Genomic DNA, 109,304 nt, shown 5'->3' on the forward strand with positions numbered 1-109,304 from the left:
CACACACAGAGAGACTCCTGTCAAAGGTAAGTGCTTTTGTCCTCCTCGCATTCCTGTGTTTGATGTTTGGAAAAACACAAATAACAACATATATATATATATATATATATATATATATATATATATATATATATATATATATATATATATATATATATATATATATATATTTAGAATAAAGAAGAAGATAATTATTCATCACATTGATCATTAATGCAATTTTTCCCATGCAAGTTCAGTTTGTTTGAAATAATGCCATTGTTGCATTGTATTTGTTTTAGATCAGGGGTGTCTGTGTGAAAATGGCAAACTTTCAGCTTTCTGTGCTGTTTGCTTTAGGTAAGAGGAGCTGTTTTTTACTGATCTTATGCGAGAAATTATTATTTTTTTAAATATATCTTTAAAGAGACATGTTCATGAGTCACACTTTCTCTTTTGTAGGATTCGTCACACTGATAAACGGACAGGTATTTAGCACTTTCTCCACAACATTATTTTGTGGATGCTGCTTGTTAAATGTTAGAATCAATTTAAAAAAATGTATCCTTGGTAAATATTTATTCAATCATTTTCCAAGTTTTGCTTGATTGAAATTATAAATGAGTGTTCTTGCACGCTAACTTTGATAGAAAGAAACCTAGCTTGATTGTGGTGATGATGAATCATTTACCATTAACAATGAACGGTTTTATGGATTTTTTTTTTCTGTTTCTTCAGTGTGTGGTGGACTTTCAAAATGGTGCGTTTTGAATCATTTTTGCCACAAAACTGAATATTCCAGCCAACTCTTTTTTCATTGTTTTTATTTTTTTTATATTATTATTATTTTTATTTTTTTTACAGGCACAGTTTCTAATAACGGTTCAGCATGCTCTCCAGTGAGTTTTTAATCTTTTGATGCAATATAATGTGTGGGCGATATTAGGTTTCCATTTTATGTGAATCATTCCTCACTTGTTTCCCCATTCCTCTTTCAGCTCTCAGATTCAACGCTCAACAACATCCTCACCTGTTCAGGGATACAACTTTCAGGCGTATCGCAGGAGAATCTCACTAATCTCAAAGCATTTACTGACTCAGCCTTTGATTTGTACACATTGCTGGTATAGTAAATCTGAATATCAACCTATTTCAAACATACTAAAACTGCTTGTTAAAATGAAGTCACCTATTCAGTGCATTTTTAATCATCCAAACAGAAATCTAGACTTAACGCTAGTCTTGTGGCGAGCTCCATCAATAACACCAGGTTCAGTGGGCAAACAGTGGGAACACTGAGTGATGCGAGTTTTGCAAGGCTCTGGTTCCAAGTGAAGCTCAGTCCACACCTGTCATCTCTGTCCGGAGAGACTCTCTCCTGCCTGAGTCAAAGCAGCAGCCTCACCTGCCAGAGCTTCCAAGCACTGTTTGTATATCCCTAGGCTACATAAATCATGCTATTATTCTCAGATATTTTAGCTATTTGTTGACGAAGAAAATCAACTTAATTTACATTTTACAGGGTACAGGATCTAAGCTCTCACATCGGCCCTGAAAGACAAAAGATGGTGTATCAGAACTTCATAAAACCTTTTCTGGCAAGAAATACATCTGACGGTAGGCCTGCTGTATTTTGTGCAATAATATTGTTTGTTAGATGTCAGCTAGGCTACAGTTAAAAGACGAGGTTCTGGCTATGAGTTTGCTGACTTTGATTTTTTTTTTCTAAAGCTGGCTGTGCGAAAAGTCCAAACACCACCAGGGAATGGTTGATACAGAACTTCCAATCATTCTCTACTATCGCAAGTCTGGGAGATTTCACAGCTCTGAAAAAGGACTTTAATGGGGTAAGTAGATCAAACCGAGCAGTTGAATCATAGCATTAAAGCATGTTCACTCCAAGAACGATAATTGTAACGGTAAAGATAGGGCCCTTTTTTAACGCATCTAAGCGCATAAAGCGCAGGACGCAAATTCACTTAGTGCGTGTCCGAATCCGCTAGTTTAACGATCGGAAGTATGGTCGGCGCATCAGGCACATGGTCTAAAAGGGTTTAGACCCTGTCCCTATTCTCTTAATGAGTAATTGGTGTGTTTTGGGATTTACGTGCGTTAAACCAATAAGAGTCTTATCTCCCATTCCCTTTAAATGCCAGTTGCGCTCGCGCCATGGCAGATTCGCTATTTAGCCTACATGACGGAATTTGATAGAGGATAGACTGAACGCGTCTCCAGAGTGCAAACGGAACTGCTCGTGCGCAAGGTAAAAGTGCGCAAGCAGATCATCTATGGGACAAGCCGGATTCCACCATATCTCACAATAATAATCTTTTACATGGTAATCCTTTTATTTTAAATATTTGGCATGTTTGTGTGCTGCTGTGCGTCCTTGTGTGTTAAATAAGCAGAGTGTACGCGCGTTGTGGACGAGCCTAGGCGCACATACTAAAGCCTCTTTAAAGGTGCATTAAAAACTTTTCATGTTAAAAATACCCGTTTTTCTAACCCATACATGCTTAAACAATTGCCTGATGGGCTGAATGAGCCCTTCTATGATATCTGCGATTGCCTCTATAATCCTGTACAGTATGCTAAAATAAATAAGAGGGATTCGGGACGGAATCGACTGGGCGTGACGTCATGCGCGTTCACGCTCACCTGGCTATGTCTGGCAGGTTTGTGTATTCGCCGCCATTATCCGCATCAGCGAAGACAACTCAAGCGACTTTGGCAAAAGTAGAAGATGGATTCAAAGAGACCGGCTTCTAGTTCATCCCAAACCCCAACGCAAACTCAGCAATGGTGTTGACTTATGAATTTGAACATGGTTTCTTAAAGTATATTAAAACATCACATAGACATATGAACAACATTAAAAACTTGATTTTTGCCACAGGGGATTTTTAAGACATTTAGACGTTTAGAATAAACTGAATGTTATCATCCTTTGGTGTGGAAGCTAATATAGTCGTCATTATAGTTATTGTTCTCGGTGTGAACGGGCCTTTACTGTTGAGGTCATTCATTTGAATCTTTGTGTTTCTTTGCAGCTGGATGTCCTAGAGAGACTCAGTCCAGAGCAGAAAGCTGAGCTCATCTTTCAGTTGAATAAAACTAATAGTCTAAATGGTGATTCCATCAATAAGACCTTCCAGAGTTTCCTGCCGCCGCTCACAAACACAACTTTTAACATTACCATTGTAAGAGTTTTGTATATGATGATGATGAAGTCCAGTGATGAAACATGAATGAAGAAGATGATGCTAATTCTTGTCATTTCTGTGTGCAGAAACTCTCAGAAATCCAGGTATATTTGAGACAACTGGGAAGATTCATCACATCTTGTGTGACCATTGCTCAGACAGTAAGTTTGTGTGTGTGTGTGTGTGTGTGTGTGTGTGTGTGTGTGTGTGTGTGTGTGTGTGTGTGTGTGTGTGTCTGTGTGAGTGTGTGTGAAATGAAATAGTATAATAGGCCTATTTAGGCCGGGATGTCAGTCCTTACATTTTTGAACATATGAATAGTTTGAAATGCCAAATGATGAATCAAATTATCTGTATTTATAAAGGTTTGCTATTAAATAATCCCAAATGAATAATTCAAAGACATTACATTATTGTGGCAGATGAAAACAAGGAATAGACGTTAAAAAGGTGGCTTTAGATTCAATATAATACATATACATAGCCTAATCCTATTAATTGCCTCTCTTTTCTTGTGCCAGGAGCATCACATTTTTAAAATGCCTTTAACTTAATTGCCTTAATACGCATAAGCCTGTTTAACAGATGTTCTGTCTTTGTTCTCTTTCAGACAGATATAAGCAGTATCAAAAACCCTACGGAAACGCTTCTGACTAACTGGACCAATTTCTATGGCACCCACCAACCCTCAATAAATACATTTAACATCACCAACACCACTGAATGGTTCCAGAATGTGGTTATTCCTGTGGTGAAGAATAATCTGCAAACTAACCTGACTTCATCTGATGTCCAACAAATATCCACATTTGTTTTGTGAGTAGCACTGCATTATAAAATTAGAGCTCTCAGAAGAAACAGGAGGTAAAAATTATAAATGATTACAGAAAATTGTTGAAAGCGCAAAAACTTTTGAATCCTTATTTTTGTCTTGTTTTCCATTAAAACAAAAAGAAAATCTTATTAAAACATGATAAATTAATTTCACAAGGAAAATTGTTCAAGATGCTAAGAGAACTGTTTTCAGAGAACCAGGAATTAAAGCTAACTTTTGCCCCTCAGCTGAATAAAACTGCATTTAATAAATATATTCTCTGATAACAAGTTTGACTATTTTTCCCCATATCTCTAAGGATTATTTCATATTTGGAAAACAAGACAAACATTTACTGGAAAACAAAACTAAATGACTAATTAAGAAAAGGATTGCAGTGTATATGATTGCCACTAGTACATATGTACTACAATTAAAAACATATGTTCCTCACAGCATGTCTGATTTGTTTTAACTAATGCTGTGCTCTTTATACATTTTTCAGTACTTCAGAACCTCAAACTGCAGATCCTGTCAACATTTGTAAAGTCACCAGCAATAATAATTCCTGTCTTGTAAGTCTTTCATAAACCACAATTTTTAATTCTTATGCATAGTTAACCACACCCTGATCAGGTCCAACAACTGTCACACATCTAAAGAATGTGAAAGATAAAACCACGGCACAATGTTGTTTTGTTCGCATGTAGAAAAACTGGAACACCTAGTACAAGATGCAAATATCTCAAACAGATTTACAGCCCAGATATCAGCTGACTGCAGTTTTGGTATAAAGCTACTTTCTGGTCATTTGCAGATATCGCACACTGGAGAGAGTCTGGCGAAAGCGATTAATTGTGTTGCTAAATCAAATCTGAGCTTCACTGAGGAAAACCTGCGACTTCTGATCACTAATCTCACCACACCACTGCAGACACAGATGGAGCAATCCGTAAGGATACAAATAAAAATGAGGGGGGGGAAAATTGAGCATGTAATATTGAACTGTCTTTTTTGACAAGAAGTTTATTTTTGATTCAGGCAACAAGCTCATCTCAGAGCAACCTCACAGCCTTGTTTGCAGAACTTCCTGCTGAAAGCTTCACACCTGGAAATCTTGCTGATGTGGAGTTCATGAGATTCTGGTTCCAGATCAAGATGAAGCCTCTGCTGCCCAAAATTTCAAGAGAATTCCTGACTTGCCTCGCCACCCGTAACTTCAGCTGTCCGGCCTACAACGCCCTGTATGTTCCTCACATTCCGTTCAGCTGATATCTGAAAACTGATCATTATCTAATCACAAACCAATTTGCAGACTCACCCTGCTTGAGATTGAATTCACTTTCTGGTTGTATGCGGATCTAGAAACACTATGGAAACCTGTTTCCGCCATAGTTGAGTAAAAAATATAATTCTGTAAGACATAATAATGAGAAACGTTCTCATAATTATGACTTAGTATCTCATTATATTGAGAAAGTTTCTCGTAATAATGAGAAACTTTCTCGTAATTAAAACTTAACATCTAGTAATAATGAGAAACTTTCTCATAATAATGACTTAACATCTCATAATTATGAGAAACTTTCTCGCAATAATGACTTATTTTCTCGCACTTCTACGCATGCGCAAAGCAGTGGAGCAGAAGGGAGTGCCACGCTAGCGACATCCGCTGGTCAAAGCCTGTAAATGCATCACAGCAAACATTGCACGCTCTGCAGTGAATAACATTAATGATAAATTATCAGTATATGAGACCGGCTTCCATACTAGATAGTATTTTATTCATTTGTAATATTAATTTGTATTTTTGTGTATGAACAAGCAGCCACACAGAAGGGTGATCCATGGATTTCAAATAGATGGAGTGCACTTATGTGTAAATGTCCCCAAAGTCATAAACATCTTAAAGGTGATTTCTGTATTGATATCTTCCAGATGAACCTGCACATCTAATATCCTAGACGCATCCGCAAAATGCGTTATATTAACACATATAGGCCTACCCATATATTTTATGAAGATGTTACACTTAAACTTAACGAACAAATGTAATACAGGGTTCGTACGTTTTGAAAAAACCTGGAAAAGTTATGGAATTTGAAAAATGCAAATTCCAGGCCTGGAAAGGTTTTGAAAAAATAGAAATACCCAGAAAGTTTTGGAAAAGTCATGGAATTTTTTTTTTTAACATAGCATAATATGTGATTAATAATAACTGTTTTAAAAAAAAAAAAATTCCGCGTTGTCTTAACGTCCTTATATTCGGGTGGCATAACGTTCAGTTCACGTCCGAATCACTCACTTGTTGCGATGTTGCCTGAGGCGAGGTCGGTTCTGACAGAAATTTAATTGAAATGCCAGGAAAGTGGCACGAGCATGCTAAAGCTTTGCAAGCACTGGTGGGTCGAGAATGTAGCGGAAATGAGGATTGCAGCTCTGGCCGCATGTGAAACGATACGCAGTCTCCTGCACGCGAGAGGAGAGAAGAAAACAAGTAAATGCCAGTTCAATTGTAAGTTCATTCTTTATCTGCTTAGGAGTGTGCGATATTGTCTATGAACTATGATGATATTGTAATCATTGTTTAACTACATGTACGTCCGAGCCGAGGCACTGCGAGTGCGAGCTGACATCGCGTTTGTCTCTCATGCTTGCTTTCACACTGCGTGATGTGTCAGTGCAGTTATAGATGTCCCCAACTGAGTTTTTATCATATTATGTTGTCATATTAGAATATCACATGAGCAAGAGTGCCGTTTTCCTGTGCAAAGGTGCTATTTATTTTATACAAAAGTTAAATTAACAATAAAGTTGACATTGTGAGTTACTTTTTGGACACAATATTGTCAATTTTCACTTTATATCGCCGACGAGAATTTCATAATGAAGCCGTGGTCCAACAGACATGATGATTTATTTATTTATTTAATGAAATCCGCGTTTTGAACGAATCATTTTAACGATTCAGTGAACATTCACTTGTTTTTTTAATGAATCAGCCGTTTGAACGAATCGGTTGAAATTACTCCAACAACTCGCTTATTAAGACAGTGACTTGCCGCCACCTACGGGTGGTTTTAGTTTCATATTTAAAGTATCTTTTTTTAATTAAAATGTTAAAATTATAAATCATTTCATTTAAATATTGAATATCTTTATTTATGCAATTGTAAATGAAGTGTAAATATAGTAGGCTAATGCCAGTTTTGATGCCGCTTCTGTGTCAGCTCTAATGTCGACTGACATTTTCAGGAATACATAGTCATGGAAATGTGCCGAAAAGTCATGGAAAAGTCATGGAATAGTCATGGAAAAGTATTGGTTAAAATGTGTATGAACCCTGGTAATATTCCAACTTTAATCTGATAGTTGTGTAAATTCATGTAACACAATTTACATCGGTTTGCACAATCAGGCGTACTTCGTTACCATGGTAACCATCCTGCTTCTGCATTCCACTTTCACACCTTTTCGTGCGCATGGAAAAATATGGAAGATATACTGATGATTTTTAATTGATGTTATTTAATGATACTACAGCTTGCACTTCGTAGATCACATTGACTTTAATGAAAACAACTGTTTTGCAGAGCGTGCCATGTTTTCTGTGATGCATTTACACGGCTTTGAACAGCGGATGTCGCTAGCGTGGCACTCCCTTCTGCTCCACTGCTATGCGCATGCGTAGAAGTGCGACGAAATAAGTCCTTAGAGAAAGTTTCTCATTATCATGAGACGTTTAAGTCATTATTACGAAAAAGTTTCTCATTATTATGAGATACTAAGTCATTATTATGAGAAACTTTCTCAATATAATGATACTAAGTTATAATTATGAGAAAGTTATTTATCTTTCTATATAAGTTATTATATAAGTTAAGTCTCATTATTAGGACTTTTTTTCTTCTTCTTTTTTACTCAACCGTGGTGGAAACGGGCTTCCATAATATACAAAAATTCAAAATAATTAATAATAAATAAAAAAACTAACTAAAATAAAAAAAGATAGCAATAGTGACAATAGAAATTATTATTAAATTAACCTATTACAAACAATGTATTGTTTGTTTTCTGCCTTCAAAATATCTTGTTACTATTTCGGTGTGACTAAAATTGATTCAGTTTGTGAGTGAACTGTCTGAGTGAATCAAATTGAATCACGATTTCATTAATTTGCAAATCTGGCAACCATAATACTCATTATAAACAGCTGATGGAAAACACACATGACATAATTGTATCAATGAAAATTATTCTCAAGTCTGTGAACGGTAATGTCCATTGACATAATATTTTACTGTGGCACGTGCAGTATTTCACCGGGACTTGTAAAAAGGATCTAGTGACACCCCTGAGAAATGTGCTTGTCAAGAATACTTTTGTAATCGCTATCCTCTTACATCTCTGTTTTATTTCTGCAGTTTTGTGGGGCTAAATAATAGTTTAGGACTGATGAACAATACAACACAGAGATGGATCCTCAACGACTTCATTGTTCCGTTCCTGTCACAGCATCAAAACACAAGTAGGCTAAGTTATTTATCATTCAATTTAACAGACACATTAAGAGTATTGTTAGACTCCTCATAATTTAATTTGACACATAATACTTTACAGGACTCCATATAAATGACCAGTAATGAACTCAGTTTTTCATGTTGTTGTTTCAGGTGTCGATTGCACGTTGCCATTTTACAACAGTACGGACTTCATCCTGCAAAACTTTGGCGGATTCTTTAAGTTTGCACAGCTTCAAAATATTTCAAAATTTAGCCGCAATTTTTCCGCTGTAAGTCAAACGTTTTTGCTGTTAGTGATGATTCGAGTAAAGACTGACTGAACTCATATATAAAGGCTTTGTAAATGTGTGCCAGTGAAGCTTGTGTCTCATGTCGTCTGCAGGCGGACGCGCTTCAATTACTCACACCTTTGCAACTGAATGAACTGGTGTTCAGTCTTCCCGCTTCACCAGAAGAGCGAACGAACATCCTCACAAAAGTCTTTGACTTCCTTCTTCAAGCCCCTATCGGAGACAAACTAAACAACTTCCTCCCCTCTCTTCAGGCTCAGGCCAGAAAGGTGCATAATGCCACGATTTAGATGTAACCTGTGTAGAAATACTTCATTTAATAATAATGATATTAATTATTATCATGTATTACTTTTGAAAAAATATTTAAAACAAAATTATTGTTACTATTAGTGATGTTGTTGTTTGTTTATGTATCAACTTTATTATCCATTTTGTTCCTGTCCAACCATGTAATGTTTTCTCTTTTGTCTCTTTTGCAGGCAAACTTCAGTTGTGAAAACTACAAAATCTTGTAAGTTGTTTTTAAAAATCAAAACAAATAGCGATCTGGATGTATCAGTATTGATTAAGATCACGATTGTTTTGTCTTTTCTCTGTGAATCAGCTTTAACAAGATGGATCAGACATTATTATCAGTCCCTTCTAACCAGTCTGAAGCCCTGCTGACGATCAGAGACTCCGTGATGATGATTCCTCCCGATGGTGAGGCAGAATCGACAATAACACTTGCTCATAAACACGTTGATCACATCAGAATAACTGAATGCAAAATTCTGCCTGAATTAAAGTGTGAATTGTGTTTTATTTCCCTCCAGAGTGCATTGAGAGAGCGAGTCAAGTAAGTAATGATGAACAAAAAGATACATTTCATGTTCAGTAGATTGTGTCTGTTTTTATGTTTCAATAAAAAAAAAACAGTTGTAATGCAACATTTGTTCTCACTCTTGCAGTGCACAGCAACTCCTGTAAATGGTAAGCGACTGATTATATCCTACTTGATTTGAGATGTCAGTGATGTTTCTAAAACTTAAAGTCTTTGTTGTCTTGTCCTTTTCCAGAGACTTCCCTCTGTGCAAGTGTCGACAGGTGAGCTTTTCTGTCTGCACTCAAAAGAGTTAAAGCACTGAGGACACAATGGTCTGTAATACATGTTGCATGCTCTTCTGGTTTGCAGCTCTGCTTTGGATCAGTTCTTGAACACGACGGCTCAGAATGCAACAGGCCCACAGAATCTTTGCAACTACACTGTGTTGCAGTTTGCCTGTCTATCAAAGGTATTATTACACAAGAGAAAAACACTTCGCTTTTTTAGTCATTGATTTAGTTTTAATTAAAGCTCATTTGTGTCATCAGTTGTCACAGTTAAACTCTCAACAAGTGGCCGTCGTGTTGGCTTGCAAACAGCCCAGCAATGTGGGAAAAGAGACCTGGAAGCTTTTCTTCACCAAAACCAGCGCAAACCTTGATGATGCACTGCTCAAATTTTCCAACATGGTAAGAAACCTGTTTTTTAATATCACACTACTGGACAAATTCTTGGGGCTAGGAAGATTGTATAATGTTTTGGAAAGAAGTCTCTTATGCTCACCATTATACTTATCATTATTACTCGTCTTCAGTGTCACATGATCCTTCAGAAATCATACTGATTTGATGCTTAAGAATTTTTTATCATTATTAATGTTGAAAACAGATGTGCTGCTTAATATTTTTGTGGAAACTGTGATTAATTAGCATTCGTTTGACATATAAATATTATGTAACATTATAAATGTATTTACTGTCACTTTTGCTCAATTTAATGTGTCCTTGTTGAATAAAAGTAAATAAAGAAAGAAACTCTGACTTACCCCAGACTTTTGAAATGCAGTATATATATATATAAAATATTAAAAGAAAGTTACCAAAAAAACAACAAATAAAAGTCTGAATTAATTTTAAAATAAATAAAAAACACTTACCAATCTCATATTACATTATGTTATATTATGTTATATCATATTTAATGTGATATCTAAAATGTGTTTATTTTCCAGACTCCGAGTCCCAGCAATGTGTCTTGGTCTGATGTTCTGGATGTGCTTGTTGACGTCCGGGTCGATCGCTTTAGTCCTCAGAGACTGAGAGATCCTGTCTTCATTCGCTCATGGTTTCAGGGGCGACTAAAGCCCTTCTTACCATCAGTATCTCAAAGAGTCCTGTCCTGTCTCAGCAGCAAAAACCTCACCTGTGAAAGTTACCGCACAGTGTAAGTTGGTCTTAGTTATATTGTACGAAGTGACCATGTAATTTTCAGACACTAAGATAAAAAATGAAATATGGTGTTTGTTATCTTTCAGCACTGAGGCTTTTGTGAATGCTCCTCTACGAGATGGACAAGACGTTTGCAATCCACTGCAACCTAATGCCACTCAAAGACAGGATCTGGTCTACAAAGAGTTCATGAAAGCTTTCCTCTCTCGCAATGACACTGATGGTTGGTTTGGAATATTTTAACCCTCTTTGAATTCAACACAAAAGAATGCAAATGTTCACAATATGAAATCATTTGCACAAATATTGTGTCATGCCCCGTTTAAAAGATCAAGTGCCAATGCCAAATATCACTCACTCTGTGAGCGAGACAACTTACACATTTTGGGTTCACATTAAACTAACATGATGAATCACAATGAAAATGTTCTTGTGGCTCTTTCAGACCCCAGGTGCCTTACAAATTCAACCAACAGTACGCAGTGGATCAACAGAAACTTTGGGCCGTTCGTTCAGTCAGCTCCCCTAACGGACCTTGCGGAACTGAACAGAAACTTCACAGCGGTGAGTGTTAAATGTTGCAATTCATGCAAAATACCTTTGAAAAATACCAAAAAACAGCAACCATTGTGACAGTCAGTTTGTTTGTCAATTTAGGTGGATGTTCTACCTCTTTTGGGTCTAAAACAACTAGCTGAGTTTTCAGTCACTCCTGGTGCGCTTAAGGATCCTCCAAGTGTCACCAATGTCACGCAGCTTGTTAAGGATTGCCAGCTCTCCGCTTTCTTTGACCTCCTTTCCGGGAAAGTGAAGGTGTGAAAACGATGTTCATACTAATAAAACCTTTTTAAAAAGTACTAAAAAAACTTTTTAAAGAGTAACTATGCTAATGGTGCAATGATATTATTGTCTCCTGTCCAGGACGCCCGACTCACACCAGATGTAAATGCAGCACTGATAAAACAGATATTTGACAGAGCCAACCTGTCTAATATAAATGTCACCAATCAGGAAGTTGTAGACTGGTTCCAGAAAAGACTACAACCTCTGTTAGCCAACCTTTCAGAAAGCGTTGTGTCTCCGTTTTTTACCATCCTCAGCACAAGGGACTGCAATATCACTCAATCCGCGTAAGAACAAAATATCTGTACATTGCATTTACGTGAGTATATACATTGGAACAGGTTGAAAGAAAACATTATACACTGTTTATTTTCAATTTACAGACTGAGGCTGTTAAACAATGAATCTTCAATACCGGCAAATACCAAAAATGCGATCTACAACAGCATTCTTCAGTCCTTCAGAGGTATTTCTTCATTAAACATCACATAAAAGTCATTGAGTGATGATACAACTCAAAAAATAAACCAAAAAAATAATAAACTTAGTAATTTTATAAATATAAAAACAGTACATTTTATTCTTATAAAATGTAATAAATAATATTTAGAAAATATTTTATTTTATCAGTATCTTGTTTTATTCACTTAACATCGGATAAGATACAACATTTTATGTTTTTTTTCTCGCAGGGCCACAGCCTCTGAGGTGCTACAGAAACAACAGCTTTATCACGTTCCTAAACGAAAGCCTGTTCGGCTTTGGGCCGCTTCCAAACCTGACCACCTTCCTCTCGCTGATACCACAGCCTCGGATATCTGAGGTACGCTCCATATCAACTCTACAGTTCAGATGCTCAGTGTAGATGATGTAACTGTAACTTGTGTTTAATTCATGTATTTCAGCTCGTAAACTCTGCATCTCTTTCTGAGCTGGGAACCTACCTCAGACATCTGGACGTGGCGAAAAATGATTCACAAATCTGTGTCATCTTTAACAACTTTGTCAGAACCCCTGAGTTCTTGGAGACTGTGAGTTTTGCTTTATTTGCACATAATACAATGTTCAAAACACATTTATGTAGGGACACTTACAGCTAATAATATTACAGTTCAACGTTTTAATCATCGTGCTTTCTTGTTTTTGTTTTTTTTTGCAGGAAGATGTTCCAGATAATCTTAAAAGCGCCATCCTTCCCTGTGTCTGGCCTCTGGCACTGAAAAGTGACAATCAGACAGAAATTAATTTGTGGTTTGACCGTAGATTGAGGCCCTACTTGAAGTTCCTGAACAACAATACACTACAGTCAAAAGACACACTGAATGCATCTTGCCTGTCATACAGGAAAATGTCAGTGCAAATGGCTACAGTCAAATTTGTTTGCTTGGAAGTTTAAATGCAAAGTCTTTTGTAACTTTTAAAGTGCTTTCTCTGTTCTTCTAGGGTCAATGTTTTAGGCAACAATTTCACCTCTAATGGTTCTCAGATTTCCCGTGCAGATGTGTACACCATCATTAAGACCTATCTGAAAGCAGGTGAATTAGTCTTTTTTCTCTTCAAAAATGTACATATAATATATATATATATATATATATATATATATATATATATATATATATATATATATATATATATATATATATTAAAGAAATTAATACTTTTATTCACCGAAGATCAAAAGTGACAACAAAGACATTTATAATATTACAAAAGATATTTATTTCAAACAAATGAATAACTTTATTCATTAAAAAATCTTGAGCAAATATATGATGGTTTCCACAAAATATATTAAACAGCACAACAGTTTTTAACATTGATAATATAAAATGTTTCTTGAGCAGCAAATCATTAGACTGATTTCTGAAGGATCATGTGACACTGAAGATGAGTAATGATGCTGAAAATAAATGCTGCTGGGAAAAAATCCTTTTAATTTTTTTTTTTTTAAATAGTAAACTGCTATTCAGTTGTAATAATATTTAACAATATAACTGAATATATACTGAAATATATGTATATAATAAAATATAATAAAATGTTAATTTTCTTACATTTATTACATTTCAGACACTGCTCCAAAATGCTACAACCAATCTGACGCAACACTTAACTCAACTGCGTGGTTTGTAAACTACATTGGTACATTTATAACTTTTCTGAGTCTGGACGATCTCTACTCTTTCGGTTCTGAGAACACGGTATGAACTATATCCACTTGTTCACATAGATAAACCATCAATACTTGATTTATCATCAGACCATGTTTTGTGTGACATTATACTGGTGAAAGCGAATTAACACACATTGTTTATTCCTGTCCCATTTTGTTGTTTGCAGATAAAAATCTTCACAGTGAATCCTGAAAACTTAAAACTATTCGATCAAAAGACACTTCCAAAGAATGTGCTCAGCCGCTACACTGAACTCCTCTTTCGGCAAAACTCCAGCTTTAGTTTGTTTGAGTAAGTTTGAACTGAGACCAGATCAAAATCTCAGAGCGTTCTCCGAGTTCAGTTGTTGTCAAAGCATTAACTTTGTTCTCTGTGCTCTAGCTTGCCTTTGGTTTTGCAGTGCGATGCCCCAGTATCAACCTTTACAGCACTAAACGAGAATCAAACTATTGCTATTCTTGCAAACTTTAAGTCATCTTGCTCCAATGTGGATCCTGCAGTAAGTATTCCATTAAAACCCAAAGTCAAGTCATTTCTTCATGTAACTGTGTTGTAACTGGCTGATCTTCCTTATACACGTCTTCAGATATCTGCAGCCCTTGCGGGAAACATCAAAACCATAGATGCTAATGCTATTAGCAACTTGGGAAATGAAGTCGTTGGCTTAACAACTGCACAATTAAACTCTGCACCTGCATCGGCTCTTATCAGTGGGCTCTCAACACTGAGCAATGTGTCTGGATGGAGCTTTGGACAAGCCCAAGCAATCGTAAAAGTGCTTCTCAGTGGATCATTTCAGGTATTATTTAAGAATCCAATGGAAGAAACTTCCCTTCAAAGTTGTTGAAATGACCTCTTCATCAGAACCTCAACTTTTTTGTACTTTCTGCAGATCAACAATTCCAGCAGCTTGGTAAATATTGGATCCCTGATTGGAGGGATCCCTTCAACAATACTGACATCAATTTTGCCGGCACAAATTCTCGAAACATCTAAAAACAAACAATTTGTAATAAACATACTGAGTGCCCCAGATATTGTTCAGAAGACCTTTGTGACCCAGGTATGCGAACAATATTCATGCGTATTAAGAGACATTTCGAGTGCAAACCATATAAAGTTGGGTCTTAAACGTCTTTTCTATCTCTAGATAATCAAATTGAGTTCGACACCATCTGACCTAGTGGCAAACATTCCTGATGATATGGCTGTTCAGATTCCAAGAACCTTTGTGAATATTCCCTCCGATTTAAATGTAGCAGTCGTGAGACAGTTTAACAATAAAAAATGGAAACCTGAACAGGTACTATAACTTACAAAAATAAAACTGATTATATATTTTTTACATGTAGATTATTTTTCTGCTAATGGCATGTTTTTATTTACAGGCCGTTCTGTTCTTCGATACTGTCGCGAATGCTTTTAATGAAACTGATGAGTAAGGATATTTTTTTAACTGGTTTATGCAAAAATACATTATTGAAAGTAACAATGGTAAATGCATGACTTTTTTCTACAGCCTGTCAGTGGACGTTTTGCAAGGATTTACATGCTCCCGTGTACAGACATTTACCTCAATTAAAGCCAGAGACCTGATCAGATCCTGCCGACGGAGAGCAAACAGACCTAAGGTGGTACTGAGCGAGACTCAGGTGAGAGCTGACAAAAACTGGTATTCAAAAATGTGTTCAGTTGAGCTTAAAGTCAAACCGTGAACAAATTAACATGATTTGTTGCTAATTGTTTTCCTAGCTGACTTGCATGTACAACATTATTAGAAAGGACTCAGTTGTGGATTTTACCAACTATCCTCCTGATATGTTGCTGTACTACAAGTAAGCTCTATCTGTAATTTTATTAATGTTCAGAAATTTTTCAATGAACTATTCTGTTAAATTTGTCTGTTGTCCTCCTCAGTTATGACACAATCAACAAAACCCTCTGCAAGGCATATTTTGCTGAGGTCGGAGCAGCAGATCTCTCAATCTTTTCAAGCACACTGAGTGGAAGAAGGGACATCTTGTGGAGAAATGCTATAAATTGCTTTGTAAGTGTCGTCCAATGATTTTGATTATTTAAGGCCCAGACACACCAAACTGACATCAGAGAACTAGCAATTGCGGTGTCGCCTGCGTCTAGGCCAAAATGTTGTGCTTGAACACACTGCAAACTAGCATGTCGAGAGGAAATAACTCTCCATACCAGCAGATGGCAGTAGTCATTCCAAAAAGCCAAACCGTCAGTTTTGTTTTTCTTTTTTTGTGCACTGGTTCACTAAGCTAAACAGCCAATCAGAGCGATTTCTCCCACCAAAGGGCTCAGCCGCAGATTTAACATGCTCAATCAGCCGAAAAGCCACCAACACTGTTGTGTAATTGTCCAAATTGTGTGTAAAATGCACCACAAAAATCAGCTCAACGACGGCCCGACGATGCCAGATTGTCGGCTTGGTGTGTCACGGCCTGAAGATATTATGATTTAATATTTTAATTAAAAGTGTATATATTGTAAATTCAGGGCATTAGTGGAACAAGCATCCAGAAACAGGATTTAGCAGTGCTGGGCAACTTGGTATGTGCTGCGAACAGTGACTTCATTAAAAACTCAGACCCAGAAATCATTGAGTACTTGAAGAACTGCAATGATCTCTCAGCTGAGCAAATATCAGCCATGGAAGCTGTTCTTCTGAAGGGAACTTCAAAATATGGGCAAGTTATCTTTATATTAAAGGATTTGGAGTCAACTTATCATTATGCATAGAATCTTTTTTTCAGTCCTGATTCTGTTGATTAGTAAAAAAAAAAAAAAAAAAAAAAAAGTGCACTGGTAATGACTGTCTGGTAATGAAAGATTATGATTGTATTATTTAGACCATCAGGAAGCTGGAATCAGAAAACGATTAGTGATCTGGGAATTCTTCCCTTGTTCCTCTCACAAGCGTTTTGGAGATCATTCACACAGGTACATTCCATATGAAAATCATACACAGTTGAGCTTCACTGTAAACTACATTTGTTAAGTAAAACTTGGATTGCGTTTTACAAGAAAATACAGTTTTAGCCAAAATTGTACATTTAATTCTGTCATTTCTTTGTAATTATTGGTGAATTTTACTAGCAATTTCTGAGTAAACCTACACCAGATTTCAGTAAACACTGATTAAACCTGTAATATTTAAATATCTCTCTTGTTTTAAACAGAATGATTTGAGCATATCCCTCAAAAATTTCTTAAAATTTGTGCGTGGACGAAACACACCAAAACCACTACTGAAAAATCTGTTTAGAGCAATCATTGTAACCGGAAGAGCCAGAAGAGCTGCAGGTATGCCATATTTATCTCAGATATTAATATATATATATAGTCTCATATTTTTACAATTAAACAATGTTGTCCTGAGTGTGCAAGTGTGATCCACATCCACTGAGTTTTTCAATGTGAAAGTAATCTCTTTCCTGTAAATTTGCAAGGTTTCAGATTTATTATCTGCCATATGTAAATAACTAGAAGAATAACAACGTGCAGTAAACAGTAAAACTATTTACCATTGGTTACGTGATTTGTGATTGAAACCAGTTTATGATTTCAATAATAAGTTAAAATAAAAAACACCAGTTTGCATTATCATGACGGAGTGTTTTTGATCGGATTCAAGTTCAAGTTGCAAATGGCGCCCGCTCTTATGTTAAAAATAAAGTGGATAGAGTAGGGAAGCTTGTTTCCCCCACGGAAAAAAAATAAAAGTTAATTATCTCACAATTATGACTTTGTTTCTTGTAATTGCAAGTTTATATCTCACAATTCTGATTCTATAAACTCGCAATCGCAGAGAAAAGTCAAAATATTGTGAGATAAAATGTCACAATTACCTTTTTTTTTTTTTTTCGTGGTGGAAACGAGCTTCCATAATAGAGTAACATTTAACCACAAAATTTCCTAAATCATTTGTTCACTTGTTTTGATTTGTTTGTTTCAAGACTGTACCAAGGGCTTCATCACTAGTACTATCATCAGCGATGATGCCTTCCCCTTTGGATTTGATGACGCGCAGTTCAGCAGCTGTCTGAATGCTACTGTAGTGAGGGACAACCTCGCTAGCCTGTGTGAAAAGATTGTGGATAGCAACTTCCAGAGAACCATTCTGGACAAACTCAGTGAGGTAATATGTCATATATTAAGATCTGATCAAATCATCCAGGACATCCAGGACAGTTGTAATGTATATGCATTGCTCTTGTCCATCAGACATCACCAAATGGCCTTTCAGAGGATCAGGTCCTGGTGTTGAGGTCAGTGTCCAGGAGCGCAACAGCAAATGAAATAAGCAAGTGGAACATCACTAAAATCGACACACTGGCTGCGCTGATGAATTCCAATGATGGCGAATGGACCCCTGAACTGGTGCAGATTTTGACATTACTTTTCTGATAAATCTTACTTCTTTTACAGATGCCAACTATTTGGTTTTGTGTTAAAATATTCATTTATCTTTCAGAGTAAACAAATCATTACCAAATACCTAAGCGCTAACAATAGTCTGACTGCCAATGAGCTGAATGTAGTAAAAGGACCAAATCTCTGCTCTCTGACTGTCAACACATTGTCAACAATATCGCCAGACAGCATAAGGTAAAGACTTAAGCCAGATATAGTACTCTGAAATGTTTATTATTGGTTGGTGTATATAATATATATATATATATATATATATATATATATATATATATATATATGTATATATATGTATATATATAATATGCACACACACACATGCTATTTTTCAAAAGTTTGGGGTCTGTAAGATTTTTTCATGTTTTTGAAAGAAGTCTCTTATGGTCACCTGAGCAGCAATTATTTGATCAAAATATAGCAATATAACAGCAATATTTTGAAATATTAAATACAATTCAAAATACATTTGATTGAATTTTAAAAAGTAATGTATTCCTGAATTTTCTGCATGATTCCTCCCATCTTCAGTGTCACATGATCCATCAGAAATCATTCTAATATCCAGAAAACATTTCTTATTATTATCAATGTTGAAAACTGTTAACTACAGCTGATTCATTTTAATAAATTTTTGTGGAAACCATGTTGCATTTTTTCAGGATTGTTTGGTGAATAAAATTCCGCAAAGATTTCTTCAAAATAGAAATTTATTTTAACATTAAAAATGCCTGTACTGTCACATTTGATGAATTTAATGCATCCTTGCTGAACCCCACATTTTTTTAATGGTATTGTGTGTGTGTGTGTGTGTGTGTGTGTGTGTGTATATATTTTTCCTGACAATACATAGTTATATATTTGTATTGCATTTAATGCTTAATCACAAGATTTCTCTGTATTATCCTCAATAACAGCCAGAGCGATGCTTTGAATGTGTCTCAATGTTCATCTGACAACAAGAAGGCCCTCTTCACCATTGCTAAAATAGCATTTCCCATAAATGTAACCCGTGCATCGAGTTCAATTCTGTCCACTTTCCAGTTAATGGAACCCTTTCTTGGTAAGTGAGCACTTTAATTGTCAATTCAAGCCCACCGAATGCACATGCACCTTGACAAATCGTCATGCCACTTTTAAAATACCAGCTCAGGTGTACACACAGATTGACAAACAACGCTTTTCTTGTTTTCTTGTAGGTGGTGCAGATCTAGCTTACATTAGGAATCTGAAAATATATAATGTCAGCATGAGCTTGTCCACTTTCAGAAGTCTGGACACAAGCGTGATCTCGGTGAGCAAAGAAAATCATTTTATATTTGACATTTCTTCCTCTATGTTTTCATCATGTGAACACATCACAACGTCCACTTGTTTTATGTTACAGAACCTCAGTGTGTCAGACGTCGTGGGTCTTCTTGGTAACAATTTGCAGGATCTGAAAACATTTGAAAATGACACGGTCGTACGGACCTGGATCTCACTGCAGTCCCAGTCGGAGCTGGAAAAACTGGGTATCAATCTGAGTGGAGGAAAAGCAGACCTAACAACTGCTGTCACGACTGTCGCACCTACCACTGCTACCACTGCTAAGATTTCTTCAGGCGCTCCAGGTGAGGTGTCAAAAAATAGCCTTAAATCTTAAGATATTTTGAATGAAATCTGAAAGATTTCTGTCCCTCCAGACGGAAATGTTTATAATACGTGAACAAAAGCCTAAATTAAATCTGTTAATCATCAGATAAAGTGACCATGTCTCTTATAAACCGCTCCATTCGTATGGATTCGTTTTAAGATGAACGTTTTGAAGCGTCAGAGTTTAGGGTGAATAGACTTTCAGTGGAGGGACAGAAATCTCTCAGATTTCTTTAAAAGATGAACATAAGTCTTATTGTTTTGGAATCACATGAGACTGAGTAATTAATGACTGAACTAACCCGACAAGTTTTAAAATGCTGAAGCCTATTAGAAATCATAACTTTATGTTGTTGTTTTTCAAGGAATTGGATGCAGTGGATGGTCAGTTTCTCTCAGCATACTTGTACTCATTTTTACCATCATCAAAGTGGAGATTATATACTGACCCCAAATCAGCCACACAGTAATTTTACCAAATAATGCAACTATGAGACTCTCCAGTGGACTAAATATATAAATACATAGAATTATTACTATCTAGTCAACTTAATCTGTTTAAAATCACACATTTTTTTGGCTTGTCATTTGTCTTATTCTATAATTCATCCTATTCATAATTGTCCTATATATATATATATTGTAATTGACATATATGGAAAGAGGAATGTTTTACTACTAGTCCAAGGATGTATAACCTTTTGATTGAAATATGTATACAACTGTCTTACACAATAAAGCTTCTATATTTAAGTGCTTCGAATATTTAGAATCGTTATATGAATGCCTTTACTTTAGCATCACAAAAAATTTAAATGTTCTATGACTGGTGCCTAATTATTTATGATTTATGTCAAATGTAATCATACTGAAATGAATAAATGGTACTCTATGATGAACAAAATTACAGCTATTCGGTTTTATTCTTTCTTAGTAATTTTTTTTTTTTTTTACAGAAGATTGTAAAGAACCAAAATCAGAATGTATAGGTTGCTGTACGTATCTTTATTCCTAACTTTAAAATCAAGATGACCTTATATATATATATATATATATATATAGATAGATAGATAGATAGATAGATAGATAGATAGATAGATAGATAGATAGATAGATTTTGAAGTTAGGAATAAAGATACTTACACACGTATGATTACACACACATTGCTGGCTGAGTATTAACTGTTTACATGAAGGTTCCAAAAATTAAGTGAAGTAAATTAGATTATATAAAAAAACTAATTTAGTACATTTTTCATAATTTACTGTCGTAACATTCATATAAAGCTTACTGCTTATATATGTTCAGAAGGTTTTCCAGGTTTGTGGAATCGCACACACAAGTCATGTGCTGATCAATGAAAACTTGAGATCCACACAGTATGTGATCACTGGAACACATTAATTCTTATATGAATTATCACTTATTACTGTCTTTGAAAGGCTATTGTCTTTAAAACGCATTCAAATGCACAAATTCACGCCATTTCATATGTACATGCAATGCAGGGATACCTCAACTTGTTTTGTCATCTGAACCTCTTTGACCTAATATTTGTTCTTGAAGTACCCCCTGAGATTTTAAGGTAAAAGGTTAGATCAATAATAATAAATAAGTAAATAATAAATAATAATACAATTAACTTCACAGTTCTCTGATGTCAGATAATGGTCATATGACATGCAAGTAAACATAAATAATTTCAAATGATTTATTTTTTATACATTTTTAATTAATAGCTTTAATTAAACACTGCACGAACCCCCTGCAGTTCCATAAAATTGTATGCGCTTCATGTTGTTGATAATGGAGTGTATTGAAGGGGGCGGATTGGAATCCACTTCTGCTTCAATGTATATGTAATGAGTGATTATAATCAAGATATTAATCAATATTTTTCCTTCTAAATATCAAATGAGTTAAATGACTTCTCTGGAGATTTTACTTTGTTATAGAAGTTACCAGAGTCATTACTGAAATGTTCTTTTAATGTACTCTTTAATGTCAGTATTTGATATCTGAATGCAGCTTGCTCATTGAGCCCGGCTTCCAGAAATGAAATAGGGACATGTTTTGTATTTGAGAAAGGTCTTAAACGTGTTAAAACATATAGGGGTCATTGAAGTCTATAGTTTAAGGGACCATTTCTCAGTTAAAGACTGTATTTCCTAGACTAAAGTGTCCTATCCTGAAAGAACGAACTTGTTATCTTGATGTTTTGAGAGAACTCTCCTGTTTATAGTTAGATTCTGGCCAAATCCAACCTTGAGAAAGATGTGTGTGTGTGTGTGTGTGTGTGTGTGTGTGTGTGTGTGTGTGTGTGTGTGTGTGTGTGTGTGTGTGTGTGTGTGTTAGTCTTCTTGCTTAGAGGTTAAGGAACCACTGGCTTTGTTGGAGATTGACTGAGTTGTTGTTCGGGACATGCTGGCACCCAGCAACCCAAATCTGCGACCTGGAAGGTCATGACGTGCCTGACTTCAGGGTCCGAGTGTCAGCGGCATAATCTATGGAGATATGCTTCTGTCTATCTGTATGTGTGGAAAATTACTAGGTTTATGAATTTCTTAGCCAATCAGAATCATTTAGCCTGTAAGCAAGGACGTAGCTTAGACCTTGGAAATGGTATAACTGCTGTGATCTGTGTAACTGTAAGCGGGGCAGCCTACGAACTCCTGTGTGAGTCTTGAAGCTGACTTCTGCTGATGAAACTGCAAACTATCTTCAGTAAAAAAAAAATCTTCAATTTTTTTTATAATTCTGACTCCGGGTCTTCTTTCAAACATCTGGTCCTTGGGTCCTAAACTGTTAACCTCTAACAGTATTTTATTCTCTTTGAATATTTATATAAATATGGTACAAGATTATCCAATTCAAAACAATTTGCTAAACGAGGTCAACATAATCAAACAGTATTCTGATTATATTACTTTAAAGTCTGGTTTCACAGACAGGTCTTAGATTAAACCAGGATTAGGCCGTAGTTCAATTAGGATGTTTAAGTAGCTTTTAAACGCGTGCCTTAAAACACACTGCTGTGTGCATCTTGAGACAAAACAATGGCACTGACATATTTTAAGATATGTCAGTCAGTGCAAGTTACTTTCAGTTAAAACAACTCAAACATGCGAGTTGTCTGGGACTAGTCCCAGGCCTTGTCTGTGAATCCGGGGGTAAAATGTAATGTAATGGACTAAGTTACTTACTCAAATAATTGTAATGTAATCTGGAATCCGTAATCCACCCAGCAATATAATCCATCAATGTTACTGTACATACATAGTAGTAACAACAACAATACATGAAGAGTTCAGATGCAAAAACCTCTAAACGGGGGCGCCGCCATCAATTTTGGGCCCTATGAAAGAATATGGAGAATATACCGCACCCATTCCGTTAATAAAATCGATCTCTGGGGCCCCCAAAAGTGCCTGGGCCCTTAGAATCGTCCTAACTTTTACCCCCTTAGCGGCACCCCTGCCTCTAAGTGCCATCTGAAATTTTCTTCTAGAATGATCATTTTTATCAAGCTTGTATATTTAAGTTCAGTAATTTCACTTAAATGCCAATGAAAATGACCATTTAAGTGAAATTACTGAACTTAAATATACGAGCTTGATAAAAATGATCATTCTAGAAGAAAATTTCTAATGGCACTTAGAGGCTTTTGCATCTGAACTCTTCACATAGTTATATCAATGTTTTTGATATATTTTTGTTACACTTGTTCTACTGAATACTCTGAGCCTTTATTTTGAAATAAAGTCGTCACGTCCGGTTCATTTAAAATGAAAATAGCGCGCTTTTCACCACCAGCGGCAGACTGAGACTGCAGTAAGGATAAAAGATGATGGGAGCAAGCGTTCTCTGTGCAGAAAAAACTCGAAGTCCTCCAGTGAAAGTGTTATCCAGCCAGCTGCGTGAAGGGAAAGAGTGCCAGACATCCAGCGGGAGGTCGGAGTATGTTATTCGACGACTGGGAGCGGGTGAGCGGAGCTCGTCGTTACAGGTGTCAATGGTCTGGATGCAGGGGACAGTGCTGGAGGTGCAGCCCGATCACAACAAGGTGCTCATTCTGGACGAGACAGGAAACTTCCTCGTCGGCGGCATCAACAGCGTGCCGAAAGGAAAACCCTGCCTGAGTCCTGGTCAGTCGCTTTTCAAATGTTTTTAAGACCACCGTTAGAATATTGTCTTTGAACTTCCGTTTTTTTGCGGTCGCTCTGTGTATTTCTATGGCATTGCTGTCCAGGAGTGGATTTACTTAATGTAAAGTTAACGAAAGTTATCATGAGGATTGCAACGTTTAAAGCAGATGACTTAACAAATGTCAGTAGACCGGGAAGATTTTAAAACGAGCCGTGCATTCATAAATACGCGAGATCGCTGTGAAAAATACAGACCGGAAGTCAAAAGACAACGAGCGCAGCGCTGAAGGGAGCGGGGCTTCATAACATAGACATAATAAATACATAGACGCCCTATTGGCCGCTTTGGAACGTTGCTGCGATACGTCAACGCGTCCGCCATTTTGTGGAGGGCAAGACTGCGCTGTAATCAATGCAAGTGAACAGATGAGCTGCGGTTTTTCTGTATAAAAACCAAAAAAAAAATTACATTTATCAACCGATTTCGGTGGTTTGTATGTGGTGTACAAAAAAGTTCCATCTGTAGTTAGTTAAACTCTCGATAGTTAGACTTATAATTATTTTTTATTTTTTTTAATAAGGAATGGCCAAAGCTCAGGCTTGTCATGTATTTAGCTTTTCATTCTTGGATAAGAATTGTGAACACCCCCATACTGAGATATAATTTAATTTTCACATTAAATTAAATAAAGTTTTCTTATTGTGGGAAAAGCATATTCTGTCATTGACCTGATTTTAGCAATAACAAAGATAACTGATGGATCCTTTATGGTAATACATATGATATGGTACAACTACAGTGCAATGCAAATAGTAAATTAGATAAAGTGAGAGGTAGGCTAATAGTAAATAGTTTAGTCAATAAAATAAACAAACAGTATACAGTAAATAAAATAGTAATGAAAAGTATAATTATATAATATCATAAGTACTAATATAATAATAATAATAATAATAATATATTGATAATAGCATAGTTTATGTATAATACTATAATAATAGCAATAGAATATGAAATATCAATTACAGAATATAGACAATAAAAAAGAATAAGTTAAATAGTTACAATGAATAGTAAAATAATTTAACAGCATAACTATAATAGATTGATAATCGCAAGTGGTATATTATTATAATAACAATAATAAATAATGTAAATTTATACATTTTAAAATATTATTACATAGGCTATATAAAATAAAACGAAGCAACCCTGTCTCTTTTTGTTAAATTTCAGTTTTTAAAAGGTATAAGAAGCTATACAAGTCAAGAAATAAAGTAAACGATCCAGTCAAACATACAGCAGGCTACACTGTTAAAGTTAAATAGCCTAAATATATAAAGTTATGAAACTTCACTTTGCCCTCAGCCAAAACAATCTGCCAAGGAACAAATTATAGATTAATGAAACCAAAGATCGCCCGTTAGATAAACACGAGACGAATTATTCTCACTAGACTGACAGCGACGAACGTCAGAACTCAGAAGCGGTGTACGACAGGCACTATAGCCGAGGCAAGGCTGTTCTCGGCGGGGTACATGAGCGCTGAGCGCCCGCGGTGATCGCTGGATCAACTCCGAAACCGTCAGATAACATTTTTAAAAAGGCGCTATCTTTATAAATAAACCACAGATTTGAGCTTTAAACAACTACATTGTCGACTGAAAAACTCTTAAAACTACATTTCGTGACACAATAACAGTAGTATTTTTAAATTTCGCGGCCTTTCTCCTCTGAAAATAAAAATAGTAAATGAAATGCAACCAGAAACAAATTTTCAGTTTTGCTTGTGAAAGGTAATTCCCTGAGACCTGTTTTCAATTGTGTGGCGATTTGTAAAGCCCCAAGCAGCACAAGAAATAGGCATTTTTCTCAATTCTCGTTATGAGAGGTATGGGAAAGTTGCCCTCCGCAGTATGGCGGCGCCGTTGACGTACGATCCAGCGGCCAATAGGGCGTCTATGTATATTATGTCTATGCTTCATAAGGTCTGTAATCGTAGTACTAATTAGATAGACTTCCTTTTTTCTGATATTCATCTTTTCACTGAGCCTGTGGAATGATAAATATCAGGAAAAAAGGAAGTCTAACTAAATATGTGTTGCTAAATATGTGTTATTTGTTGCTTAATATTTTTAATAATAATTATTTTCAGGATTAATTGATGAATAAAAAGTAAAAAAAGAACAGCATGTATTCTAGAAGTCGTTTAACAATATAAATCTTGACACTCACTTTTTAAAAAATAATTTTAACCCATCCTTGCTAGTTGCTACAGATACTAATTTCTTTCAAAAAAGAAAAGAAAAAAATTACTGTCCCCAAACTTTTGAATGATTAGTGCATATTGTGTTATATATATATATATATATATATATATATATATATATATATATATATTTATCAAAGAATCCTGAAAAAAGTATCATAGCTTATAAAAAAAATATACATATAACAGCACCGTTAATGTTTCCAACATTGATAATAAATCATTATATTTGAATGTTTCTGAAGGATCATGTGACACTGAAGACTGGAGTAATGATGCTGAAAATTCAGCTTTGCATCACAGAAATAAATGATATTTTAATTAAGTATATTAAAATAGAGAGCCATTATTAAATTGTAATAATATTTCACAACATTGTTTTTTCTGTATTTGTGATCAATTAAATGCAGGCTTTGATGAGCATAAGACCCTTTTCAAAAACATTAAAAAAAGTGACGTTTCCAGTACTGTACATATAAAGTGAATATAAAATATAAGGTGCAAACCCAGTTTGCGTTCTTATACACTATTCTATGTCATTTTGTAGAAATAGTGGGAGTAGTGTTTTCACACGGAAAAAGTGCACTTCATGTCACAGACTTCCTACGATCTAGAGAGGGCGAGGGCATTAGACTCTCAGAACAAAATAACCGTATAAAAATCGTACACTAGAGGGATGAGTTCATAGTGCATAGTAAGTCATTTGGACCACAACAATACTGTTAGTGTTACTTTGTGCTTATTTACATGTCCTGTATGACTCGTGAATTCTGATTGGGTTACTTCAGCGAACATGCCACAAAGAAGATCTTTTCACCATTGAGGCATTTTTATTTTTGCATTTGCAGTGTTATCAGACTATCTTTCCTATGAAAACAAATAGATTGTTTTTGTTCGCAGGTAAATACGTCATGGTTATGGGTGTCATCCAGTCTCACAATCCAGAGCCAGTGTTGCGTGCTGTGAAGATGGCAGATCTTTCTGAAAATGCGTTGATTCACCGGAAAAATTGGATCTATGAAGTAGAAGATCTCCAGCAGATTTTGCCCTAAATCTTGTTTCACCGATGTGTTTTCTTTGTGCAGCTCTGTGCTCTCACAGTATTTGCTAAGCAAAGTAAGGGAGCAAATAGAAGTCACAAAACATGCACACAACAGGCGTTTTAAGTGAGAAAGCGTAGATGTATTTATTTATATACATGTGATATTTTTCTATGTCAGTCTGATTAACTGAGCATAATTGTACTGTAATTATGCACGAATCACATACAGAGAGTACAGAGATTACTTGACAATTGTGGCATTAATACAATTGTAAAAAAAAGAAAAAGACTACATTTTTTTTCAATTAAATCAGTTTACAAAGAAAAGACGAGTATGTTTAGGTGTGCGTTTATATTTCAATACATGTCAGTGTCGATACTCAGATATTGAAACGCCTCTTGCTAAATAAATGATTCACTGTAACCTTTTTTCCTTTATAAATACACAGTAGGTGTGTTTCACGACCACTTCAGAGTCTCCTGTGGGATCCTAAAACGCTGCTGCAGTTCGGACAGTAGTGTGTCACATCCTTCAGGTTGTCTACACAGAAGGGAATCAGGCAGCAGCCGTAGATGCATCTACAACACAAGAGACACGAGCAGAACAATCAGGGGAATGTCCTTGTGCTAAAGACCAAAACTGGATATCATGCAATGCTTTATCTTACCCAAAAATGGCCAGGCCCGCACAAGAGAGCCAGACTAATGCTCCCGATGTATGCTCCAAACGGGTTATCACGTTCTGTTGGCATACTGGACAGTTTGCCTGCACTGGAACATCCCCGAAAACCAGACCAGGCTGAACGTACACGGTCTGAACCGATACTGAAGGACAAGAAGAAGAATGCTTAGAAACACTGTGCTGTGTATGTTGTTTATTATTATTATTCAAAGTGAACGATTTCTTATACATTAACAGTTCAAATATCAGGGGCTTACTAAAAAATAGATGTACTGGGAACAGTGTGAGAGAGACAAAAAAACACATTAACATGATCAGTAACGGGAAGGCTAGTGAAAATGCCTCAGGTATTGATCATGGCTTTGTTCGAAAGCAGAAAAATGCTGGAAATGTTGGAAAGGACGCGTTCCAAGGTAGGTCCGAATCCAATGTTAGCTTCACTTCCTGTCTCCTGAGATCCCTTCATCTGATCATAGATGTTTCCTTTGCTCCCTATGACATCCCACAATACTGTGCTTTACATTCTGTGACAGTTAAGATAAAAATAAAGATCTGAAAGTTGGTTGGTGGTCAGTTTGTGTAAACTTTCCACTTTTGATGTTATTTCTAGCTAGAAATAAATATTCACTTAGTTTTCACCAAAGCTCTGTCTGTTTAGTTGTAGATCATTAAACTGTTACACTGCCTCAGAAGTCTGTCCGAAATCAGTTTCTTGAGGTGCTTGCGTGCACAAACACTGCCTGCAAAGTCGATCGAGGCAACTAAGCTTTCGGACGCAGTCAACGTATGTGTGCTTTTATTGGTTTTAACTCTTAGGAAAATGTTTAAAGGGATACTCCACTTTAAAATGAAAATTCTGTCATCTCATGTTGTTTCAAACCTGTATGAATTTCTTTCTTCTGCTGAACAGAAAGGAAGATATTTAGAAGAATGTCAGTAACCAGACAGTTTCTGGGTCCCATTGACTTCCATAGTATATATTTTTTTCCTACTATGGAAGTCAATGAGACCAGAAACTGTCTGGTTACTGACATTCTTCTAAATATCTTCCTTTCTGTTCAGCAGAAGAAAGAAATGCATACAGGTTTGAAACAACATGAGGGTGAGTATATGATGACAGAATTTTCATTTTAAAGTGGAGTATCCCTTTAATGAAAGATATATTTGTCCTATTGAAAAAATAAAGATTTTAAATATAATCATGTGAAAGGAAATGAATATATATATAAGTAAAAAAAAATATTAAAAGATTTTACATGAAATACAATTTCTTATATGCAAGATATTTTTATTTAAATGATAAATAAATATAAATATTTAAAAGAAATTATCAACATTTTTTTTTTTTAATTGTGGGTTCAGCAGGACAAACACAAATCTCAGTTGGTGTTCCAGAAAGCAAGGTTTACATGTACCCTACACTCTCAGTTGATTAACCCAGACCTTGCTCACTTGAGGTAAGCAGGTTCAAAAACTGGTGTCTGAAGTAAGTTCAGTCAACCCGGGGTATGACACTCAGAGTTAACGGTGACCACACAAAGACATTCTCAACTGAGTGCATTACCCAGGAGTCACCATGAAAACAGACCCTAAGAAGGCGGCTATGTCCGAAATCGCCCCCTATATCCTTAAAGGTATAGGCACTATTTGAAGGAAAAGCCATTTGTTGTGATGTCTGAAACCATAGTGGACATTATTGAGTTGATCCATTTAATCCCATAATGCACCGCAATAACGAGTTTACAACCGATATACTAAGAATACTCATAATGCACTGAGGTTCATGCCGAATGAATTCTGCGTCTGGCGGGAAGATGGCGTATGCAGATGAATCCATTTTCCAAGCCGCTATAAATTCCTACTGAATTGATTATTAAATTGTTTAAATAAGGTTTATATTCGCTAGTTTCCATGACAGAGTTCAAGATAAATCTTTTCATGTTACTACTGAAGTTACACCTCGGAGGTAAACTAACCCTGGAACATAACCTGCTCTGGAGCAAATAAGAAAATAAGTTGTTTTGGCAACTTAAATACCCTAACAGTTACCTCAGGTTTTGGAACCATAAGTTGAGGTTATCGGCTTCTGAGTAAACATACCCAGGTAAGTAAATCACACAACCTGGAAGTGTTCTGGAATACCTTCCTGAACTAGTTGCTAATAGGAAAAAAAGAAAATCCTAAATATGAAAGTGTTTAGCCTAATTAGAAAATCCAGATAAACCAGGTCCAAGTCGGTTTATGTGGTTCATCAACAGCAGAAGTCAACCAAGATAGATCTGTCTTAAGACAATTATCCTTACCTTCTGAGTGATGTATACAACCCGTATCTTGTAAATACTTGTTTTTTCTGAGTTTAAAAATGTGTGGTCAGATAAAGTCATGGGGGGTGGGGGGGAGAGAGAGTGAAAGCCATTACCAACAGGGGCGGTGATAGGTTGACCTTGTTGGGGTGGCGTTGGATACATCTGGCCGTAGCCTTGTTGTGGATATGGAGGCGCAGGTGCCTTCTGGTCAGCCGGAGCATAGGGCCCTGCTGGGTACATTGGGTTTGATCCCAAAGCCTCATCATATGATGGAGGAGGCGGGTATCCCACAAGTGTTCCTGTCTCCATTGGGGGTGCGCTAGCCATCGCCTCGACTGCTGGTTCAAATTCAAATCAACAAAAGCTTTTTAGTAGGCTAAATATAAGAACAGTGGTTATTGTACTACTGTCACGTTATTCAGAGTATTGCACAATTCCCGACGGATCAGCGCAAGCTTCACTTTTCTGAAAATATAAACTCTAAAAACAAAACAAAACTACAAATAGCAATAAAGTTGTGAGAGTTGTAACATCAAATCGATAAAGCGACGATCGGTCAGAAGATAGAAACACTTACTTGAAAGGAATACACACTTACTGTTTGTTTCGTTTTCTTGTGAACAGACTCGCCAGCGATAAAGGAAACGTTTCCTGTTTGTTACTTCTGTTACGTACGCGCTGTATTTCCGCAATACAGATGAGTGGGCTGAGCTCTGTTTAAGATCACACAGGAATGTATCGATTATATTATATGTGTTATGTGAAGTCAATATCTATACATATAGTATAGGACAGGACAGGTAAAGACAAGTAGCCTAGCAATTGGGGGTTTTTACAAAAGCGAGATGTTTCGACCTTCCCTCAAGTTCCGTATTTGGTCACATGAGTTCCAGGCAGCGCGTCCCCCCTGAGACTGTTTGTTAGTGTTAACTCGGTCCAGCTCTACTACTCACTTTTATCACTTTATTTGTGCTCGTATATCTTTACCTTGGGGGGAAATATAGGAGCTTCTCTTGGTTAAATGCCTTGATAGGAATGATACAGCTTTTGGTTTGGCTAGCATTGTTTCCATTATTTCTATTTCTATCCATCTGTTTACATATTTATTTGCATTTGCATGAATATGTAAATGTCAGTAGTACATATTGATAAAAAAATTAAAAAAGTGCATTTACATCCTTTCTTTGAAAGACACGGAATTAAAAAAGTAAAACATTGTGCATTTAATTATATTTGTAGGTAATGTAAGTAGAACAATTTGTTTTATTTTTATTATATATATTTTGTTTTATTATATGACTATATATAAACTAAAACTTTTATTTATATATGCATTATATGTGTGTGTATAAACCATATATTTAGATATAGATGTGTCTGTACACACACACACTCACAGGCTCTCTCTCTCTCTCTCTCTCTCTATATATATATATATATATATATATATCTCTCTCTCTCTCTCTCTCTCTCTCTCTCTCTCTCTCTCTCTCTCTCTCTCTCTCTCTATATATATATATATATATATATATATATATATATATATATATATATATATATATATATATATATATATATATATATATATATATATATATATATAAACAAAATAGTTTATGTTGTGTTTTGCTTTTTCTATTTTTATCTTTCTCCCCCAAAGGACTTCGAGAGATAGTGCACATGTCTGTAAAAATGACCCTCCTGCAGAAGAGAGTATACGTGCAAAACATTATATAGGCTATGTCTGTAGGTGGAAAGGTGTAGAAAGATGCAATGTTTCATGTTCACAAATACATCTTTTACTGTCTATGTACATAAGTTAGTCTCTTTCCATTTATCTGTGAATGCAAAACGAATAGCACCCCCATAGGAAGTCCTTCTGTACTGCATATACGCACCATTAGATTTGATTGGATATTTGCCTTTTTGCAGGCGTGATCTCATTTCCTGCACAGTGACAAGCTGTGTGCATTTATTTATTTATATATATTTGCTCGGACTGGATATGTAAGCGACTGGATTTAGATGTTGCTGTATATAACATAACATCTGGATCACTGGACGCGGACTGTGTTTTCGCATCTGTCAGCGCGCGCGAGCGTGAACTATCGTGATTGCACGAAATGGTTCGCAAAACGCACATAAGTGTTATTCTTTGATAAACATCGGCCTAGTATAGGTAAGATTGACTTTAAATTACCTTCTGTTCTTCTTTTTATATCTCTAATTGTACTCGATAAAAGCTGTCCATTACGTCTAAGGCTTGTTTAGATCGCGTAAAATCGCTGTTTTGTGGCAAATGTCTATTTATTCCCGTTAAAAAGCATTGTTTGGGCAAAAATAATAAAACAACGGCGGCAGCGATACTTGCTGCTGTCGTTTTTTGTTGTTATAGCTCTGTGCTGCATGAATGTTGTACGGTGCTTCAGTTAGTGCCACCGGAAAGGCCTCGTGCCACTCTTATTAATTCAAGCTCGAGCGCATTTAACACTGGCGCGTGGGCAAAATGGAAAGTCTTCGCCAAGATGCTCGTGCAAATGCGTTGCATAACCTGTGGCTTTAAGGAACCATGGCGTTTAATTAACCGTGACGCAGCTAAAGTTGAAAATTGAAATGTTTGTCGCATATCTCAAGAAGCAGAACATTTTCAGGAAGTTTCTTGGAATATGTGATTATTGTACACTAAAAAAACAACACTGGCTGCTGTGGTTTCCGGAATGTTTCTGTTAAAATACGGTAAAAAAAAAATGTAAACACATTTACAGAACAGCCTGTACATTTTACAATTTAAAACAAAAGATGTTTTGACTGGAAAATCTTACTGCTCTTTTTTTGCTGAATTAAGGAACTAAAATCTGTTTTATACCTTTAATCGCAAGTCCACAAGCTATGATAAACACTTAATTATGGAAGTTGCACAGTGTCTTGTAATGTATAACCTACAATCACAAAACACCATCATGATAACTCAAATGACTCCCATAATGCAAACCCATAATGTACATATATATATATATATATATATATATATATATATATATATATATATATATATATATATATATATATATATATATATATATATATATTTAATCTGCTATTAAACATTATTATAATTATTAAACACATTTTTTTAACACAAATGTGTCACACAGGGAATTCTGGAAATGTCAGTTTACGGCTTTTCACTGCAAATAAAATGGCAAGTGGGTATAGCTGCAGACCCGAGACCTCCAAAATGAGAAGATCTGAAGAAGAAATAGGAAGAAGCCACCCCCCTGATTTGGAGATCTCCAGGCTGCAGCTCTGCCCTTCTCAAAAATGGCACAGTTAACAGTATTTTACTTTGAAATTAAATGTAAGGTTAGATCTAATAGTTTTCCCTCAAATGTAGTAAGGGAACTTACCACCAACCAGGTTTTTACTGTAGCATTTTTAGTCTTTTACAGCTAAATTTACGTTTTTTTTGTTTTTGTTTTTTAAAGTGAAGAATCATCCTGAGTTTGTCAGTCATCTTTTGTCTTTCAGATGTAGGAGGAGCGATCAGCCAAACCTACACGAACCCTGCAGAACTGCCTCTGGTGGACTTGTGAAGGCCAGCAACTGAATTTCCCTCGACTGACAGGATGTCTATCACGGATCACAGCCCCACCACTGGGGTCGTCACCATTATTGTAATACTCATCGCCGTCGCCGCACTGGGGGCTTTAATTCTTGCCTGTTGGTGCTACTTGCGGCTGCAGCGCATCGGCCAGTCTGAAGATGAGGAAAGCATCGTCGGAGAAGGCGAAACCAAGGAGCCCTTCCTGCTGGTCCAGTATTCGGCCAGAGGCCCGCGGGTGGAGCACAAGACCAAGCTCACTCCTAATGGCACCGAGAGCCACACCTAGTTCCCCTCATCTGCCTTCGCAATGCATACTAGCCTATGTAGTGGGTCCAGTTTTTAGACTCCGTCAGTCTCGAAGAATTTCAACCCTTACAATATCACTCAACACTGAATGAACAACCACTCCGTATTTTAAAACAAGCTGATAAACGAAGGCAAACCTAGTGCATGCAGTTGTCTAGTTGCTTTGACTGTTGATTTGTTTGCCCCATTTTGTGGTGGTAGAGCCCTGTTATAATGTGAAATCAACGACCGTAAGCGTTTTGTGCAATGCTGTTCATTTGTAAAGCTGTAGCCGAGTTCTGAAGCTAAATCAAGATTCATTCGTTTTCTTTAGTTGTATTTTTACTGTACCATTTCATTCCAGAGCTGGCTCTGGTGTTAGGAAATTCAACACATTTCAATGGACTGATGTCTAAGCTTTAAATGTTTTTTTTTTTTTTCAGGAAAATATTTTAGAATTCCATTAGAAATGCTTTATTGAATTGCAATAAAAAAAAAAAGGAATGTCGTTTTTCATTACGAATAAGCACTTCAGGATACCATGACTTGCCAAATTATGTAAATTAACTTTTGAAAGCTCTTACATTATATTGTGTCATGTTTAGGATCATGATTTCATTAGCTCTTTCTATCTTTCATGTGATTTTATATCAGCTGGTTCCGGTCTAAATCTGCTAGGAAACCACTAAAAGAACGAAAAGCCAATGACTGAGGTCTTTTTATTCTTGTTGAATACTGTCGTGACCCCAGAGGCGTTCGTTTTTTTTTTTTTTTTTTTTTTTGTGGTTGAGCACATTTCTACATAGCGAAAGGGTCATTTGAAAGTGTAAATATGATTTTTATAGATGACCGGATGCGCAGCTGGATACTGAAAAGTCATTGTCTTGAGTTTTTAATCTGTTTCTTCACAGTATTATTTAATTCCAAATATGTTTGTGATAACGTCATGTTTGCTGTTTGTACATGTAAGATGAAAGTGAGACAAATGATTTATTTTTATACAATATTCATGCAAATGTCAGTCAGGCATTTAGAAAGAAAGATGAAGCCTGAAAAAGCAGCGCTACTATGATTTAATTGAAGTTACTAATATCAAATCTTTAGGGTTCTGTCACACATTTGAAGTCGACAGATTTTTTTTCTGAATTATGTGCTGTTCAATATACAGAAAAAACAAGGACAGTACATGCATGTTAATTTAATTTGAGATAAATAAGCTACTTTTTATCATTAAAGCGCTTAGTATATTGCTTATGTCACTCCAGCCTGTGTGTCTGTCCAGTGTTTGACTGTACTGAACAATAAACCTCCTGTTACTGGGCAAATGTCTGCTCGTGAGTTTTCTGTGTGTTCGTTTTAAATGTAAATCTTTTCTCTTGTGATATTTTGCATGAGTGATGAGCATTTATGTGTGGTTTTCTTTTAACATCAAATGTTCTAATTTATATTAGTCATACTAGTCAAAAACACTTCCTGTTTTTGGTGCAAGACCAACAAAAAAGCAGAAGGCAAACCGCATTTCAGCCCACAACTGGAAAGAAATATGCCTACCACACATCTCTATGACAGTGTGCATTACTCTATTCATTATTGTCTTAAGTTTAGTTGACAAATAGTTTTTACTTTCAGCTCAGTGTGTTTTATCTGAAAAGACAAACAAGTAAAATATCTCATCCTATTATTTTTTAAAAACTATTTTTTTAAAAGAGGTCTCTTCTGCCCACCACGGCTGCATTTATTTAATCTGAAATACAGTAAAACAGTAACGTCAAATTACGTAACGCCGTAAACCCGAATAAGTTGGCAAAACTCAAATAATTTGAGGTAATCAGTTACATTTCATTTTTAAGTTAAGAAATTTTACTTTTGAGTTTAGCGGATCTTGCATATTATTATTTTGCACTCATACATTTTAATTGCTCTTAACTTGAAATATCTGTGTAAGCTAATTCATACACAGTTTGAGACTATAATGCAATCTCAATTTAAATATTTTAAGTAGTGGAAAAACTTAACTTAATAGGTAACACAATGTGTTGACAGCATTAGCATAATATAGCACATGCTGACCGTACAGCAACATAAAACACTTATCACACACTGTTCTCAAACTAAGGTCATGCTCCACTCGTCACCATGATGGCAACCCCCCCAAAAACCCAACATAACAGAAAGTCTTCTAAACTAGAATAACAAAATTCATGCATCTCATCTCGAGTTACGGCATGCACGGAGATTGAAAATGGTATGTATGGACTTATCTAACTCTTGGGGATACGGTGAATCCTTTAAAACAAGTTCATAAAACTTGACTTACTTAAAATGTGTCAGTTTTGTGAACTCAAAAGAAAAAGAAAGTTCTAAATACTCGTAAAAGTTAATTTGATTGAACACATTTGTGTAATATGAGTTGGCTCTACTCAAACCAATTAATTATTTTGAGCTTTAGGGTTTACAGTGAATTTAAAATAACTGTTCCATTTGAATACAGTGTTAAAACGTAATATATTTGTGATGGATTTTTTTATCATTTATTCTATCCACATATTCCTGTGATGGCCAAGCTGAATTTTCAGCATCATTACTCCAGTCTTCAGTGTCACATGATCCTTCAGAAATCATTTTATTATGATGATTTGCTGCTCAAGAAACATTTCTAACTAGTTGTAATGCTTAATAATACGGAAACCTCAAGAATTGTTTTTCAGGATTCTTCAAAAGAACAGCATTTATTCGAAATTGAAATCTTTTGTAACATTGTAATGTCACATTTGAACAAATTAATGCGTCCTTGCTGAATCAAAGTATTCATTTTAAAAAGTTTACTAGCATCTAGCAGTTTCATTAGCACAAAAGCAAGCAGTTAAATTCAAGTTAAATTAAATAATTATTACAGAAATACACAGCAGATCCAACCCCATAACCCATCAGGTGCAGCTGGCAGGATATCGCCTATTCATGATCTCCCCCTAGTGGCTAAAACATGTCTTGAGAGTCACGTACAGTCCTTCCCCTTTTCGATTATTAATACATTGATGTGCTATGACTTCCTTCACCGTTTTGCTTTCAGGAACTACGGACGCTGAAAAGATGAAGACTTTATTGTGTTTATGTCGGTCCATATAATACCAACAGGCATTAACACAGCAAGCAGACAACACAGTAAATTGGTGCGGATGTAGAATAACAGAGATACAGGACCGAACATTCCAAAACAAATAATAAAAAGGGCGAGAATTTGTCTCAGAAACATTCAAAGGGATTCTCAGAGGGCTTCTCTCGCTATATGCCATGCCTATACTGCACTTCTGCTTTGGGTTTCATTAACAAAATCCAGCTCCTGAAAGGTGATCCGCTGTGTGCTATTTAATAAGAGAAACACAAAAAAGGCGATGGTGCGTTTACTTAACCGGTGATAAAAGCAACAAAGCCGTGATTACTCAGAACACAAGGCCAGCTCTGTGCTTTCCATGAAAATCCAGAGGGAGGATGTCCTCCCTCTCCACGGACTCGCCTGATTCAATACTGAACTCCAGACATCATAGTTCCAGAACACCCGGCATCAACAGATTCAGATTCATTAAAACATTACTTAATATCTTTAAGCAGAAAACTATATTTGCCAAAGTCATTATCATTTGGTGCTATCAAGTGATCTTTTCTGGCTTTGGCGAGTTTCATCAAAAGGAATTCTCTTCTGTCCATCCATTCCTTCAGCTCTTCATCTCCATGTGCCAGTTTACAAAGCTCTTCCTCTGTGCAGGTGCCCTTGAGGAACCTGGAGGGATGGAAGCCAATCCATTAGGGACAACAGTTAACCGTCACCGTGATCTGAGTGGCGTTACACATTAGCGTTAGGCTCACCGCTCGCAAACTTTGAAGGTGCCCGTGGGGAAGCGATACTGCCAGCAGTTCTGATCGTCCTCGGAGTTGAACACTCGCTCTTTGTGCTTCTCGGAGGTGATGTGCTGCTGCCACTGCTTATCACTATTGCAGTTCTTCCCACACAACCAACAATGGTTGCCAGCCTGACGAGACAGCATTTAGAGGTTACGAGGATTGCATTCACGAAGAAAGGTTTGTATGAAGAAATGAGTTCAGTTATTTTTCATGAAAGGAAATGTGCAATGAATTACTACAGATGTCACCGTTTTCACAAATAAGCTTTTTGTAGTTTACACAGAGACCATAATGGTATCGTTTTCAAAAGTTTGCATTTGCAGGCCCCCAAAACGCCATTGTTGTGTACAAGAACAGCCAAAAATACGTTTTTAGTAGAAAACGGTGTCATGTAAATGGCCCCTAAATATCCTCAACTGACTGCAAATTGGCATTCAGATCTGCCTCCATTCAGTTAGCAACACCCAACTTCCTATGACCAATTCCCTATTTTTTTTTCCCCACTCCAGAAGCCTTTTTACTCGGATATACGTCACAACAGGGAAGACTATCGCTTTCAAGCCCCAGAAAGATACTGAAGACATCATAAAAGAACTCCAGTGGTTTAACCTCAATTTTATGAAGCTAAGAGTGCTTGAAAGTTGTAGTTATGTAGACTGTCAATTCATTAAAAAGACCTTCATTTGGGTTTTGAAAATGAAACGAAATGTCTTACGGATTTGGAACGACATGTGAGGGTGAGTAATTAGACAGAATTTTCATTTTAACCACTAACTTTAACACTAACACTCTTTTTTTTTTTAAGTCTGTATGCTTTAATTTGTCCTAATAGGTAAAGGATTTGCTCATGAATATTAATTGCATTGTGACAATTGGCAAGTAGGCTGCAAAACAGATGCTGTCCTGAGAGTGTGTGTGTGTGCTTATCAGTTGATGGCTTAAATATTCATGAATCATGGTAAGTTATGAGACACAGCGCTCCCTTTAGGCTACCAAGCAATATTACGCAACTAATATTCATTCACAATACCTTACCAAATAAATTTCACATGAGGTGTACATACAGGACGTGTTTAGTGCTCAAAAACGGCTGTGTTCAGCTGCAGGGGTCGAGACGCATTTTTAAAAGTTTGAAAAAACGATTTTTGACCTGACACGGCAAACTGTGGTCCAAGAAGGTGAAAACAGAGAGAGACAGCAGAACAAACAATGTATAATAGAGCCCTAATAGAGTGTATGTGCTGTTCTTGACAGCCAGCATTTTGTGTACAGGACCAAGTGTAAGTGTTTGTGTAAGATGGACCAAGGTTGTGTCAGACAGAGGTGTGATAATGATGTTTCCATAATGTTTCCATACCACGTCCTCAGCGTAGTCCGTGGGCATGTGAATCTGTTTGCCGTTCTCTCGGGTTGCAATGTTGCTGCTCTCCTCGCTCCAGCCCGGCTTCTGAGACTGCAGCCACATTTCATACAGCTGCTCCATGTCTGCAACTGCATTCACACGACCATTATAAGAGATGCATGTCTGTCAACACTAGGTGATAATATGAGTCAATCTATCACATCAAGACCACAATTCAATTGAGCATTGATGATAATGATCTTTGAGCATCAGATCATCCTATTAGAACGATTTCTGAGGGATCAAGTGATACTAAAGACTGGAGAAATTATGCTAAAAATGTATCTTTGATCACAAGATTAAATTACATTTTAAAATATATTACAAAAGAAAACGGTTATTTTAAATTGTAATATTTCACAATCTTACCGTTTTACATATGCAGGTATGAAAGCGTATGAATAAGCTTACAGCTATTTGGCTAATGATTAACACTGGCCTGACTGACGTCTGCAGAACAGGGAAGTTGTTTGAGAGAAAGTTATTTAAAGGCACACTATGCAACTTTTTGTTCAAAATTAACAGAACTTAAATAATGAATCAATACATCAATCCTTCGGAAACTTGTTTTTGTCTTTACCTCGTTAACTGTGGTAACCCTATTATAGGTGTTTATTAGGGCTGCACAATATATAGAAAAATTATCATTATCACGATAATAGTATATGCGATATCCGTATCGCAGAGATGTGCAATAAATCGCATTTATTTTATGTGCCAAGCATTTGTGTGATGCATGCATGCATAGGTTGTTTATGCAAATTCGACCAATCAAATGGGGCCTTACTATCTTTATACCCGCCTCCCCAGTAGGTGCTATTATGCTATTGGCTAGATCGGGCCCAAAGGGGAACCTAGTGGCTCAGAGCAGAGTGTGGAAAATAAAAACTAATGGCTGGAGTAGAGACAAGTGAGGAAAATGACAACAGCGAAGAACCTGTGCCTAAAAAGAACTGTACGTCTGAAATATGGCAATATTTTGGCTTCGATTCCGGGCCTGGAAAAATGTGCTTCCATTTTGATCGCGCTTGCCGCGCGCCTGCATTTTAAATAACGAATTTGCACGCGCAAAATACGCGATATGTGAACATAAGTGACGGTGTCACTAAGTCGTGCCGAAAAATTTTGGCCACGTCGAGAGGAAACTAATCTCCACAGTAATCTGGAACGCAACCTCAGGGAGCTAACGTTATATGAAGACTTCAAAAAGTGTAAGTCCAAATCTACCAAAACTGCTAACGAAATGCCAAGTAACAATAACAGAGTCTCACAGACAACCATTAATCAAAGTGTTGCATGTGTAACGTTAACTCCTTAGGAAAAAACTGAGATATTCTTCTGAAGATCAGAAGAATATCTATTAGCCTACCTGTTTATTTTAGTACGATCATTACATATATAAATGATAAAAAACTTAATAAAAATAGCATTTCTCTAGGGAAATGTTATATCGCAAGAAATATCATCAACGCAATACTCAACAACATCGCATATCGCATATTTTCCCAGTACCGTGCATCCCTAGTGTTATATTTTAGATCTGCTAATGGTTTTCACAGGAAATTGCGTACATACAATCACAACCTGTGTGTGTCTCGTCATTTCCGTAAATAGAGGAAAGTTGCTCAAGCTACTTTGACGTGTGTATGGTGTGGGAGTGGCAGATGTTAGTTGTCATGAGCAAGAAAGGTTGACATGAAGCAGCTAAATCTCAAACCTCTGGGAAAATCACCCATTTAAAATAAACACAGAACAATGAAGAATGAGAACGCGACAGAGCTCGTAATAAAACAAGAATCAACATCACCTTGGCTTTTCTGAGATGGCCTGAACTGAGGGATTTGAAATGTTGTAAAAGCGATGCTGAGATGGTGTTTTTATTACTCAACAGTTGATTGAGGTATATAATTGAACTGATATATTACCATATGTATCTCTCTAACAGAGTACATTGTAAAGCATTATCTATTGTAAAGGATAATTTCATTATGGTTGTTGTAGTGCTGTTATTTATTTTCCAGAAGGTAACATGAATATTAATGGGTAAAGCTACAGTAACGTCTTCAGCTAGAGTCATCTTGAGATCCTTTCCATCTAAACTGGTTATATCTCTTAAAAGAGGTGATTCTCTGCAGAATAATTTTTTGTTGGCTGTTCACGCAGACATAAGTCATCAGTGTTCACGTACGAGAATGGCAGGCAAACAGCAACAACCTAAACTTTCCTTCTGACCTGACAACAAGTGGCACTGGCAAAGGATCTGCGATCTCTCTGTCTTCATCTGAGACAAGCACACTCTCATCGCGGAAACCCTGGCATGCAAGAAATATTACTACACACTGACAAGTTTTGCTAGCTAAACAAACCGAAAACTTGCTGCCTCTAATTCCGTTTTTAAGAATTTGTTTACGTTACTTCCAAAAGTGTTATTCCGCAAAATGCGTGCAGTGTTATTTCTGAACCGATTTAGGGCCAAAAGTTACATAGCGTACCTTTAAAACCAAGGGTTCTCAACTCTGGCCCTCAAGGTCCACTCTCCTGCAGAGTTTAGCTCCTTGATCAAACTCACCTGCCTGTAACTTTCTAGTAATCCTGAAGACCTTGATCAGCTTGTTCAAGTGTGTTTGATTAGGGTTTGAAGAAAACTTAGCAGGAAAGTCGATCTCAAGGACCAGGGCTGAGAAACCAACTTTAAATAAACAAATGGTACATACAACCACTCACTTGTGTGGCCACATTATGACTTCGATACGATACCCGTCTAAAATATCTCTATACCAATACTGAATCAATACCACGGCAAAAACTAAAACAGTAAAAGTAACTGAATAACAGAACTTGAAATTCTAAAAAAATTAAAAACTCACTTGACCAGCATGTTCCTGCCCTGCTTTTTGACCATTCCCTCTCCTTTATTTAAAAAGAATTACATGCCACAGTGTGAACGCATCTCCTTACAGAGATATTTGCAATTATCACATTATCATGTCAATCAATCACATTCGCTAACCTTTCACAGTTCTGAACAGGTTGGGATAGGGTTGGGTGAAATGATAAAAATCTTTTTTTATGATTTTACAAGTAATTTATTTAATTTCACATTTACTATATATATTTTAAATATATTTTTATAAATCACAATATAGTATAATATTATAGTATCATTTTATTTTATTTTATCTTTGCTTTTAAAACTAAGCAAAGATGCAAATAACAAACAATAAGAACAAATACAACATTAGAAAGATACAAATGAAATAGTTTTTTACATTTTTCAGGTAGACTATCAAGAACAAAATTAAATCAAATGTGACAAAAGAAAAGCACTTCAAATGCTGCAGTTAAATAGCACTCGCTGTTTCTAATTAATCTTTAATATTATGCATTTTATGTACTGATTCAATTCATATTTCGACTTTTCCATCCAAAATGTTTGTTTGTAGCAACAAAAAAACGAATTTGTTGTCTACATCATGGAGTAACAGCCATGAATGTCACTCACAAACATTACTAGGCAGCCAGTAGAGGGAAAGCCCACTAGCGACCTCACCGCCAGCCACTGGAGACATGCAGCTACAGTTGCTTGTAGTGTTACTTGCTTTGTCACGCTGTGATTGATCACGCCCGGTGTGAATAGCTCCATACGGATCTATTGTTTCGATTCTGGAGTGTCATCGCAGCGTAAAGTTGCGTTGCTTAATTGCATTCAGTGAGAAAGGCCCTTAAGCCCGGCTGACCCTGAGGTAACATCACACGTCCCACGCCTTATTTTCTCATACATGCATTTTTTTTGCTTTCTAAGGTGTCAATAACTTGAATCCATCATGCGCTGCACGGATACATTTTCCTCCCTGCCGGAAGTGGAAGCCGAACGCGGCACACTAGCCCTGACTCCTGCTGACACGCATCGACGCAAAATCAATCAATACGACTCTTGTTAGAATGCTGTCATTCTTAAAGTACTCGTAACTAATGAAATGTGGAATCGTACCATTTTTAATAGCAGGGTCTCGCAATTATCTTTCTAGTACAGGTATAGTGTTCAACACTACCACTCTCCATGTATTGGGTTTTCATCATCTGGAAATAATGACCAATGAAGCTAAACTAAAACAAAAATAATCCCAATACAAGTGTGTCCCTAAATGCAAGTCATGCAACTTTAGCACTCAAACACATAATGAACTTACTATTGTTTTCTTTCATGAAGGTCCATAGATCTCTTTCTTCTGTGCTGTGAGCAAATGTGCAGTTTCCAATGTACTGGCACTTTTTTCCTGCAGCCACATGCAAGCAAATCTAAAAACATGCATTAATAACAATTATTCAAGAGACAGTGACAATTTATGAACCATCCATGTATGTGCATATTGAAGAAAAATGGACTTTAACATGAAAACACATTATAACACTTACTTCAAACTGAGCAGGAACAGGTTTTTTTGTTGGGAGAGGTCGAACTGTGGTCCACTTTTTCCGTTCAACAGAACTAACCAGAACCACTCGTCTCTCTTTAGACCAACTAGTTAAAGTGACAAGTCATGAGTTAACATACATGGGCATAATAGGGCCCCCTTTAATATTCTGCCATTTTTCAGCCTTTTTTTTGTTTTTGGGCTTTACTAGAATGGCCAGATGTTTTGGACTGCGTTTCTCAAAAGCATTGTGAGCCAAGTTGATCGTGGTGGCAATGGCTCTACAATGTACTTAGGCTTATAATGCTTTTGGGAAACGCAGCCCTGTTAATTTCCCATCTCTATTACGCCCCTCCTTCCGAAAAGCACAATGTGCTCTGATTGGTCAGCTGGACCAGTGTGTTGTGATTGGTTGAAACTCAACACTACAATCAAGGCGTAAATGCGTTTTCATCTCCCATTATTAGCATTAACTCTTTTTCGCATAAGTCAAAAACCACCTCAAGCGAGAGTAAAACATTTTTTTTGTGAATTAAGGGATTTGAAACAGGAAATGTGTTAAAGAATGTACAAGCTATTTTTTCACATGAAATGAAAGTGTATGGTGATTCACGTTCTTCTGTTCGCTTTCATTACATGGAAAAGAGCAGTACATTAAACATTTCTCCTTTTGTGCTGCACAAAAGAAATTGAGTGGGTTTGATACAAAATTCAAGTGAATGACGACAGAATTTCCATTTTTGGATGAACGTATGAGCAGGACTCACGTATGCCTGGCCTTGGCACTGCAGTACTTCTTGTTTTTGTCCGGCTCGCTGACTTGGCCGTTCCTCCAACACTGAGCACATACAAACTGCATCTTCAGGTTAACTGGCCCAAATCTGCGCAGGGCTGGTGGGAGCTCCTACGGAATTGCACAAGCACAATATAAGAAATCTCTCACAGAAACACGGGTATATACGCGTTCTATTAGTACGCATGTATAAATTCTACCTGGGCTTGAACAGCAGCATCCATATTCCAATATTTCTGTGACTCCTGAACAATACCTTCGTGTGAGATACCTTTAACAGATCAAAACAATACAACAGTTAACGTTTCCCATCAATCTTGATGTCTGATAATTCATGAGGCTTAAGTAGCTGCTCACCTCGTTCACTCTGCATCATCCATACTTTGAGCTCGATGAGGCTGTGGGCGTAAAAGCAGGAATCCTCACGCTGGCAGCCGTATCGTACCTCATGCCTACACAGATCCATCTGGCAAAGAGGGATGTATGGACGAACTTTGGAGTACCTGACGGTTTTGTCCCTTAAATAGTGTACAAGGCACCTAAAAAAGAAAAAGAAAAAAGGGTGTTAGTGTCTATACAAGTAATAAAAGATCTCACCTAGGGCCAGGCAATATAGACTACAACGAAAATGTCATCACTTCCAGGCTCTCTGGAACACTTCGGTTTGATTGGTCAACTGCAGCATCTTTGGGTAAAATGTTTTTGTATAATGACCACTAAAACTGTTGTTTAAAATTATGCAAAAAAACTATTGAAAAGAAATAAGTCATTTGTTCATATTTTTATTTTAATATTGTTCATTCTATCTATCTATATATATATCTATATATCTATATATATATATATATATATATATATATATATATATACATACATACACATCTATCTATCTATAAAAAATTAAAACCATAATAAAAAGCATTGATTTTTTTTTTTTTTTACTAAAACATTTCAAAACATGCGAAACACTAGGTATTCGGAGTTATGATGAATCTTTGATTCATGCTGATTCACTGAGAAAGTAAAAAAAAAAAAAATGTATTAAACTTTTGAACTCTACTGATGTTTAAATCATAGACAATTAAATCTGTGTCATGGCATGATGGGTGTGAAGCTGACCTATGGTCAGAGTTCAGGAAGATTAACGGGCAAATAAAAGGTACAGAATGTTGGTTCATTTTCACCAACAAAATAATATTAAATATATAAACACTGAATATATCGCCCAGCCCTGATCAGATGCATTCATTATTTTCAGACCAACTGCATTCACTGCAAAGCATGAAACTGCACATTTAGTGTCTGTACATGTCTTCACAAGAAGAGATGCTTACTTCTTTTCCTCAAACGCATGCTTTGTCACTGGGTGAGAGCATAGACCGGGGTTGTCCTTATTGGTTTTGCTGATTATTCTGGGTTTGTGATCAAAGCATACCTACAGACCAAGTCACACATGTTATTTTTACAGCTCCTTCAAAGTTTAAACCAATGCAAATTTCAGCAATGATGAAAAACAAACACGGAAACCGAAAATCCATTCTTTTGAAAACCGGCCATTCCAGTTCAATGATGAAATGAGAGGGTGTGTTAAAAGACAGACAGTCAGCTGCTGAAAAAAAAATATCTCCAACAAGAACGGCCGAACTCAAACATAAAAAACTTAATTTTGGTCAGCTCCCTTTCAGGTGTATCATGGATTAGTCAGTAATTACAGCTACAATGAGCAAGCCGTTCGAACAATGGCACACTTTACCTCACAGAGGAACATAAATATCCCATGGTGCTCCTGTAGGATTTTGGGCACTGTCACATTGATCTTAGGTCTATATCCGTAAGGATCACACAGATTATCCCTGCAGATGAAGCCTTTGCGTTCTAGTGTCCACACATCAATTTCTTCTTGGCAATAAGCAAAGGTACAGTGGCCAAGATACCGGCATTCTTGTCCTATCGCCACATCTATAAAGAACATTTTGATGATTGTTAGTAAAAAATGAAATAATCTGCAAAACGGCAAGATAAGGCCACAAATGAGAACAGTGCAAGCACCTTTGCAAATATAATAAGGCCCCATGTACTGGTTTTTAGTGGGTCTCGGGCGAATAAGCTTCCACGTTGGAAGTTCTGCATGTTTGGTTCTACCCAAAAGCAAATCTTTTTTGCATTTGTGGTCCTCTGGAAGGTAAGCATAATCCAGCACTCCAGGTCCTGTGAATACAGTCATAAAAAAAAAACCTTATGCAAAACGTCATTGTTTGCATATTTGCATGCGAGCACTGCAAACGCTGCCTAGCAACACTTCCTGCATGACTGACGCTTACCGGTTTTAATGTAGCATGAAGAGCAGGCCTGTTTAAAATCATGTGTATCAGCAAGTGGGTTCTTGGCAAGGTCTAACTGCGGTGGATAATCCTGCGCGAATGTCCCATCGGATGTACTGAAACCCATCCCAATGGGTGGAATGGTTGGCACTGACATGTCGCTATTGCCCAGCTGAAAGAGCAAATAACGGAGATTAACCAAAGAGAACCAAAGAGCTGAATATTCAGGAAAATATTGAAATAAATTAACTCTTACCGACATAAAATGATGCTGGCTAAAGACTTTATCTGGTCCATAAGGATAAAAAAAAATAAAAAAACAGGAAAAGAAAATCAGAAATTATAAGTAAAACCAAACAAAGAAATAATAGTTTCAGCAGACACTGACATCAGGGTCCAAAATTAACACTTGTCAGGACACCAAATAGAGGTTAACTAAGGGCTTTAATGATTACATTAAATAGCACTTTACTAGGATCTGCAAATATTGTGTTATTACAGTTTCAGTGAATGACAATGACCCGCAGTGTTCATCACAAATAAACCAGGAAAAGTGCGCAGTAATAATGCCACTGTCATGGAGTGCTGCAGTGATGATGTATTTTTATAGGCCAATCCAGATGTGAACATCAAGTGACAGTCAATTGGATTTTCCAACTGGCTTTTGGATTACAGAAAATAAACTGACCAACAAAAGTTTGATTCTTGCACATTTGTTCATCATAAATAATCTTCAGAAATGAACAACTTTTACGAATTTGAAACCTCAATACAATCGCTTAAAGTAAAAAACTGCAAACTAACTCGGCTACACCACGGTCACAATGATTTATCTTCCAACAACTCTTTCAATCTCAAGTCAATAAGTTGAAAGTTTAAGTTATGATTGTTTGAGCGTGATTATAATCCCAAGCGAGGCTGTAAAAGTGGACTAGTGAGCAGATGAGTTCACCTGCTCGGTGTGATGATGTTTTCTGTCCGACAAGGCGACAATCCCTGTAGTCCCATTTAGACACTTGTTAGCAACCGCTTCTTTCAAGAAACATAAAAGCTTAGTAAAATCTCGAGTGAGGTATTTACTAATGAACTTTCATGTTGTAGAAAAAGCCATGGCAGTATTTTGAGCTTACAGTGCGTTCTGTTCAACAGACCTTATTTCAGGCATTTAGCCAAACCCCATTTTGTTTGGGACAAAAATGCCAACTCATTCGTGGGTTTTAGGACTCATTCCTGCAGCACTCTATAATGACAGTTTACAGTTTATTTGATGGTGAGAAATAACTGAGACTGGCAAATTATCTTAATTCACTCAGCATTTGCAGGTTGGGTAAAACTGTAATATTTTACCCCTTTTTTTAAATTGAGAAAGCAGAGCAACACACCTGTCTGAGAATCTGAAATCGACAAACTATCCAATGAATCCAGGCCTGAGGAAAATGTATCCAGACCAAGAGAATACGATGAAATTGGCTTGTGGTACGGAGCGGGCAAATTTATTGTGCACTGTGGAGCCATACTCAAAAACGGATGGCTCAGATGAGAAGGCATGAGTAAAGGACTCCGTAATGAACTACTGACGGAAATACTGGTCGGTAAAGGAATAGGTCCGTCCACTGTAGGAATATCCTGGGTGGGGAGAAAAAGGCAAACATCAACATGACTTCTCACATGCACTCAAAACTTGTGTTGAGCAAAAATGCGTTACTCTATCTTACCAAAGAATTAGAAGGACTTGCTCTGTCCAACAGCTCGTCCAGATCATCCCCAATAATATCTGTATCATAGTCCAAGCGGGTGTCTGATAATACATAAGAGTCATTGGGCCTGGTTCCATTAACCAGAGGCATATGTAATGACATGGAAACAGGCTCTGGGTGATGGGTCTCAACTGGGACTAGCGGTGGTGAGATGACACCGACGAGAGGCTTAGACTCGACTTCTTCCTTCTCATTTACAGTAGAACACACTGGCATATTGACTGGTACTGGGCAATCCATACCCTGCGTAGACTGGCCCACTTCTATGGAGACAAGGAGACAGTGACGAGCTGACTGCAACTGATTCACAAATTTATGATATACACTTCCGTTTGGTGTTTGTAAGATGTTTTAAAGGAACACTCCACCATTTTTTGAAAAAGGGCTTATTCACCTTCTTTCCCAAGTAGCAGTGCTTCGCCTGTGCTTCCCCTAATATAGACCCAAGTCAATATCTGCATAGGAAATCGCCTAGTGTTAATCTGCATCACTATTTGTACTTGTGAATACGCAGGCCACAATAAGTAATTAGGTGGGTTTTATTTATTTTTATATCACTTTTACTCAGGACATGCTAGCTGGCAACAAAGGATTCCATTCATTATGCTAAGCTAAGCTAGCGCCGACCCTGTCAAACTAAAACAATGCATGCACTGAGACAAAAATGCATTTGCCCACCTATCTAAAGGTAGGAAAGAAGGTGAATAAGCCCTATTTCAAAAAACGGTGGAGTGTTCCTTTAATGTTTTTGAAATAAGTCTCTTTTGCTCACCATTTATTTGATCAAATATGCAACAGTGATATTTTTTGAAGAATATATTACAAATTAAAATAAATGCTTAAAAAAAAAGGATTCTTTGATGAATAGAAAGGTCAAAAGAGCAGAATTTATTTGAAACCTAAATCTTTTGTTACACTATAAAGTCTGTCACTTTTGATCAATTTAATGCATCCTTGCTGAATAAAAGTATTAACTTCTTTAACAAACAAATCTTACCGACCCCAAACTTTTTAATGGCAATATATGACATACACTGACTTACCCATTTCAATATCCTCCACAGAGGCAGAGTTTTGAGAATGCTGTTAGGAAACAAAGCAGCTCAGTAGGGTTGCTGAAATTTATCATTTTAAAAACACACATGCACATTCAGCATCTTACCTTATCATTAACCGCACCAGATAGACTTGCACCAGGCAAAACATTTAAGGCAGGCTGATTTCAAAAGAAAGAAAAAAAGACTGGTCAAGGCCAAATATTTACAGATTATGAGCTTTAATGTTTTTCACCATAATTCTAACCAATTCAATTATTTCCCCCCTAATTAGCTAGAAAGTAGACACTCATCAGATTATTTTGGTTCCTATTTTTCCCCCTGCATTCAGAATTTTTTTTTTTTTTTTTACCTTGTGTCTCACATAAGCCTTACGTATTTTCAATCCCAACATTTTGGCAAGCTCCTGGGTCATTTCAATCACATGAGTGTCCTGTAAAGCAAATGAAACATGAGGAACCAAGTAATGCGAAAACTACTTGATTAAAACCTCAATGTAAAGTGCTCTGACCTGAGGCACTGCCATAGAGCATTTAGCAACCGCCTCATAAGCCTCTTGATGTCTTCCCATTTCCTTCAGACATCGAGCTTTCCGGTAAAGTGCTTTGTAGTTGCTTTCATTGAGTTGAAGAGCTTTTTCAGAGTCCTCTAGGGCTTGATCGTGCAGTCCCTGCATCAATAACCACAAACACATTACAGGCAATTAAAAAAAACAACTGGGACAATTAACCTTGCAGCATAAGCAGTTGTCAAACACTAATGGAAATGATACACTGTTTGTATTCTACCATTCAAAAATGTTACTATTATATACACTAATGAATAGAGCTGCATGATTCATCGTTAAAAGATTGCAATCTCGATTCACTGCGATCTTATTCCGAAATGCCAACGATTCAGCTACATCTATAAGATCTTTGACAAGCGAACATCCAAATCTGCGTTGACCTGCCGCTGATCAAGAGTACAGTTATCATGTATAGGTATGAAACAGCTTTACAAAAAAAAAAAAAAACAGGACATAAACAATGATGTCTACGGTAACGATCAAAATAGACTAAATCACCTTTTGAAAGTAACGATGCGTTTAAATAAAGAATGTATCAATGACATTGTTACAATTACGTCGTTACACGCGACAAGTGACTGTTAAATTTATTTATTTGCCATTGAATCAAATGATTCCTACAAAAATGCTGATTCTTCCAGTAATGAAACAAGTGAAGTATTTATGAGCGAGTCATTGAATTGTTCATTTAAACCGAGTTATGTGGAAACAGTGATTCTTTTTCCCATGGTCCTTCCATGATTAGAAAGTTCAATAGAACAGATATTATTTGAAACAAATCTTTAGTAACTTCATAAAATGACTACGGCCACTATCAAACAATTGAATGCATCCTTGCTGATTAAAGTTGTATATCTGTGTACATGCAAGCGAACGCATATTCTTACAATGTTCAAGTAGGACGCAGCACGGTTCGCATGAAGCTTCTCCTTTATCTCTTGAGGGATGAGGATGTCCTCTGATTCTGCATACTCTGCTATGTTTAAGGCCTCTGTGTATAATTCAACAGATCGTGCCCATTCGCCTTCAAGGAACACATCATTTGCCTCGCCATACAGATTCCTCACCAAACTCTGAATGAACACCTAAAGGAATGAATCGATGCTTAATATAAACATCTAATGCACAGCTGCAATCAGTGCTGGATTGACTGTGAATGAGACGCACTTACCTCATACTGCTCCTGAGAGCCAGGAAAGGGCAGGGTAGATCTACAATTAAACAAGATAAGGAAAACACTGACACTATGAAAACACAGGTGCAAGGAACACGAGCAATGATAGATTTACTGAGAGAGAACAAGTCATAATGAATCTGTGATGGTTAGGTGTAATAAATCTGTGTAATTTGCATTCCATAAATTGTTTGAACTGCAACCAAATTCTTTTCATAGGACAGAAATAAACACCAGTGGATGAAGTCTCTCTCAAACTATTTCTCTCGCTTTTCCTCCATAACAAAAACTGAAGTCTTTTTCTTCATGATCAAAGCTCTCTTCATTCACAGGTTTATACTAATAGTTAAAAGCAGAACACTTACTGAATGAATTGTAGGCCTTTCTGAATGTCCTGCCACCGGCTGCTTCGGTCCTGGCATGGGGCTGACATCTTCCCATACGCATGTAGGACTTGACTATGGTCAACACCTACAGTTTTATACAGAGATTACTCAGATACATTGACTTAACTGATGCATTGAAATACATCTTATAGTGCAACGGTACAGTAATGGAAAAGCATTTCCGTTCTGCTCTCTGTTGAGCCACGAGTCTCACCCAGCACATTATTGCTGCCTTTCTTTTATTAGCGCAAATTGATTCTTTAGAACAGTTCGTTTCAAATAACCGATTCAGCAATTGAACAATGGCTTAGTGAAAATCAATATTGACCTTGTATTTGAAAAAGGATCCTCATATAAAAACACTACTAAAATTCAGAGTAAGTTCATTCGCATTCGGAGATCAACTATTTGTGAAACGGTGCGAACTGCGCCCTCCATGATGACGAGGAAGTATCAGCAAAGAATTTATTGATTTCTAGGTACCGAAGCAGACCGAAATGGTACCGAAATTGGTACAGAGAACCGTGGATTTTCACTGGGGATATTGGTACCGAATACTGAAATTTTGGTACCGTGACAACACTACTTACAAACAAGACATACAACATACTCTTTAAAGGCATTTTAGAGGTATTATTAATTATGCGCATGTTCCAATAGATATAGGCCTACACAACACACTGTTGTTTACCAACAACGGAATAGTTCACCAAAATATGAAAATCATCCCATAATTTATCACTGGCTTCCGGCAGTGGGCGTACACGCATTCACGAGAGAGTCGAGTCCCGGCAGAAGGGTAACCTCTGACCCGACATATGACGTAGCTCCTCTTATATCGCAATCCTCCAACATTTTCTTTAAAACATCTTGTTTTTGACTTCTAATTCGTGACCAGCATTTTGTTAAGTGCTATCCTCTCCGCTTGTCAATTCTCATCCAAGCTTAAGCTACGTCTACATCCTACGTCGGGTCAGAGGTCACTCTTCCGCCAAAACTCGACTCTCTCGTGAATGCGCATATGGCTGTTGCCGGAAGCCAGTGATTATAGTATATAAAGTTTTAAATATGGATATTTTTCTAACAAAAAAAACATCGCTTTGCTTTAGAATGCATTTATTAACCAACTGGAGCCATATGAATTACTTTTATGATGGATGATGCACTTTTTGAAGCTTCAATACTCAGTATTCAAACACTACTCAAAAGCCATTACAAAGCTGGGAAGAGCCAGAATATCATTTAATATAACTCTGATTGTGTCATAAAGAAGTCATAAACACCTAGGATGGCTCGAGGGGGAGTAAACTAGGGGATAATATTCATTTTTGGGTGAACTATTCTTTTAATGCATTTTTCTTGAAACAATAATTTAGCTCGTAAAAAAGTCGTTTAGAACTAACTATAATGTACTTATAATACAAACAATGCTAAAATGACATGACATGACATAGGGCGATTACTGAAATGTTCTCGGCCTATGACCCACGGATATAATTAACAGTTCAAAGATTTGTCGATTGTTGACTCGGTTCAGTCCGGTTATGCAAACGGATTCATTCAAAACACCTTACTCGAAAGAAAACACAGTAAGGAATTCAGTATGAAACATAACATACTTCTTGAATCTGAACCCACTTGACGGAAGACAATGGGGATTCACAGAAAACTGGCGTCTGATATTGGTTGATTTAACCACATTGAAACTTCTCGCATAGGTCATAAAAAGTCTCATTACAAAACTCTCGCAATAAAGAAACGCTGGCCGTGTCTCAAAGCGAAGTGAGCCGCCTACTTCACCGCGGTCCATAAAGGAATCTCCGAACGCGCCTTCGACGTGCAAATGTAACGTTACAGTCTAGATAGGCAGCTCACTCGGTATTGAAACACAGCCATTGTATGACCAAATTTTTTCACAAACTGAAAATTCCAATGGGTATTTTTGCTGTGAAACGGGCACCGAAGCTCTGACCTGTTTTTCCCGTAAAGTCATGAACACGTAGATCTTGTGTGCTAGCCAAGCGGTTGGTCGTTCAAACTCTTGTGTGAAGAGTCGCTAGGTAAACTAGCATGATAGCATTTTACCGCGCACCTCTGCCCACTCACTCGGCTGAACAGCGGCCGCCCAAGTATATGTATGTAGGCGAACAAACCTATTTATTACTACTTTAACAACGCTCACCTTAAGTAGACAAATGACCAGCAGGAAAGAGACTCTTCCATACAATCGCTAATGTTTTCATGTGTTCGTCAATCCTGCCTCTTCTTTGGGCAACGTGATCTTCGTGACGTCTTGCTCACTTTTTCGGTTAGTAGTTGAAGATGGTTACAGCGCCCTCTCTCGGACACACTCGGAAACGGCCAGCGTGATCTTCTCCGTTCTCCACCTTCTGCGTTCATTTTCATCTACCCATGACATGATGCTAACTAGAAAAATTGTATTTTGAACATTTATTTAATCTGCTATTAAGTAACTATGGTATTTACCGGACCACGTACACATTTTTTTTTTATCTGTCTTCTTTGCACGTGATATATTACGATAACACAGACAAAACGTTCTCGATATTTTAAAATGTGTAGCGCCAAGGTTGCTGCTAATGAAGACTAGCTGCGTAAGGAAATGTAAGTAGGAAATGGGGATAATGTTTAAAAAAAAAAAGAAAGCAAAGAAAACAAGCCCAGATAAATAAAGGCAGGCCTATTCAATTGCATATAATAAGCGCTAATTTGTATGGCTAGGCTACTTATAAATAAATAAATGCACGGACGTGGAATATAAATTTGAATTATTTAATTGGATTTAAATTATTTTGTGAGAAGAAAGAGGGCATGATGACTGATAAGACAGAACATAAGTTTGGAAATAGTAGCCTAATAATTTTAATGTCAACACAACATATTCTATCAGTTGCTTTGAATTTTACACATGCATTGAGTGATCTGATGAATTTCACTCATCTAGGCTATAGCCTATGCTTTTGGGTTTGTTAAATATTTTGTGGAATATGTTTTTTGATAATACGTGTCAATGAATCATGCGTTTTTACTGCCAAGAAACAATTTTGTCCGATACTTGCAGGCTCGCAGTTTTATCCGTAATATCACCTCAATTTCCTAGTCTGTTAGTTGAGAGGTCATTTTTGCATATTTGGTACTTTATTGGGTATTTGTACATTCTTATTTGGGGTCAATAATTGTTCCCTTTATATTAGGTATGTCCTGGATCCCTGCCTATCTACTGATCTTACCCCTTTTTTCCATTTTTTTTTCTATTATGTTAAATTGTGTTCTGGAATGTTTGGAATTTTGTAATATGTGGTGAAACCTATAAATATAAAGTGAGAGAGAGAAAAAAGAATATTCTACTACTAAACACAACGTGCAAAATTCAGTTGAGTTAAAGAGCTAAAATTGAGTTAAAGAGTTCAGATTTTCAAAATGGTTTAATTTATCCAGACTTGTGGCCTGAATCAGTTTATGAATAGATTGTTTACAGATGGAGAAGGTAAATATAGCCTTGTGCTGCTGCTGGCGTGTTCGATCATGATTCCAGTTGGCAGCTCATCCAGCTCAAGCTGTTTGTATGGAAAATCCAACCAGCCATCATAGGGCGGTCCCGACTGAGCTGAACACCCAACCAGTCATCAGACAGAGGGGGCACATTATCCAGCAGTCTCAGACTTTAACTTTCGACTTAATTTTAACCCCGAGGAAACATCAGCCTCCAGCAGTGAGAGAGAGAGAGAGAGAGAGAGAGAGAGAGAGAGAGAGAGAGAGAGAGAGAGAGAGAGAGAGAGAGAGAGAGAGAGAGAGAGAGAGAGAGAGAGAGAGAGAGAGAGAGAGAGAGAGAGAGAGAGAGAGAGAGAGAGAGAGAGAGAGAGAGAGAGAGAGAGAGAGAGAGAGAGAGAGATTATAGTAGGAGTGATGTCCTGAGATTACTCAGCATCTAAAATAAGCCCAGCACTGAGGAAGTCTGTTTATCCGAGACTGAAGAACAGAGACTGGACTATTACCTGACTGTTTTAGCACAATGACTGCGCTGTATCACACATTCCTGCTCTTTACAGGTGAGGCTGCTCACATCACATTTAACCATTCCTTCTCACGCTGCTTTCTTCTTATATAATCTGCATTTAGTCATTTAGCTAATCAAAGAAATGAGATTAGGGTGGACTGCCAGGACACCTGTAGTGTGTGTGTGTGTGATGCCCCCTTAAAAACAATGTGCATTTACTTTTAATCTATAACATATTTAGAAATAAGTTTTGCATGTGCAGGATGATGATGCATAAACATTTGCTTATTTAGTTGTTATAGAACAAAATGTATAATTATTCAAAAGGCCATCTTACCCCACTACTGGGGTAAGAAGCCTCCACTGGCCAAACTTTTACAGAATGTATGACCTCTGATATAATTCTTATTAAACTTTTGGTTACACTTTATTTTAAGGTGTCATTGTTACAGTGTAATATTTAAGTACTGTGTAATATTAAGCAACTAACTCCAGTGCAAAATTATATATTATATTAATTTATAATAGCCTACATACTTTTTATTTCTATATATTATTGAGAATAAAACGACTGAGCAAATGCATTTAATAGCAATTTTTCAAATATGAACGTATTTTTTGTATTTTTAAAATGCAAAATGTTTTTTTAAACCGTAAAATGACTTTGAAGATGCAAAGTATGAATAAGTTTAAGATTTATTTATTTATGCAGAGTGGACAAAACAAAGTAAAAATTCAGATCATATAAAAAAATGTTCTTATGACTGAGAGCGAAACACTGGTCATTTAGACTTAAGAAATCCCACACAACTGGAATCTAACACGTAATCGGTGGAATCTGACACTGCATTGGTGAAAAATGGCCCTATTCTTTCCTTGGGAAACTCTAGACAATAAAGTACATGAATTTAAACTTTTACAATAGTTTTATAATAAATTACTATCAGTGTAAAATATTTTAGATATGGTATCATAACAAATAGCATTATATGTGAGAATATGGCAATATATTTTAAAAGGATACAGCATCATGTTAAAAGTAATTGGATAAAAGTGTCTGCTAAATGAATACATGTAGGTGTATGTAGAAAATCGGTGACATTATAATGAATACCTGCCGGGATAAATTCCCCCTTTTGCTCTTTTCAGTCAGCATGGCTTCCCTGCAGCCGCAGAGGTCTCCAAGGAGTAAAAGGGGTCTGCTGGAACTAGCTGGGGTTATCAAGTGCAGCACGGGGCGATCAGCTCTATCCTATGTGATGTACGGATGTTACTGCGGTATTGGGGGTGAAGGGTGGCCCAGAGACAGAGCAGACTGGTAAGACGCCTACAAACATCAGTGCAGTTCTGTGTAATGCCAGCAACAAATAAGCTGTGATTGCAAGCACTTCTCTTTGCAATGGTTGGATTTGCTCAGTCTTTTTTTAAATTTACTCCATGGTCACAGCGTGTCCATATCTGTGGCATTTTCCATCTGGAAAAAGAAATACTCCCAGCTCTCCCACACACAAAATAACTGTTTCCCTTAACCTCAGTTTAGGATGCAGAAACCAATTTCGCTGCTCCCAGAGAAAGAGCTCTTCGGAAGTAGACAGCGAGATAGAATAAGAAGAATAAACAAACCTGCTAATATTATTGCACCACATTCCACAGCGGTATTGTTTAAACTAGTCTTACAGAGTCAGCAGTTTATCTGGCCGACATACCCAGCCGCTCTCTGTGTGTGAGATCACGTTGTATTTCTGCAAGTCTACTTGAATTATACGTTACATAATGAAGAAACAATTCAAAACCAGACAGAACTGGGCTTGGTCCTTTGTGTCGTTTCATTAAAGGTAACCTCAAGGGCATGCGTTCTTCTCTATAGGTGTTGTCACAAGCATGACTGCTGTTATGGGGATGCAGAATTCGCGGGCTGTCAAACGAAAACGGACAGGTATCAGTGGACGTGCGATGACAAGCAGGCTGACTGTGGTATGATGTGCTATTCAGATCTTAAACACCATATTTACATTATTTTACACTGTAAGAATTATATGATCAATAAGTTATGACAACATGTTTTTACATTGCTTTAACTCACCAAAAAAGTTAAGCAATTTTCAACTTTTACAAGATTCAACTCATTTTTTCAGTCAGTTTATTGTAATTAAGTTGAAATGACTTAAACATCCAAGTTGATTGTACTTAAAAATGTAAGGCAGCATTTTTTACAGTGTAGAATCACTTTTTACATTATAAGATGGGATCTAAATGTGAAACGTGCAGTAAAGAGGAAACTGGGTGGGTAAAAATTGTTTTGTTTGGTCTTTTCCTTCAGCTTGAGGAAGTAGTAGTAATACAGGGTGCGTATTATAGCAGATGGGACACTTCAGGCTAAAACCACGGGATATTTTAAGATCTAGTTCTTGCAGTAAACACCATAATGTGCAGTAGGCAACACTCATGAGATTTACAGTACATTGCTTAAGAGCCATAAAAGTTATGGTTTTAATTTATGGTTAAAATATGGTTTCCTTCACTCTATATGCAAACTACTCATTTTACACAGCCGACAATTTACATTTATGTGTCTTCAACGCAGACGCGCTTAATGACAGATGTGCGAAAATCCTCTGCCGATGTGACAGGGAAGCGGCCAGATGCCTCAGAAGGGCACCGTTCAACCGAAAGTACGCTATGTGGCCGGATTTCCTCTGTGGATGTGTTCATCCCACCTGCAACATTTACTAATGTCAGGACCTAATTTGGTTAACAAAAAAAAATCTTGTAGAGCTTGTATTGTATGTTTGATGAATATTATTTTGAATTTATATTGTTAAAAGGATTTCCATTTTCTACATATGTATTTTATATTTGCATAGTTGACTTTCAAAAGTGAATGGATTAAAGTATGTGCAAAATATTCACAATTTTGCTCATCCTTTATATATAGCCAAATTACAGTCATGAGTGTTTTCTGAATGGCACTTCACCATTTTGGCCTGTAGGGGCGACCGGGGCTAGTTGTCACACTAGTTGCCTATAGTATTTCTCAGGATAGGTTTAGTTTAGACAAATGTGTCACAAACAATAAGTTACGTTCTGTTAGGACCTCCTCATGCAGACCCCACAATACACAAAACACTTTCAATACACAAGACATAGGCTATACAGGTTTTGCATTTCCTGAGAAACAATGTCCCTTTGATGTTCCAATTGTAAGTACACTTTTGGTTCACACCTTTACAGACAGAAGCAGTTGATTGCATCTGGGGCAGATTCAGTGTAATTAAATCTGATATTCACTTTTACATTATGCATTTTGCAGACAATTTTTATCCAAAGCGACTTCAACGAACAGAACGTCGAGGAGCCAACTATATTTTTATATACTCAATGCAGGATTATTTGACGACTGGATTAGGAAGAAAGCTAGAGAAGAGTAGAAATGCTTAGAAGATTATGTGTGTGTGTGTGTGTGTGTGTGTCTGGGTGTAGCTTGCGGGGGCTATAGCGACTGAAAAATGCTACTAGTTTTACAAATAAATGATATTTTCAACTTGAAAGTAAATATGCCTTTAATGTACATTTCGAATTGTTATTTTGTAAATAAATGAATGAATCCAATCAAACTTGCGTCTCCACAATCTCATTAGAGTTAGAAGTTATCACATGATGAATCTTCATTTTGGCGGTAAAAGCCCAACAGATGTCTGTTTAAAGCAGAGGGTGAGCGCGCCGTCATCCGATGGATCTGGTTGCGTGCAACTCCACGCGCTTGCTGCTCTCTGTAGTCAGTAGATCACTTCAACATTAGGCTATATGGAGTTACATGGAGTATGAATATGTAGGTGTACTATAGAAATGCTAAAATGCTGACTGACAGGCACTCCATGGTGACGCGATTTTCCCTGCAAAAACGTCCCGAGTAAGTTCTTAAAATAAAAATCAGTCTACTGGTGTTCACAACCAATAGGAAGTCGAGGAAGGTCTCGTTTTTTAAAGTTTCATCAAAACAGCTTTGTCATTGACAACAGAAAAAGCAATGAATACATGGGAATTATTACATATAGCACCTTTAATGGCTTTTTAGAAAAATTCAACAGCAAAACAACTATGGTGAAGTCAGCTAAAATGGGCCACGTTTTGGTAAATGACATATAATACCATCAAATAAGCTATGTATGAGATCTAATGATATTTTTTATAAATTAGCATGGGTCTCTTAAATGTATATCTTTTTTAAATGTGAACAAGTATAATTGTTTTAAAATGATGAGAGTTAGTGTATCAGCAGGTACTTCTTGAGCCACGGCACAACATTCAGGTAAAATGGGCCAATATAAAAAGAGAACAACACAGGTAATTTACGCTGAAATCATTTTATTTTAACAGTAAATTGACACTAGTCTTTAGTGTGCCATAGCAACACCATGACTCTGTAGACTATTTCATTAAATAGAAAGTTGAACAAATATTTAATTAAAAAATACAATTAAAAATGAACTGATCATGTTGTGTGTGTTTCTGCGCATTAGTGTTTTTTGTGTGCATGTATGTGTATGCTTGTCAAACATTTGCATTTGACTAAACATTTTACAAAAAAAAAAAAACACAAAAATCCCCATTAACATTTCCTGTATAGCACTAGCAACCCCTGTCATTTCGCCTCTGACATCTTCCTTTCTTTCCCTTTCTCTTCTCTCTTCTTGTCTGTTTCCTTTCTTTGCTTGTCATTCTGCCATACTGTCTATGCAAGATATCTAGACATATAAACCTATTTTCACCCTCAATTTCTGTGTAACTTCTGTGTAAAATTGTGTGTTTATGCAGCCCATTTTAGCTGAAAATAGTGGCCCATGCATTTTAGCTTAACATTTTAGCTTTCTTTTTTAAATTAAACTTTTTTATTTGAAAGAGCATGTCAAAACATTGTTCATAAACCTTTTCTTTGTTGGTAAGCTTACTTATAATTACTTATAATTACCTTATAGCGATGAATGAAATTTACTATGTCAGGCTTACCTTACAATTTCTCTGACAAGCTTGATGTAACACTCTGCCCTGCATGCCTTAAAAAACTCAGACCAATTAAAACTATTGTTACATGTCAACAAGTGTTGAAGCAACAATGCAAGATCAGTGATTGGCTGTAAAAAAAAAAAAAAATAAAGAGATATGACGCTACAACCTTATTTGGCCCATTTTACCTGATAGCCCATTTTAGCTGCACTTCACCCAAAAAACTCAGCAAAAAATGGAACAAACAATAAATGTTGTACAATATCAACACTGCAGCTAAAGCCCTGAACTTCCTTGTAGTGTATTTCATAAATGAATGAATAAATATGCATTTACTAATGAATAAAGCTATGCATTTACTGAATGAGCACTGTGCCACTGTTCGTCCGACTGTTTGTACTGTACTGTATTTTATTTTATTTTTCTAAACTGTTTTAATTATTCTTATTTCTTTTTATTATTTTAATTTCTTCTATGTAAAGCCCTTTGAATTGTCATTGTGTATGAAATGTGCTACATAAATAAACTTGCCTTGCCTTGCCTTGCCTTGCCTTGCCTTGCCTTTCCTAAATAATATCACAGATTTTTATATTGATTGTGCAGGATTTTTATACAGATAACACTTAAAGGAGAACTCCGGTCAATTTTAACATTGAGCTCATTTTTTTTGTACATTTGGAGTGCTGTCAGTACAGAGAACAACGACAAAAATCGGTGTTGCCTACACCGAGTTATTCTATTTTTAAAATGAGCACCCTATTGACTTAAATGGGGCAAGTTTTAAACCTGTTTTTAGCCTCTTAACATCCTTGATGTGTCATTACAAGTGCACAGCTAATGTGAGTGATTCCTTCTGAGTGAACACGGGTGAATCTGACTGCAGTAGATGTGAAAGATATGTATAAAAATGATGTTATTTCAGCCAGCGCACATACCTGTATTTTCTTCCTGTTTTCGGTCGAAGTCCATAGTAATAGATTGTCAAGTTCACGCGCGTGATCATAGGTAACTAACCCAGAGCCATAGAGAGAAAGAGTTGCGACACTCTTTGATGTCGCCGCTATGGCTGTCACGTGGTTCATGTAAGCCCCAATAGTTCCAAAACATACGCTGGCTGTCATGCTCTTCTATGGGACAGACAGCAGCGATTGCATTATTGAACGGTAAATATAAAATAAAAGACACACCCAAGTACTTTTTCAGCTGTTATTGCATTATTGCATTTTGTTAATGTCAGTTTTGCATTTGGACATAAGTTTTAGGCTATATTTTTGGAGGGAAAAGCTTAGTGTTCATGTTCGCATGGGTAGTAGCACTGGCTTTAGCGGCTCTAACTTAACTTTTCCATATCATTCATCTGATGATGGACGTCTCATGATATTTATTTTAGCACAACTGGGCTGTAGGCTATTGACTCACGTGATTTTGCTTATAAATTTTTAATCAGCCATTAGCCTACCTTCGTGATCACGCAAAGAGGTCTGCCGTGGTGGTCCGTTCAGAGTTCGCTTAAATATTTTTTTATTAAACAATGACAGACAACAAAAATGTGTGCTTGTGTGGGTGTGTGAACAAGAAAAACAAAAACCAGGGGCAGGTGATCCATGAAACAGACAGGACTGGTGATCCCATAATAATCCTAGAGGTCCAGCATTGTTCTCACAAGCCGCTTCACTCAAGACAATAAAACATAATGAAAAGTTAGTATATCCCAAAAAATTAAATTCAATAAAAGTTGCTATAAAGGTGGTAGCGATTCATTACCGAACTCTTACTGTCACAGCTGACGAAGTCGCACTAGCTAGGAGGCAATGCTTGAAAATTGGTTGAAACAACCAACATAAAATATAAATAATTACGCTGTGCATGTACAAATGAAGACCAGTATAAGCATCGCAAAGGGCCTCTGATACAATATAGACAGTTGACAATTCAAAAGAGGTCGATATTTCAGAAACTTACCTCTGGAACAACTCGACGCGCAGCAATGTAAGTGAATGGGGTCCAACGCCCAAATGACAGTGTTTGGAACTATTCCGATCTTCAAATCCCGGAAGTAGGCGGTTAAAAGCACCGCCATTTTTTACAACGGAGGTCTATGGGAGTGTCGCAACTCTTTCTCTCTATGGCTCTGACTAAACCTATGCGTGTGAACTCGACAATCGATTACTGTGGACTTCGACTGAAAACAGGAAGAAAATACAGGTATGTGCGCTGGCTGAAATAACATCATTTTTATTAATATCTTTCACATCTACTGCAGTCAGATTCACCCGTGATCACTCTGAAGGAATCACTCACATTAGCTGTGCACTTGTAATGACACATCAAGGATGTTAAGAGGCTAAAAGCAGGTTTAAAACTTGCCCCATTGAAGTCAACAGGGTGCAAATTTTAAAAAGAGGATAACACGGTGTAGGCAACACCGATTTTTGTCGTTGTTCTCTGTATTGACAGCACTCCAAATGTACAAAAAAATGAGCTCAATGTTAAAATTGACCGGAGTTCTCCTTTAATTCAGTGGTTCTTCAACCAGGGGACTGGGGCCCAATAGGGGACCTCTGCAAACTGCCAAAGGGGACATAATATGATTTAAAATGGACAAAGCAATCATGAAAATAAGCCAAAGCTACACAAAATTTCAGTTGAACAATTTTTTTTTCCTTTGAAGAACTTGGATTTTTCTTGGATTTTGGTCTCGAAAAACCTGGGTAAATGAGGTGTGATTTCTAAACCTGGAAAAGTCATGCATTTTTCTAGTTATTCCAAGCCCTAAAATACTTTATCAGGTAGAACTTGTGACTAATATATATTTATACCATGGTCTGGGTGAATACTCGATTCTGATTGGCTGCAGGGTGTCCATTAAAAATTGATAGAGGACACCTAGTAAATAAACTGTCAGGCGTAACCAGGGAAACCAAGTTATTGTTTGTGAAAACTTTAGATTTCGATTGTAAAACTAATTAAAATATAAACTAATGTTTAAAAAATGTGTTATTTGGCAAGTGACCATGGTATAAGCGGGTTAATGCCCGACGAGGTGTCCACCGTCCGCCGCGCAGCATCATGCATTTCTCTTACATATATATATATATATATATATATATATATATATATATATATATATATATATATACATACATTTTGTAAATCATGAACAACTGGAAAAGTCATTTGGCCTTAAAGAATATTGTTCTGAACCCTTTGACTTAACTTTTAACTTGACCTCAATATGTTCAACCTCTCATTACATATTCAGTCATAGAAAAGGGGAACATATTTAGCATTAATACACAGTTTATGTCTAAGAGAACTTCTATGTAATGTTAAAGAGTTATGGCACTGATCCAGCATACATAGGCCTACAGAACAAGATGAATGGATCATGCTGGAGCTCAAATATGACCATAGCTGGTCTGGTGTGCAGTTTCTTTTACCTAAAATGAACGTGTTAATATCCAGGGAATGATAAGAATTCTCAAGCTGGCAGAGCTTGTGTTGTCTTTTCTAGGCCAAAGAGGAAATCTAGCTCCCCCACCCTTTGTCCTTAAAAGTCTCCTCATAAATGGTGTGCGTCCTTTGCTTATCCTCGCTCTCATTCCCAGCATTACACAGAAATGACATCAAGTTCATTAATAGAGCTTCTTGTCTTTTATGTGAGTGTATGAGCTGAATGAAACTAGAGCAGTGGAGGGAATCACAGGCCTTGACTGATGGCTATTGGTTGCATGAAACTTACCTCTAGGTGGCACTATAGCATATGTTTTCATTTACACACAAACCACAGACAACAAAAGGATTTTGGTCCTTTTCACTTTATTGTTTTATCGTTATCATCGCCATTACAAAATATACACCATAATAGGCCTAATCAATATTTTAATTATATTATATACATACAATACATTGCTTTTTAAATGAGATTCCAGTCAAGCCCGGACTATATAGCCTATAAGTCGTATTTCATGCATGCAATGCTAATAGGAGAATATTGTCTTTTAAAGATACCTCTGACTCATAGGCTATGCATTTTGGTCTAAACAATACTTGCCCCGACGTAAACCCTGCTGTACAAAACCATATTAATAAAGATTAATATTAAGTGCTTCTTCATAGTGATTCCACTGTCTGCACAAAAGTAACTCAATTGTTGGCTCATGTGTAGATGAGGTAATTTAATAATACCAGCATGTGTCTTTTGTTTGTTGCAGTGCTTGTTAAGGGATTTAAATGGACATAACTGACCTTTGTATCCCATAGTTTACTCCTTACATAATGGCTCTCATGTAAAGTTCCTCACAGTCTGTTGTCAGGCAGGGTGAAGCTATCTGAAACAGGAGAAGATCTGCCCAACAGAGCCGGTGCCTGAGACCTGAATATCTGGGGCAAGTTCCACAAACACTCACTCAATTGTGTCCTGCCATCAGCGGTTAATGAGCGATGAAGTTATGGAAGTCATATGCTTCTGCAGTCACATGGAAGGAGGGAAAGAAGAGGGGTTTTAATTTCACGTCTGCATGTCAGCTTGTTTACTTCCTCTGAGAGCATCTTGAAATTGTAGACAATGCTCTTACTTGTTTGAGTTTTTTTTTTTAACTCATTGAGCATGGGGTGTTCTTTATCTATCACTATAAAGTGGCTGCTGGAACCTGAAAAACAAAAAACTGTAACTTCAACTTTTGTATTTGTACAGGCCGGGTAAAGATGACGCTAATGTCGGAAAGGGGTATCTAAACATGCTTGAACCATGATACCTTTAACCACTTGTAAATAAATCATCTTTGCATAACTTTTTGTAGTCTGACACAATACAAGTCAGTATATTGATAGATTTTACACAAATATCTCAAAATATAGTGTCCTCAAAATGTTTGATAAAAAGAAACCATCTTTTCTCTCAACTGTTCTTTTCTTTGCAGAATACGGTCCCAAGTTGTATTTAGTGAAACTTCACTACCATTCAAAAGTTTGGGGTCAGTAAGAATTTTTTAATGTTTAAAATAAATGTTAAAGGGTTAGTTCACCCAAAAATGAAAATTATGTCATTAATGACTCACCCTCATGTCGTTCCAAGCCCGTAAGACCTCCGTTCACCTTCGGAACACAGTTTAAGATATTTTAGATTTTGTTCGAGAGCTTTCTGTTCCTCCATTGAAAGTCAATGGACGGCATACTGTTCACGTCCAGAAAGGCAATACAGACATCAACAAAGTAGTCCATGTGACATCAGTGGCTCAATCTTAAGTTTATAAAGCGACGAGAATACTTTTTGTGCGCAAAAAGTAAACAAAAATAACGACTTTATTCCACTATTCATTTCCTTCTCTCTACGCCTCGAGTGAGTTCACGTAGTGTTTTTGCGCAGCGCGTCTATGTTGTACGTCACACGTAGGCTCACTATCGGCCGACGCTGGTCATGTGTGATGCGTGTGACGTACAACACAGACGCGCTACGCAAAAACACTACGTGAACTCACTCGAGGCCTAGAGAGAAGGAAATGAATAGTGGAATAAAGTCGTTATTTTTGTTTACTTTTTGCGCACAAAAAGTATTCTCGTCGCTTTATAAACTTAAGATTGAGCCACTGATGTCACATGGACTACTTTGATGATGTCTGTATTGCCTTTCTGAGTCATTAATGACATCATTTTCATTTTTGGGTGAACTAACCCTTTAATATGTTTTAAAATGGTATGTGATGTCAAAAATGAATTTTCAGCATCAGTCTTCGGTGTCACATGATCCTTCAGAAATCATTCTGTTGATTTCCTGCTCAAGAAACATTTCTTTATCAATGTTGAAAACAGCTGAGCTGGATATTTTTGTGGAAACCGTAATACATTTTTCCAGGATTCATTGACGAAAGTTCAAAAGAACAGCATTTATTTGAAATAGAAATCTTTTGTAATACGATGAATCTCTTTACTGTCACTTTTGATCAATTTAATGGATCTTTGCTGAATAAAGGTATTGAATTCTTTAAAAAAAAAATCTTTTGAACACATGAATTAAGCCATTTCCTCTCAAATTCACACAGAATAACTAATTAACATCGTGGAAATGTTGCACTGATATCAATAGGAAAGTATGAAAATAGAAAAAGTAGTCTACATTTTTAAACCCAACAAACTGCTAAAGCTACTGCAGTAAATTTCATTTTTAAATGTTGGGGGGGCTTCTGTACATGTTCCCAGAACAACACACGGGAAAGGCCACATGCAAAGATGACCATAAATTAGTACAATTGTCCTTAGAAAAAAAAAAAGTGATCAGTTGACTTAACTTTAAAAATTAAGTAAATAAACCATGCGTAATTGAAAAAATCAAGTCATGTGAACTTGACAATTCCACATAACGGATTGGGTTTCATCACTTTTTTAAAGTTAAGTCAACTGATCACTTTTTACATAAATATTACAATCTGACCCTTTAAGCACCTTTAACCTGTAGCTGAGGAGAACAGGAAGGTCTCTGGTGGCTTCTTCTGAACTCTTGGAATCAAGAGATCACAAAGATTTTGTTAGTAATAATGTATTCCAACAGATAATAAATGAAACATTTAGAAACATCCAGTATACAGAACATGGTGACCAACTTCTTTAAGATGGTAATAAAACGCTGTAATATTACCACAGTTTCACCAGGGGTGTAATTGCTTCTTTTCGAAAAGCACTGTATAATTTAGTTCCCATGTGTAACCCAGATGATCACCTTCATAATAGCAAGCCATATAATTACTCTCAAGATTTAATGACCTGCACTCGAACAGCTCAAATTGTATCAGTGGGTTTATTTGGAGCTTGGCATTAGTATACTCTTAAAAAACATATAAAACATATCCTTCCAGAAAAAGAAAGCATTATGATCACATGATAAGGTTTACCAGGGCTTAATTGGTGTAACATGATAGCATATTGCTGTGGCTTTCACACCATGAAAGATGGATCTAATTGAAGTCTCTGGAGAACCCAGCAAGCACATGGAGCTCCTCTAACTGTTTCCCACCTGGCAATCGGCGGAAGGAAAGAATCTCTAGCTTTTTTTGGTCCCAGACCCTAAGCAACAGCCCAATGAGTATGGTGTGTGTATCAGCTGACCTGCAGTCTCATGACTTTAGTTAACATTTTCCTTTTTTTTTCTGTGATTATTTGCCAGTAGCCAGTCAAGTCAACATTTCAATTATAATTGTATTTTTTTCATTGGTTTTCCATCCATTTTGTTCAAATTGCAAGACTGTTAGGATGGTTTGTGTGAATGAACGTTTGTTTTGGTGTGTTGTTGGTCCAACATGATACTGCTAGTTCAGAGAAGCCAGTTAATTTACTAGATGAGCTTTTATTCAATTAATTGTTGCTTCTTTGCCACAAATGCAAATCCTTCACAAAAACACTAAAAAGATTGAGGTAGCTTGAGGTAATAAGTATTACATATTTTATTTAATGATTGTAAAAACAACTACACAGCGGGGAGAGTGGGGCAAGATGAGCCAGTGGGTAAGTTGACCCACCCCCTTTATCTTGGCAACTGTACACTTTTCTTGTCATGTGACCATATATTTTGGAACAACCCATAATTTCTGCCAGATGAAAAGGAGAAACACATGCATGGGAGGAGTGAAAGGTACCCATTTATTTTAAAAACTGTTTTTGGCTTGTCAAAGTAAAAATGTTAGCTGTTACATCAAAGGAAATTTGTCCAGGTCTAAAAATATATATGATCCATATTGGTGATTTAGCAATGCCAAGAACCTTTGGATTAAAATGTTTATTAGTTTCAGAGACATTTATTTGTTCATTCTAATTCAGTTTGTATTTAATTTTACTGTAGAAACACTTTGGTGTTCAACATATTGTTTCAGAAATTCAACTTCATTTGGTTGGTTTTATGTTTTTAAGTTAGCTTTAAGAAAATAAATATTATTTGTAAAAGGAAATTTGATTATTAAAGTTGTTTTTAAAATAGGTAAATTATAAAAATTTCACATGGGTTTGATTCAGATTAATTTAGATGGTCAGTTTACACACTGGTGGATCAACTTACCCCTAACCAGGGGTAAATTGAGCCACAGGAACACTTTTGTCATATTTTGTCATATGGCTTAAAAAGCCATATTCTTAGAACTCTTTGTCATACATTCTGATCATTTAAAATGATATGAAACCTCCTGAAATTACTGTACTTTACTTTCATTGTACTTCTGCCTACTTTCCTCTTATCTTGAGGACCATCAGGTAAAAAATGGATCATCTTACCCCACTCTCCCCCTATCTTGTGTGTGGGCGATCTATTCCCATGGTATTTCATGATATATAGTTATTTGAAGATATAATTAAATTATATAATTATAACTGATATATATTTTTTATAATTGTATATACAGTAGGGAGAACAAGTATTTGATACACTGCCAATTTTGCAGGTTTTCCCACTTACAAAGCATGTAGAGGTCTGTAATTTTTATCATAGTACTCTTCAACTGTGACGGAATCTAAAACAAAAATCCAGAAAATCACATTGTATGATTTTTAACTAATTAGTTTGCATTTTATTGCACACACTGCAGCAGGGATTTTGGCACACTCCTCCATACAGACCTTCTCCAGATCCTTCAGGTTTCGGGGCTGTCGCTGCAATACGGACTTTCAGCTCCCTCCAAAGATTTTCTATTGGGTTCAGGTCTGGAGACTGGCTAGGCCACTCCAGGACCTTGAGATGCTTCTTACGGAGCCACTCCTTAATTGCCCTGGCTGTGTGTTTCGGGTCGTTGTCATGCTGGAAGACCCAGCCACGACCCATCTGCAATGCTCTTACTGAGGGAAGGAGGTTGTTGGCCAAGATCTCGCGATACATGGCCCCATCCATCCTCCCCTCAATACGGTGCAGTCGTCCTGTCCCCTTTGCAGAAAAGCATCCCCAAAGAATGATGTTTCCACCTCCATGCTTCACAGTAGGGATGGTGTTCTTGGGGTTGTACTCATCCTTCTTCTTCCTCCAAACACGGCGAGTGGAGTTTAGACCAAAAAGCTCTATTTTTGTCTCATCAGACCACGTGACCTTCTCCCATTCCTCCTCTGGATCATCCAGATGGTCATTGGCAAACTTCAGACGGGCCTGGACATGCGCTGGCTTGAGCAGGGGGACCTTGCGTGCGCTGCAGGATTTTAATCCATGACGGCATAGTGTGTTACTAATGGTTTTCTTTGAGACTGTGGTCCCAGCTCTCTTCAGGCCATTGACCAGGTCCTGCCGTGTAGTTCTGGGCTGATCCCTCACCTTCCTCATGATCATTGATGCCCCACGAGGTGAGATCTTGCATGGTGCCCCAGACCGAGGGAGATTGACCGTCATCTTGAACTTCTTCCATTTTCTAATAATTGCGCCAACAATTGTTGCCTTCTCACCAAGCTGCTTGCCTATTGTCCTGTAGCCCATCCCAGCCTTGTGCAGGTCTACAATTGTATCCCTGATGTCCTTACACAGCTCTCTATTATTAGCCGGTTGTCCTGCATCCTCAATAAACAAGCTACAGTTAGTCCAAAATGCCGCCGCTAGAGTTCTAACTAGATCAAGAAAATATGATCATATAACACCGATTTTATCATCACTACATTGGTTACCTATAAAGTCCCGTATTAATTACAAGGTATTGCTACTGACTTATAAAGCCCTAAACGGCTTAGCTCCAGTCTATTTAACGGATCTTCTATCGCCCTATAATCCATCGCGCTCTTTAAGGTCACTAAATTCGATGCTTTTGGTCATACCTAGGATATCCAGATCCACCAAAGGACGGAGAGCATTTTCACATTTAGCACCAAAACTCTGGAGTAGTCTTCCGGATACTGTTCGTTGCTCAGACTCGCTCTCCCAGTTTAAAACTAGATTAAAGACGCATCTCTTCAGCCAGGCATTCCCCCGACTGAGCCCGGGTTCTCCCAAGGTTTTTTTTTCTCCATTAGGTCACCTGATGGAGTTTTTCGGTTCCTTGCCACTGTTGCCTTTGGCTTGCTCAGTTGGGGATATTTAATTTAATTAATCAATCAACGATACTATTGATCAGCATTACCAAACGTAGACGTTCCACTAGAAACAAACATTGATGTATTGTTCTAATTTATTGCTGCGAAGCTGCTTTGATACAGCCTGTGTTGTGAAAAGCACTATATAAATAAACTTGACTTGACTTGACTTGACTCTCTGGTCTTGGCCATTGTGGAGAGGTTGGAGTCTGTTTGATTGAGTGTGTGGACAGGTGTCTTTTATACAGGTAACAAGTTCAAACAGGTGCAGGTAACATGGGCGTAGATTACGCGGGGGACGCGGGGGACGTGTCCCCCCCACTTTTTATAAAATGTAAATTCGTCCCCCGCACTTTTTCATAGGGCAAGTGTGTCCACGACAACCTTTCGCGGGTGTGTATAGCCTACATCGAGATTTAAAATCCAAAGAGTCAAGGATAGTCTATCTACATACGTGACTTTCACGTTTCCATTGTAATCAGTCACTCGCGCATCACGACACGCCTATCCGCGGCCAATCCATTTTTTTCATAGAGGTCGTCGCAATGAGTTCAAAACGGCAAAACAACTCTTCACTCCTTTTTCACGAAAAAGTCAAGCACTGTAAGTAAGTTGTCATGTGGTATCCGAATTGGGTTGCACAATGATTAATAACTCTGTCTATTTCTCTTGTTGAATAATTAACAAGTTTAGCCTACTACTAAAAATATTCACTACCCTCAAAACGTGCACTTATTTTCAATCTTTTTTTATTCGTAATGTCTTTTATTTTCACAGATGTTATCAAAGCTCTTCAAATTAGAATAAACATGGTGATTGTTAATGCTGAATTTGTATTTTCATGCATTAACAGCCTGCTTGAATCAGGCAGCGTTGTAACATGTGTACATGATGACAAACTTTAAGTTCTCTTGAAAAAGCCTAACCAGAAAGTTTGAAGTAGTTTTAAAAGCTTGAAGTTTGAAGGTTTTCAATTGGAAAGTTTTAGTTTAGTAAGACAAATAGACAGATAGATAGATAGATAGATAGATAGATAGATAGATAGATAGATAGATAGATAGATAGATAGATAGATAGATAGATAATACATAGTATTATATTAATAATATTAATAATAAATAGGGAAATAACAGATAGCCTAATGCAAGGATGATTCTGATTTAATTTAATTTAATGTTAAGTGGTGATTGATTGCCTGTAGTTGATAATACACTGACGGTAACAAAGTTTTGCTGTTTTAGTTTGAAATGAAAGATGGAGCATAGGCTACATTTAATAAAATTAAGGAAAAAATGCCCTTTATAAAGGTAAAAAATGTATTCTGATAAGAGTGTTTTCCAACAGTGATGTAATGAAACATTGACAATTTAAGTTTGAAGGGAGCCTCTGTTTAGTCTATAGAAAATGTAATTTTGGCAAAAGAAGAACTTTTATTTTAAATAAATGTTATTTTTAAAGCAGCCTACTTCAGTGTGACATTTTACCATATTGTCATGCTTAACACTGAGAATTTGAATAATTGTAATTGTGATGATCAAATATCATAGGTTTGGGCGGTTTGCGGGTGGATTATTTATTTTTAACAGCAGATTCGGGTGACTCAAAGTGCACCAGATTAATGAATTTATCTGTAAAATGTAAAAAAATTCTTAGGGGGGGGCATGCCCCCGGACCCCCCTAGAGGTACCGAGCTCCACCCACAAACACAGTAGGCTATATAATGGTCTATGAAAAATACAAATTTTATTATCTTATTATTAAAATACATGATCAGGATTTTACCACCTCCGCCTGTTTGGAGCCAGGAAAAACCCTGCATGTGCGATATAAAGTAATGAACATCTTTCTGTCTTTCGTTCTTTCTTTCTGTTTTATTGCTTTAAAAATAAATTGCATATTAAGCCAATTAAGCAAAAACTTGTCAAAAAAAGTCTGAAAAAAAAACTGGTATTACACTTGACATTCTGTCCCCCTCACTTTTGAAATGATGGCTACGCCCCTGGCAGGTAATACAGGTAATGAGTGGAGCACAGGAGGGCTTCTTAAAGAAAAACTAACAGGTCTGTGAGAGCCGGAATTCTTACTGGTTGGTAGGTTATCAAACACTTATGTCATGCAATAAAATGCAAATTAATTATTTAGAAATCATACAATGTGATCTGGATTTTTGTTTTAGATTCCGTCACTCACAGTTGAAGAGTACCTATGATAAAAATTACAGACTTCTACATGCTTTGTAAGTGGGAAAAACTGCAAAATCGGCAGTGTATCAAATACTTGCTCTCCCCACTGTGTGTATATATATATATATATATATATATATATATATATATATATATATATATATATATATATATATATATATATATATATTATACATACATACATACATATATATTTCTCAGATCAGAAATGAATCTCAAAACTACTTGTTCATCCTCCACATCATCTAGTCACTTGTGCACATCATAAAAGCAGTTTCTCATTCTTTTGAACAAGTTGCGATTGCTTTGGTACATTCATGCAATAGATTATGAACAATTGTCTGCGGTGTCCTACATTATCAGTTGCTAATGCCATGTTGCTCAAAATATATTAAATAGTTCTCTGTGCAATAGTCTTACCACTCAAAACATCTAGTCATTAGTTCATCGTATAAGTCATTAAATGCAAAATGGTTGATCTAGTTGTCATAAACTGTCAAGCACATTTTCTACACATTTCTATTGGACTTTTTGTAAATGTGCCATGAATTGATGAATAGTGCAGGCGATTCTTGACTTTCACCAATGAAGAGAATGTAGATCAACCAATGAGAAACCAGTTCTCTGAAATAGCTCAAAGTTGCATCTCATGAACCTTCAATTGGCAAGCATTTATACAGTGCTGCATGCAAAAGCAAAGTTCTGCCTAAGGGGTCTTTCTAAGGGGTCTTTGCCTTTCTAATGTTGTATTTTTGCCTCTATTTCTTTTTCTTTTCTATATTACAATAATATTGTAAGGATTGTTTTTTTTTTTTTGTCAGACCACTAGTCCAGTCTCTTTCAATCAATAACTCACGTACAGTAGTGTGTAAATTTGTACTTTTGAAATGGATATATGGCATACAGAAGAAGCGCAGCTTTGTACATTTCAATGCAGTAACTGTCATCAAAACTGTTGCCATAGTTTACATCAGGTAATACTAATCTTATCCGTACACAATGACACAAGGACTTGTCATTCTGATGGCACTGACATGTTCATTGACACAGATATTTACTTTTGAGAGATGAACTAAAGATTTTGAGCAAGATACTGGCTTTTGCATGTAATCCATGGTGTTTTTCTTTCTGTACGAATTGTTTTGAGAAATGCACTTACTGTTTTGCAAATGTCGAGGATGATTCGAGAAGTGTACCAAAATGAAAAACTGTAACATAAATGAAATAATTCTGTAAGTGCAAGGTTTCCCTAAAGATATAAATGCACAATGCAATGTTTTGAACAATGGACAGTCTGTGTTAAAAATGAAAAGAAAAACTACATATAAAGTGATTGCAAAAAAAACTGTACATTAGAGAAAAAAAAAGTATTTATAAAGACACTCAAGAAAAATGTTTCATTTATTACCTATATCTGGCATTGTAGATAGACAGACAGACAGACAGACAGATAGCCTAGATAGATAGACACAGATAGATAGACAGACAGACGGACGGACGGACGGACGGACGGACGGACGGACGGACGGACGGACGGACGGACGGACGGACGGACGGACAGACAGACAGACAGACAGACAGACAGACAGACAGACAGATAGATAGATAGATAGATAGATAGATAGATAGATAGAACAGACTGATAGATAGATAGATAGATAGATAGATAGATAGATAGATAGATAGATAGATAGATAGATAGATAGATAGATAGATAGATAGATAGATAGATAGATAGATAGATAGATAGATAGATAGATAGATAGATAGGAATTGTAAGATATACTGTAGATAGATAGATGTAAAAATGACTTGGATCTGTGATTGATTCTTTCGTTTGATTTGACTGTTGAGAGTAATGTCTGGACTTGTAGCATACAGTGAATCTTTTTTTTTTTTTTTTTAAACAAGTGGCTGTTTCTCTGGGAGCATTGACTCAAGTCTTAACCTGTCTCATCTGTTTCAGTCTAAAAAGTCTTCTCTGGCCCTGTTATATAAACACGTAAATGAAAGACTACAACTGATCCATAACTGCCCTATATGTCTTTTCAAATATTGAACACACTGTCATGTAATTTATGCGCATCTTGTCCTTCACTTTGAACCTTTAAATCCATTTGATGGGCTGAAACACTGAGGATGTGACTCAGAAATAAAAGCCATGTGCACTGGCTTCCTTTCTCATTTCCCCTTGAAAAAGGCCCAAGACACAGCAGCCACAAGAGCACACAGGAAGTAAATCTTCAAGGACAACCACTTGGGAATCATCGCAGCGAGATTCCCCTGAAACCCGAAGACTTCCAACAGCTCCTCGCTGCGAACGCAGACAAGAAAAACGGCAGAGATGAGACAAACATGCTAGCAAATGAATATCAGATGACTGCCAGCCACCTTAATGCATGAAGCTAGGCTCAGCTTTTATTCAGAATAGACATTCATTCATTTGGTTTGGCTGTGAGGGGGTGGCATGTGGTTTTAGTTAAGAGCTGAACTGCTTGGACCGCTCGCTACAGCTTTGTCTAATGTGTGTGTGTCTCTCTCTCTTGCTTCTCGCTGACCCCATGACTCATGACAGCATGCTATGCTCCTCTCCAACACAACAGGAGCATTACAGATACTAAGAATGCAGACTAATGGTTTGCCACGCGGTAATACCCCTGCAGGAAGAGGATGCATGGATCATAAAATTCAAGTCTTGCAAGGCAATCGTCGACAATAGAGCCAGTCAGCATTTTCCTCGCCACCCCCCTGATCTCTTTAATAGATCAAGGGAATCAAAACACCTCTCATTAGATAACTTCACTTGTACTGCAGTTGACATGTACATCTTTATGTAATATAGTGAGGTGAGGAGCTCAATCGGGATGCCGTTTTCACCACTGCATTTTGAAATGTCTTTAAAGGAACAGTCCAAGTTAAGCTCAATCATCAGCGTTCAACAACCATCATTTCAACTCGTCCATCATTTTCTTTAAAAAAGAGGCAAAAATTAAGGCACTTACAATGAAAGTCTAAATGAAGACATCTTTTTTTTTGAGAATTTGAAAGCAGTAAATGACCTTGAAAAATGTAATGGTTTTACTTTTTATAAAAGCACTTGTATAGTTGTAAAGCTGTTTGAAAGCTGTTTAAATAGATGGCAATGAAGCTATACAATTGGATACAACTTATTTACACAGAAGAAATTAATACGCTATTTTTTTAAATTGTTAATGTCTTGTGGCTTTTCAATTAAAACAGTATTTTAATGTGTTTGGCCCCATTCACTTCCACTATAACACTGTGACAGATTTTTGCCTTTTAAGAAAAGGAGGAACAAGTGGAAGTGAATTTTTGTGGTAATCAACACTATGCCACAAATGCTGTAGATTGTCTTGAACCTGGAATATTCCTTTAATATATATATTGCAATAATGCTCCACTGTGAATAAAAACTCCTGCCATTGACTGTAGTGAAATCAGATGTTTGCAGCAGCAGTCAGAAGACAATTTGCTGTATCACAGGAGCATGTAGCCAGTGTGTGACGGGCTCGTGATAACCACAAAGGCAGTGTAGCCAGCCAAAGAGCATGATCCACTACTGAGCCCACTGGCAAATCAAAACAACAAAACCAGCATTGTCAGGTCTGTAATCTCTTTTAAATGCTCACCAGATGGCAAGGCAACTTTAATAGCTTGTTTGGTAAAGGATACACATTTTTGAAATGCTTCATACTGTTAATGGTTATGTTATCTCTGTTGTGGTGGCAAACTAACTTTTGGGCTTGCCATTAACAAACAAGACAATAAAAACAAGAGACAATGTTTTAATATGGCCAACATTGTCGCTAAAAGCAGCAAAGCTATTCATTTAGCTACATTTCTCAGTAGTGAGATGGCAGCATTGCTATTTTCAAAATCAAGTTTTTCATAACGAAGCTAAGTAGCTTGATGACATCTTGATTTTCTTGATAACATTTCAGCAATAAAGACGTCTGTTCAGTATTCGCTTTGGGCTGTTTAGTGAAGTCAGAAAACAGAGAACGGCCCTTTCGAATCTTACCTATAAAGTTTTATTAGGCATAAAATTTTTCTAATTCTAATTCTCTGTATCCACCTTATTTTTTAAAACAACTGAAAAATAATGCCCACCTCTGCTTAGAGTTTAAGCATTTAACAAATCTAATGCATTCAAGGTTCTTGTCATCGATCCAGATAATAAAAGACTCCCCAGAACCCTCCAACCAATGGCGCCATGTCTCCAAGGCCACCTTGATTCTGAGAGAACCGCACCGATGCGTCGACCTGAGGGGTCAGGGGCAACAACTTTTGAGGTTAGAAAAGGTAGGTTTGGCTGCACTGGACCAAATGAATGACGTCTTGGTGGAGGTCATGGCAGTCAGAAGGAGAAAGTATCAATATGAAGGAGAAGGAGAAAATATCAATATGTCATCCAGGTAGACAAAAATGAACTGATTGACCATAGCCGCTTTTCCACTGTCGGGGGTGAACGGTTCTTAGAATGGTAAGGAATGGTAAGGAATGGTAAGGATGGTAAGTTCCAGTTGTGTTTCCACTTGAGCCTGGTACGGCACGGCACGATTACAAACCATTCTCGGCCCGGAATTCTCAGCACGGTTAGCTAACTGTGCCAAACCGTGCTGGCAGAATCCGTGAAGTGACGTCGCCACTCAGGATTGGTCACTTGTCTGTTGCCTGGCTACCAGTTTCTCCGTAGCTGGTTAGACACGCTATTTGAGTGAAGTAAACAAAGCAATAATAAAATTAAAAGCAACAGCTGATCATTCTGCATAACTCGGTCACTATTTAAATCTCATATCATCAGTAAACCATTGTGTTACCAAGGCAATGACTAACGCGTTTGTATTACATTCCAAAGAGCAGCCGCTATCAGCCCAACAGTGGAAAATGAAACCGTAACCGTACCTGCTGGCCTGGATCAGCACGGAATGGAACGGTTTCGCAATGAGAAGTGTTCGGCCCGACGGTGGAAAATCGGCTCATGTCTCTCAGCATGTCATTAACTAGTGCCTGGAAGACTACGGGGGCGTTGGATAACCCAAACGGCACAACCAAATATTCAAAATGCGCCCTGTGCGTATTAAACGCAGCCTTGCACTCATCCCCCTCCCGGATGCAGACCAAATTATAGGTGCTACGAAGGTCCAACCTCATGAAAAAAGAGACTTGCAGCAGACGCTCGAAGCCAAAGATGTCAATGGCAAAAGATAAGTATTCAGCCCCCGATAGTCTATTTAAGGCTGCAGGGAACCAACCAAGAAGAACCCCAGATCTGCAGGGGAAGAGGAAAGGCAGATGAGTTTGGCTACCAGAGAATTAGAAATATATTTCTCCATGTCCTCCCTCTCTGAAGTGGAGAGCAAATATAACCTGCCCTTCGGCGGAGACATACGTGGAAATAAGTCTATAGTCAAGTCAAGTCAAGTCAACTTTATTTATATAGCGCTTTTCACAATACAGATTGTATCAAAGCAGCTTCACAGTATTAAATAAAATAGTACATCAGTGTATGTTTCTGGTGTAAAACATCCACGTTTGGTAATGCAGATCAATAGCACTGTTGAATCGATTAATCAAATTAAGTATCCCCAACTGAGCAAGCCAAAGGCAACAGTGGCAAGGAACCGAAAAACTCCATTAGGTGACCTAATGGAGAAAAAAAAACCTTGGGAGAACCCAGGCTCAGTCGGGGGCCAGTTCTCCTCTGGCGTTTATGAAGTAGAGACCGGATTTAACTGTAAGATTAAAATATTATATGAATGCCTGGCTGAAGAGATGCGTCTTTAATCTAGTTTTAAACTGGGAGAGCGAATCTGAGCAACGAACAGTATCAGGAAGGCTATTCCAGAGTTTTGGTGCTAAATGTGAAAATGCTCTCCCTCCTTTGGTGGATCTGGATATCCTAGGTATGACCAGAAGCCTCGAATTTAGTGATCTTAAAGAGCGCGATGGATTATAGGGCGATAGAAGATCCGTTAAATAAACTGGAGCTAAGCCGTTTAGGGCTTTATAAGTCAGTAGCAATACCTTGTAATTAATACGGAACTTTATAGGTAACCAATGTAGTGATGATAAAATTGGTGTTATATGGTCAAACTTTCTTGATCTAGTAAGAACTCTAGCGGCGGCATTTTGGACTAACTGTAGCTTGTTTATTGAGGATGCAGGACAACCAGCTAATAAAGCATTACAGTAATCTAGTCTCGAGGTCATGAATGCATGAACTAGCTTTTCTGCATCAGAAACAGATAGCATGTTACGTAACTTAGCAATGTTTCTAAGGTGGAAAAAGGCTGTTTTTGTAACATATGAAATATGATTTTCAAAAGACAAGTTACAATCTAATATAACACCCAGGTCTTTTACTGTAGAGGATAAAGTAACAGGACATCCTACTATGTTAAAGTTGTATTGAAGGAGGTTTTGTGGGCGGTTTTTTGAACCGATAAGTATTACCTCTGTCTTATCTGGATTTAATAAAAGAAAATTGTGCGTCATCCAATCTTTTATATCTTTAACACACTCTGTCAATTTGGATAATTTAGCGTTTTCATCCGGCCGTGATGAAATATATAGTTGAGTGTCATCAGCATAACAATGGAAACTAATTCCATGTTTCCTTATAATATTTCCAAGTGGCAGCATATATATTGAGAATAATAGAGGGCCTAACACAGATCCTTGCGGCACTCCATAGTTTACTGGAGTTATGATCGATTTTTCTCCATTTAAATAGACAAAATGGTAGCGGTCAGATAGGTATGATCTGAACCAGCTTAATGCTTGTCCTTGAACACCAGTATAATTTTGTAGCCGATCTAAGAGTATTGTGTGATCTATAGTATCGAACGCAGCACTAAGATCAAGTAAAACTAGTATTGAGATACAGCCTTGGTCAGAAGCTAAGAGTAAATCATTTGTGATTTTAACGAGCGCAGTTTCAGTGCTATGATGCGGCCTGAACCCAGACTGAAACTTTTCATAGGTGTCATTTTCTTGCAAGAAAGAGCCCAGTTGGGCAGACACAACTTTTTCTAATATTTTGGACATAAAAGGAAGATTTGAAATGGGTCTATAATTTGCTAGGTTATTTGGGTCTAATTGTGGTTTCTTAATTAGTGGTTTTATAACTGCCAATTTAAATGTTCTTGGAACATGACCTAAAGATAAAGACGAGTTAATAATATTGAGGAGAGGCTCTTCCACTATAGGTAACACTTCTTTCAATAGTTTAGTTGGTATGGGATCTAATAAACATGTTGTTGTTTTAGAGGAAATGATAAATTTATTTAACTCTTTTTGTTCTATAGTTGTAAAGCACTGTAATTGTTCTTGCGGGGTGATAATCGAGGCTGAATTATAAGGCGCGATTGAAGATTGAACGTTTACAATTGTGGATCTGATGTTTTCTATTTTCTCAGTGAAAAAATTCATGAAATCATTACTACTAAACTGTAACGGAATATTTTGTTCAGGTGACGCTTGTTTATTTGTTAGTCTAGCCACGGTGTTAAATAAGAACCTAGGATTGTTTTGGTTATTTTCTATTAGTTTGCGGAGATGCTCAGCCCTGGCCGCTTTTAGGGCCTTTTTATAGCGTGACGTACTGTCTTTCCAAGCGATTCTAAAAACCTCTAAATTAGTTTGTTTCCATTTACGCTCTAAATTACGGGTTTCTCTCTTTAGAACACGAGTAGTATTGTTGTACCATGGTGCTTTAATTTTCTCTCCGACCTTTTTTAGTCTCATAGGTGCAACAATATCCCATTTTCCAGAGAGAACGGTGCTCATAGTGCTGGTTAGTTCGTCTAGTTCATCTGTTTGTTTAGGTTCAGGCAGCAGCTGAGACAGATCCGATAAGCAATTTGAAAAATTATCTATGGTGGATGGAAGGATTGTTCTGCCTAATCGATAACGCGGCGCAGCATGATATATTACCGGGGTACGTAATATGCAAGTTACCATGTAATGGTCAGTTACATCATCACTTTGCGGAATGATATCTATATCGGTTGGATCGGTTCCATGTGATATAATTAAATCGAGTGTATGATTAAAACGATGAGTCGGTCCGGTAACGTTTTGCTTAACCCCAAAGGAGTTTAATAAGTCTATAAACGCAGCCCCTAACGTATCATTTTGATTATCTACGTGTATGTTAAAATCTCCAACAATTAATATTTTATCGACATTGACCAATAGATCTGAGAGAAAATTTGCAAATTCTTTTAGGAAATCAGCGTAAGGCCCTGGTGGTCTATATACGGTAGCCAAGGCTAAAGATAATAGGGATGTTTTTCTATCATCTAAGAGCGTAACATTTAGTACAAGTACTTCAAATGAAATAAACTTATAACCCGTTTTCTGAGTAACATTGAGAATATCTCTATAGATAGTTGCAATACCGCCGCCACGACCAATCAGACGGGGCTCGTGCTTATAGGAGTATCCTGATGGAGTAGACTCATTTAGACCGAAATAATCATTTGGTTTAAGCCAGGTTTCAGTAAGGCAAAGTACATCTATGCTATTATCTGTGACTATTTCATTTACAATAACTGCCTTAGGTGTGAGTGATCTAATGTTTAAAAGACCTAGCTTTAGAAATTGTTTTTGTTTACTAATAGCAACATTTTCTGTTTTAATAACAATTAGATTTTTCCTAGATCCTGCAGTAGATTTATTATTTGATCGCACTAAACGAGGAATAGACACAGTTTCTATGCAATGTTCTACACTAGTATTTATATCAGTTAATTTGGTGCAGCAGAGACTATGATTTGGACTTTTGGTTACTAGTCAAAAGGTATTTAACGTTTTGGAGATGTTATCTGACAGAAGATCCGATCCGAATCTGTTTGGGTGTAAGCCATCAGCACGGTATAGCCTAGGACGCTCCCAAAACAGATTCCAATTATTTACAAAGAGCAGTTTCTGCTCATTGCACCATGACGTTAACCATTCATTTAGCGCGAATAATCTACTAAACTTGTCATGTCCTAGACGGTACGTGGGAAGCGGTCCTGACACAATGATCGTTATATCAGGCGATGTGCTGCGTACCGTATCGATCAGATTCCTGAAGTCTTTCTTCAGAACTTCCGTCTGGCGCAGCCTGATGTCGTTCACTCCCGCGTGCAATACCAATATAGCACAGTCATAGGGACAGTGTGGAGTAAGAGAAGCAGCTATTGACTTACTGAACACCCTCTTCAGTTCAAGGTACTCCTTGTGCATGTCAGACAGGCCCAAAGGTTCATCCTGCAACACAGAACAAGACACAGGGGAGCACACAGACTACAGATAAGAAGCATGACCATAATTGACCGTTCGCAAAACCCCGCCCTCGAACGCTCCTCGTCCAATCCTAGCTCAGCAACTGTAACTAAGGAGAAGGACCTCCGTCAAACATTGCGATTTCAGCACATGGTGAAACGATGCGCCTATGGCACCTGCAAGTCTGACACTAGGTACCCCAAAAGTTTAGAGGGAGGGGTCGTTTTTTTCGCCTTTCCAAAGCTCAAGACCCAAGCGGAAAGATGCCGACAATGGATTAAGCATTGTGGGAGACCTCACAGCTAAATGCCTCGAAGATTAATAAGCATACATATGTCAGCGTATATAATACATAAGCGTCAGTCACGCCCGTTTCACATATACTCCGTAGTCCGTTTACAGTGCGTTTGCAGTGCGTTTTTTTTTTTTCGCACCCATGTTAACAGGTAACTTAAAGCTTCCCCACTGCACGCGGATGCTGCAATCGTTTCCCACCGAGTCTATTTTTGCTGTGCTGCACGCGCTGAATTAAAGTGACAGCGCATGGTTCTTGGTCAAAACGAACACAGATTGACATGAAAATATAATAATCTCACCATAAATGCATTTAATAAAATAAAATGTAGTAAACTCACCATAGCCTAAATGTATTTTTGGACTTGCAGACTTGGAGGAGTTCCGTTTACACACAAGCACACACACACACACACACACACACACACACACACACACACACACACACACACACACACACACACACACACACACACACGACTTGTTTAAATACATTTATATTGTTAATAAATAACAATAAATTGTTGTTGTACCAGCAATATCTTCAAGTTTTGTTTTTCACTGTATTAATCTCAAATGTCATGATTTGCCAATGCAAGAGAGTTAGCCTACTGGCACCTTTTTTCCCCCACTTCAAGCACTGGCCTCGATTGTTGTAATATTCCCGTCTTTGCTTATTTTAACATTTTGAACATGTCCCTCCACTGCATATTGCAGCCATTTCTGTCGTGCCCTGGAGGATATGTCTGCTGCATTACTATGGAGCTCAACCCAGCCATGTGTCTGTTTCTCAATTGTTTGACGGTCGTAGTAACAATAACTAGGGGGCGTGGCTTTTGCGAACGGTCAATTGCTCCAGGATAACACAGTATTCTGAGACCAGTTTCTGTGAGGAATATGGAGCATGAGCCAGGGATGTCCAAGAACCACCAGGACAAGAGGAGAGTCAAGAGTCAAGCATAAACTGGGCATGTTCTGTATGATTGCCAGAGATGGTTAGACTCACGGCACAGTAAAATGGAATAGGGAGGGTAGTGATTGACTAAAATAGGTTGAATTAAAGGAATAATGGGTATCTTGAGTTGGCGGATTAATGTTAAGTCCCAAAAATGTCCTTTGGAAGAACTATAGTACAAACAAAGTCCATGAGCCTTTCGTCATTCCTTCTCCTTCTGGAAGAGCTGAGTTCTGCCCACCTGCATGGGTTCCAGATCTGAGTTGGGGCTGACCATAGCATTGGGGATGGCCTGAAAGTAGTCTGCAGTCTCTGGAGCGAATCCTTGCCTAGAACAACCCATGCAGGGCCATGTCCCACTGCGCTTCCTCATTCCAGTTGCTCTCTGAAGCCAGCGTGCAAATCTCAATGGAATAATCAATCACAGATTGATTCCCTTTGCGTAGCTCTGCCAGCACGCTTCTCTACCGGAGACAGTGCAGTCAAAAACCATCTTGAGTTCCTCCGAGAGAGGAGCAGCACTGATGTTTCCGTTCACATACTCCCATTACCCATTGACCCGCTCGACCAGCCAGCAGCGTAATAACTAGAGCCACTTTAGACTCCTCGGAGGGAAATGCAGATGGCTGGAGAGCAGAAAACAGAGAACACTTAGCCAGAAATGGACGACACAAATGTGGCTCACCAGAATAGGCTGCTGGTGGTGGTAGTCGAGGTTCGCTGTGATGAGCTGGGAGGTCTCCAGGTGGGGGAAACTGACGGGGGGGTTAGGCGAAGTGGGCAGGTTCACAGTCTCGGTCTTCAGTTGCTGGAATTGGGCAGACAACTCGGCAACCTGTGCTACCAAAGCCAGAACAGTTAGACCCGCCACCATGATTTGTTCCTCTTGGCGTTCCATATGAGAGTTATTGCTAGCCAAAATGTCTCTCAGTTCAGAAGCACTCACTGGATCCATCCTGGTCAGATCGTTATGTCAGGGAAAATCACGAGCAGGATCCAATTGAAAGTGCAATCAATAAGGTGCTTATTAAACATAAAATAAACCCAGGGAACAGAACACAGAATGGTCAGACATTGTAGAGAAACGATGACGATGTAACAGGCTTTGGCAGCACAATGCAAACTGCAATGGACTGGAGAAGCAAACTGCAGACTGGTAGAGCCACAGAGAAATCCAGGAGCAGAGAAGGCAACAGGTAATCCAGAACACAAACGAGGAAAACAAAACTGAAAACAACTGAAACAAACTTTGGGCAAACAAAGAAATGCCAGGACATGAGCAAACAATGATCTGGCAAGGAATGACTGGGAGTATATATATGTGATGAAGAATGACAAACCGGTGCGATTGATCTGATTATCTGATAAGCACATCAGTGGCAACGGTGACGGCCAAAGAGGGAAACAAAATAAGACAAAATGAACACACGCACCCATGAACCTTGACATATTCGGAATAATCAGCTAAATTACATCAAAGTGAAATTGAAAGACTTAAGCTGCAGATTGATCATTCTCAGATATAGATATGCTCCAGGGGATGTCTCATGCTCTCTGATGACATGCACCCTGTTTTCTGTTCATACTTTCTGCTGATTTCTAAATATAAATGTAGGGCAAGAAACGGTAAACATATTCCTCTTGCGTTGCGCAAGGGCAACTTGTCACGTGTGCTTTTTCTATATATCTTACCCTGCTGAGACCTGTGAGATTCATTGCTCGGGAGGGTGTTTCTACAAACCAGTTGGTGCACCAGCAGAAGAATTATTGCACGTTCGTTCATATCTTGACGTTTAAGATATACCTATTAGCATTTACAAGCAGTGCAACAGTCATTTTTGGTGTATATTTCCTACTTCTTATTGTTTGTTTTTATGAAGAAATATGCATGAATTACTTCTGTCATTATGTCGGCTGATTGAGGGCCTATCCAATGCACTGTATGAACTGTACATAAATGTTTTACAGTACCACTGTGAGCCATACTGATGATTTGGTTGTTTACATTAGTTTTTAAATAAATGTAATAATTGCATTCTCATCTCATCGTTTCGAGACAAGTTTATTTCCCAATGGATTCAGTTCATTTTGTTCAAACCTCTCAATGTCTGATCTTCTGTTAACTAACAGATGTGACAAACCACACTCTAAAAATGCTGAGTTGTTTCAACCCAACTTTGGGTCAAATATGGCAAAATTTTAAATTACATTTTTAACCCAACGTTTGGGTTTGTCCATATTTGACCCACAACCCACCATTTTTTAGAGTGTATATTCTAAATAACATTCACTCTATATAGTCTATCACATGAAATTATCATTTTTTAATCCATTAAATTAAATTTCCTATAGTGCTGAAACTATAGACAGGTGATGTTTACAAAACGTACATCTTTTTTGGTATAACCATGCAGCTTTGCCCCAAGAAAAAGAGTGAGAGATGTAGATTACAGAAGAGAGGAAAACATTTTGCTGCCTGTTTCCAAAGTAACAAGCATAATAAAAAAATCACAATAAAAATCATGGAATAACAGGCACAAGCTGTGAGTTCTCACATTATTCTCTAAACCAACACTTCTCAAGAGGTTCACTTGTTTGAGCAAATGATACGATCTTTTAATGAGTTCACAGTCTTTTAAAAATGAAGCTAATATAATGGCTTAGTTGATAATAAGATATAAATGGACTTTTCTACTTTTATCAAATAATTGAAACTGACAGTGGTGACAGATCCATGCAGAAACCATGACTTTGCTGCTAACAAGCTTAACTTCTATTGGTGTACAATGAATAAAACAAGCACAAACATGGAGGGCGAGGGGGGAAACACATGTTTGCAAGAATTTTGACAGATTCTCCATTTTAAGTAGTGTGAAGGCTCTTTTTGTCAGGGCAAGATTCTACATGGGGTTTTTGACAACCCAAACCATTTCATGTAAGACTGTTAATGTGAACTGCCAACTCAGCACAAATGGCTCTCCAGAGCATTCTTTAAAACTGATTCAGAGGCCTTAATGACGTCAAAAGGAACAATGAGCAAGTGACTTTGCAAGAAATTTAACACTATGTTTAAGAGAGATTTCAAGATCTTTGACAGATTTTATTAGTTTAAATACACTCTTAAAAACAAAGGTTCTTTTTTTTTTTGGTATTTATGGTAACGTGAAGAATTTTGATCAATTATGGCACCTTACCATTACACAAAATGTTCTTAGTGAAAAAAAGGGGTTCTTTAGATTTGTAAAATGTCCCACAAAGAAAAAAAAAAAATGGTTTTAGCACTAAAAGGTTCTTTGGGGAACCCAAAATGATTTCGCCATCACAGCGAAAATCCCCTTTTGGAATCGTTATTTCTAAGAGTATACTCTAAAAAGTAGCAGGAAATCATTTGTTGCTCTCACTGTTTGCTTTCTAATTTATATCATTCGACATTAACATACAGAAATGTGTGCCGCTGAAGTCTACGGTTACAGACACCACAACTTTTGTCATGTGAAGAGAGTTCAGTGAGGAAGGATGAACTGTTGGCTCTGTGGGGTGTCAATAATTACTTTCCCATCTGAAACTCTCCCTTTCTCCTATTACCATGAGTTGAGCCGTAACAGAGCCACAGAACAGAGAAAGCACCACAGCTATTTCCAGCAGGACTTGTGCCCAATGCCCAGAGATTTTAAAGACGCGCAAACCAAAATGCCTGGCAATGTAATGTTACTATATAGTGATTATGAACCATAAAGCATTTAATCCTAATAAAGATGACTAAAAATAGACACGGAGTATGTGAAAGTTTACTACTTAATATTCCCAAGTATTGCAGTTTGGCAAAGCGTAACAAAACTATCCCCTACTCGCATGTGGCATTAGCCTCTTCACATTCTTGGAATCACATCCTGTTCCCTCAACTAGCAATAGACCCCTTGTTCTTATAATAACATGGCATGATATGTTTTGTGGTGCGCTAAAAGATCACTAAAGGGAGTTGCTTTTGCTTTTTCCACTTGTTTTTGATTTGACATGGAAATATCTGAGTTGTTGCTTCTTGTCATATAAATTCCCATATTATTTACATGAAGCATACCAGCATTACTCCAATCTATTCGTTCATTTTTGTCAGCATTAGCTCTGGGCAGCGTCTTATAATTAAATCTTGATTGACATGAATGAATGCTGCGGAGTGTCAAACTCCATAGCCATTCATGAGCGGCATTATTAATAACGACAGGCAGATCATTTCCATAGAGATTTACTTGGACTTTCGAAATTTCTTTGGTGCTTGACTGTTCTGTCTGTTTGAGCGACCCTCAGGGGACGGGCCCGTTCTATAAGTTTTAGCAAGAAGATCAAACTGTGCATGACAGAAAATGGAGACAGAAAATGAAACCAGATTGTTGCCACCATCAGCTGGATGACAGAACGCTTGAGTAGATGCAGCAGATGCTTAAGGCATTTAGTGAGCTGCCTTCGGTGCAGCACCACATAATTGAGCACCAAACATAATATGGGATATTCCCAAATGAATGGATGAGGTGGCTTTAGCAATGTCCATTTATGTATCATACATAAGTGTAGGCAGACACGTTCTGTGGCCACCAGTCGTTTGGAATACACAACTCTTTCTATGCCAAAACAAAATTCATCTGCAATAGAAGCAAGCTATGCATTCACAACATATGCATGTAAACATCTCATTTCTAAATGGTGATCAGTGCAAGAGCAATAAGGATTTTTAGGGGCATTATGATGGTGAAACTGAAACACAAGTGCCCCCAAAAGCCCCTCATTCTCCCTGCGGCATTACATTGCAATTCCAGATCATGCATTTGCAAACACACAGAGTTGATTTTGTGACTAAACATGTTTGAACAGAACTTTTATGCAATAAAACCATTTGCCTCACTTTCATAAGGCACAAACATGTCAATATGACATTAAATTGAGAACATGTAATCCATACAGTTGATGAAGAAATAACTTTAAGTTGAACTATTTCCCCTTGTCACGCTGTGAGAGTGTGTCCCAGAAGCGGGACTTTGCGGGCCAGTTGGATTGAGATAGATACTCATCTTGCCCTCAAAGTCCCGTCACTGAATTCACAATGCATATTCAAACATCAACAGTTAATAACACATCCACCACTATTAAACTAAGACTAAAGCATTCATTTTCTCTATAACAACCTCTGAGCATCTGGTTGATGTGACAAATACTAACCTATCTTATAGCTGTATATTACTGTCATATCTGACTGATAACAATACATGTACTTCCTGAATGTAACAGTGAAACATGCTTTTTCAGTGACGCTGCTTTGAAACAAACTGTATTGTAAGAAGCACTAAACTATTGAATATGACAAATGCCAAGCATGGTTATTAATTTGACATTTCCAGGCTTTTTTTTTTTTTTTTAAGACATTTGATCACAAATAACAAGCAAGTGACCTTCTTGAGTCATGGCTTCAATTGAAAAATGTTACACATAGGCTATGCAGTAATTACAGTGGCTACAAGAGCTATCGCACGAACTTCTGTTCTTTTCAAGCATATGATTTGAGGAAAGCTTTTTTAAAACCCTATCCGACCTATTAAGAGCTTTCTGTTAGCAGACAACTGGGCGTCATTTGAGTCCCAGACAGTGTGTTCGACTCCCTGGAGAGTTCAGGTACTCTCTCAGACACAATCTGTCTGCCTCTGTCGGGAAGCAACATCCGCGAAAAGAAGCGATATGCACAGTCTATAATGTCATGCGGTTGCTTAAGAGGACCCGTCGCATACAACATCTCTATTTGTCCCTTTTTAAATGCAAACGCAAATTCCCATTGTAACGGTTAGCAGCAGAATATCTATTATGACATCATCAATGGTATTAATAAGTATTCTGCCCGATGCCCCATTTCCGATCTCACACACCTGCCATTAAAAAAAGACGCGCAAATCTGCATATCGATGCAATATCGCTTGAAACTTACCTCGAACGAACTGAGGGATTGAAAGAAACATCTGTCTGCTTTGAGTCAGATGTTGTTTCTTTAAGTGCGCGCGCTATACGTGCTCCTGCTGGTGAGATGAGCGAGCGTCTAGAGGAGCAGACTGACTCTGTGCATGTTAAGATCTCTCTTGCTCGTGCATTGCTTCATGGTCACGCTACTATAAAGCAGGGGCCGTGCAGGGGGAGATGCCATTTTCAGCAACACACGCCAATTGTGCGCTAAATTCCGCGCGGACATTCTCGAGTCTAATGATCGTCAATGGGTGGCAGTATGTAAAATCGTACACACATGCGAGTGTCATGCTGTCCGATGCTTTTCTTTTGCTTTAAAAGGGAGCGGAGTCAAACACGTGGAACTGGATATGGAGCTGGCAGTTTCTGTTTTCCTAGAAGTCATTTCCAAATATAGAAACAAGGAAGGGACGCGTTTAGATACCCCTGAGTTGTTATGACCGAGTTAACATCTTTTCGCGGGTGTTTTTTTTTTTTTTTTTGGTCAGCTATAGCATCCATGCATTTAGTGTCATTTTGACCGTGATGTCACGTCAGTTAAACGGAAGAACTTGATTACATGCACGATGCAATTAAGCTTATATAGCCTAGCTAGAATTGCCGTTTTGCTCTGCGCCGAACATCACAAATATGTCAGACGTGATTCAAACGAACGTCTCTAAATACATGGAAATATGTGATTTATTAATCTGCAATCAAACCTGTAGGATTAGAGCACTGCTTTGTTGCTCTCTGCCGCCCTCTTTTGTCGACAATGCCGAGCTCGTGACAGTGATGACATTTCAGTGACGTCACACAACATACAACCGCGCTTCCGGGTTCCTCAGACAAGTGGTACTGATGATGATGGATAACGCAACATGCCTTCAAATAAATAACATGTAAAAGTAAAAAAAAAAAAAAATAATTAAAGAAAGAAAATTGAACATACTCAACAGAACTACAAGATGTAGTTTCGTTGTTTAATAAACATTTTACCGCATTATAAGAGTAAGCTAGGCACTGGTCAGATTTAATAACAGCGCTTTTTATTTCAGGTTCAGCAACTGAAACATTTCAATTATCATTGACATTCAGCCTACATGTATGCATTTTAGCAGACGCTTTTGTCCAAAGGGACTTACAGAAGAAGAACATAGCATTCATCAAAGAGCCAACAATCGTTTTCTTAGTGTGTGTTTGTGTGTGTGTCGAATTTAAAGCTCCAAAACATCTTAGGAAATGGATGACATTCAGTCTGTCACATAATCACATCACATTTAATTTCAAGCTTCATTTGAAGCTCTAAAACAAACTCTGCGAACAATCCGGAAGTGACGCCGCCGAGTTTGTTTATACACGGTGTGTAACGTCCTCTATTGTTCTTTTTTTTTTTTTTTTTTTTTACTGTTTGTTAATTACTATTGTTATGTTCATTGCTTGTAATGTGACTGGCAAACAAACAAAAAACACTTCATTTGTAGGGATGGCATGGCAGCAAATCTTGAGAAGGAACCTGCTCCATCCATCAATCTACCCGAAATGGTCAAGTGATCCAGTCAGAAGACGTTGAATGGAAGACCTGGCTGGGGTTAGAGGGTTAGAGGAGCTGAACTCTGCCTGGACGGAGCAGCCCTTATACTAGACCACAGTATAGAGACAATTACTTAATATGCCCATGTCTTAGTGAGTTTCGTCCCCAGGATCTTGAGGCAAACCAACAGAGCTTTACAACATTTTGAGATATTTTGTTCATCAAGCCCATACATTATGAGTCAATGTTGTTGGACTGTAATGGACTTTTAAAAGGCACGGACGGGGTTCGAACCCGCGATCTTCGGTTTACGAGACCGACGCCTTACCACTTGGCCACCGCGCCTGCGCTGTGATGCCATTGTTTTTCTCTATTTCAAAGCGAGATACAAAGCATAGCAACATCTGTCGTTGCATCGAAAGATACCCGCATCGTAAACAGCATTTAGCGTCTGTGTGTACATTTTTCGTCAAAACACACATAACTACTGTATGATTTACTTAGACTATTGTAATGCTGTTTGTGTTTACCTATCGTATTAAATGAGTCCGTATAAATAGTTAATTTCCGATCTTCGTTCGAACCAATTCGCAAAGCGTTATTTAGTCTGTCAAAGTCAGGTCTCTGTGACATTGAAATTATATATAACAAGCTTTTGACGCGTGTAAGTATACAAATAATACACAGAGGCAGTATTTAGCACTCATTTACTTTTGGAAACACTGTTGATAGATGAGTCGGATGTATCAGTGAATCGCTGTTTTGAACAGCTTGAACCGATTCGCTGAAATGAATCAAACTTCTAAAGGCTGTAAACTCATCCAGAGTTACATCGGATTCGTTTCATCCACCAGGGGAGGCTGTTGAATCGTGGCTTTAGTTATGATATCAAGCAGGGAGTTTTTGTTGGTGCACTGTCATGATCGCCATGCTCATTAAATAAAATCCGCTGAGCTTTTGTTGACCTGATCGTGATCCTGGAAAAAACAAAACATCTGCACAGATTAAACCTTAGACTTTGGACTGGATTGCTCCAAACAGGTTTGTGAGTTATTCCGCATTTTTGGAAATAAAAAGTGTGTGCGTGTGTGTGTGTATGTATGTATATATAATGATATATTGCCTTCACATAAATTAAATTTTAAAATATATTAAAATAGAAAAACAGTTCCACAATTTTTTTTTTTTTTTTTTTTTTTTTTACTGTATTTTTGATCCAGGAAATGCAGCATTGGTGAGCAAAAGAGTTCTTCTAAACTTTTTGACCTGTAGTGTATATATAACATTATAAGACATCCACTGTATATATATATATATATATTTTTTTTTTTTTGTGGTGGACTTCACAATAATAACTTTAATTAATAACATTTAAACATTAATGAATTCTAATATAATTGATATATTTATAAATTAAATCCTATATGTTTTAAATATGAGTTTACAGACCCCTTGCACAAAAGCATTCGGCACAGTCCACAACGTGGCTTTCAGACACATACAGTTCTTGAATGTAAGGTACTGCATGATCATTATTTGGCACACACTTAAGGTCCAGACCATTTCACACCAGTTTCAGTTTTGATATAATGTATGAGTATGAGAATATGCCTCTTTTCTTTTCTAAATGATCTCAGCAGTGAATTCAATGTTCTTTTCTATGAGGCAAGAAAACGGTGAAACGCAGATTTCGAAGAAGAGATCCTTTTGAAAGTATGTCATTTGCATTTTCCGTTCAGCTCAGTGAAGCTCATAAATGTGTATTAGAAATATATTTTTCCCTCCCTAAATACAAGTGCATAAATCTATTTATTCATCCAGTTCAGTGGATTGCATCAGTGTTTAGAATTTGAGAGAAGAGCTGCATTGGTTTTTGTGGTATTTGTCAAAAGGTTCTGCGCTGGTAAATTTAATTTTGTTCCTGCTGAACTCATTATATACTTTGCGACCTCTATGTCAGAATCCGTAAACAAACCCTCATAGTTTGTATTTATGTTGCTGCTTCCTATGTGGTTGTCTGCACTGTGGTTCTTACACCTCTGCATGGAAGTGTAGGGTGAAAAATAAAATGGTTTTGAGTAGCACAGATGGTTTGGTCAGATGCACTCCTTATATCTCTCTGTCCTTTAATCTTCTCTTGTTTTGTGTGCGCTCTTTCATGGCAGGCCCGGGCTCCAATCCTACAGCCTGAGGGGAGGAATAAACAAGAGTCTCTGGGAGAGACAGCCAGAGGTGGGAGGGGGAGAGCAGTACACAGATGGGGGTGGGAATGCAAGAAGAGCTCATTTTTGTTGCTGAAACCTGAGCATGCTGAGCTCTTGACTGAGATTTCAGAGCGAATAGGAAAGGCACTGTACAGGCAAGGGCCATATTTTGAATAATGCTCTGTGAGTGTTATATTTTCAAAGCGCTGTGTGATATCTGCCCATAATGTTTGTGCTGCTTTTGATGTATGTTAGTGTAGACAAAGAAGAAAAAGGTAGCTATAATGATATTCATAGTTCTTACATTTCACACAGTTCATAATTTAATATGCACAATGATAGGACATGCATAATACAATGACAGTGGTTATATATTAGGGCTGTCAAGCGAATAATCGCGATTAATCGCATCCAAAATAGAAGTTTGTTTTTACATAATACATGTCTGTGTACGGTGTACAATTATTTTCTATATATAAATACACACACATGCATGTATATATTTAAGAAATATTTGCATGTATATACTGTGTATATATATTTATATTATATATAATTTATATTATATATAAATATTTTATACATAAATAACACATTTTCTTAAATATAGATTTGCATGTGTGTGTATTTATATATAGAAAATAATTATACTCCGTACACAGACATAAATGATGTAAACACAAACTTTTATTTTGGATGCGATTAATCGCGATTAATCGTTTGACAGCCCTATTATATATATATATATGTGCATTCATATATGATCATCACCATTGTCATTGTATTATGCATGTCCTATCATGACATTGTGCATAGTTTGTGTGTGTGTGTATATGTGTGTGTGTGTATATATATATATATATATATATATATATATATATATATATATATCCCAACTTATAAGATTTTTTTATTTATAGATTCACTCACTCTCACACACACACACATACACACATATATATATATATATACACTCAATTTATATACAATTTGAATATTATATATATATTTGTGTGTGTGTGTGTATATATATATATATAATGTTAATTTAGTCTAATAAATAGTAAGCAGCTTATTCAGTCAAAATACACTTCTGCATTTTTTTCTGTTTTTATTATCAATTTTATGCTTTATTTGCATATTTTTCTTTCTAAAAAATACATAGAGCTAGTAACATTTTTCTAAACAACGTTTGTCTTAATTTTTTCTTGTAAAATGATGAATGTAAATTGAATGAGTAACTGTTAACAGGGATTTATTGTCAATTCAAATAGTTCTTAGTCACGGAGGCATCAAACTTCTAATTTTTAGTAATAAACAAATTATGATATTAAAGATAACTAGAAGGCTGTCTGCTTTGAAAATTTTAATTGACTTTGGTTATTTGGTTTCGTAATTTCATAATTGTTTGGTCAAAGTCACATTTATTTTGTGTGCTTATATATATTACTAAAACATGCAGATTTGCAAATCAGAAACGACTTCTTTGTCATTTATGAGGTGGGGTTTGATTCGTCAAGCACACTATGTCTTAGTTTCTGCCAGGAGTGAGTTTGAGTCAAAGGGGGATGGAGCGATCTTTGAGGTGTTGGATCTGATTGTTATGCAGAATTGATTCAGTCTTCTGAACACCTTTGCTCTCCATTGATCTTCAAATCAATGCAGCGCTGCAAACGTATCACCATCCCTGAGTCTCAATATCCCTTAATGAGGCATTTTTATTCATGCAATAGTCGACTAAAAAGTCTGTTCGTACCTTCTTTGTGAGAACAGGGAATTCTGAGAATGTCTTCCAGCTGTGAATTATGTTAGGTGAAGCAGTTCACTGTTTGAGGTGAGGAAAGCCTTTCTCTGTAGCTCTTTGTAAGACAATTCTGATAGATGATCCTGAGGATAAAATGACAGACTGTCTGTCTTACAAAGGAAAATAGATTTCAGCATGTGACTTGCAGTCTTCCAGAACCCATGATTCTGTTGATTTATCATTGCCGGTTGTCAATTTTATAGGAATCTAGTGTCCTTTTGTTGTTGGAGTGCTTCAGTCGGCATGCTAATGTTCGCTCTATTTAAGAGGTGTCCCATTAAAGTGATATGAACTGTTAGCTGGCCTTATTTTGCCAGCAAGAAACTGGATACTCTTTTGACACACCTTCAAAGCCTCAGGATATTTCACTCTGTTTTTGCTGACACTTTTAAGCCACTCCTCCTGACATTTCCAGTCTGTTTCAGTCCTTGAAATGGATACCTTACTATTATTTGACACTTTTCTGTGTTCTTATCTGTTTAATCTTGGGCGAAGATGTGCACTGACTACAATTATATGAACCATCTACATTTTTACTGTCAGAGATTGTGTTAATCACATGTTCCACAATCATTTTGTGTCAACAAGAGCGGCAGTAAAAATGGATGAATCTCTTGTATTATTCAGAAGAGAATCCTCTTCTGAATAATACATCAGTCTGCTCTATAATGACCTATACATCTGACCTTAGCAATGGTATGGCTAGGTATTGTTTGTTCATGAGCCAGACAAAAGTATTTTGACTCTCCTCTGGTGCCTGTGTTTTTTTATGCTGTATGCTCTGTGTGTGGGTATTGTGCAGTATTTTAATGATGTCTTGCACCAGTGTATTATGTGCCCTTTCGGTGCCGAAGGGAAAAAGAGAACAGTCTATCTTTCATCATCGGCAAAAGATATTTCCCACTGCATCAACTGATGAGAATATTTCCTCTTTTTACTTAATAATCCCACTATTAATAATCATTTGAAGCTTGTTTGGTTTGTTATTTACCATTTACCATCCAGTACCTTACCTATAACAATTGGGCTACTTATTTTGGGAATGAAATGAAAAACAAATGTAGCTATCCTAGCAACACTGTTGCTTTTGGGGCGAAAATAGCTCTTATTAATTGACTATAATAACTGTGATGACCTGGATAATCCTGACAAAAACAAATGTTATCCTCTGGGCTTTGAGATTTATTCAGTGTGCATAACAGATATTATCAAAATAATTGCAATTTTTTAAAGTAGCATGATTAAAACGTATTTTCAGACACGCGCGGATAAGTCAATTTAAAGGTACAGTACCATTCAAAAGTTTGGGTTGGAAAGATTTTTTTTTTTATGTTTTTTGAAAAGTCTCTTGCTAAGGCTGTATTTGTTTGATCAAAAATACAGTAAAAACATAATATATTATTACAATTTAAAAGAACAGTTGTCTGTTTTAATATAGGCTGTTTTAAAATGTAATTTATTCAGTCTTCAGTGTCACATGATTCTCCAGAAATCATTCTAATATGATGATTTGCTGCTCAAGAAACATTTCTAATCATCATCAATGCTAAAAACCAGTTGATGAATTGAATGCATCTTGAAAATAAAAGCATTAACTTCAAACGTTTGAATTATAGTGCAAGTATTTTAATAGAACTACAGGACTTATTTATTCAAAGTTGCATTTATTATTCTAATTACATTTGTGTTCCTTTAGTAAAAGAAATGTCTAACGTAATAGTGCTATAGTGTTTAAAGGAGTAGTTTTTTATTGATAAACAATGAGAACGACTCATTAAATATAATGTATCTGCGGTCTCCCTCAGTTCAGAAACCCCCCACCTGAGTCGTCCCCCCCCCCATACGCATGAGGGGCCACTGAGACTAATGGCCAGCTGCTATTTTGCAGTGACTTTCTTTTCTCACTAGTCACATCGCTGTTCTTGAGCGTGCGGAATCAAAAGTGTCTTTTCAATAAGAGTCCACGGCTAGCCGACGCAAGCCCAAAGACAGCGTGATGTGAAGTCCTGAAAACAAGACTAAGTGTGTGTGGTAAATTTGTTTGAGAGTGGTGGCGCCAATGCAAATGCAAGTGGCAGGCAATACCAAGGATCCTCGCCAGGATGGTTTGAATGGAAAATCGGTCATTGTGGGAAGGGTTTGCTGGGTCTGACCCTGGCTGCTACTAGACAAGCAAGTGTGAAATCCGAATGAAAGGTAAGCAGCTGATAACATTGCCCAACAAAGGCAATATCATCTTTCGCCTTCTCTACGTTTTCCTTTCCAGCACGCTCATCTGCCTACACCGATTCTGTTCGTCTCGTCTCGCTATGTATATTTGTGGCTTTTTCCCATTGTTGGTTTGTTGTTGTTTTCTTGCGACGAATGAAATGCTTCCAAACATCAAACAGCATTGGCGTTAAGGTTTGAAAAGGACCGCTACTCTGTGGTCTTTGTGCTTCCCTTTTCATCCGGCTTAGAATGGGCAGCATATCGGACAGCACTCGGCTTTGTTTTTTTTCTTTCAAAGCTTATTTAATTTTTGTAATCGCCACCCCAAGGTTCGTCACACTTTGTGATAATATCCAGTTCCATTTCTAATGTTTACTTTGCAATTAGGAGCAAATCACTCATGCCTGTGGGGTCTGTTGCCATAGTTACAATAGGGTTCTGAGGTCTATCATCTGGTCCTTGCTTCCACCAATCAGGTTGCAGAGCTGAAGCTGCAACATAAAGTAAAGATGCACATCTTTCAGCAACACAGTAGTAAGAAACAGAAAGAGATCCATGAGTATAAGAAAGTACTCTGGGGTTGGCGAGTAGGCGACTGCGCCCAGTCATGGCGGACCGCAGAAATCACAGCGGAGGAGACACCCAGCAGGAGAGGCAGGTGAGAGCATCAACCATTTTGAGACTTAACTCACATTATTGTTCTTGGAGTCGACTCTGTGAAATGTGTCAGAGATGGTGGTCAACGAGATTAGCATCCCCAGTCCAAATAAATGCTGGTCATCCTGGAGCTCGAAGGATAATAATAGTCTGGACGGCGCAAATGAAAGCGAGAAAAAACGGCGCGGCCGTAGTTTTCAATATGATTGTTGAAGCCTCTTCAGATCAATTTTTTCCCCAAAGCGCGATCAAAGAACTCCAGCTGGGCTGTTGTTCGCTTTTCGTATATATTTTTTCCGTTAATTTGTGGATGGGAGGAATCGTTGCGCAAACTTAATTTGATCGGTCCGAGAATGCATATGTCCATGTCTTTTGTGTTTTCATCTGTGCGTGTGTGTGTGTGTGTGTGTATGAAATTGGCCTAGATTAATCATAGCACTCTAAATCTCATTACTTGGAACATCTGAGGGAACGCTGTCTTTAAAGGGCTCTTTGGAGGGGGCTTTCAAATCGGGCCTTCATCAGATCAAAGGCCTCAGATCTGGGATGAATATTTGTCCTCAGCGGATATGTCTCGAGATAATCAAGCATGGTCAGAGGATCCATCATTGGGTGAAGCACAGCAGCAAGAGCTCCATGTTCTCGTTGATTCCCGTCCGTCAACCTGTCGATCCCACCATGTGATTTTCAAAAGAAGACCCCTCAAAACAAACCGAGAGAGGGGGCTGGGTGGAAAACAAGAAGATAAAGAAAGATGGAGGGGTGGACCATCGCCAACTAAAGCCAGTTGTGCTTAAAGATGGCGGCCGGGGATGCTGCAGACTGCGTATAGCACGAGACTCCATCTGTTGAGACAATCAGGATAGTCTACATTGAAGAACAGCTCAAAAGTTGTTCTCGCTCACACTGAGGTAACTGTAAAGATGGCATGTGCATCAATTGTGTACCGTTGATAATGGCGGCAGTTTCTTCTTCCTCCACGTAGCGTTGTTTGTCGCTCTTTTCCCACTGTCTTTATTATTTACGTCTCTCTCGGCCCTCTTGCTCTCAAAGACGCCGCTTCAATTGTTGCGACCGCTTGCTGTGCATTTCTAGCTCGTAGTGTTGGTGATCGTAACAAGCTTTTAAGCTTCTCTGGCTGCGCATTTGTTAGCATTCACGATCTGAATCTTTCGCCCGTTTGTTGCTGCAGCCCCGTGTCATTAGCGCCACATTGTTCGTCAGCGAAATAAGCTAAAGCGCCCCCGAATGTAGCATTTCGTGCATGTTTTCTTATGGACACATTAATCAGTAGTTTGGCGTTAGACAAACCTCAAGCAACAACCTGTTAAATCCTCTGTGGCTAATCCACTCTTGGCCTTGTTAGCCACGATTTATTCAGCTATGACAAAAGATATCAGCAGGACTCCAGAGTGCATTCTGACAGTCTTTAGATACCACCTTTCTCCCAAGACTTGCGAGCGCTAAAAAGAGCAGCTTATCAATACACCAAAGACATTTTCCCTTTCTGATGTCCCAATCATTCAAATATAAATCAGCTTTTCTCAAACCAGACCCTCGTCGTCTTTGTTTCGCAGTGCTCCAAGCCCAACCATTTCAGGCATGTGCTTCTTTGTCTATTGTCGGTTCTATCTCGAAAATCTCAGTTTTTCCCTCATAATTCAAAGCCTTATTATTCCACTTTTTACAGAAGTGCTAAAAGGAGCCTTGAAGTAACTTATTTGAAGGAATAATTATCTTTTGTAGAAATGAGAAGAGCAGCACTCAGCTTTAACATCTAAATGGGCTATTGTCAACTGATCAGGCCCCTCAAAAGATAAGCCTATTTCAAGCACAGCCTACGAGGAGGGGTAAATTTGCACTGGCAGCTGTAACAAAAACCAACACAGAGGAATGCTGGCCAGAAATGGGGTTTCTTTCTCCTGTCAAGAGGACTTATATCATGACATCAGAATAATCATTCAATTTTTTTTTTTTTTTTTTTTTTTGCTCATGATGCTTCTTGTTTGTTTCACTTTGTTTCCAATGCGAAGTTAAAAGTGGCAAGTTGCACAAATCAAACATCTGTCTGATTTCTGAAAAGGGCAAATTATAGCATATTGCTTGCGAGTTTCTTAATATAAACAGTTAATATTTAACAATGCTTCAAAATCATTTAAATTTTCCACCGTGACAGACTTTACCTTTCATTTCAAGTCTTTCATCACACAACTAGACACTTTTAGACTGAAAAAAGTGGTGCAGGATTTACTTTGAAACAATTTTCACTCAGAAATTGCTAGTTGATTTCACAAATAATTACAATGAAATGGCAGTTAACACATTTAATTAAACGTAAACTCTAAGACTGAAATAGTATTTTCTTGTAAAACCTACTCCAGTTTTATTTGCAACTGCGAAAAAATCTTTTTTTTTTTACAACAAAATAGGCATGGTCAATGTTTTGTGCTTTTGTGTTTGATGATTAATGAATATACAGTTTGCTGGAATCAAAATTGGTTCATAGCTAAAGGAGCACCTGCTGAACTCACTCCTTTTCTTCAAATCCTCATTCACCTAACATGGCTGTCATCACCTTTTTATTGAAGGCTTGAGTCGCACATTAGTGTGTGACAGCCACTGAAATGGTTACGCCGAGGCGGCGCACACAAGACCTGGTGACATGCAGCTGAGAGACTGGAATGTCTATTGTGTAGTTTATAGGCTTGTTGCGTTACAGTCATCGGTGTCATCGATGTCAGGAGCAATGAAATCAATGCTAATTATGAAGGTTAAAGCTGTAAGGGGAAGCAATACAGATCTATTAAACATTAATTTAAGCAAGTATGAGTTTGATAATGTTTTAAAGATCTATAAACAATTATTATAATTATAAACAATTAGTTATGCAGGTGTGTGTATTGAGATATCGTGCAACAAGTAACTGACGGTGAAGATTACTTTAAAGGGTTAGTTCACCCAAAAATTCTGTCATTAATTACTCATCCTCATGTCGTTCCAAATCCATAAGACATTCTATCATCTTCAGAACACAAATGAGGATCTTTTTGATTAAATCTGAGAGCTCTCCGCTCCTCCATAGACAGTCTACACACACTGTAAAAAAAAGTACAATTTTTAAGTACAATCAACTTGGATGTTTAAGTAATTTTAACTTAAATTACATTAAACTGACTTTTTTTTTTTTTGAATCTTATATAACTTATAAAAAAAAATTGCTTAACTTATTTTGATGAGTTAAAGCAATGTAAAAACTTAGGTAGAGAGGTAGAAAGGTAAAGACATCATTAAAGTAATCCATGTGACCTCGTGGTGCTCTCGTGAATGTGCGTTGGAGATTAATATTTTGTAAATACAGTGGTAAATTATGTTGTTTTGCGCAAACAAAGCACATGTGTCACCTCATAAAACTGAGGTTAAATCACTGGAGTCACATGGATTACTTTAATGATGTCTTTACCTTTCTGGGGCTTGAATGTGGTAGTTGCGTAGACTGTCATTGGAGGGACAGAAAACTCTCAGATTTCATCAAAAATATCTTCATTTGTGTTCCGAAGATGAACGAGCGACTTACGGGTTTGGAACAACATTAGGGCGAGTAATTACAGAATTTTCATTTTTGGGTGAACTAACCCTTTAAATATATGTGTTATTTAAAAGATGAATGAGAGAAAAAGTAATTCGAGTGTAGCGTCTGTGAAACTTCTGTTAGGGGGGTCCCTGCAGATACCCACTCCTCTGAGCCGATGGGGTGGTCACAAACATTAGGTTCATGGAAGAGCGCCATGGGCTTGACTTAGCTTATCCTGCTTAGCCTGCCAGATGTGAGATGCCACAAAAGGATGGGAGCTACCACATGTTTTAGTCAGAGGTGATTTAAAAATGAAAATGAATGACCTCGGGCAAAGAACTTATTTTTTTCCTGCCACATTTACTGTCATGCTTTATTTTCATATTCGGTACCTGCCCCCTTTTATGAGGATTTTAACACTGTAAATGTATGTCAATTGCATGAAATAGACTGTGCTGTTCTCTTCTGCTTTCTAATCTGCATTTATAGACAGTCAAAGGTGAGGACTTAACTTGTGTCTTCCCTTCCCCAGTGTTACTGGAAAAATTTCCTCGGTCATGTCCTGGCTGTTAAAATTAGCAAAGTAATATTTACTCTCTCATTTATATATATATGTGTGTGTGTGTGTGTGTGTGTGTGTGTGTGTGTGTGTGTGTGTGTGTGTGTGTGTGTGTGTGTGTGTGTGTATATATATGCTATAACTGTTCCAATATATTTTAGTGATATTGTTTATTGCAATATTTTTGGTCAAAGTTAGAAATCAATGTGGCTAATCTCAGAAATACTGTAAAACAGGAAAGATGTAAACATAAAGCTGTTTTATGTTCTCATTTTAGTGCCCAGAGAGAGAACTGGGATTCATCACATTACAATAAGTCACATGTTGATGTAACAAACATTTGAACAAGAACGTCACTGGCAATGCTAGAAAACATAGGTAATTACTTTTATGGGCCTGCTATCATGCCTTGTGTCACGTACCACAAAGTTTCAGAGTTGCGTTTATGGTGCGGGATGTCATTGAAGCTGAAAATTACTCTCGTTGATATAGACAAGCCAGAGTGACACAATAATCTCATTAGTTAGACCTGAAAACCTTTGGAATTTACGATTACCAGTGTTCAGCTGAAAGCAAAACTACTTTTTTGCATATATCTTCCTCATCTCATAATCTTACCAATAGATCATACCAACAGGTTTTTGGAAACTAAAGGAATGCACTTTAAAAAATAAAAAAAGAAGCAATATCATGCTGTATATAATGTCGTTGCTCCAAAAATATTGAAATTTTGCCTTTAATGTCTTTGAAATCTACATGCCAATTAAACATATAACTTTAATAAGTTACATAAGCCAAACTGGGAGTATAAAAAAGCTGATGTTATAGTCACATTATGAAGCAGGGACAAATGATATGGAAATACATATTTTGATAATACATGATACATATTTTCAAGCAATGGAAGATACGGTAACACTTTATTTTACAGTGTCCTTGTTACGTATGTTACATGTACTTACCATAATAGTAAATTATGCATAATTACATGCAACTAACCCTCAACCAAATCCTAATCCTACTCTAACCCTATAGTAAGTACATGTTGTTAATTAATATTACTCAGTACTTAAATGTATAATTACATTGCAACAATGACACCTTAAAATAAAGTGTAACCGAAAATACACATTTTTATCACACATATATTTTCAGCACAAAGTTTAAACAACAAAGAGACACTTTTTAAACATATAACAACTGAATTTGAATTGTGGTTTAAAACCTATATCCATACTTCGGTACAAAAACTTATCCCATGTGCCAACTCCAGCAATTTCACAGTGTCCTGGTTACATGTGTTACATTTACTTACTATATCATTTACAGTGAATTAAGCATAAGCATGGCATGCAACTAACCAAATCCGGTAACACCTTATTTTGTGTCCTTATTACATGTTACATGTTACTGTAGTAATAACTTTAATAATAATACACATATTAGTATATAATTAGTAATAAAGTTATTCATAATTCCATGCAACTAACCCTAAACCAAACCTAATCCTAACCCTATAAGTACATGAAGTTAATTATTGTTACACAGTACTTAAATGATACCTTAAAATAAAATAGAACCCCAAATCTAGCAGACAACTAAGTAAATGTTGTTAAATAATAGGTTACACTTTATTTTAAGGTGTCATTGTTACAGTGTAATTATATATTTAAGTACTGAGTAATAATATTTAACAACATGTACTTACTATAGGGTTAGGGTAGGATTAGGATTTGGTTTAGGGTTAATTGCATGCAATTATGCATAATTTACTGTTATTACTATGGTAAGTACATGTAACATTATGTAACAAGGACACTGTAAAATAAAGTGTTACCAAATAATATTACTCAGTTTTTAAATGTGTAATTACACTGTAAGAACACCTTAAAATAAAGTGTACAGTAAAACTGTTAACAAATCCAGGCCAAAAACACCAATGACAATCAATTGCAGAAGAGATAAGACTTACAAAGGAAGACATTTTTACTTTACTTCACATTTTATTTACTTAAGTTAACAAGTAAAAAAAAAAATCAGTCTGCCTGATATTATGTGTAATTATGGAAGGAAGTGAATTGCTTTGTTTGTGCAATAAGGTTACTGAGAGTGCATTGTATTACATGCTGTAAAAAAAAGTGTCTGCTTTCAATTTTGAAGTACAATCAACTTGGATGTTTAAGTCATTTCAACTTATTAAACTGACTTTAAAAAAAGTTAAAAATTGCTCAACTTATTTTGGTGAGTTAAAGCAATGTAAAAACATGTTGTTGTCATAATCATATCATTTTTTACAGTGCAGGTGTTGAATTGATTTACCATTATATTTCTAACGAATATACTCTATTTTTGACATCCCTGCATCAAATTCATCAAGCGTTCTTCGTTCTGCCCTTGCGGCTTTATCTGTTGAGTGTGTGCTTTTTTGACTTTTCTTCTAAAGATAATGGGTTTATTCAATAGCTTTCTGACAGTCTGTGTTTTGCACTGGTGAGAGGAGAACTGGAAAACATGAGCAAATTGTTGTTGTTTTCTTTGTCTTGTGCAACCTACCAGCAATCACACGGCAGCTGCTTTGTAGAGGAGCAGGTACTTAAGCTGAACGTGCACCTGTCATGTCATTTGTCTAAGACTACCAAGGCCACTCAACAGGTAGCAGAATGGCAGCTACAGCTGCCAGTCACAACCTCCGTCAAAACTCACGCAGGAAGCTCGCCGAACACAGCTGTCAAATGATTCCAATAGTTTTCTCTGGGACCGTGACTTTCACCGCATGTAGAAGAACGACGAAAGAACAATCTGACAGTCACCCATGTGACTCTGACCTCTGGTTACAGTTTCCCAAATGACTTTATGTGGATTCCTGCTCGCCTCCGACTGTAACGCCCTTTGTGAATGTTCCAAAGGCAAGAATAATCTGGCTTTGAGCAATTACTAAATACTCTCCTAATCTGTCCGATCTCTCCAAGCCGTTTCCAAACACCTCTATTTCATGCTATTTACCTCTTGATTGTTTCCAAGTGGTTGCTCCGAGGTTGTGCACGGAGTTGGTATGCGCTCATGGCCATGTGTTGGCTCGTGGTGGGGGGCCCAGTAATCAAAGCCAGGCCTCAGGAAGGGCAAGGATAGATCTGAGTTTGCAGCTGCTGATGCCATCTGATTTGAGCACTGGCCCAGTATTCACTAGCCCATACATAGGGAAATATGTCCTTTGGCTAAAAAACATGATTTGAAAAAATATCACTATATATATATATATATATATATATATATATATATATATATATATATATATATATATATATATATACTGTATATACCATTTTTGGAAAGAAGTATCTTATGCTCACTCTGGCTACATTTATTTGACAGTAAAATTGTGAAATATTATTATAATAAAAAAACTGTTTTCTATTTGCATATCTTTTCAAATGTAATTTATTCCTGAGAGTGTAAAGCTGAATTTCCAGCATCATTTCTCCAGTCTTCAGTGTCACATGATCCTTTAGAACTCATTTTAATATGATGATTTGATGCTCATGAAACATTTCTTGTTGAAAACAGCTTTCGGTGGTTCATATTTTGGTCGAAACTGTGATATATTTGTTCAGGATTCTTTGAATAATGTAATGTTCAGCAGAACAGTATTTAGTATCTATCTATCTATCTATCTATCTATCTATCTATCTATCTATCTATCTATCTATCTATCTATCTATCTATCTATCTATCTATCTATCTATCTATCTATCTATCTATCTATCTATCTATCTATCTATCTATCTATCTATCTATCTATCTATGGTAGTGTATCACAGTTTCCACAAAAATATTACTGTTTTCAACATTAATTATAATCATAAATGTTTCTTGAGCATCAAATCATCATATTAGAGTGATTTCTGAAGGATCATGTGACTCTGAAGACTGGAGTAATATGATGAAAATTCAGCTTTAACATCACAGGAATAAATTACATTTTAAAATATATTAAAATAGAAAACAGTTATTTGAAATCGTGATAATATTTCACAAAATTGCACGCTATTTCCATTAAATATATGCCTTTGTGAGCATAAGATACTTCCTTGAAAAACATTTAAAACAAATCTAAATTATTCCAGACTTTTGACCGCACTAAATGTAAAGGCTTAGTTTGGAGCTAGGTTGCTTTAAAAAATAAATACATAAAAGTACACAGTTGAACATTTCTAATGATTTGATATTAAAGTTTTTTTTTTTTTTTTATACCTGTGTTTTAGATTCGAATGGACACAGTCAATAACCTGGAATGGACCGATATTTTGGGGACAACCACCTTGGATTCTCTGAAAACGAGGAGGATGCAGTTTTTACTGGAACTTGAAATAATCAATGATATTGAAATGGAATCTTCTTTCAATGGAGGGAGAGTTGGGGGATGCCAGAAAACACAAGACAGAAATATACGATTTCCTCAGGTAATGCATTTACCTTTTCATTATTAACCAACTGTAGTATGGAAGTGCAGTGCACATATACATACATGAATGCTAGATTTTTACAGAGTACTTCATAACAATAAGAGCCTTGCTAATTAATATATATATTTATATTTTAAAATATACACACATTCATGTTTTGGGTCAGTAAGATTTTTTAAAACTTTTATTTAACAAGATCAAATTGACTGTAGTAGAAGAAAGACAGTAAGATAGATTTCTTTTTTTTTTTTTTTTAATAAATGCTGTTCTTTTGAACTTTCTATACATCAAAGAATCCTGAAAAATGTGCACCACAGTTTCCACAAAAATATTAACTGCATGTTTTCAGCATTGATAATAATCAGAAATATTTCTCGAGCAGCAAATCCTCATATTAGAATGTTTTCTGAAGGATCATGTGACACTTAAGTAACAATGCTGAAAATTCAGCTTTAAATAAATAAAATATATTCAAATAGAAAACTTTTATTTTATAGTGCAATAATATTTCATTTTATTATTACTTTTGAACTTTTGAACATTACTGTATTATTGTAAACAAATCATTTGGTGAGGTCAGCAAAATTTCTTAGGAGAACTTGGCTTGGCAGACCTTGACAAATGTTCCTTTAATGTTCTTTTGTGAACATTAAGGTGCGTCAAATTCCAAGATGAATGCCTAACTACGCCCGGTCTTGATTTCCCATGAGCAATTTGTAATATGTCATTAAATTCATGGTTCCACACAAACTACTCTTTCATTTTCAGATGAGCTAATCAAATAAAGTCATAAAAAGGAGGAACAGGACTTCACATTCCAAAGGCCTTTGATCTTTTTGCAATGAATCCATGAGATTACATGCCTGATTATATCCAGGTGTTGAGTCATAACTTCAGAGGTTCAGAGCATACGAAGTAATATTCGTCTTTAAGGCCTGCTAATTTTTTTCAAAGTCATAAGATAGGAATTCCTTCACTGAACTAACTTATACATCCCCTCTTACTTTGTGCATATCATTTTCAGACTCTCTCGCATGTCCATCTGTGTCCAGTCTGATGACATTTTCTTTCTTGCTCTTATAGTCTTCAATAGGCTAAAAATGGGAGAGAGGATATTTGTATTTCCAGTAATTCATCTGTAAGACTTTGAAAACATGCATAAGGATTGTAAAGATACATGTACACACCTTCTGCTGCATACTTTTTCATGACTGAAAGAAAAGAGCAGTGTTTAAATCGCCTACATTCTTTCTTTCCCCGACATTGCTTTCATCTTTTGTCAGATGGAGAGATATAATCTGAAATGCACCTTGATTTTAATCTCCTTTCACATTGAAAGACTAGTGGAGGCTTTTTTTCTTCTCTAGTTTCTCATGTTTTTGAGTGCTAAACTCAGTTTTAGTTATGTTTTGGTACATTTCGTTGAAATTTTAACGAGAAGATGAAGATTGATCTTTTATTCCACAACAATGTATATTGCACACAATAGGAACACTGCAAAAAGTGATTTTAAAAACTTAAAAAAGTGAGGAAACCAGTTGCCAGTAAATAAACCTCCATGCGAAATTGAAAAAATTAAGTTATGTGAACTTGACAATTCCACATAGCTTAACTTAATTTTTTCAAATGCACATAAAGTTTATTGACTTAATAAATTTAAGGCAACGGGTTTCCTCACTTTTTTTTTTTTAAGTTAAGTCAACTGATCACTTTTTACAGTCAACTCACTTACAAGGAAGGGCATTACGTGCACCGGGCAAACATCTGAAAAACTTTATTTGATTACAGCACCTTTGATCACAGCTGAAAAAAAAAAAAAAACAACAGATAGCATGTCACGGAAGAGCTGTGAAATGTGTGTCAATGACACTGCATAATTTATTCAAGGTTATAGTCCACTATGACTATATACATCTTCAGATTAAGCCTATTAATAAAGCATACAGACTGGCTCATGAGCAGACAAAAATGTATATATAATAGAGGTGCACTCATATAGTGTGGTCTTGGGCTTTATACTGACCAGTCAGTTTGGCTGCATGAAGTGTGTTTACCTATGCCTCTTCACACTAAAGTTGTTTGATTATCTTTTGTTGTGTACCTGTTCATCTACTTTTTTCTTCTCTCTGTCTCACACTATATATAATGCACATTCTTGCATTCAGTCTCAAGAATTTTTTGCATGTTGTTGTGGTGGTTCTGCCAGGACCTCTCTCTCGCTCTACAGCGGCTGTGTGTTAGACGGAGGCATTTTG

At 37.1% G+C, this 109,304-nt stretch overlaps 6 protein-coding genes across 7 annotated transcripts; 4 read left to right on the forward strand and 2 right to left on the reverse strand.

The window, feature by feature from the left end:
• Positions 1-12,338: 12,338 nt before the first annotated feature.
• On the forward strand, positions 12,339-19,956 carry mslna (mesothelin a; the record flags this gene model as incomplete). The annotated part of the gene is made up of 23 exons (XM_081374308.1): positions 12,339-12,363; positions 12,601-12,731; positions 12,814-12,939; positions 13,068-13,258; positions 13,352-13,443; positions 13,979-14,109; positions 14,249-14,373; positions 14,464-14,581; positions 14,669-14,881; positions 14,975-15,145; positions 15,233-15,385; positions 15,471-15,520; positions 15,602-15,734; positions 15,835-15,917; positions 16,000-16,129; positions 16,600-16,794; positions 17,283-17,406; positions 18,060-18,241; positions 18,328-18,483; positions 18,578-18,711; positions 19,449-19,594; positions 19,731-19,825; positions 19,927-19,956. The coding sequence occupies 23 exons, from the start codon at positions 12,339-12,341 to the stop codon at positions 19,954-19,956; spliced, it is 2,934 nt and encodes a 977-aa protein (XP_081230434.1).
• A 3,987-nt stretch (positions 19,957-23,943) lies between these two features.
• rmi2 (RecQ mediated genome instability 2) lies at positions 23,944-28,868 on the forward strand. The gene is made up of 3 exons (XM_081369473.1): positions 23,944-24,312; positions 27,483-27,698; positions 28,074-28,868. Exons 1-2 carry the CDS (start codon positions 24,012-24,014, stop codon positions 27,632-27,634), a joined length of 453 nt encoding a protein of 150 aa, XP_081225599.1. The 5' UTR covers positions 23,944-24,011; the 3' UTR covers positions 27,635-27,698; positions 28,074-28,868.
• Positions 27,747-31,527, reverse strand: litaf (lipopolysaccharide-induced TNF factor). 2 transcript variants are annotated; one of them, XM_081369441.1, is made up of 4 exons: positions 31,211-31,527; positions 30,726-30,950; positions 28,293-28,449; positions 27,747-28,203 (listed from the first exon to the last, which is right to left on the reverse strand). In XM_081369441.1, the coding sequence occupies exons 2-4, from the start codon at positions 30,937-30,939 to the stop codon at positions 28,095-28,097; spliced, it is 480 nt and encodes a 159-aa protein (XP_081225567.1). In that variant the 5' UTR covers positions 30,940-30,950; positions 31,211-31,527; the 3' UTR covers positions 27,747-28,094. The 2 variants fall into 2 exon arrangements, with proteins under 2 accessions (XP_081225567.1, XP_081225568.1); XM_081369442.1 differs by having other exon boundaries at positions 28,064-28,203; positions 30,726-30,947; positions 31,211-31,494.
• A 1,122-nt stretch (positions 31,528-32,649) lies between these two features.
• Positions 32,650-35,824, forward strand: snn (stannin). The gene is made up of 2 exons (XM_081369482.1): positions 32,650-32,791; positions 34,141-35,824. The coding sequence occupies exon 2, from the start codon at positions 34,239-34,241 to the stop codon at positions 34,500-34,502; it is 264 nt and encodes an 87-aa protein (XP_081225608.1). The 5' UTR covers positions 32,650-32,791; positions 34,141-34,238; the 3' UTR covers positions 34,503-35,824.
• A 1,759-nt stretch (positions 35,825-37,583) lies between these two features.
• Positions 37,584-54,619, reverse strand: zc3h7a (zinc finger CCCH-type containing 7A). Its single transcript, XM_081369500.1, has 23 exons — positions 54,455-54,619; positions 52,252-52,357; positions 51,884-51,923; positions 51,600-51,797; positions 50,656-50,814; positions 50,497-50,577; positions 50,252-50,305; positions 50,133-50,172; positions 49,048-49,352; positions 48,715-48,958; positions 47,589-47,620; positions 47,333-47,504; positions 47,061-47,219; positions 46,765-46,970; positions 46,346-46,446; positions 45,369-45,550; positions 45,212-45,282; positions 44,986-45,122; positions 44,220-44,325; positions 43,994-44,102; positions 39,759-39,892; positions 38,366-38,529; positions 37,584-38,279 (listed from the first exon to the last, which is right to left on the reverse strand). Exons 2-23 carry the CDS (start codon positions 52,317-52,319, stop codon positions 38,090-38,092), a joined length of 2,952 nt encoding a protein of 983 aa, XP_081225626.1. The 5' UTR covers positions 52,320-52,357; positions 54,455-54,619; the 3' UTR covers positions 37,584-38,089.
• Positions 54,620-56,124: 1,505 nt separating this feature from the next.
• On the forward strand, positions 56,125-59,977 carry pla2g10 (phospholipase A2 group X). Its single transcript, XM_081384184.1, has 4 exons — positions 56,125-56,342; positions 57,440-57,608; positions 58,158-58,264; positions 58,875-59,977. Exons 1-4 carry the CDS (start codon positions 56,306-56,308, stop codon positions 59,021-59,023), a joined length of 462 nt encoding a protein of 153 aa, XP_081240310.1. The 5' UTR covers positions 56,125-56,305; the 3' UTR covers positions 59,024-59,977.
• Positions 59,978-109,304: the final 49,327 nt, after the last annotated feature.

This window comes from Scardinius erythrophthalmus, assembly GCF_964197995.2.
Source record: "Scardinius erythrophthalmus genome assembly, chromosome: 1".
Taxonomy (NCBI): Eukaryota; Metazoa; Chordata; class Actinopteri; order Cypriniformes; family Leuciscidae; genus Scardinius; species Scardinius erythrophthalmus.

Coding starts and splice junctions, on each gene's coding strand:
- snn (XM_081369482.1), top strand. CDS start 34,239: ATGTCTATCACGGATCACAGCCCCACCACTGGGGTCGTCACCATTATT.
- zc3h7a (XM_081369500.1), bottom strand. CDS start 52,319: ATGTCAGCCCCATGCCAGGACCGAAGCAGCCGGTGGCAGGACATTCAG. Junction 49,353..50,132: donor TGTGGAGGATATTGAAATGG/GTAAGTCAGTGT, acceptor TTGTCTCCATAG/AAGTGGGCCAGTCTACGCAG. Junction 39,893..43,993: donor CTTCATGAAAGAAAACAATA/GTAAGTTCATTA, acceptor GTGTGAATGCAG/TTGCAGACATGGAGCAGCTG.
- litaf (XM_081369441.1), bottom strand. CDS start 30,939: ATGGCTAGCGCACCCCCAATGGAGACAGGAACACTTGTGGGATACCCG. Junction 28,450..30,725: donor ACCTATCACCGCCCCTGTTG/GTAATGGCTTTC, acceptor CTTGTCCTTCAG/TATCGGTTCAGACCGTGTAC. Junction 28,204..28,292: donor GCGGGCCTGGCCATTTTTGG/GTAAGATAAAGC, acceptor CTTGTGTTGTAG/ATGCATCTACGGCTGCTGCC.
- rmi2 (XM_081369473.1), top strand. CDS start 24,012: ATGATGGGAGCAAGCGTTCTCTGTGCAGAAAAAACTCGAAGTCCTCCA. Junction 24,313..27,482: donor AAAACCCTGCCTGAGTCCTG/GTCAGTCGCTTT, acceptor TTTTGTTCGCAG/GTAAATACGTCATGGTTATG.
- pla2g10 (XM_081384184.1), top strand. CDS start 56,306: ATGACTGCGCTGTATCACACATTCCTGCTCTTTACAG. Junction 56,343..57,439: donor CACATTCCTGCTCTTTACAG/GTGAGGCTGCTC, acceptor TGCTCTTTTCAG/TCAGCATGGCTTCCCTGCAG. Junction 57,609..58,157: donor CCCAGAGACAGAGCAGACTG/GTAAGACGCCTA, acceptor TCTTCTCTATAG/GTGTTGTCACAAGCATGACT.